General features: G+C 38.8%; 2 protein-coding genes across 2 annotated transcripts in view; one reads left to right on the top strand and one right to left on the bottom strand.

Moving 5' to 3' along the window:
• Positions 1 to 606: 606 nt before the first annotated feature.
• On the bottom strand, positions 607 to 58,819 carry FAM47E (family with sequence similarity 47 member E). The gene is made up of 8 exons (XM_036764786.1): positions 58,749 to 58,819; positions 51,931 to 52,300; positions 31,726 to 31,865; positions 29,126 to 29,270; positions 25,292 to 25,498; positions 20,029 to 20,184; positions 11,042 to 11,119; positions 607 to 1,081 (listed from the first exon to the last, which is right to left on the bottom strand). The coding sequence occupies exons 1-8, from the start codon at positions 58,817 to 58,819 to the stop codon at positions 941 to 943; spliced, it is 1,308 nt and encodes a 435-aa protein (XP_036620681.1). The 3' UTR covers positions 607 to 940.
• Positions 58,820 to 74,833: 16,014 nt separating this feature from the next.
• Positions 74,834 to 144,179, top strand: part of SCARB2 (scavenger receptor class B member 2) — a 70,306-nt gene continuing 960 nt past the window's right edge. The window contains exons 1-12 of the mRNA XM_036763025.1: positions 74,834 to 75,604; positions 105,036 to 105,193; positions 113,082 to 113,229; positions 114,548 to 114,736; positions 118,435 to 118,526; positions 120,338 to 120,457; positions 125,437 to 125,606; positions 127,819 to 127,937; positions 131,907 to 131,980; positions 134,175 to 134,226; positions 136,459 to 136,617; positions 141,494 to 144,179. The exon at positions 141,494 to 144,179 is cut by the window's right edge and continues 960 nt beyond it. Of these exons, the coding sequence (XP_036618920.1) occupies positions 75,488 to 75,604; positions 105,036 to 105,193; positions 113,082 to 113,229; positions 114,548 to 114,736; positions 118,435 to 118,526; positions 120,338 to 120,457; positions 125,437 to 125,606; positions 127,819 to 127,937; positions 131,907 to 131,980; positions 134,175 to 134,226; positions 136,459 to 136,617; positions 141,494 to 141,532 (1,437 nt within the window). The 5' untranslated portion in view covers positions 74,834 to 75,487 and the 3' untranslated portion in view covers positions 141,533 to 144,179. The remainder of the gene's footprint in view (positions 75,605 to 105,035; positions 105,194 to 113,081; positions 113,230 to 114,547; positions 114,737 to 118,434; positions 118,527 to 120,337; positions 120,458 to 125,436; positions 125,607 to 127,818; positions 127,938 to 131,906; positions 131,981 to 134,174; positions 134,227 to 136,458; positions 136,618 to 141,493) is intronic.

Raw genomic sequence — 144,179 nt, forward strand, 5'->3', positions numbered from 1 at the left:
CCCAGCTTCAAATTTCACAGAGGTGTTCTCCAAATCCAACCATCGGCAAGCAATGTTCTCATCCGAATTCTAGAACAGACTTAAATCAAGGTCCTTGATGTCCAAAAGAAAAGAAAACTCCTAAAGGAAAAATTTAAAGTCTTCCTTCCATAGAACATTTATGCTAGACATGCCACAGACTATATGGCTTCAGGAACTCCCTCTAAGTCCCTGTGACCTTACATCATAGGCTAAGATGGAAATCTGTTGCTAAGACAAACATTCCTTCAAAAGAAAAACAAAATCATGGCAAGCAACGACCAGGATGAAACCAAGAGGAGAGAACACACACACACACACACACACACACACACACACACACACACAATATCTGTATGTATGTATATATCCGGTGTAAAAAATGCCAACTAACTCGCCACAGAGAGCTGTTGGATAGTTTTAATGAATTAAATAACAGTAATAGCCAGTGTTTAGAAAACAAAGTTTGCAACGCACTTTACAAACATCATCTCATTTTATCCTCGCAATAACCCTGGGAAGTAGGGCACTATTATTATCCCCGTTTTTCAGAGGAGAAAACTAAGGCAGAGAGTAAGTGACTTGCCTAGGGCCACACAGCTACTAAGAGGCAGCATTTGAAGTCAGGTCTTCCTGACCTGAGTCCAAGATGCTACTGCATCACCTCACCACCCTTATGAAAGTCACGCAGCTAGTAAGTATCTGAAGGAGAATTCAAACTCAGGTCCTAGTCATTCCACTGTCCTCTATGGGATACGTCCTCTGCAGTAACAGCTACTGTTTACATTGCCAAGTAAAAGCTGGATAACAACCTCTAATGGGTGTGCTAATTGCCAAGTTTATTTAGTGATTTTAAAAACAAAGAAGTAGAGAAAAAATGAGGAGAGGAAAAATCCTTCTGCTTTCTATGTCTTACTTCTGGCTAGCTTCCCCTCTTGATTCTTTTCTTCGCCTTTGGCTTCACCTTTGGCTTCAGCTGCAGCTGCACTGGTTGCAAGGAGGCCTTGTGCCCGCTTTCTGGGAGGCTTTTGTCTTCCTTCTTGGCGAACAGTCTTGAGAGGAACTACAGATCCCCCCAAAAGAAGCAAGAAGCAGCATTAGCCTGCAAATGGGAATCTGACGGAGTCCTCCCCCAATACACCCACATACGCACAGATGCACGCTCCCAGACACACACACACACACACACACACACACACATACACACACACATACATATACACACACATCCAGACCCAGACACACAGAGACACACACCCAGACACAGACACCTAGACCCAGACACATACCCAGAAGCACGCAGGACTCCCTAAATCAGATCCTGATTCAGGCCTCTATGGCTAAGTAAACACTATACTGTAACTGAACAGACTTGCATGGGTCTGCTTTTATCAAAAGTAATGGACTGAACCCAGAGGCAGTAAATAACTTTCCCGCCTAGAATTTCAACTATAGATACTTTTAGGGAAAGAGTAATAATAGCAAGGGTATTAACACTGCTAGGTTAACCTGGGCGCTCTCCTACAAGTGCAGGTTTCAGAAATTAATTCTGATGCAGACTTTGATCAGCCCATGCTACCAACTAGTCAATTGGCAAGCATTTATTAAGTGCTTACTACATTCTAGGCATTTCCTAAGCACTAGAGATAAAAAAATAAAAAACAAACCAGGCATAAACAGTCCCTGCCCTCAAGGACCTCACAGTCTAATGAAGGCGACATTATACAAACTGGAAACCAGTCTGGCAGAAAGTAGGTTTAAACCAAATCCTATACCATATACCATAATAAGCTCCATGTGGATATACAATCTAAATATAAAAGGTCACATCATTTAAAAAATTAGAGGACAATGATCAGAGATACCTTTCACAACTATGGCTTGGGGGAGGAATTATTAAAAGACAAAGTAAGTAATTTTTATTACATTAAATTAAAAAGCTTTGGCTCAAAGTACGTCTGCTAGGATAAGAAAAAATGTTGTTAACTGGGGAAAAACTTCTCATCAAATGTCTCTGATAAAAGTCTGATATCCAAGATGATAAAATTGACATAAATATATAAGATCAAGAGACCTTCCCTAATAGGTAAGTGGCAAAAGGGTATGAATGAGGACTTCTCAAAAGAAGCAATGCAAGCTTGATTTCTAATAAGCATGTAAACAATGCTACAAAGAACCAATAAGAGAAATGCAAACTAAAATTTTTCTGAGTTTCACATTTTATTCATCAAAAGGGCAAAAATGAACCAAGACAGAAATGGAAATTTGTGGAGGGGCAATAGGAAAACACACACGTCAATTCGCTAGTGTGGAGATTAGTCTAATAAATTCTGGAAAACAAATTGAAAGGATTCAGGAAAAGTCACTAATTTATATTTGCCCTCTATTCTAGTGATACCCCCACTGGGCACATATACCACGGAGGTCAAAGTCTGAGTGAAACATTGCCTGTATACAAAAATACTTGTAGATCTCATTTTGTGATAGCAAAATAAAAAACCAAAAAAAAAAAAAAACCAAACTGGAAACAAAGTTGATTCCCATCAAAAAGGGAATGACTGAACAAACTGTGGGATATTTCATGTAAATAATGTATTTAAGTTGGGAATTTTAATGTGAAAATGTTATTGTTAAGAAGCAATGAATATGAAATTAGAGAAGATTTCTATCAACTTATGCAGAAGGAAGTAAGCAGAACCAAGAAAACAATTTATACAGGAAGCACAACAATGTAAAAGAAAGATATCACTGAAAGACATCAGAACTCTAAGATAATGATCAATCTTGCTCCAGGGTGAGGCAAAACATCCCTCCCTCCTCTTGGCAGAGAGGAAGTAAAATATGGGTATAGAATGAGGCAACCATCAGACATGGCCAATGTATTTGATTTCTTTTGTTTAAGGGTACTTATTGCTTATGTAGCCCTGCATGCCACTTGCTAATGATTCTGCCAAGAAGAAATAACCCTGGCTACCCTGGCACAGATTTCTGCTGCTGAGGAGGAAGCCTGTGGATTGGATCGCACAAGATAGTTTATGCTGTGAACCAGAGGGGCTGTATCTTAAAGAGACATTGTTTTCTCTCCATTCTGGGAGAAAGAAAGTATCTAGCGTTTTGAGTTGGAAGTTATTTGGATAGTGTCTATGTCTGCCCCAGGGACTTAATGACTTGAGTTGTAGCAGGGAAGAAGCAGGTAGCAGCATAGTGTCAAGAGAAAGGGAGAGACAGAGAGAGACAGACAGACAGACAGATGGGGGGGGAGAGGGAGAGAGAGAGAGAGAGAGAGATAGAGAGAGAGAGAGAGAGAGAGAGAGAGAGAGAGAGAGAGAGAGAGAGAAAAGAAGAAGAAGAAGAAGAAGAAGAAGAAGAAGAAGAAGAAGAAGAAGAAGAAGAAGAAGAAGAAGAAGAAGGGAGAGAGAGAAGGAGGGAGAGAGTGAGAAAGGGAGGGAGGGAGGGGGAGAGAGTCTGATGAATTAAGCCAGAGCAGTGCTTTTGTGCTTGTGTGTGGGTTTTAATGACTCAGTCTCCCTATCTCATCCAGGTTGGAAGTCCAGGGACTATTCCTAGGCCTGCTCCCACTCTGATCAGCTTTGTCCTGCTGTTTCTGAGTTGTACTGATTTAAACCCCCTTAGGCAATCTAGTGCTCGCCTCTCCTAGGGGTTCCCTATGTTCATGCTGAATTCAGTGTGGACACATCCCATTAGCTTAGCTCACTGTAGCTCAGAATGCCTGGACTCAAGAGATCCACCAGTCTCAGCCTTCCAGCAGAAAAGATTACGAGTATGAGCCAACATTCTTAGCTTGTGCTTATATTTTAAATAGGGATTAGGCATATGGTATTGAGTTGACCACATGGACAAGCAATCTACTCCTGTCTGGTCAAATTTCTGGCTGAAAGATACCTGATCTGCTTTTCTCTGAGAGCTATAGAACAGGACCTTCCAGATCTCAGATCTTATCCATCTAAATTTATCCCTGCTATACCTGTTTCTCAGGTCCTTGGAGCCTCCTTGCCCCTGTGGCCTCGAGTTAATGCTATGGCATGATTTCTATTATATACAGAAAAAAGAAAATGTGGCCTGGTAATTCCTGAAGAGACAACACCCTTTGGGGAAGATCTGACACAGATATGAATGATGAACACCAGGTATCACTAAATTTCTGGGAGCATCTGTCAAGGTTATACAGATTTCTCAAAACCACATCTAAGGTGCTATACCCCAGAGTTAATTTAAGGACTTGGGAAAAAGTTTGGGCTTTGGATTTTAATTAATTAATAAGTTACAATAATACACTAATACATTTGACTAACAATTTCTTGTTCAGTGCAAATAAAAATCCAGATGGATTGTTATGATCTGTGATGGTCACAAGGAATGGGCCCACAGAGTCAAGAGGGGGAACTCATGTAAATATTGCATAGGCTAGCAAACTAGTGGCAACCTCAGAAAGCTACCACAGTCTTTTGGAGGGGAGGTGGTCACTTTTTTTAAGCAAGCATTTATTAAGCATTTACTATGTGCCAGACACTGTGCTAAATACTTCACAATTATCTCGTTTGAGCCTCACAACAATCTTATCCCCATTTTACAGTTAGGGAAACTGAGAGAAACAGAGGTTAAGTGACTTGCCCAGGGTCATACAGGTAGAAAGTGGCTGAGGACAGATTTCAGCTCAGGTTTTCCTGACTCCAAGTCCTGGACCACCTGGCTAAGTTCCAGCTCAATAGGCTTTCCCTGGTGCCTTCTGTTTGAGATTATACTTCGTGTAACCTGTCTGTATCTTGTTAGTACATCGTTGTTTATGTGTTGTCTTTCTCTTTAGACTGCAAGCTCTTCAGGGATTTTGTCTTCTTTATCTCTCCAGTGCTTAGCACAGTGCCTGGCACATAGTAGGCACTCAAAAAATTTTTGTTGACTTGACTTAAAGTGATCTGGGAGGAAGTGGGAAAATGATTAATAAATTAACAAAAAATGACATTCATATACTCGATAATACTCTGAAAAGTAAAAATGGGGAGGGGGCCAAGAAAAAGAATTCTGTCCAGGTAGACATAACAAATGTCAAGGAAGTAGGTGACTAAGAACAGAGTCCCATTAGTGGTTGCAGAACCAGAAGTTACAAATAATGGGGAAAAACAGTAGAGTTCATCAAATTAGTCTAAAATCTGATGTTAATGCCAAGGATGTGAGTTGGAGTGTCTTGGTTTGGTATAAAGCTTTGTGAGATACAAAAGGAAAGATGACATAAATGAGATATGGCCCCATCCTAGGCTCAGGCTTGCTCACATAGCTAGCTGCTCACGCCTATGGATGAGTAAGGGATTGGCCATGGTCGTTCTTCCCCATCCAGCTCTCCAGACAAGCCCTCATGCTCCAAACTTGGCAAGAAGAGGCCCGAGCAAGCAGAGATCACTCCTTAAGCACCCACGGAATAAGCCAGTTAAAGGACTTTCTGTTATCAAAGACTATGAACTCTTGAGGTATCATTGCTGACAGGAAACAGAGAATATCTATTGCTTCTCTGAAAAGGGAGTGTGGGGGAAGGGCAGAGCCCCTTTATTACATTTGCCCAGAATCAGGTTCACCCCAGCTTCCATGCGCTTAACTGGAATGTTGGCTGAGCATGCATCGAGGGTATATTAGGGTGAGAGAAGAGGGAAAAGGAGGGACTATAATCATCAAGTTTAAGATGATTTTAAAAATTGAAAATAAAAACAGACCAAAACCTCAAATAAATGTAGATAAATTCTAAACAATACTCTTCCATAATTAGAATAGCAATCAAGAAGGGAAATGAATAAAAGCTATGGTTCTCGTGGCTTAAAAAAGTCAGAGCAAGCTCTGAGAACAATCACGCCTGGCAAGTGAGAAGAGAGGCAACTGAAAAGGGAAAGCTCTGTTCTTGAAATGGAATCACTGTTTGTCTTTCCCAGAACTCAATTGTCAGGAGGTGTTGGGTTTCAGTATACTGTATCAGGAAATAATAATGTTGTAAAAAACAAACAAACAGTAAATATCCCTTAAGAACAGAGATTAGAAATGATTTGCCGAAGAATGACTTGGTCGTAGATGAAATTATAGAAACAAAATTATATGCCATTAACACAGAATACACAACTTTATGTAATGGAGTTAAAGTAGTTCTTAGAGGCAAACTTATTTCTCTAAATGTATATATTAATAAAAGAGAAAAAGAGAAGATTAATTAGCTATTTTCTGCTTAAAAATGAGAAAATCCAACAAATTAATAATACTCAAAGCATAAAAAGATCACTACGATCAAAGGGGAAATGAACAGAATTAAAAGCAAAAAAATTTGAATTAATCAATAAGCATTCATTAAGTGCCAAGCATTTTATTATGTTTTGATGTTGTTTCATTTGTATCTGACTCTTTGTGACCCCATTCGGGGTTTTCTTGGCAAAGATACTGGAGTGGTTTCCCATTTCCTTCTTCAGCTTTCACAGATGAGCAAACTGAGGCAAACAGCATTAAGTGACTTGCCCAGGGTCACCCAGCTAGTAAGTGTCTGAGGCTGGATTTGAACTCAGGTCTTCCTGACTCCAAGCCTGGTCCTCTATCCACTGTGCCACCCAGCTGCCCTATATACTAAGCACTGTGCTAGGTGATGGAAATACAATTTCAAAAAGGAAAGAGTTCCCATCCTCTAGGAGCTTCTGCTAAAGGGATATACTATGTTAATAGGTAAGTAAATACAAACAAGCACATATAGAATACATAAAAAATAAATGCATGGTGGTGGCTGGGCAAACAACTGGGGGATCCAGGAAAAGCCCTTTGAAGGAAGTTGCACTTGAGCTGAGCCTTGAAGGTGCCAAGAATTCAAAGAAGTAATGAGGAGGAAGGAAAACTAAATTACCTAAATAAAAATGGGAAGGGGAAATCATTGTGAATAGTGAAGGAATGAAAACAATCAGAATGCTCAAAGAACTTGTGATTTTTGTTAGGATAAAGAACTCTTGGAACAAGGTACTGAAAATGAAAAATGGGGAATGGACAAGTGACATGACATTAATAATCACTGTAATATTTTAATCTAGAAGTTGAACTAATGTAAATTAATTACCAAAGTAAGAAGACTGAAAAAGCTAAGGAGTCATCTTAGCCAACCAACATTTTACTTCTTTGCTATATCTATATCTATCTGTCCAGAGAGTGACAGAGAGGTGGACAGGGCAGGGGGAGAGATTCATAGAGAGGGGAGAGGGAGAGAGAGGGGAAGAGAGAGAGAGAGAGAGAGAGAGAGAGAGAGAGAGAGAGAGAGAGAGAGAGACAGAGAGACAGAGAGAGACACAGAGAGACACAGAGAGACACAGAGAGAGAGACAGAGAGAGACAGAGAGAGGAAGGGGACTGTGAAAGCCATCACAGAGTTAGGATATAAACTTGTCTATAAAAGGCTTACAAAGAGGAATGGTTATGAACAGTATCATCTCATAAAGCAGAGGGAAGAATTCTATGGTAAAACCAGTCCAAAGAAATCATCTAACTAAGCAAAGTCATGCCAAGGATATTCAGGGATGAAAATGAAAAGAGGACCACAAGTAGAAGAAAAATGGAAAAGATTTACCAAAAAAAATATTATAACAGCATAACAGCTTTCTCCATCAAGGTTACTGGGACCACCACATTTGGACCATAGCATTATAGATGCTTACAGAGGGATTATAAATGGCATTAATAGTGAATAGAGCCCAGGATCTAGAGTCAGGAAGATCTGAGTTTGAAACTAGCCTCAGACACTTACTAGCTGTGTGACCTTGGGCAAGTTACTTAACCTCTGTTTGCTTCAGTTTTCTCATCTGTAAAATGGGGATAATAATAGCACCTACTTCCCAAGGTCATTGTGAGGACAAAATGAGATAATAATCGTAAAGCACTCGGCACAGTGTCTGGCACATAGCAAATGCTATATGTTAGTTATTATTCTTCTTTACCATAGTGATAACAAAATGAACAGTGTCAGCTTTTAAAACTCCCAAGGAGAAGTTAATGCCACTTTTCGTTCTGAAATCTTCAGTTCTACTCCCTCCTAGTATTTCACAGATGGACCCGACTATCTTTTTAGGGATGAACTCTCCAGGACTTCACTTTCAGAACCTTCTGGAGAAAAGAGGAAATTATCTAATCGCCCCATGCCCCTGGTAGACAAGGTAAGGGAAAGCCCTCTGGCTCTTTGATTCAGCAGAATGATAACCAGGGATTGAGAGGTCAGTACCATCTCTGATGTCTTCTTTGAGGGTTCACTTTTCCCTAGTCAGTCTAAAAAGAGTGACTACCCCCAAGCTTTTACTGTAAGCCTAACTTCCCCTGGAGATTATAACCATTAGCATTTCTGACATCTTTCTCATAGAGCATGCCATTTCTTTTTTTTCAAATATCAACTTCCCCTGGAGATTATAACCATTAACATTTCCGATATCTTTCTCATAAAGCATGGCATTTCTTTTTTTCAAATATCTTTGTCATGGCTGTCTGTTGAGTGGACAATGGCTCAATATATTATGGCATATGAATGGAATAGGATACTACTGTGCCACCAAAAAGTGACAAAGGGATGGTTTCAGAGAAACCTAGGAAGACTTATACAAACCGATGCAAATTCTAAAACAGCAATGATATTGTTGAAACAAACAATTTTGAAAAATTCAAGAACTCTGATCAACACAAGAGTCAACCATAATTCCAAAGGACTCATGATGAAACAGGTTATTCACTGACAGAGTGTCTCACCTCATTGCAATATTCACTTTATTAGCAGTGGTCTGGAAGTGAACCTGCAGTATCTCTGAGGTATTCCTATATATCATAGGAGTAAGTTACTAAATATTTATTAAGTACCAACTACGTGCCAAGTACAACAAAAAGCAAGTAGGAGTAGCAAAAATATACAAATGCCTTGACCCAGTATTTTCTCTACTCTCACTATACTTCAGGGAGGTGATGGCAGGTAAGAAAAGACCTATCTATTAACAAATATTCTTAGAAGCACTATTTTTAAAATCAAAAAACCAAGACAAAACAAATTAGGGGAATGTAGACTGGAAAATGTCTAGAAAATGTTATATTAATCTAATCAAATAATATTGCCTTAAAAAAGTATTAACATGACGAAGTGGCAGAAATATGGAAGAAGTATATAAAAAGATGCACAGGGAAGAAAGAATCAGAAGAACAGTATCACAACACAACCATGGAGTTCAAGACAACAGCAATAGCAAGAATTTCATGTTACACACAAAATAGAGAAGGTGCAAAGGGACAGTGGGATTTATGGTATCTGCACCTTTCCATCAATTATTTGACCAAATATAGTTAAAGACAACATCCAGTTTAACATATCTGAAAGGCATGGTGATATGATATTGGAGATCAGTAAAGAGATTAGGGTAGAAAACGTAGTTTTGAGAACCATCAGCATAAAGATGGTAGTTAAATACATGGTAGCTGATGAGATCGCCAGGTGAAGTAAGCAGGTAGTGAATTTGGTATCTCAGAAAATGCCTATAGTGTATATAAACAGAATAAAAACTTTTTTAAAAAGATGCAGAAACATCTTGCCATTTTGCATTCTCTCTAGCAAAGAGATCACAGCAGGTCTCTTGCCAACACATCTTCAATTCCCTTCTCTGAAAGACTTATTTAAGTTTTGTAACAACCTTCAAATTATATACCATGCATATAGGGGGTTCTTCTAAAGTGTTTATTTACATGATGGTATACTTAGAGAATTCTAAAAAACTAGTCGAAATAACTAACAACTTTAGCAAAGTCCTAGAATATAAAATAAGCCCACACAAGTCACCAGCATTTCTATATATTACCAACAAAATCACAGCAGGAAATGAAAGAAAAATTTCATTTAAAATAAATGAAAACAATATAAAAATGCCTGGGAGTCTATCTGGCAGGACACATGCAGGAACTATATGAACTCAATTATGAAACTACAGATCTAAACAATTGGAGAAATATTAATTTCTCATAGGTAGTCTGAGCCAATATAATAAAATGACAATTCTACCCAATATAATTTACTTATTTATACCAATCAAATACCAAAGAATTATTTTATAGAGCTGGAAAAAATTAAAAAACTCCTCTGGAGGAACAAAAGGTCAAAAACATCAAAGGAATCAATGAAAAAAGTGGCCTAGCCATACCAGATTTCAAACTATACTACAAAGTAATCATTGAAACAATCTGGCACTGGCTAAGAAATGATGAAAGTGGTGGTTCAGAAAAACCTGGGAAGACTTATAAGAGCTGATACAAAGTAAAGAGAGTAGAACTAGGAAAACACTGTATATAATAACACCAATATTGTAATGATAATCAAGCGTGAAAGACTTTGCTACTCTGATCAATACAATGATCTACAACAATTCCAACGGACTCATGGTAAAAAACGCTGTCCACCTCCAGAGAGAGAACTGATGAGCTCCAAGTGCAGATTGAAGCATATTTGTTTTCACTTTATTTTTTGCAACATGACTCATTAGAAATTTGCTTTGCATGATTTCATGGGTATAATGGGTATCATGTTTCTTGCCTTCTCAAAGGATGTGGGATAGGGTGGAGGGAGATAATTTGGAACTGAAAACAAAAAATTTTAAAAAGCATTTTGAAGTGTTCATTTATTCATGGAAACTTCATTTGTACAGAATCAGAATATTCAGGAAGATTTCTCAGGGATTATAGAGAATTTGGACTGGAATGCATGTGGGCTTCACATGTTTCTAGAATTCCTGGATTCCTGACTCTGGGAAAGGCTCATAGGAACACTTGTGGCAAAGTTTTGCATTTTTGGTAATATAGACTATATTTAGGATTCTACTCACTAGATTGACTTTGAACCTGGAGAGAAAGTAAGAAAAAAAAACTAGCCTATGGCATAGTATGTTTCTATCCAGGTCCACCTGTTAACTCTGCAGCACTTCATCTAATCTAGCACTCAACAACAGGCTTGTTGTTGATACCCACATCCCTGTTTTACTCACAGCAGGCATCCTGTAGCCTTTTCTTTCAATAAATTCTTTGAAAGCAACTGTTCCATGAAGGTCCATGAGTGTTGCATCCTAAAAAGAAACCAGATACAGTTTAAGAAATGAGTCATCAAAACTTTATTTTTATAACAACTCTGAAGAAGAGCACTGCTTTCAAACCATAGAACCAACAAATATGAACACTAGAAGGGAAGCATTTTTTCTTCACATAGAAGAAATGCAAATAATAGCAACCAGACAAAAATAAAGTTCTTTAAATCATACAACTAATCAAAACAACAAATTCAAAGAACTGTTTAGCTTTATGTAAAAAAAACAAGAAATTATAGCTTCACAATAATATAGCATTTTAGCTCAATGACATAGGTTCCTTGCCAACTCAAGATATTGAAAATAATAAATTTCATTTTGACAAAGATATAATTTTGGACAATAAAATATCAAATTTATATTTTATAGTGGGATATTCAGACTTTTAAATTTTATTGAATATAAACATTTTGGTTTCTGTTTTTGAAAATGTTTTAATATTTTTAAAACCATTGTTAGGACATCAACAAAAATGAATATTTCCTTATGAAAAGGAAGGAAATTATAATTTACAACTCAAAATGCTTACATCAATAAAGTAGAGAAAGAGCATATCAATGAATTGGGCATACAAATAAAAAACTAGAAAAAGAGCAAATTAAAAATCCTCAACTAAACATCAAATTGGAAATCCTGAAAATCAAAGGGGAGATTAATAAAACTGAATTAAGAGAACTCTTGAATTAATAAATAAAAATAGGAGTTGGTTTTGTGAAAAAAAAACCCACTAATAAAATAGAAAAATCATTGGTTAATATGATTTAAAAAGAGAAGAAAACCAAATCATTAGCATCAAAAATGAAAAGGGTGAATATGCCATTGATGAAGATGGAATTAAAGAATTAGAAGTTTTGCCCAATTGTATGCCAATAAATTTAACAATTTAAGTGAAATGAAAGAATACTTACAAAAACATAAACTGTCCACATTAACAGAAGAGGAAATAGAATATTTAAATAAACCTATTTTTGAAAAAGAAATTGAACAGTCCAAAAATGAGCTTCCTAAGAAAAAAAGCATGAGAACCAGATGGCTTTACAAGTGAATTCTACCAAACATTTAAAGGTCAACTAATGTTAATAAATTATTTGGAATATTAGGCAAAGATGGAGTCCTACAAAACTCCTTTTATGAAACAAATATAATGCTAATGTCTAAACCAGGAAGAGCAAAAACAGAGAAAGACAATTATAGAACAATTTCCTTAACGAACATTGATGCAAAAGTCCTAAATAAAATATGAGGTAGGAGAATACAACAATAGATCACAAAAATTATACATTATGACCAAGTCGGATTTATACCAGGAATGCAAGGTTGCTTCAATATATGAAAAATTATTAACATAATTGATTATATCAATAACAAAAATTACAGTAATGACATGATTATATCAATAGATTTGGAAAAAGCTTTTGACAAAATACCACACTCATTCCCATTAAAAACACTTGAAAGCATAGGCACAAATGGATTTTTCCTTAAAATGATATAAAGCATCAGCAAGCATTCATTATCTATATTGGGGATAAGCCAGAAGCCTTCTGATTACTGCTTTTGTGATAGTCCATAAGTTTTGATATGTTATCTCATTATTATCATGCTCTTTAATAAAATTATTTATAGTTTCTGTAATTTGTTCTTCAACCCACTCATTCTTTGTGATTAGGTTATTTAGTTTCCAATTAATTTTTAATCTCTGTTTCCACAGTCCTTTGCTGAATGTAATTTAAATAGTATTGTGATCTGAAAAGGATGCATTTAATATTTCTGCTTTTCTGCATTTAACTATGAAATTTTTATGGCCTAATATATGGTCAATTTTTGTAAAGAATGTCATATACCATTGAGAAAAAGATATATTCCTTTCTATTCCATTCAGTTCTGTCCAAGTGTCTATTATATGTAACTTATCTAAAATGCTATTACTCTCCTTAGCTTCTTTCTTATTTATTTTTTGGTTAGATTTATTTAGTTCTGAGAGGGGACAGTTGAAATCCCTCACTATTATAGTTTTGCTATCTATTTTCACCTGTAATTCAATTAACTTTTTCTTTAAAAATTTGAGTGCCATAGCATTTGGTGCATATATGTTTACTATTGATATTACTTCATTATCTATGGTACCTTTTAACATAATGTAGATTCCCTGCTTTTCTCTTTTAATTAAACCTATTTTAGCTTTAACTTTGAGATCATGATTGCTACCCCTGATTTTTTTATATCAGCTGAAGTATAATAAATTCTACCTCAGCCCTTTATTTTTACTGTGTGTGTCTCTCATTTTTAAGTATGTTCCTTATAAACAACATATTGTTGTGTTCTGGTTTTTGAGCCATTCTGCTATGTTTCCATTTTGTGGGTGAGTTCATACCATTCATATTCAAAGCTATAATTACTAGTTGTGTATTTCTTTCCATCCTATTTTTCCTTAATGTTTATCCTTCTCTCTTTTTACTCTATCTCTCCTCAGAAATCCAATTTCCTTTTTACCACTGCCCCCCCTAATTTATATACCTTTCTAAAAGTCCCTCCTTTATCCTATTCCCTTGCCTTCCTACTTCTCAATCCACATACACTTTGAAAAGTCCCTCTCCTATCCTATCCCCTTGCCTTCCTATTTCTCTGTAAGTTAAGAAGACTTTTGTGTCCTACTAAGTGCATATGTTATTCCCTCTTTAGCCCAGTTCCAATGAGAATAAGGACAAGATAAATTTAATCAAAAGTTTCCACACTACCTGCCCTCCACCTTATCCTCCCATCCACTGTAACAATTCTTCCATTCAAGCCTCTATTGTATGAGATAATTTGCTACATTTTACTTCTTCCTACCCAATTTTATTTTAGGCTCATTCCATCATAAGCAACTCAACCCCAAGCCTTCTAACTATGCGTACTCTTTTGAACTACCCTAGTAGTGGTGATATTCTTAAGAGTTACAAATATAATTTTCTTATATAAGAAGTAAACAATTTAACCTTAGTAAATCCCTTATAATTGATCTTTCATGTTTACCTTCTTATGTTTCTCCTGATTCTTGTGAGTCAAATTTTCTGTTCAATTCTAGTCTTTTCCTCAAGAATACTTAAAAGATCTTTAGTTCATTAAATATCCATGTTTTCCCTTGCAGATTACATTCAGCTTTGCTGGATAGGTTATTCTGCATTTCAAACCTAGCTCCTTTGCTCTTTGAAATATTATATTTCAAACCCTTTGGTCTTTTAATGTAGAAACTGCTAAATATTATATTATTCTGACAGTAGCTCCATAATATTTAAATTGTTTCTTTCTAGTTGCTCATAGTATAGTCTTCTTGACCTGACAGCTTTGAAACTTAGCTATAATGTTCCTGTGAGTTTTCATTTTGGGATCTCTTTCAGGCAAGGATAGGTAGATTTTTTCAATTTCCATTTTATCCTCTACTTCTAGAACTTCACGATAATTTTCCTTAATGATTTCTTGAAGGATAGCATCTAGACTCTTTTTAAAAAATCATAACTTTGAGGTAGTCTGACAATTTTTATATTATCTCTCGATCTGTTTTCCAGGTCAGTTTTTTTTCATAATGAGATGTTTCACGTTCTCTACTATTTTTTCATTCTTTTGATTTTGTTTTATTATTTCTTGATGTCTTATGATGTCATTAGCTTCTCCTTGCCCAATTGTAATTTTTAAGGTGTTGTTTTCTTCAGCAAGTTTTTGGATCTCTTTTTCCAATTGGTTGACTTTTTCATAATTTTCTTGCTTTTTAAAAATTGCTCATTTCTTTTCCCAATTTTATCTTAATAGCTCTTATTTGAATTTTAAAATCCTTTTAAAGCTTTTCCAAGAACTCTTCTTTTAATTGTGACTATTTTAGATTTTTCTTTGAAGCTTCACAAGAAGTTGTTTTGTCTTCTGAGTTTGAACCTTGATTTTTTATATCACCATAGTAGCTATCTATAGTTGGACTCTTTCTCTGTTTTTTTTACTCATTTTTAATTGCCTACATTTGGCTGTTTACTTTATGTTGCAGTTGGGCTCTGCTTCTGGATGTTGGGGATAATGTCCCACATTTCAGGTTTTTAATGCTGTTGTTTTTTGTGGTATATTTGGGGGCCTTTGACCTCTTGGTTCTTCCAGTGTTCTGTAATCCAAAGACAAGTGTGGTCACTGCTCCTCCAGCTTATGCCTTGGTCTATGAGTGATCTCAGGCATTCCCTTCCACTCCTGAACTACAGTAGGGTACCTAGCACAGCTGCCACTTCAAATGCTCTTGCTTCCTGTGGTCCCTTAGGTGGCTGCAAATGTCACCTCACCCCTCTGCCCTGGAACCAAAGTCAGGGATATTGCTTTCCTGTGAGTGACCACAATCAGCAGTGTCCCTGTGCTTCTGCTACTGTACTCGTCCTATGTGCTCACTCCTCCTCATCTGCAGCCACAGTCTGGGACCCCATCTGATCAGTGCATCTGAATTCCATGTCCAGTGCCAGAAGAGGACTACCACAATTTTCCCCTGATCAGCCACCCAAACCCAATACCACTGTGGGGCAAAAGCTGTCAAAGCTAAGGCATAGCTTAGGCAAAGCATAGCCACAGCTGCCCTCAGGGATTGCTGTTTGTTGACTCACTGGTATCTGCCCAGAGGTATCTGCACTTCAATCAAGCCAGACCTCCACCCTGGGAGGTCAGCTCTTTCCTAACATCCTCCCAAGTTGTCTTAGCCTGGATGACTGCTGTACTCTGACTTTTAATTATTTCTGCTGCTCTGAAATTTACCTTGAGGCATTATTTCAAGTTATTTGTGGGGGAATTGAGGAGATGCAAGTAGTTTCCTGCCTTATTCTGCCATCTTCCCACAATTCCTCTACACAATGACTTTAACCTCTTTAGGTTAGTTCACTCTTTGGTCTCTCAGAAGAAATCTAAGAGAGCCCCATGTTCAAGTTTTAGGATTTTACTGGACAGAGTTGTTGAGTCACTCATAAAAACTAAATTGTGACTCCATTGCTCCCAAGGAGGTCTTTTATCCCCTCATGCCCCAGAATCATCAGCTTTGGAGGGAACAAGACATGCTTCCCCTTCACCTAAATCGACAGAGGGAGGACAGAGCGGGAGGAGAAAGAGTACATCTTTCACTCAAGTGGGAGGAAGCCAAGAGTGAATAAATTGACAAAGTTCCAGTGTGAAGTAAGCACATTCAGAAAAATAGCAAGCTCAGTCTTGCAGATTGCTCATTAAGCAGACCAGTGTGCCAGACAAAGCTCCAACTGCTTGTAATCATATGTAATTTGGTATAGCAAAATTTTCACATCTTCCATTTAAAACTGGCTCACTGATATGTCCACCCTGGGTCTTCTTCAGAGATCAAAAGTTCCTAAGATCCTTCCATCATGCTTCAGTCCTTCCTTACAGCTGAGAAACTTACACCTGCCATCTGTCACCTTTCCCATACTGGACTATACCTTATTATGGTCCTCTTGAGTCAAAAGATGAGCACAACCTAGAGACTTTGGGGGTACAATTCCAAATAGCATTCCAAAGTTGATGGGTCAGTTCACAACTCCACCAACAGCACATTAGTATGCCTGTCCCCCAACAGATTCTCCAATAATGGTCACTTTCCCTCTCCTATCATCTTCACCAATCTGATGGATATGAGATGGAACCTCCGAGCCATTTTATATTTTTATTAGTAGTGATTTTGAGGACTTTTTTATATGCCTGTTGATAACTTAGATTTCTCCCTTTGAGACCTGCCTGTTTATGCCCTTTGACTACTTATCCAACAGTCAAATTCCTAAACAGGAATTGTTCTTCTTATTTGCATCAATTCCTTTATAGCTTGTATTTCATTCATTTATTAGAGAAATTTGCTGCAAATATTTTCCTCCTTTCTTTTTTCATGGAAGGCATTTGGTAAAATCCCTTCTTTTCCTATTTTAAAAAACAATTTTTGTGACTTTGGGACTATTTTTTCCAATATTTCATAGAATTCACTTGTTAATCTGTCTTCTTCTGACTGGGGAAGGGTGTGTGTGTGGAGGGGTGGAATGATCCTTTTTTTCTAAGATATTCTCTATTTCTTCTATTTCTATTTCTCTGTTCTCTATTTCATTAATCTGGATACTTCCACATATATATTATAGCAGAAAAAGATGAGTATATATGGCACTACTGATCTCTATTGTGTACAGCTTGCTTTGGGCGGGAGTGTATTAAATTCAGCATATAACTATTAAAACTACCCTGCTTATCTGGATCCCTTTTTAGCCTTCCGTCAGTTCTTTTTGGCACATTTTAAAAAAACTTCAATAACCTTTTCTTTTTCTTTCTTCCCTCCCCCCTTTTTTGCAACCCTATCCCTAGCTTCTCTGTCCCTCCCAATTCCATCTCTATCCTGCTCATAGACAGAAGGCATGAGTGTGAGTTGACCAAATTACTACTATCAAAAATGAAAAGAGGGAGTGTATCACCAATGAAGATGAAAATAAATCAATTATTAGAAGTTGTTTTACCCAATTATATGCCAATAAAACTGACAATCTAAGTGAAATTTACAAAAATATAGACTGCCCAGATTAACATAAGAGGAAATGGAATTCTTAAACAACCCTATCTTAGAAAAATAAATTGACCAAGTCATGAATGAGCTCCCTAAGAAAAAATCCCTAGGACCAGATGGATTCACAAGAGAATTCCACCTAACATTTAAACTATTTATATATATATATATATATATATATATATATATATATATATATATATGTATATATATATAAAGTATTTAAACTATTTGAAAAAATAGGTAAAGGATTTCTACCAAATTCTTTTTATGACACAATAATGGTGCTGATACTCAAACTAGGGAGAGCAAAAACAGAGAAATAAAATTATAGGCCAATTAATGAATACTGATGAAAAAATTTTAATAAAATGCTAGTAAGAGGATTACAGAAATATACCACAAAGATCATACACTATGACCAGGTAGGCTTTATACCAGGAATTGCAGGACTGGTTTGATATTAGGAAAACCATTAACATAACTGACCATATGAATAACAAAAACAAAAAAAAACTACATAATTATATAAATCGATACAGAGAGTCTTTGACAAAATGCACTGATTCCCATTATAAATATCAGAAAGCATGGGAATTAATGGAATCTTTCTTAAAATGAGAAGTAGTATATAAATAAAAGCAAGAGCAAGCATTATATATAATGGGGATAAACATGAAACCTTGCCAATAAGACCAGAAGTGCAGCAAGGATGTCCGTCATCACCACCATTATTCAATATTGTACTAGAAATACTGGCAATAGCAATAAGACAAGAAAAAGACATTGAAGAAATAAAAACAGGCAATGAGGAAACAAAACTATCACTCTTTGAGGATGACACGATGGCATACTTAGAGAACCCTAGAGAATCAGTTAAAAAACTAATTGGAACAATTAACAATTTCAGCAAAGTTGCAGAATATAAAACAAACCCACACAGATCATCAGCATTTCTATATACTACCAACAAAACCCAACAGGAAGAGATAGAAAAAGACATTCCATTTAAAATTACTATAGACAATATAAAGTTCTTGGTAGTCTACCTGCCAAGACAAACCCAGGGATTATATAAACACAATTACAAACACTTTTCAAACAAATAAAGGCTGATCTAAACAACTGGAGAAATATTAATTGCCCAGAGGTAGGCCGAGCCAATATACTAAAAATGACAATTCTACCTAAGTTAATTTCCTTATTCAGTGTCATTCCAATCAAACTACCAAAGAATTATTTTATAGATCTAGACAAAATAGTAACAAAATTCATCTAGAAGAACAAAATGTTAAGAATATTAAGGGAGTCAATGGAGAAAAAAGCTAAGGATGGAAACACAGCAGTTCTAGATTTCAAACTGTATTACTAAGCCATAATAATCAAAGCAATCTGGTACTATTATAGAGGCATTTTTTTTTGTGATAGCAAAGAGTTAGAAGCAAAACAGCTGCCCATTGACTGGGGAATAGCTAAACAAATTGTAGTACATGAATATAATGGAATAATATTGTGCTATAAGAAATGAGAATGTGATGAACACAGAAAATCAAAGAAAAATCTCCATGAACTAATGCAGAGTGAAGCAAGCAGAACTAAGAAAACAATGCACACGACTACAACAATATAAACAGAAAAAAAACCAACCACATGTACACACCCACAAAGTCAAAAGTTAATATTGCAAAATTGCAAAAAACAAGCATGACTCACATGAGGGGACTGGAGGACACTCCTACCCTACTCCTTTGCAGAGGTGAAAGGTCCACAAGTGTTGCACATTGCACATATTTTCAGACTTTTTTGATCAGTTACGTTGACATTTTCCTCTTTATTTTTTTTTTGTCTTTAAAATACTATTTACTACTGAGTTGACTCTCTGGAAGAGAGCATATCAGAGGGCATTGGATATTGGATATTGGAGGGACTATTGGAGGATACTGGGAGAAACTATGGTGATATAAAAAAATATCAGTAAAAATTATTTTGTTTAAAAAATCATGCCCTTATACCAATTCCATTACATTAATTGAGGGGGGGGGGCTATGGAACATCCCAATTATATATTGATGATGGATCACATTCATCAGACTCTTTGCCAATCCATCATCTATTGAATATTATTCAAGTACTCTTTGGACCCATCCTGTAGTCAAGGAACTTAACATATACTGTCTCTAATAATTTATTATCTCAATTGTAGAACTCATGATATGAGTTGTAAGATTCTAGGAAAATTATATATTTCTCAAAAGATTCTAGAATCAGGTAGAAGGGTCACAAATAGACTAGAGTAATTTTTAGCCCAAATGAAAATGTGATTATAGATCATGACATGTGAACATACCTTTTCTAGAAGATTCTTTTTCAACTTTTCATATTGGGAAGAAGTGTCCATTTTAGGATCCAGCAGAGGTTCATTTGCTCTTCGCTTCTTCCACAACTTGGTGTGCAGATACCAGGCCCCATACTTGAACTTTACCCAGTCTGGTTTATAAGGATTCTGTAGAAAAGAAAGCAATTCCCAATGTCAGTTCAGGCACTCTGGTTTGTTATTACAGTGATTCAAAAAATAAGTCCTTGGTTCTTTGATTCAAATGCTGTTGATAAGTCAACAATATCACTGTGAGTATATTTAAATTTAGTTCTTGCCTTAGTATTTTAGGAAACATAATTTTCATTGGCTTGAGTTTATGTCGATAACCAAAATATTTCATCAATTAGATAATACCTCCATGTTGTTTCCAGGGCAGTTTAAATTTTACACGTAAGCAAACCTCTAGTCACATTCATTGTGAAAGATTCCACTATTCTAGAAAAACATCCCTATCCTCTTGCAAAACTTAAATCAAAATAGCAGCTAGGAATAATAAAAATGATGATGAATCTCCTCCCAGAGTCATGTTGCCAATACTGGACTTGCACAATATTCATTAATAGACAAGTATTTACTCAGCCTGGCACTATAAATGCCAAGTCCTATGCTTTTATTTGGGAAGGAGAGGGAGAAAAGAGGCCTTAGGCTAACTCTGAAGCATTTAGGAAGAGAAAATTTGCTTACCTCTATGCCAAGGGTTCTTAACCTGGGATCTGTGACTGTTTTTTATTAATTGATAATTGCATTTTAATATAATTAGTTTCCTTTCTAACCATATGTAGTTCATTTTATGAATTCAAATGCACTATTCTGAGAAGGGGTCCATAAGTTTTAGCAGACTGCTAAAGGGATCCAGGGCACAAAAAAGATTAAAACACCTGCTCTTTGTATATGTATGTGATTATAATAACCGTTCATTGTTATTGAATGAAGTCCCAAAAAGAGCTTGACTCCGGGGCATGGCAGAAGAACCAAATACTATTATAATCCTACCAACTTTCACAAATATTGTTTCTCTCTATAACAAAATGATACATTGATGGCTCTCTTCTGGATGTTGCAACGTGGAAAAATATATTTATAGGAAATCAGGTGAGACATTCTCTGAGTTTGATGATATGAGTTAGAGTAGTTGCAAAAGTAAGTTCATCTCATGCCCTTCTCAAATATGATCAAAGGTCATCTGAAACCAATATATTTTATTACTTGTAATGAAGAAACACCAGAAGGTTACTCAGTACAAAGAGGACGTCCCTTCTGCCTACTCCCATTTTAGCATAATTCTAGAAATGCTAGTTGTAAATGAAACAAGAGAAATGAAATGAAATGCAATGAAAGGTATGGAACATAGACAAAAAGACAAAATTACCCTTATTTGAAGATAACATGATAGACTCCCAGGGAATCAACAAAGAAACTAGGGATGATTTAATAGTTTTAGTGAACTTGAAGTATACAAAATAGATTGACAAAATCCATCAATATTTTGCATAAAGAACACACCGAGCCTAAAAGACATATGATAAAAAGAGAAAGTCCACACAGAATACAGAGGAGAAGTTATTTGGGGGGTATGGATCAGACTACAAGATTGCTGAGGTTCCTTCCAACACTAAAATTCTGATCATGTGAAAATATCTGGGAGCTTAGCTACAAAGATGGATAATATTCCTGCATTGTCCTGTCCCAAAATATGTGTCTGCTAAAGTTCTGTGTAGTATTGAGAAATATGTATATTCTTGGACAATTCTCATTTAGAAAATGCCATAAGCCTTATAACTCTATACAAATGACTACCAAACACTCTTTACAAAAATGAAGGATTACAAATAATTGGAAAGATATGTTGCATTCATCACTGTGTCATGCCAATATAGTAAGACTCACATGACCTAAATTAATTTGCAGGTTTAGAGTCATACCAATCAAATTACCAAGGGCATATGTTACAGACCTAGAGAAAAGAAAAACAAAAATCATTTGGAGGAACAAAAGGTATTGCAATCATGAAAGAAAAAGTAGGAATGAAGGGAACATAACATTACCACAACTCAAACTATATTACTTTCTTTTCTGGACTTCACTTTTGAATTTTTTTTTTACCATGTCCCAGAAATATCTTCATCCTGGAAGGTCACTGCAGTCCTGGAATTCACATGTTGGAAGTACCCTCTGACCCTGTAGCCTCTCTCTCTGATCCAGGCCAGCCATGTCTCATTATTCTTCACAAAGAATTAGAATTCTTCCTCTGGACTTTTTCTACCATGTCCTTTCACCCCTTCACCATATATATATATGTATATATATGTGTGTATATATATGTATGTATATATATATATATACATATACATATATATATATATACCTTTGCCCACCCCCTTTGCAGCTTCTTTAAAATATATTGTCTTCCAACATCAGAATGTAAGCTCCTTGAGGATAGCGGCTAGCTTTCTTTTTTCTTGTATTTTTATTCCCTTGTATTAGCACATAGTAAATACTTAACAAATGCTTGCTAACTGACTAACAGATATTACAAAGTAGTAATCATCAAAACTATTTTGTTCTAGCCAAAAAACCCAGAAAAGTAGAACAGTGGTATATACTAGATAAGCAAAACAGCAAATACAGCTATTTAGTGTTAGATATGTAGCCTGAGCCACAAAGCCCACTGATGTGGGACTCTCTCTTTATTGATGAAGGTCAGTCCTCTGCACCTGTGTGAGGGATGGGGCAGCATTGGCAATAGCGGGAGAGAGAAGAGTATTAGGCTGTTTAAGTCTCTGTGAGTTTCTTGGGGCTCTTCAGCTGCTAGCTTCAAGAGTGAAGATGGAAGATGTCAACCCCACTTCAGGTTGCTGAAGGAAAAATAAGACTGGGAAGAAGCCAACATGAGAGGAGCTGGCCCTATCCACAGCTTGCTACACTGGAAACATCAGGGAATTTCCCCTTGCTCCCAATGGAAGAGTTCTTCTACTCTGTATCTGGTACATATTCTCCTATGTATGCTGATTTCTATTTTGCTATTGGATAAATGGTTATCTTTGCCAGTTGCTATGTTTGTGTGTTCATCATGGAAATAGTATTTGATGGGAAGGAAGTAAAGAGTTAGGTATAAAACTCATTTTCCTATTAAGACACAGTGATTAGAAGATTAGCTTAAACCCAAAAACCATATCCACGAGACTAATAATATTTAAGGGAGTAGGTAGATATAATTCTAGGCTGGTACCTCCCTCTCTCTGAGGAGAGCAGAGTGCTATGCTCATATGCCCAACTTCCTGCTTCTCCTCCTGGCAGGAAATAAGAAGTTCCTTGGAGCGGAGTGGTGGGGTGAAGAGGCTAGAGATTCTTCTCCCTTTCTGCCTCCCTTTGAGCTGCACAACACCACTCCATGCTACATGTAGGGAACAGTCCTTGCTACACATGGCAACTTTTTCCACAGCAATATAATTTCTGGTCTCTTATTTTTGCAAGAAATTCTTTTTTTTAGAGTCTTATTTTCTTTTCAGCAAGCTGAAGTGGGGTTGGCATCATCCATCTTCTCTCCTGAAACTGGAAGCCAGAAGAACCCCAGACCTGAAGAAAGTGAAGAGACCAAAGAAACTTGAAGAGACTTGAAAAGCCTGGAGCTTTTCTTTCTCCTACTCTCACCAACTCTGCCCCACCATTCATGCAGGTGCAGGGCATTGGTCTCCACCAATGAAGAGAGAATGCCACACCAAGGGGTTTGGGACTTGGGATACATATAGAACCAAGAACAATAATTTCTGGATCAAGGACAAGAACTTCTGGGAAAACTGCAAAGAAGTCTGACATAAATTATATATAGACCATCATCTTACATTACACACCACAATAAACTCCAAATGGACACATGGATTAAAAATAAAATGTTTCATCACTTAAAAAAATAGAAGAGAACAGGCATTAACCTTCATATCTATAGCTAAGAGGAGAATCTTAAGCAAGCAAGGGATAGAGATCAAAAAAATAAAGTAAGCAATTTCAATTACATAAAATTTAAAAGCTTTTGCAAATACAAAATTAATATGTGAACCAGAAAAGAAACTGTTTTATGGAGGAAAAGTCTTTGCATTAAATGTCACTGATAAAAGTTTGATATGCAAAATATAAAGAAAATTGATTTGTATAGACCAAAAGTCATTCCCCATTAGATGTATTCACAGGGCAGGAAGTCTTCTAAAGATCTGCAAATTCTACACATTATAAGAAAAGATGCTCTGAATAGCTAATAATAAGAGAAATGCACATTAAAACAACCTGTACTCAGAAAATTGGCAAAGACAATAAGCAGTAAGTCAGTATTGGAGGAACCATCAGAAAATAGGCACGTTTTTTTTTCCAGAACTCTGTTTTGGTCCAAACATCCTGGAAAACAATTTGAGATTATGGGAGAAAAATTACTAAAATGTTCATATCCTTTGTTCATTCCCACTATTTAGCACAATACACCACAGCTAACAAAGATACCATAGGAACTGAAATAATTCTAGTGGTACATTTTATGGTAGTAAAAAACTAGAAACAAAATGTGTGCCTATTGATAGAAGAATAGCTAAGGAAAAAAAACCTGTGGGACATGAAAGTGCAGTCAGAAATGAAGACTATGTGGAGTTCTGAGAAACATAGGAATGGAAGGGTAATTAAGAGAAGAAAGAAGAAAAAAAATCTTAACCAGTACTTGGGGATGGAAGGTGAAAGAATGCACCTTTGGGGAGTTAAACCCTTCCGTTTTTGGAGGTCCTTCCTTGGAGCTAAATAGTTATAATTAGTGAGTACAAACTTACCTAACCTGTTGTATTATTGCATTCCATACAATCATCAAATAAGGCACCTTGAGATTTGCTCACAATCCTGCTCCACCCTGCCCCTGCTTTCCATATCTTGCTATGGAAACAGTAATTAAATAAAAATTACCATTGGAACTAGAAAAGGCATGACAGTGGAGTGTTTCCTGGTTCCACTCATCATCTTTGTAACTTAGAAAACCAAAGCTCCCTTGCGTAGCCACCATCCCCTAATATGTGTTCTCTGTCCCTATGAGAACAGGGCCCTTAAGAACTCAGAATTTTAAAAACCGAGAATTAAAACACAGAGGGTAGACAACTGCTCGAAGCCCAAGGATCTAGAAAAGGCTCAGACATTTGCCGGGTCTTCTTTCCTCTGGTACTTACTATTTTCCTCCTGGAAGGTTCTCTAAGTGGGAGCTTACCTTCGTCCGCTTCATTCTCCTTTCATGGTCGATCCCCTCCAGGACATATTGCATCTCTTGGAGTGTTGTTAGCCCCACACCCTGCTTTAGGTCCAGTGGCATCTGATTCATTTCCATCAAATGGAGGACGTTGTAGCCCTTTGGACATTCGTAACTAGTTTCAAACAGTTTCAGGATCCTTGGCACGTCCAATTTGTCACTCTCTCCCTGGTGCATCAATATCATATCATAAGCATTACTGTCATGCAACTGAAAAGCCAACAATTTCCTGCTTTTTTATCTAGGGGAACAGTACAGTGGTCTGGTGTATATTGGAGAGGAAGTACAAGTTGTTGAGAGAAGAGTTTCAATCAATGGACAAGCATTTATTAAGCATCTGCTCTGTGGTGAGCAACTAGGTGGAGCAACAGATAGCTAGTGTTGATCTTGGGAGTAAGAAAGACCTGAATTCAAATCCTTCCTCTGATATTTATTAGCTATATGACTCTGGGTAAGTCACTTAACCTCTGTCTCAGTTTTCCCGTCTGTAAAATAGAGATAATAAGAGCTCCTATACCCCAGGGTAGTAGTGAACAATTGAGGTATGTAAAGTGCTTTGCAATCCTTAAAGTGCTATATAAACATTGGTTATAAAAACAAGAGTTTCTGCCCTCAAAGAGCTTACATTCTACCTAGGAAGACAACATATAGGTGTATGTACACACATTTTGTATGCATATATACAAAATAAATATTAGCTATTAGGGATGGTGAATGGATTACTGACAGTCAAGAAGATCAAGAAAGTCTCCATGTTTCATCTGAACTGAGCCTTGAAGACAGGAAAAGAGGAGGGCATTCATTCTAGGCATGGAGAGAGAGCCTAAGACCGTGGGGCCAGATGGAGTGTTGTGTGAGAGAAACCATAGGAAGGTCATGAACAAGACATAGTAACATGGTCTTAGAAACTGTAGTGTAACTGGGGAATTGATTTTCCATTTTAACAAAAGGTCCTTACTCCCTTTTTGTAGAGATGAAACTCTTAGCAGTGCTGGGGAATTGTTCTAATACACTGAGGACTGGTTCTTGCAGAGAAAACAAGACCCATGACTCCCTCTACCAATATCTTCTCTGCAACTTTTAATCTTAGAAAATTGTCTGGGTAGTGAGAGGTCAAATGATTTGCCAGAAGTCTGTGTCAGTGTGGCACCAACTCCTGCTGCCTCTAAATGTCTGTAATTCAATGATTCAATGAATAAGACTTTGCATTTCTGGAACATAGGGCTAATAAGACAACTCTATCCAGGAGCCAGTGACCAAAGTCTTTGGCATCAGCTTTACCATCTTGGCTGCCCTTCTCTGGATGCTCTCCTTCCTAAAAAGTGGCACAGAGACCTGAGAATAATATTCCTCACATAGTCTGACCTAGGCAGAGTAGAACAGAAATGTTACCTCTCCATGCCTGAACGGCACATTCTCTTTATGTATTCTGACTCCACTAATTTTCTTGGCTTTCCTATTACCCTATTGCCTCATATTGAGTTTCAAGACCAGTAACACCACCCCCCCCCAATCATTTTTTCATACAAACTACTTTGCATCCATTATTCCTTCTCTTGTACTTCAGAAGATAATGATCTGAACTCTAGTGTAAGAATTTAGCTTCATTCCTATTAAAATTCCTATGTTTTGGTTCAACATTCCAGCTTTTTGGGTCCTGACTCCATCATTAAGTGCTCTAGCTCTCCCTCCCACCTTCGTGTCATCTACAAATTTGATGACTATGCCTTTATCTAAGTCACCATTAAAAATGTTAAGTGGCACAGCATGGAGCATAGATCCTTGGGGCACTCCACTGGTGACCTTCTTCCAAATTGACATGGAATTATCAATGATGACGACTCTTTAGATCTTTCCATCCAAGTAATCTGAATCTATCCAATTATACTGTCATCTAACCCTATCTCTCCATCTTTTTCCTCCAAAAAAAACCAGCATGAGAGACTTTGGCAAATGCTTCCTCAGAATTTAACTATATCAATAGCCTGCCACCTGATCCATCAGTCTAGTAACCCCATGAAAAAAAAGGAAATGAGAAGGACCTATTATTCTGTATAGGTCTGTGGGAAAGGTGGGACTAACTGGAGTGGTAGGTTGCTTGACAATCTAAAAACTCTTAGTACTGGGCTCTTGAAAGAAGTGTTACAGTTCTGAACAAAAAAGTAGTAGCCCTTAGGGAGGCTGAGTTCCCTGTAGGGATAGGTTTCTGTGGTGAGAACAATGTCCCAACCCCTTCCTCCATACAGGTTTGACTGGTTTTATCTGAAAGGCTACAAGTCTATTCCCAGGATCTGATTAGTGTAGGGAACTAAGTACTAGTTGGTTTCCTGGTCATGTAAGGGCATAAAAGGCCTACTCTCTTGGCGTCAGGGCTCTTCAGACTTGGCAGATATCCTCAAACCTTACGTGTCCCCACACCCTACCCAGCTGACCACACATATTTCCATATAGAGGCAAAGAAGGCAGTATCTCGCCAGGCTAAGTGCTAAGTCTCCTTGAATATTCTTTCTACGGTATGGCTAAGTAAACTTCCTTTGGTTAATGGTTCAATGACCTATGGGTGAATTATTTGGTTCCCACATTTAACCTGAATGAACAGGGTTTGAGCCTGCGTTAGATCAGGTTCCTAGTAGTTGCTCAGATCCCCAGCAAGACTAAATGCTTTGCTTTCCATGTACATATGCGTGTGTGTGTGTGTGTGTGTGTGTGTGTGTGCATGTGAAGGATGGGTGAGGGGGGAATGTAACTTTAAACCCACTGTAGAACTATAATAAGCCTAGAGGATTGCATCAGTCCCCAGGGAGGTAGAAGCCCAGAAAAGATGGAAGGAGATTTGTTTCCACTGTTTATAGCATTAGACATGAGTCTTCTGTGTTTTAGAAAAAATATCGGGTTAAATAAAGTCTATTCTTTATTTGACATTTTGTTAGCCTAAGACCTTTCCTCTTTTTGCAAAGACTAAGACATAAATCATATTTTGATGCTTCCAGTGGAAATTCTGGGTGGGGGTGTGAGTCAAAAAGGTAATGATCGAGAAGCCTTCAAGCACGAGCTTTATCGTTGTAAACCCAGAGCTTCATTCCTGGCATATGAGTTACAACAGTTATTTTTATATACCTAGCCACATTTATCTGAACATAGTTGATTAGGTGCTCTCTAATTAAATGGTAAGAAAGTCGACATAATGTAGTTGAAAGAACAATGGACTTGGTCTGAAAAAAGACTTGCATTTGTATCTCAGCTCCATCACTTAACACTTGTGTAGCCCTGGTCAAGTTCCTTTATCTGAGCCTCAGTTTACCCATTTATCAAATGGAGGCAGTTTGGTGGCCCAATGGATAGATCACCGGGCTTAGAATCAGAAAGATCTGAGTTGAAATCTGGCCTTAGATACTATCTGTGTGACCCTGAGCAAAGTCACTTAACTGTGACTCAGTTTCCTCAACTCTAAAATGGGGATAATAATACCACCTACCTCCCAGGGCTGTTGTAAGGATAAAGTGAGATAATAAGTTCTTTGCAAAGCACTACTGAAATACTAAAAGTTATCATTATACTTGCACTATTTATTTTACCAGGTTGCTTTGAAGATGGTGCTTTATAATCCTCAAAGAATTATAGAAGTATAACTTCTGAGTTATGTAAATTGTTGTTAGGAGAAAATTCATTTGGGAGTCAGGGAGGGGTTATATTCTAAATCTGGTGATTTCCCTTAGATTTTGCCCCCAAAGTGATAAAATTCACTTTCTAAGTTGACCCCGAATGAAGGAAGTTCATGGGTGGCTGCTAACTTACAAAAGCGGAAACCCAGTCACAGAATTCTTTAGCAGTCCGCTGTATGTGCTCTTCCAGCCCTGGGAGGTAGCTGAATTCTTCCTCTTCTATCTTTTCTTCCCCACGGAAAAACCTGTATGGGTTCTTCACCGGTGGTGGCTTGGGGCTGAAGAAGAGCAGATGAACAAATAAAAACACAGAGCGAGTCAGTCATGGAAAAGCCCGGTGCCAAGAGAAGCCGTGGTGCAGGACAGGGGGGAGGTCCAAAGCCCAGAGGCCTCACAACAGCACCTCTCTCTCAAGGTCACAAAGTCTCCAAGGAAATCCTTCAATCGTATTGTTATTATTAGCAATAATTTGGGACAGAATCAATCTGAGCTATGATAATAATGCACTCTTAAAACGAGAGGTTCTTAGCTTTTCTTTGGTGTGGGGAACCCCTTTGACACTCTGGTGAAAAGTGTAACAATAATAATGTTATCATCCATAGTAATGTTGTTGTTGAGTCATTGTAACAACAATGCTACTTGCCGCTACTGTGGCCGTGAAAGGCCAATACCTCCGGCACACAGAAGGGCTGCTAGCACAGATTCTTTGATCTGCTTTTCTAAGGAAAGCAACTTTAAGAGGTTTACAATCTCACTTTAATTAAACATATGTATATCAATCACTTAGTTCAGGGGGAAAAGTCAGCACCCTGAACTTCAGAGAGAATACAAACAGAAATTACAAGCAGAAATTATATAAACAGAGCAAAAAACCCACAAATCAACAGACAGGCTTCTATCTGTCTGATCATGGCAATATATACACAGTTACCAGAGAGAGATAAGCACCAACATCTGGGTTTTCAAAGTCAGGGGGCTCCAAAGACTACCCAGAATCTCATCTGGCCGAGTCACAGGAACACTCTTTCAATGAGTGAGTCCTCAAACCAAATGCCAACCTCAGGGTATATATACACTTCTTCCGGGTCAGAGAGCTTCACACCTCTCATGACCTAATTAGTGAAAGGGTGGTGGCCTTCCTACAAACAAAGGCAAGACTCGATCAAAGGCACTTGATTGCCTTGGTGCTGAGAAGCAGTCCAAAGGAAAAAACAGTAGAAAGTTCCTCTTTGCTGGCCCTTACAATCATTTAATTTGTGCCCAACTCTTCCTGATCACATTTGGGGTTTTCTTGGCAAAGATACCAGAGCGGTTTGCCATTTACTTCTCCGGCTCATTTTATAGATAGGAACTGAGGCAAATAGAGTTAAGTGACTTGCCCAGGGTCACACAGTTAGCAGCTGTCTGAGGCCAGATTTGAACTCGCGAATATAAGTCTTCCTGATTGGCACTGGCACTCTATCCACTGTATCCCATATAATAACATACACTGTTATATATTATATATCATAAATAATAGTGTATATTATATTATTGTAATAATATGTGATGCTATTGTATAATATATTGCATGTATATGCATAGTAACATATAATTTTATATGTGTAATTTTATGCACACAAGAATAATGCATTCTTAAAACCAGGGGTTCTTAACCTTCCTTTAGTTTTAGGTACCCCTGAGGCACTCTGGTGAAAAGTATAATAATAATAGCAATGTTATTATATATAGTGACATACTATTATATATCATGGCATATAATATTGTATACAATGACATAATATTATACATCATGTTGTAAAATATTATACACAATAATATGATATAATACACACAATAATAATTATATATGTCATGATATAATCACAATAATATATATTGTGATATATAAAAACACAACATAATATATATCATGATACACATTACTACACAAAAACCACATAATTATACACACACATACACATCCTACATATATATACACATAATTTTATACATACACAATAATAATGCATTCTTAAAACCAGGGGTTCTTAACCTTTTTTGTGTCATAAACTCCTCAGAATAATGTTTTTAAATGCAGAAAACAAAATACATAGGATTATAGAGGGAAAAATCATATTGAAATACAATTATCAACATATTGTAAAAAGACAAGTTCATATTATCCAGGGTAAGAACCCCTGCTTTAAAGCAACAAATTACAGTTCATGATTGAACCCAGAAGCAGACAAATTGCCCAGTGTTGTTCATCTCCAAACACTCATTATGAATGTGAAATATTGTTATTAGAAAGATTTTGTTTACCCATACAACAACACACCCAAGTTCAACTCAGTGTGGTAGTCATGAGAAGAGCAAGGCAAGGCATGATGGTGTTGTAAGGTTAATGAAATCACAGGCCTCTGGAATACGGAAGTGTGACTCCAATTAACCACCTTGCCTGAACTGTTCAATTCTCAAACACTTATTTGGGAGTCCTTTGGCTGGGTCCTTTCCATTCTGCACAGTTAACACCTCCATCTAGCTAGTAAGGGAAGTGGCCACTCCATTGGCCTGGGGAGGTGCTTTCTCCTCTTCATTAGGAAGGGATCTCATTTAGAAGCATTTCCGTGCTTCTAATGTTCTAGACCTTACTATATGGCAACCTTACTAAGGCAGCTTGGGAAGTGAACCAACAAAATGTCTTGCCAACTGATCAAGAGTGTCCTTGAGGGTCCCTAGAACAATACTCACCCTTCCAATGGCAAACACTCACGAGTTTTCACCATGCCATCCCAGGGTTTTCTCTTTATCTCTCTGCCATCCTGACAGTATGCCCATTCATCCTCCAAACACTTCTCTGGATCAAGGACTTTCAGAACCTGCTTAAGGAGCTACAAAGACAAGGTACACACTTTCAACAGGAGGAGAAGCTATGGTGGAATAAAATGGGCCCTACTTTTAGAAACAAAACAAAATCAACCCATTCCCTCTACCTTGTTGTATTTATTATGCCTTGTCAGCCAGTGCCATTTATTGAATTAAATGTGGAACTGATGCAGGTTGGTCAAACCTGGTCCCTTCCCCACAGTGGAAGGAAAATACACATGGCTCCAAGTCAATTTTTTTTTACTCATTTCACATTATCCCTCCTCCCCTACCATGAACTCTACATTCTAGTCAAACTGGCTTATTTCCTAGCTCCATATCAATATTCCATCTTATATCTTTGCTGTACCCCATATCTGGAACACTTGTCTATCTCCCTGCCATCTCTCAGGGACACTAACTCTCTTCCAGGCTCAGATCATGTGCCTTTCCTGATTCTCTCAGTTGTTAGTGTTCCCTTCTGCCTATAGGGCAATAGAGGAAGTTATGAGTCATGTGGCAGCCAAAAGAGGGAGTATGGTGCTCAAGAGCCACCCAAGCTGGCTGCCAATCCCATTCGCTCTGTGGTTGGGCACAGCTCTTCCTGACTCCTGGAGAAATGCCTGCTGATAGCTGAGCACCACACAGGATTTCTAGTCATCCAGTTCTGCCCCAAGCATACTCTGAATTCATTTGATCTCATTTAATTATCTCATCCAAAAAATTAAACAAGACAACTAAATCAGAAACTTCAAGGACAGAAAAAAATCAATCATTGATGCTTCAATTTTTTTCTTTTCCTAACTCAACAAATATTAATTCAGGATTGTGGAGACAAAGAAAGAAGGACCTTGTATCTTTCCTCTCTTAAGAGGAGTAACTTGGTTTTAGAATTAGTTTCCATGTTGGTGTAAATTAAGCAAGCCACATCTACTGTGGCCTTTGTGTTTATCCCCTCGCTTCCCAGTTGTTTTTGCAAGGCCTTTCAATATTGTGTTCTAGTCCTCACAAGGGTCCCTCTCATCACTATGATCAAGAAGGCTGTCATATCACAAAACTGTATCAATACTAGGTTTGTGTACTCTGTTGTTTTATGGGACATTGTAACCCTATACCTGGTAAGATTCTGTGGTCCAGAATAACTGATCCCTGCTTTGTGTGTGTCTATGATATTTTTTGAATATGTGCATATATGTACTTAGATCATCATAGTTCACTGTTGTGTTGTGTTATGTTGAATTGTGTTATGATGTGATATGATGTTATGTTGTCTTGTGTTCTGGTGTGATGTTACATAATCTTGTGCTGTGATTTGATGTGATGCTATGTCCTGTTATATTGGTGGGAAAGAACTTGTATTGAGACCCACTTGCCTGACAGGTTTTCTTTGTCAGCTAACTGACCTCTTTGTGCCATGGGATGAAATCTTTTTTAAGAATTCATTTATTTTAAGCTTAAATACTAAAACTTAAATATACAATGGGAAAAGATAAAGAAATGTTATAAATTTAAATATTAAAACTTAAATACAAAATAAGAAAAGAAAAAAGCATTGCCATGTGCACAGCAGAACATGGGATAAAAATCTTTTTACTGACTTGCACCTCAGACTTTGAACAGTGGGTCTTCTGCTGTGACAATATCTATGTTATGGAAGAATCAACCATGGTCCCTGGCCTCCAAGAATTTATAATCCAGTTAGGGAAATATGATGTGGACATAAATAATATTACAGAAAGAATCTGGAAAGCATTAGTGGGGGAATTTGAAGTCCCAAGCAAGAAACTGAAGATCTTTGGAATGGTAGTGGTGTTTTTATTGAAAGTAAGGGCTACAGAAGAGAAAGACAGATGTGGGAAGTGAGCAGCTATTTAGGAAGATGATATCTTGAGAATAGGAGTTAGATTTCTGGACCACCATTTAAAAGGTAGGAATGAAAGGCTTATGGCTAGGAGTTGAGAGTATTAAATGAAGACCAAGAAGGATATATTTGTTTTAAGTGCTTGAAATACTGAGAAAATGACTTTTAAAAAAGGACTTGGACTTGAAAGATTAGGGAAGGAAGAAAATTTTTCGTGAAAATTTATCTGCCAAGGCAGATACTGCAGTCTGCAAACAAAGAGAGATAGTACAGAAGACAATATCTGTGGGGTCCTGATTGGGGAAAAGCCATAATACATAGTAAGAACCGTTAACTTAAACTCTGTGAAAGGTGGAAGCCTGGACATGTCAAAAACCATAATTTAGACACTGAGTCATAACTCAGATAATGTGTCTGGTAAAAGCCATAACAAGAATATGGTGACCCCTTTGTGACCATTTTGACCAGTACATAATCCTGTGTTTGGGCATTCACCAATCAACATTGGCTTAACGCCCAAGTTTGGAAATGAGCTCATTAGAGAGAAATCCAAAAATATCGACCAATTGATAGTGATGAACTCTCTAGCTCCTCCTCCCTTTGTCTCTTTCTATAATTATCCCTGGCCTTTCCTAGGGTCTTTGTGAGGATCCAACCTATAGTCTGGCCATTGCCCCAGACTGAAGATGATTAATATCTTGGCAGGGATCTGTCGTACTGCCCCAAAATGTAAGTAACCCAAATTGATTAAACTACCATCACAATCAATCTGGAGCTCTTTGGCCTCTTCCTTTGGGATCAAATTTGTCCCACTGAGGGAGGTACAGAGTTCCCCATGTGGGGGAATTCTGGACCTTACAATATCCATGAAGGCCAACAACAACAACAAATTTCCCCAGGTGTCCATATGCTAAGTTGAATTCAGTCCTGTAAACATGACCTAAGCATGTACTGTGTTCAGAGCAGTCTGATAAATGCAAAAGAAGCTGTGGGCCACTCCCTCAGAGAACTTATGGTCTAGTAGGGAGATAAGACATAAAGATGATAATACACAGAATTACGTGATATGTGCACTAGAAAATGACAAGACAAAGTACTCTGGGATATCGGAAAGGGCAGGACTAGTTCAGGAGTCAAATAGTGACATAAGACAAATAGACTCAGAATTATATTAGGAGCCAAAAGAGGGAAGCAAAATGGAAAGCATTTTGGAGACCAACAGGGAAAGAATGAGAAGACATATTGTCCACAGAAATTAATAAAATGCTATAGACTACCTAGATAGAAAGAAAAAGTATATGACGAGTAAGCGAAATGATCACAAGTCTAGCACGAAGGCATGAGTATGGCAGAAATGACCTTTCCATCATGTTTTTGAACAAGAGAAAATCTGAACATAGTGTAACGTGAATATAGATATTTTAAGGGTTCAGAGGAACAATAGATAGAATCCTATGGCTTAAAATTCTACAGAAGTCAGTCCAGGAGAGAAATGGGAAACTCTCAACAAGAAATTCTGAGACTACAAAGAGAAAAAAACAATTCTGGTGGTGAGGAAAGCAGCAAATTGTTTAAAGAGACCACCAACATGCAACAACAAGAAACACGTTGGTCTAGTTAAAACTTTTAAAACCACAAAATGGGATCAAGGATAGGTATATGAAGATTATTAGAAAAATGTGGCACAGTTTTTTAAGGGTAGTATAAGGAACATTAAAGATTAGTAAGAACTGAGGTTGGCAAGGAAAGTGAGACCTTCAAAAAGCGTTTTTTTTTTTTTTTTTGGTAAACTGGGAAAGAAAGGAAGATCAAAGAAGAGATAGTATCACTGCTCCAAGTGGATGGAATGATGATAACAGATGATGGCAAGAAGATTGTGCTGCTCAAATCTTGCTTTGTCATTGTTTTCTTGTGATGGTAAATTATTTGGGGGCTAGAAGGGATAGAACAAAAATGGCTAATAGAGAGTTTATATGCAAGATAAGTAAGGAGATTGTAAGAGAACCAGATGACTGAGTGTAGTCAGTTTTGTTTGAATGGTTGAACTCAAAGAGTAGTTATTAATAGTTTTGTGTTAAATTGGAAGGTGGTTGTTCTATGGTGGAGGGTTCCAGGGACATGTGCATGACTCTGTGTTAACATTTTAATCAATGATTTGGAATAGAGGCATGAATAGCACATTTATCAAATTTGCAGATATCACAAAATTCAGAGAGATAGCAAACATACTGAATGACAGAATCAGGATCCCAAAAGACCTTAACAAGTTAGGGCATTGAGTTAAATCCTCTAAGGTGAAGCTGAAAAGGGATGTTATGTAAGTCTTATGTCAGATTCAAAAATCAACTTCAAATCTATTTAATGGGGAAAGTGTGGCTAGACAGCTGTTCATCTGAGAAGGGGGGATGGGATGAGGTGTTGAGAGGATTGGCCTCTCAGAAAAACATAAGTAAAGAAAAAGTCTGAATGCCATATTTCAGGAAGTTATCAAAAAATGCCTAGAAGAAACCAAGTGGTGCAGTGGAAAGAGCATTGGGCCTGGAGTCAGGAAGGGCTGAGTTCAAATTTAACCTTAGACACCATGTGACCATATGCCAGGCACTTGACTGCTGTCTGACTCAGTTTCCTCAACTGTAAAATAGGGATAATAATAGTCCCTCCTAGGATTGTTATGAGGATTAAATGAGATATTTATATTAGCACAATGCCTGGCACATAGTAGGCACTTAATAAGCCTTTCTTTCCTTTCAACAGATAATAAAGTAAAAAGTCTATAGAAGACATAGGACGTTATCCAATAAGACAAACTTAGCTAGGAAATGCCCAACTCAAGCATGTCTGGGTAAAAAAAAAACATCTCCCCAAAATATATACATACACGCATATATGCAGCTGTGTGTTAGGTGTATGTATTTGTATTATGTATGTATATTGTACGTGTATTTATGTATTGCCAGAAGGAAGAGCAAGATTAGGAAAGAAGGAATATCAGTCAGAATCACTCAAGACTGTCATGAGAAAAGAAAGGAAAACTTTAAATATGAGTTTTAAAAAAGGAAAATGACTTGTACCCAAGGATAACATATCCTTCAAAATTGAATATAATCCTATAGGAGAGAAATAGACTGTTAAAACAATTTATGACTTCCAAGTATTTGGCTAAGTCTTTGAAATACACATACAACAGATAAAAGAAAAGTAAGAAAGGTAAATAAGTATGGATAGCTTAAAAGAGCTACATAATGAAAGGAGAAGAAAACACCATTATAAATTGGGAGCTCCACCTTGTGTAAGGGTCATTGATGGAAGAAAAAGAGACAAGATATGGATGTGAGTGTTCAAAAAGAAATAACATAGAAAAAAGAAGAGGAAGAGAAGGAAAAGAATTAGCATTTGTTGAAAATGGGATGCCACAGCTCAAGGTATTCCAGATATAGATAAGGAAAGAAGGGACCTTCATGAATTACTCTCTCACCAGGATTAGTCAAGGCAAGGTTAAATAGATTGTAGTAATAGAAGTTAAATAAAATGTGTTGGAGGATGGAGTTGGGAAAAGGAATGGCTTAAGCAAAATGAACTAGCTGTGGAAACTATGAATATATGATTACGAACAACAAAAATTCAGATTCAAAATTCAGCAATCTGGGTCTGGGCAAAGAGGGTAAGGGAAAAGGAAAGGAAGATGACTAGAATAAGACTGCCCAATGCAATACAAACCACATTTTCCTACTGCTAATTTCTTATTTTTTCAATTAGGAGAAAAAAGAAAATTGTATAACAGAATTTAATGGAGGAGAAAATACTTATCATAACCTTTGATATTAATATCACATATCGAAAGAGAAGATGGTGGAAGAATGATTTAGGAAAGCACACCCCAATAATTTACTGTGTAAGAGAAACACATTTAAAACATAAAGATTCACAAGATAGAGACTGGAGCTGAGATTTCACTGGTACAGGAAACTCCCAGGTGAGGCAACTCTGTAACAATACAGATCAGCACCTTCTCTGTAGTTTAGAGACTTAGGGAGTTGCCTGGAGAACTGAGAGATCAAGTGAATCTCCTAAGATGACATGCCAATATATGTCAGAAGCAGCACTTAAACCCAGATCTTCCTGGCTTCGAGGCTGGCTCTTTAACCACTATGCCACAGTGAGTTAAAATAGAAAGAGAAAAAAAAAACCTCCAGGACCAGATGGATTCACAAATAAATTGTCAAACAGTCAAAGAACAATTAGTCAAAATATTACATGAAGTATTTGCAAAAATAGTAAAACAGGAGATCCTATAAAATTCCTTCTATGATAAAGATGTTTCAAAACAGAAAAAGAAAACTATAGAAAAAATCCCTAATGAATATTTATGCAAATATTTAAAATAAAATATTAGTAAAAAGACTAAAACAACATATCAGAAGGATTATGCAATATGCCCAATCTGGATTTATACCAGGAATGCAAAATATTTAATAATTTTATAAACGTAATTAACCATATTAATAATAGAACAGTAAAAGTCATGGTTATGTTAGTAGATTTTTTCAAAAAGCTTTTAACAAAATACAACATTCATTTCTCTTGAAAACACTAGAAAACAGGAATAAATGAACCTTTTCTTAAAATGACAAATAATATCTTTTTTGAAGCATAGTAGTATAAATGGACAACCAAGAGCTAACATTATCTATTAAGAGGATAAGCTAGAATCCTTTCCAACAAAACTGGGGAGGTGAGATGGAGGAAGCAAACAAAGATATTCATCATCATGACCTCTATTTGACATAGGAGAAGGAATATATATTATTTATATACTACTTATTATGTGCTAGGCATGGTGGTAAGCACTTCTCTACCTGAGAGGTAGGTACCATTTTATAGTTGTAGAAACTGAGGCAAACAGTGATTAACTAACCCAGAGTCACATAGCAAATAGGTTTCTGAGGTTAGGTTTAAATTCAGGTCTTCCTGACTCCAGATCCAGTGCTCTGTCCCCTGCATTATCAGCTGCCTATATTACTATCACATAGTAATATAAATTACTATGAATAATTACTACTACATGGTAATATAAATGACTATGAATAATTCATTACATAGTAATAGAAATGCTGCTCTAGCAATAAGACAAGAAAAAGAAGCTGAAGGAGCATATATAGGTAAAGAAGAAACAAAATGAACACTTCTTATAGGTGATATAATGGTGAATCCTAAAGAATCAACTAAAAATTAATTGAAACAATTAATACTTTTCAGCAAAATTGCAAAATATAAAATAACTCACCAGGAAGAGCCAAAACAGAGAAAGAAAATTGCATACCAATTTCCCTAATTAATATCGACATAAAAATTTTAAATAAAATATTAGCAAAGAGATTACGGCAATTTATCACCAGGGTAATACATATGACCAGGTGGGATTTATGCTGGGAACTCAGGGCTGGTTCAGTATTAGAAAAGCTATCAGCATAATTGACCATATAAATAACGAAACCAACAAAAATCATATGCTTACCTCAATAGATGCAGAAAAAGCTTTTGACATAATACAGCACCCATTCCTATTAAAAACACTAGAAAGCATAGGAATAAACAGAACTTTCCTTAAAAATGATAAGTAGTATCTATCTAAAACCATCAGCAAGTATTATCTGCAATGAGGATAAACCAGAGGCTTTCCCAATAAGATTAGGGATGAAACAAGAAAAAGAAACTAAAGTAATAAACATTACCAGAAAAGGGATAAATTATCTCTATATACAGATAGTACAATGGTTTATTTAGGAAATGCAAGAGAACCAATGAAAACCAACCAAGATTACGAATAGCTTAAGCAAAGGAACAGAATACAAAATATTTTAAAACTTCTAATTTATTAAAATTCTTCAGTGGACTTGTGATTTCATCAATATGGAGTCTTGCTTTCATCAATATAGAACACAATTAATCTATGCCTTCTCATCCTGTGTGTTTTCTCCGCATACTTCCATATATCCTTCACAAAGGATTCAAGCAGCATGTTAGATAGGGTCGTTGTGAGGACTAAATGAGATGATAACTGAAAAATACCATTTGAACAACAACAAACTATATCAAATAGCTGGAAGCTAATTTCCAATGTGTTCCTTGTTAATTTCATCTTTTATGGATTTCATTATTTTCGGAACCATTCTGGAGTTTTTTTTTGTTTTATTCCATGATCTCTGAGGAATTTGCAGGATTCTATCATATCAGGCATTATTGATTCTCATTCTTACACTATTAAGAAAATTTTGCATCCTCTTTGTATGCTTTCTTCAGTTTTAAGGCTATTCTGTTGAATTATCTGCTTACACAGTTGGCATTTATTCAGACTTTTTATCTTGATTTCTTTCCTCCTTTTCTAGTGAATGGAGCCTTAAGGCTGGCACATACTAGGCAACTAGCATGGGTCCTTGCCCTGAGTAACCTCAGGGAGGACTGGTCCCAGCTGAACTTTACACATTTTTCAGAACTGACACAATTGCATGCCCTGGCAACCTGTATTTCTCTCCTTTCCTCCACAGGACAGAACCAACATATGACAGGGTAGAAAGAGAACAGGGATATTGGTGCAGAGAGTCATTGCAGTAGCTGATGGGCCAATCCCCATACCTTAGCTAGGCCACACACAAGTTTACAAGTTTGCTTGTGCTCCTGCTTTAGATACATAGGGACTGATTAGGAAGAGATGCTGAATGAATACTCTAAGTATTAGATTTCTCTAACATCAATTCATAAAACATTTCACATTGTTGGAGATTCTATCTGATGCCACTGTAAAGTATCTTATAATTGGTGTTTAATTCCTTATTGGAGGGTTTAAAGGTTGACAAGGTTTAGAGAAAGCGACTCCTCTGCTGTGTTGCTGATTACATGGTATACTAAAAATCTTTTAGAAATTTTTGTTGATATAATTTGCTTTTCCATTGCTTACATTTTCCCCTATGTGACCCCTCCTAACCCCACTGCAGAAAGCTATCCTTTAAAAGGAATATTTTTTCAAAAAAAGTAAAAGGAAGATGAAAAAATCAGCAAAAGCAATCGATATACCTCAAATTATATATATATATATATATATATATATATACCTGCAATGTTCCATACCATGGATATCAAACATCTACAAAGGGATAGAAGACAGTGTCTTCTCATATCTGTTATTTGGAACTCAGGTTGTTTTTTTTTACAATTGAATAATTCTGTTTCAATTGTTTTGTCGTGGTTGTTCTTTTCATTTCCATTGTTATTGTCATTGTGTATACTGTTTTCTTGGCACTTTATCACTTGACTATCACCTAGATCTTTCCATACTTCTCTGTATTAATTGCATGCATAATTTTTTATAGCACAATAAAATTCTATTACATTCGAGTACCACAATTTGCTTCATTCTTCCCCAAGTGCTACCACAAAAAGTGCTGTAAATATTTTCATGTATTTGGTATTGGAGCCTTTCTTTTTGTCAATAGTGTCCATAGGATATATGCCTAGCAGTAGTAGTCTCTGTGGATCAATGAATATGGACATTTTTGTTACTTCATTCACATAATTCCATGTTCTTTTCCAGAGTGGTTGTACCACTTTATAACTTCACTAACATTGCATTAGTGTGCTTGTCTCTTCACAACGCAACCAACATTTACCACTATCCTTCGTCATCTTTTCCAGTTTGGTAAGTTTAAGGTAAAACTTTAATGTCATTTTGATTTACAGTTTTCTTATAATTAGTGATTTGGAACATTCTTTCTTATGGTTGTTAATATTTGCACATCTTGTGAGAACTGTTTATATCATTTGATTACTCCTCTATTGGGGAATGGCTTCTGGCCACATGTATTTCTGTTTTCTGTCTATATATCTTAGATATCAAACTCTTATTAGACTTAACAAAAATTCCACCCCCCCATTTGACAGATCCCATTCTTGTCCTGCGTGTGTTAGGTTTTGTTTATAGTAGGTTCGCATAATCAAAATTACCTATTTTATTGTTTGTAATTATCTCGATCCTTTGGTTAAGAATTCATCTCATACCAGTTGCTGTGAAAGGTAGAGAATTGATTTCTTTTCTAATTTGTTTATTATAGAATCTTTAATATTCATATCATATATCTATTTTGATTTTGTTGTGGAATATGATATGAGATGATGAACTAAGCCTAATTTATTCCAAACTGCCTTCCAGTTTTTCCAACAATTCTCGTCAAAAGATGACATTCCTGGGTAATTTATGTTTTGATGACCATGTTTCTAATGAGTTTGGAAGCAACACTGAAGAGTAATTGGCCCTGTGAGGCACGTCTAGTAGAACAGTGTTGGTGCAGACAGAGAAAAGCAAATTTGGTCATAGTATGTGTAGGTATCAATGATATGGAGAAATTTAGTAAAGAGATGCTAGAAGCCAGCTTTAGGCTACTAGGAAAGAGACTCTGACTTGTTAGTAGTGCTCTGAGAAGTTATGTCTATTACTGCTGATCCAATCACACACAGAGTGGGCAAACCAGCCTAAATGAAGCAGCAAGGCATTCTGAGGGAGAAGGAGGGCAGGAAGATAGAAGGAAAGAAGGAAGAAAGCATTTATCGAGTGCCTAGTATGTGCTGACCACTGTGCTAAGTACTTTACAAATATTATCTCACTTGATCCTTACAACAACCTTGCAAGGAAATTGAGGCAGAGTTTAAGTGATTTGCTCAGGTCCACATAGCCAGTAACCTGTCTCCCTTCAACCTTACTCCCTGACATATACTCTTCCATCTAGTGACACCAGCCTACTGGCTGTTCCATGAACAAGACACTCCATCTCTCAGCTCTGGGCATTTTCTCTGGCTGTCTCCCATGCCCTTTCCTCCTCACCTCTGCCTACTGGCTTTCCTGACTTCCTTTAAGTTCAACTAAAATCCTTCTGCTAGAAGCCTTTCCCAGCCCTTCTTTTCTAGTGCCTTCCCTCTGTTGATTATTTCCTACTTATCTGGTATATAGCTTGTCTGTACATAATTATTTGCTTAAAGTCTGTCCCCATTAGATGATGAGCTTCTTGAGGGCAGGGACTGCTTTTTGCATCTTTTTGTACTTCTAGCATTTAGCACAGTGCTCAGAAAGGAGGTGCTAAATAAGACTGATTAACTGAGCCTCAGTCCCCTGACTAAGCCAATTAAATCTCAAGATCAATTTCAATCCTTTTACATATAATACCTCCTCTTGAGGGGAGAAGTGTGCGGAATGGGTCTTTTGTATCTACATAGAATTCTGAGATTTTGAGTTTTTCACTCATCCCGTAAGACAAGAAAATATCAGATTGTTAAGAATGAGAGAAGATTAAAATGAGATCATGAAAAAAGAGATTGTTTAAAAAATCTCTAAATTAACTAAGTCTTGAAGAATGTTTATCTTTCAAGGAGAAACTAGCCTAACTTTCATGGGAAGAGGGGTTAGTATGTTGCTTCTTCCATAACAGAAGAGGAAAAAACAAATGAAAATATAGTAGTGGTAGGTGTGCAAGGCCTCCCTGGAACTGAAGGAAAGGGGACTGAAATCTAGCTGGAGCTTAAGAAGCTACTTTAGGCAGAAACCAAGCTAGGAAAAAAGTAAATTCCCAAACTCTAGCATAGTAGAAAAACTATAATCCACTTGGATAGATCCACCCGGAGACACATCTAGGATGAGTCTGTCTAAAAAAGAGAAAGAGAATAACCGATTTGGAATGCAAATATAACTGAGATGAAAGACAATCTGGAAGAAGAGAAGCAAAAGGCAATAAGTCTAAAAGAACACATGATCTCTATACAAGCAAAAACCATCGATCTAAAATACGCAGAGACAATTAAAGGATTATAGGTTTCCCAGAAGAATATGACCAACCTGAAAACCATAGTGCTGGAAATACTACAGGAAAACTGTCCAGAATTTCTGAATGCAGAAAAGAAAGTAGGGGGAAAAACCCCTAAAACTTATACATCAGACTCCTAGACATAGAGCTGTTAAATTTATTAATCTTAATGACAAATAACTGTTTCTGTGGACAGCCAGGAAAAAGAATTTCAAATAAAAAGGAAAGAAAACTCTTTGGATTATTTTGCACTTACTAGAAACCACAGAAAGCATGGAATAATTTTTAAAAAAAAAATCAAAGGAGCTCAAGATGCAAACCCAAATAACATACCCTGAAAATATGAACTTAATAATCAATGAAAGAAAAGACATTCAAAAAATGAGAGGTATTTGAAGCATTCCTGCAAAAATAATCCCCCCAAACAAAAACAGAAATGAGCAAATGATTCAACTTACAAGTATCTTAAACCATAGAAACACAGGAAAGGTAAACAAATAGAGCTAGCAAAGTAAGAATAAGTAATGAAACAAGTTGCCCATTAATACTCACTAATTTTTTTTTAGACCAAAAGAGAAAGGCTAACCTATGGGTTTAAAAAATAATAACAGAGGTGGAGCCAAGATGGTGGCTGGAAAACAGGGACTTGCATGAGCTCCTTGCCAAGTCCCTCCAAAAACCTATAAAAAATGGCTCTGAACAAATTCTAGAACTGCAGAACCCACAAAATAGCAGAGGGAAGCAGGGATCCAGCCCAGGACAGCCTGGATGGTCGCTGGGTGAGGTCTATCATCCACGGAGCTGGGAGCGGAGGGGAGCAGAGCCCAGTGTGGACTGCACAGACCAACCAGACCAGGAGCTGGGCAGAACAGGCCCTAGCACCCTAAATCAGTGAGCTGTGGCAGTTACCAGACTTCTCAACCCACAAACACAAAGACAACAGAGAAGTTAGTGGGAAAAGCTGCAGGGAGTGAAAGGAGTTCTGGTTGGGCCACTGCCCCAGGGACAGTTGAGGTGGTGCAGCTACAGAACTATAGCTGCAGTTGCTTCCAGCCCCAGGCCCACCTGGTAGGAGGAATTAAGTGACAAATCAGAGCAGGAGTGCAGAGCCTGTGTAAGATCTGAGTCCAGTCTGGGTAGGCAATTCTTGGGGAAAGGAGGAGTGCTGGTGTGACAGAGCTGGCTGTATAGAAATAGCTCTGAAAACAACAGCGCATACCCTCAAGCTTGGAACAAAGTACTCTCTACAAGCAGTCATACCCCAATGAAAAACTCAAGGGTCAAGTAAGTTGCCTGGGAACATGGCCAGGCAGTGAAAACAGACTCAGATTCAGTCTCAGACTTTGGAATCTTTCTTTGGTGACAAAGAAGACCAAAACATAAAGCCAGAAGAAGTCAACAAAGTCAAAGAACCTACATCAAAAGCCTCCAAGAAAAACATGAACTGGTCTCAGGCCATTAAAGAGCTTAAAAAGGATTTGGAAAAGCAAGTAAGAGAAGTAGAGGAAAAATTGGGAAGAGAAATGAGAGTGATGTGAGAAAACCATGAAAAACAAGTCAATGACTTGCTAAAGGAGACCCCAAAAAATACTGAAGAAAACAACATCTTAAAAAATAGACTAACCCAAATATCAAAAGAGCTCCAAAAAGCCAATGAGGAGAAGAATGCCTTGAAAGGCAGAATCAGCCAAATGGAAAAGCAGGTCCAAGAGACCACTGAAGAAAATACTACCTTAAAAATTAGTTTGGAGCAATTGGAAGCTAGTGACTTGATGAGAAATCAAGATATTATAAAACAGAACCAAAGGAATGAAAAAGTGGAAGACAATGTGAAATATCTCATTGGAAAAACCACTGATCTGGAAAATAGATCCAGGAGAGATAATTTAAAAATTATTGGACTACCTGAAAGCCATGATCAAAATAAGAGCCTAGATATCATTTTTCAAGAAATTATCAAGGAGAACTGCCCTGATATTCTAGACCCAGAGGGTAAAATAGAAATTGAAAGAATCCACCAATTGCCTCCTCAAATAGATCCCAAAAAGGAAACTCCTAGGAATATTGTGGCCAAATTCCAGAGCTCCCAGATCAAGGAGAAAATATTGTAAGCAGCCAGAAAGAAACAATTTGAGTATTGTGGAAACACAATCAGAATAATCCAAGATCTAGCAGCTTCTACATTAAGGGATCAAAGGGCTTGGAATACAATATTCCAGAGGTCAATGGAGCTAGGATTAAAACCAAAAATCACCTACCCAGCAAAACTGAGTATCATGCTCCAAGGCAAAATATGGATTTTCAACAAAGTAGAGGACTTTTAAGCTTTCTCAGTTGAAAGACCAGAGCTGAATAGAAAATTTGACTTTCAAACAGAAGAATCAAGATAAGCATGAAAAGGTAAACAAGAAAAAGAAATCACAAGGGACTTACTAAAGTTGAACTGTTTTGTTTACATTCCTACATGGAAAGATGATGTGTATGATCCATGAGACCTCAGTATTAGGGTAGCTGAAGGGAATATGCACATATATATATATATGTGTGTGTGTGTGTGTGTGTGTGTGTGTGTGTGTGTATGTGTATATGTGTATATATGTATATATATGTGTATATACATATAGACAGAGGGCACAGGGTGAGTTGAATATGAAGAGATGATATCTAAAAAAAATAAAATTAAGGGATGAGAAATGAATATATTGAGAGAGGGAGAAAGGGAGAGATAGAATGGGGTAAATTATCTTGCATAAAAGTGGCAAGAAAAAGCAGTTCTGTAGGAAGGGAAGAGGAGGCAGGTGAGGGGGAATGAGTGAATCTTGCTCTCATCAGATTTGATCTGAGGAGGGAACACCATACACACTCAATTGGGTATCTTACCCCACAGGAAAGGAGGAAGAATATAAAAAAGGGGGGACTATAGAAGGGAGGGCAGATAGGGGGAGGAGGTAATCAAAACCAAACATTTTCGAAAAGGGACAGGGTCAAGGGAGAAAATTCAATAAAGGGGGATAGGTTAGGAAGGAGCAAAATATAGTTAGTCTTTCATAACATGAGTATTGTGGAAGGGTTTTGCATAATGATACAGATGTGGCCTATGTTGAATTGCTTGCCTTCTTGGGAGGGTGAGTGGGAAGGGAAGAGGAGAGAGAATTTGGAGCTCAAAGTTTTAAAAACAGATGTTCAAAAACAACAAAAAATTTTTTGCATGCAACTAGGAAATAAGATACACAGGCATAGAAATTTATCTTGCCCTACAAGAAACGAAGCGAAAAGGGGATGGGAGGGGAGTGGGGTGACAGAAGGGAGGGCTGACTGGGGAATGGGGCAACCAGAATATATACCATCTTGGAGTGGGGGGGTGGGTAGAAATGGGGAGAAAATTCATAATTCAAACTCTTGTGAAAATCAGTGCTGAAAACTAAATATATTAAATAAATTTAATTAATTAATTAAAAAATAATAACAGAGAGACCATTAAGGGGAAAAAAATAGGCACATGAGGGTTATGAAAGGAGAATTTAAAGAAATAGGAGCAGACAACTAGTAGGAACAGGTCTGAAATACCATTTTTAACAAATCTTACACCCCACAATTCCTCCAACTGGTAAATCACTGTATTTTGTGGAGTTAAATTATAGAATGGGCAACTAAGTGGCACAGTAAATAGAGTGCTGGGTCTGGAATCAGGAATACTCATCTTCCTGAGTTAAAATTCAGCCTCAGGCACTTACTAGCTGCATGACCCTGGGCAAGTCACTTAACCCTGTTTGCCTTGGTTTCCTCATCTGTAAAGTGAGCTAGAGAAAGAAATGGCAAATCACTTAGGATTTTTGCCAAGAACCCCCAATGGGTTCCCAAAGAGTTGAATACAATTGAGTGAACTGAACAACAACAACAAAAATTGTAGAATGGGAGGGTGCATAAGTGGAAAGTGGGGAAGTAGAGGATAAGAGAGAATGTGCAATGTATGATAATCAAATTCATGGGTGAATAATGCCAAAGATGAACACTTATGATCTCTCAGCAAGGAGAGATGCTACAGGAGAATGGGAGAGATCTTGTAAGAGTGAGATTGAAACAGGGGAAATGAAATAGGGAGGTCTTGTCCTGATAAAGTAGAGGTGAATCCAATGAAGATCAATCTTGTGGGCTGGCAGTAGTGGCATACCCCTGTGATTCCTGATAATGTGGAGGTTGAAGCTAGTGGATCTCTTGAGCTCATGAGTTATTTTTTAATGAGCTTTTTAAATATACAAAGTATATTTAAAAGTAAAAGAGAAAAAGAAGATTGCATATGAAGCCACACATCTCTTTCATAAAACTTGCCTTTCCATTTTTAGTTATTAAAAATTAAATTTTTAGAAAACAAAAATCTATTTTCTCTCCCTCCACCAATTCCCATTAAAAAAACCAATCTCTCACAATAATAGGCAGAGTCAAGCAAAACATTCCCATATTTGTGTCCAAAAATATCTGTGGCTCATTCTTTTTTTAAAAATAAATTTTAATAACTAATAATCAACAAATATTGAAAATTTACTGTTTGTTATTTTGGGTAGATCTAAAGAAGGATTTTTTTCTTTTTCTTTTTAGTTTTCAACATTCATTTCCAAGAGATTTTGGGTTACAAATTTTCTCCCCATCTCTACCCTCCCCCCACCCCAAGATGGCATGTATTATGATTGCCCCTTTCCCCAGTCTGCCCTCTCTTCTGTCACCCCACTCTCCCCCTTATCCCCTGAGCTCATGAGTTATACAACAGGTTATGTCAATGATCCACACTAAGTCTAGCATCAATGTGGTGAGCTCCATCTTGCCTAATGAGGAGGCAAATTAGCCCATATCAGAAATAGAGCAAGTCTAAGCTTCTATATCACGCAGTAGAGGGATTGGCCTCCTAAATCACCACCGTATATTAAGCTTGGGTGACAGAGAAGTCTGAACTTTTTTTTCTCCAGTCCCAGGAGAGAAGAGGTGTATGTTTTTAATGAGAAATAGAGACTTTGAAATGGGTCTAATTTTAGGGGGAGTTGATTCAGAAGGAAGCCACTTTCTCTGAGAGTGTTGTGCCCCCACAGTCAACAACTTGCCTGAAGAAAGAAGAAATTTGAGCTCTAACAGCCAACTGGCAACCAGAGGGGTGGAAGGACATGGGTCCAAAGAGAAGATTACATGGCAAATGAGAAAGAGAGGAGGGCAAAGAATGGAACTGGACCACATGATTTGGAACACGGGGTAATTTCAACCATGGAATACATACATATATATATATATATATGTACATATATATACATATATATATATATATATCTTTTTATTACTTTCCTCATGCTTCTAAGAGTGAGGCACAACAAGAAAAGAGTTGAGTCAGCAAGTTCTACAATAGCAATAACATGGAAATTGGTTAAAAGAGGGTGCTCAAATTTGTCATCTCAAAAATTTTAATTCCATGAAGAACACAAAGAGATCAAAGAATAGATAAATAAGTATATGGATCACAAATAAAAAATGATAGTTCAGAATAGAAAGAATTGGAAGGAAATTAATAAAGGGAACAAGATACATAAATTCTTAGAAAAAGGAGCACGAAAAGAAAAAACTGAATAAAATTTGTTGGAGGGGAGGAGAGGAGGTGGAGATTTTTAACTAACCACTTAACTGAGAAAGCAAAAGAAGGGAAACATGAGAAGAAGAATTAGATAATTAAATAGAATAAAGAAAAGATAATCAACAAAGTAAAACTCCAAAGCTACTGGAAAGATTGACAAACAAGGCAGGAGGTGAGGGGAGAATAGAATCTGTGGAAATCGTTGATTAAGCAAAATTAATAACAGGGAACTACTTCTTCACTTAATATTTGTGTAGTTTCAATTACCAAATGTTCCTTGAATAAATAAAGAACAATTTAAGTAGATGAAGGACTATTTAATGTTTATGGCTATACTGTAACAAGAGGAAAATACTACTCAGGTTATAGATTAATGCTATACTAATCAAACTACCAAAAAGATACTTTTCAAAGTTAGAAAAAAATAATAACAAAATTCATTTGGAGGAACAAAGGATATACCATATCAAAGAAAATAGTGAAAAAGGCAGAAATAAAGAAGAAAATGAAACTTCTAGGTTTCAAGCTATATTATAAAGTAGCAATCATCAAAACCACTTGGCATTGGTTAAAAAAGAGAAAAATAGATAAATGGAATAGACCAGATAGGAAAGAATTAGAAATAACTGAACTCAGTAACTCACTATTATGGAAACCTGAAAACCTATGCTATCTCAGAAAGAGCTCCCTATTTTATGAGAACTCATAGACAAGTTGGAAAGTGATCTGGAAGAAATTAGACTTAGACCAATATCTTATTATTGGTCTAAGGTCTGGCAGAAATTAGACTTAGACCAATATATTCCACATTAAATTCAAATGGTTACATGACATGAATATTAAAGATCATACCATAAGAATTAGATGAGAAACATATCGTATATTTCAGAGCAATGGGTATAGGATGAAATTTTAACTGAAGTATAGAGGTAATTTCAAAAGATAAAATAGACAATTTTGATTACATAAAATAAAAAAAAACTTTTGCACAAACAAAATTAAAACATCTGAGATAAGGGAATCTGTCAACTTGGAAAAATCTTCATAGTTAAATATTTCTTACAAGCATTTGATATCCAAGATAAAAAGATAAATACTAGAAATATATATAACCAAAAACTATTCTCCAATAGATAAGTAGCCAAAGGATATAAGCAAACAGTTCTCAACAGAATTGCAACAACCATATGAGAGAAGGATCTAAATCATTAATAATAAAAGAAATGGAAATAAAAGATTCCCTGAGGTTATACCTCAAATCCAGCAAGTTGGCAAAGATGATGAAAGAAAGCAGTAGTAAGTGTTGGAGGGACTGGCGCATTGTTGGTAGAGCTATGAAGTGGTACAATCATTCTGGAAAGTAACTTGGAATTATGCAAAAGAAATGACGAAAATTTCTATAGTTCTTCACCCAGAGAGTACACTTTAGGCATATATAATATGGAGGTGGTTGATAAAAAGAAAGGCTTCACTGTCAAATACCCCACAATATTTATGTCACTTTTTGTGGTAGCAAAGAATTGGAAATCATCTAAATGCTCATCAGTTAGGGAGTGGCTAAGCAAATTATGGTTTCTGAATGTAATTGGATACAACTGCTATAAGAAATGACAAATATAGGGGCAGCTAGTTGGTGCAGTGGATAAAGCACTGACCCTGGAGTCAGGAGGACCTGAGTTCAAATTCAGCCTCAGACACATGACACTTACTAGCTGTGTGACCCTGGGCAAGTCACTTAACACCAATTGCCTCTGCTTTGCCACCCCGCCCCAAAATGACAAATGTGATGAATACAGAGAAGCATGGAAAGACCTAGGTGAAGTGGTGCAATGGGAACAAAAAGAGCCAGGAAAACAATATACACATGACTACAACATGGAAATGGGAAAAATAGCCACAAAATACTTGAAATAAAATGTTATGAAATTATAAAGAACTATCTGGATCCATATATATATATATATATATATATATATATATGTATGTATGTATGTACACACATACACATATACTATATATATCATATATGCCACATATATACCATACATATTTACATATATATATATATATAATATAGTATAAGATATTGGTCTGAGTCCTTTGCACTTTGTAGAGCTTGGGGATCCAAAGGGTGGAACATTACATATGATATCAGATTTTTTTCTGATATATTGATTGGTTTTCCTGATTTTCTTCCCTCCTCTTCCTCTTTTTCTTTCTTTTTTAAAAATCTTTGTTATAAGAGATGGTACTCCAGAAGGAAAGGAGAGAGAGATACAAGGGGGAAAACAAAATGATGAAAAAGCAAAAGATATCAATATTTTCTTTTTTAAAAAAGAACAGAAACCTGGTTATTTATTATTTAAGATTTATTACCTGGTTGTTGTGAGGGAAAAGCTTATAAAACATAAAATGCTATATAGATGTCAGCTTTCAACAAAGTTGTAGAAAAAATATGCCTCCCCTCCCCTCCCCCAGCCACATAAAAAAATTGAACCTTTTTTTTAAAAAAAAAAAAAGAAAAATCTGCTGGTCTGCCACTGTAACTTTATGGCCCCCACTAACCCTTTCAGCAAAGGGGAGTGAAGGATGTGATTGCTGCAAAGAAGACTATGTGATCCAACTTGTCTTAGGACATTCTTTTCTCACCCCCCTGAATTCTGTTCCCTTCAGGGAAATTGTCTAGCCATCTAAGGGAGTAGTAATGTCTATGCCCACGGTAACACCCTGGCACACTCAAAGCAGTAGGAAGAAAGCAAGAATGAGATAGTTACCTCCAGAGGCAAACTTTCTTCCAAGTTGGGGTAGAGAGCCAGAGGATGTTGAGCCAGGAAATACTCAATCTTATTGGCTTTTTCCCTTTGACTTTTCTGGGCCGGGGAGAGCCTTGAAAATAACTCTGAGACCTCTATTGCCTTTGGCTGCCCCTGCTGGACAATAAGATCTTTTTTGTGGTAAATGAGGGGGAAGAAGGGCTCTTTTGGCTGCTGGATGATGATGTCCTTACAGGGAGGGGCACTGCCTTTCCGGAAGTCATCCATGCCACTTTTGAGGAAGATCCACCGCTGGCTGTTGAGAGCATCTGGGAACTTTAGACCTTTTATGGAACTTCTGAAGCATTTGGAAGGCAGTCTCTCTTTGTACCTGGAAAACAGGCCACCTGATTACTATGTACCATGAAGGTATAGGGAGAAGGGAGAGGAATGGGAGATGACAGGAGGGGGTGCAGTGAGAATCTAAGGTGCCCTTCTTGTTCCCTGCAAAATGTCTCTCTAGAGTGCTAAACATTGATATTGAGAGTCATTATGGACAGAGTGGAAGTAAGGACACCTGGTTTAAAACCTTCCTTCAGGAATTTACTGTGTGGCCATGGGCAAGTCATTTAACATCCCGGAGCCTCAGTTTCCTCTTCTGAAAAACTAATGAAACGTGCCACAGGCTTGTTGTGAAGAAAACAGGTTGCATACAGAAATCATGAAATGTTACGCGAATACTCAGATTTTTGTTATGTTTATTAAGCACCTGTTATAAGCAATCACTGTGTTCTGTATTAGGGATATGTAAATAACAATCTGGACAGCTCCCATTTATATAGCACTTAGAGGGTGGTAGAGCCAGCTAGGCTGTACAGTGGATAGAGTGCTGGACCTCGGCCAGAAAACTGGGGACACTTAGCTTCATGCCCCTGGCAAGTCACTTCACCTCTGCTTACCCTAGTTTCCTCATCTGTAAAATGAAGATACTAATAGCAGCTAACTCTTTGGGTTATTATGAGAATCAAATGAGATAAGATCTGTAAAGAGCTTTGCAAAAAAATGTTATAGCATTTTAAATGCTGTATGTTATTATAACTCCAATTCATCTATTTTCTTCTCCTTCTCTTCCTCTTCCTCCTTCTCCTCTTCCTCCTCCTCTTCCTCCTTTTCCTCCTCCTCCTCTTCCTCTTCTTCCTCTTTCTCCTCCTCTTCTTCCTCCTCCTCCTCTTCCTTCTCCTCCTCCTCCTCTTCCTCCTTCTCTTCTTCCTCCTCCTCCTCCTTCTCCTCTTCCTCCTTTTCCTCCTCTTCCTTTCTCCTCTTCTTCTTTCTCCTCCTCCTCCTCTTCCTTCTCTTCCTCTTTCTCTTCCTCCTCTTCCTTCTCTTCCTCCTCCTTTTCCTCTTCATTCTTCTTCTTCTTTTTATAGTACTAACTGTTATTATTATCTCATTTGATCCTCACCACGACCTTGGGAAAGTCAGAGCTATTATTTTGGAAAGATGAAAAACATGCAATCCCATTCCTTACAGGGCTTACAATCTAATGGGGAGCTGGTGAGGGAATGTCACATAAGCAGTGTGATGCTGTGGATTGAGTGTTGGACCTGGAGTCCTGAAGCCCTGAATTCAAATCTGGCCTCATTTCTTAACAGTGTGACCTCGGGCAAATCATTTAACCTCCCTCAACCTTAGTTTTTTCATCTTTAAAATGGGGAGAATAGCCCCTACCTCCCAGGGTTGTTGTGAGGATCAAATGAGATACCATATATAAGGTGCAAAGTGTTAAGGAATAATATGTGTTCGCTATTATTTTCGATGTATGTAAAACATGATAAAAGATGAGAGTGGCAAGAATAAAGAAGAGAACCTGACAAAATATTTTGGAAGGGATGGATGATTTTCAGTTTGCAGGATCTGGGATGAACCTTGAAAGAAGAGAATTCCAATGGGCAGAGAGAAGTGGGGAGGGGATTCCAGCAACAAGGGATGGCTGAAGCAGATTCAGGAGCATATGAGTTTAGGTTAGGGAATAGTTAGCGGTATAGAATATTTGAAAAAAGACTCAAAATCTATATTAGAGCCAAATTTGAGAGCAGAAGGCCTTAAATTCCTGAGAAGGGCAATAAAATTGTCAGACATGAGCCTTAGGAAGATCATTTTAGCAGCCGTGTAAAGAGTAAAGAAATAGGTCTGTGGATAGACTATGTTCCCACAAGGCTTAGGGACGACTTTACTTGTTGGGAGAAAATTACCCAGACTCCATTTCTCAGAAGGTTGGTTGGTTTTTGTCCTTTATGCTCGAAGAGCACCCAAATGACTCCACTATGTCGGGTAAAGGTAAAGTGTGTCCAACTGTGGCTGATCAGACCAACAGAAGCTTGGAATGCTCTACCACAGGTCAGGCACAAATAGTCCATATGAACATTTGGACTCTAAATGTGCACATCTCACGTTTCTTTTGTGCTACTGTGATCCTGCTTTGCTCATAGGGCACAGCACCTTCTCTGATGTGGATACTCCATGCTAGGCAGTCTTGTGCCTGTGACTCCCATGTCTCACAATAGATTCCAAAGTTCTTCATAGAGACCTTGACAGGGTCCTTGTATCCCTTCTTCTGACCTTTGTGTGAACACTCACCTTATGCGAGTTCTCCATAAAATAGTCTTTTAGGAAAACATATGTTTGGCATTTGAACAACATGGCCAGTTCATTGGAGGTGCCCTCTCTGCAGTAGAGTTTGAATGCTTGGCCATTTAGTTCGAGAAAAGACCTCAGCATCTGGTACCTTATCTTGTTAGGTGATCTTCAGAATCTTCCTAAGACAATTCAAATGGAAGCGATTCAGTTTCCTGGCATGGTGCTTGTAGACTGTCCAGGTTTCATAGGCATACAACAATGAGGTCAGCACCACAGCTCTGGAGACCTTCGGTTTGGTAGTCAGTCCAATACCTCTCCTCTCCCACACTTTCGTTCAGTGCCTCCCAAACACTGAACTAGCTCAGGCAATGGGTGTGTCAACCTTATCATCAATGTGTACATCCCTGGAAAGCATACTGCCAAGGTTAGCGAACTTATCCACAGCATTCAATATTTCTCCATTTGCTGTAACCTATGATTCCATGTATGGATGGTGTGGCACTGGCTGGTGGAGAACCTGTGTTTCCTTGTTATTTGTTAGGCCAAAATTAGTACAAGCAGCAGAGGATCAATCCATCCTTTGGTGCATCTCAGCTTCAGAGGCTGCATTGAGTACACAACCATCTGTGAACAAAAAGTTACGCACCGACTCTCCCTCCTCTTTAGTCTTGACTTACAGCCTTGAAGCCTTTCACAAAGATATGCATGAGCTGGCCATTGTCAGATGTCACTCAGTTAATAGTACCCTAACTGGGAAGGAGGATTTCTAGCATGAGCAGTTTAAAAAAAGAAATAGGAATCTCCTGATGGTGCAGAAGAAGACAGAGGCGGTGTTAGCCAGGAAGCACAGGTGCAGGCTTGGGGAATGAGAAACAGAGAAAAAAATGGCATCCAGATCTAGAATGTGCAAAAATCATGGATGCAGTCTGTGCAAATCGGGTTGGCATAGAAAGAGATGGCAGAGACAAGTGTAAGTGGTATGGAACCAGGCCAGATGTCTTAAACCTTCAGGGCCCAAGAAGACAACATACACCAGCTGCTAGACTAAGATTCAAAGGGCAGTGACTATGCAGAGATGGTTATAGTTGGCATTCTCTAACCTGACTATGTTTCTCTCTCACTTTACTGAAGAAACTGAAGAATCGGGAAATATTTATGACCAAATTCAATTTCTTCTTATTTACTTTGCTTACATTAAATTTTTTTATTCTGAATTTAATGAACTTCAAAAAAAGAGAATATTTCCATGTATGAAGTAGACGAGAAAATAACAGTTATATTGCAACCATGATTCTCTAGTAAGCATGCTTTTTTAGTGTATATAATAAATTCAACATTTGCTTTCAAAGCTGTTGTGATTGTGTTTCCTTCTGGACTTCTTAGCGTTGTTCTCTTCTGTGCCTTTCTAAAAAAATTAGTGGTGTGTTGGGGTGGGGGGAGGCAGCATTGGCAGCATTATCAAAAGCTTCCTTCTAAGTTTTCCCCATCCCCCAACCACTAAAAAAGAAAATTGCAATCCTTGTAACTGTAATGAGTTTAAACTCTGGCCACAGGGACTCAAAGTGGCCTGTGTTGGCAGGGATATATTTAGAGAAATAAGAGCTAGCTCTGTGTCTCTAAGAGAGATTGTGAAATCCACCTTTGATTGGATCACAAAGGACTTTTAAGCAATCCTGATGAAAAGACCAGCACTTAGTAGAAATGCAAACAAAGAAGTCAAGAGAAACTGGAAAGGTAAATACATTTAAGTAATCAAAAGAGTCTGTAATGATAAAGTCAACAAGTCAATAAATATGTATTAAGCACCTGATACATACCATATAATATGTCATGGTCCAGGAATACAAAGAAGGGCAAAAATAGTCCCTGGCCTCAAGGAGATCACATTCTAATGAAGGAGACAACATTTGAATAATTATATACATATATACACATATATACACACATAAATGTATATATATATAGATATATATAGATATGTGTCTATTAATATATGGGCAGCTAGGTGGCACAGTAGATAGATCGCTGGGCTTGGAATTAGGAAGACTTATCTTCCTAAATTCAAATCTGGCCTCAGACATTTAGACATTTACTAGTTGTGTGACTCCAGGCAAGTCATTTATTTCTGTTTGCCTCAATTTCCTCAACTCAAAAATGAGCTGGAGAAGGAAATGGCAGACCACTCCAGTATCTCTGCCAAGAAAACCCCAGATGGGGTCATGAAGACAAGGACATGACTGAAATGACTAAAAAACAACAACAAATACTGTATATATATATGTACGTATATATGTATATATGCACATACACATATATGTAATATGGATATGATATGTGTGTATAGGTCTGACTATAAATACTTTGTTTGAGTTTTAAAACTCTTCATAACCTGATCCCTTCCTATCTTTTCAGTCTCCTTATACGTTTCTCCCCTCTATGATCCAGTGATACTGTCCCCTTGGCTGTTTCTCAGCAATGCACTCCATCTCTAGACTCTGTGCATTTTCAATGGCTGTCTCTCATTGCTATAATGCTCTCCTTCTTTACCTCCAACCCCTAGCCTCCCTGGATTACTTCAAGTCTTACCTAAAACCCCACCTTCCAGGTCCCCACTTAATGCTATGAATATATGTGTGTAGGTATACATATAATGTGTGTACACACATATTGTACACATATATGTACATTCCACACATATTGATAACATGTATATTCATATGTGTATTAATAGCATGAGAATGCACATATGTATACATATGTGCATATATGAGAAAGAAAGACCAACAACCTTCATCAGCAATGTGTCCTTTGATTCCCAGGACCTGCACCCTCAAAGCCCACTTCCTTGGTGAGATCATTCTCTCCACAGAGTTGGAATTTTATTTTGTTTCTGAACCAGAGCCCTTTTACTCTTGAGTATTTTATTATGTATCCTAATCTTTATAACTTCCCTGATTTCTGCTTTATTGCTTGCTTGGATAAATAAGTTTGCTCCCTATCTGCTGTCTTTTGTCTAAGGAGCATTGGGTGGGAATTATGTTGACCAAGAATAAACCAGCTGTTATCATCCCTTTGAGAGCATTTATGCTAGATTCCTAAAAGAACTTTGTACTCCTAGAATGTAAATATCTGATATGTATGAGAGATATCATTCTAGCCCAACAGCTCTCTTGGAGATAAGAATGTGCCCCCAGTCCTCCCCAAAGTAGAAAATGCACTCTCCTCTGGAAACAAGAATTTCAGATCTCATCTATGTAAATATATCTTTACAGCAAGTTCTGCCCAGTCCCTGAAGTGGCTCTGGAGTTTAAGAAGCATTGCAGTTACAGTTATAAAAATTCTACATTTATAAATAGTTTAGTTTTCAACACAACAACCCAGGAAAGTAGAGAGAACGAATGCAATGAGGACCTCCTCGTTAGAGATGTCTAAAAGTGAGAGACCACAGGCTGCTCTTCTCATGAGGTTTACAATCTGAGGTTAGGTGGCTGCTTCCAGGATAGAGAGTCCTATTCAGTTACAGGTTGATTAGATGGATTCAGATGAAAGGGCGGTAGAAATGTCCATTATTACTGAGATTGTTACTGTCACTATTATTTCCAAAAGCATCGACTATTAATAATGAAGAATCATTAAGTCAATTATTAATAATAATAAAAAGTAACTTACTTCAGCGTAACATGGAGGTAAATGGAAGGATAGGCTGTTGTGAGGATAAAATGAGAAGATATTGATAAAGCACTTTTTAAACTTTAAAGTGCTAAATAAATTCAAGTTATTATTATTATTATTATTAAAACTAAGTGCTACAGCTCCAAGCCTAGTGTCCTTTCCACAATAGGATCGTAGAATCATAGATGTAGATCATTTTAACAGAGGAGGAAATGGAGACCAAGGGAAGTTAAGTGACTTGCCAAAAGTCGCAGAGGTTAAGTACCACTGGAGAGATTTGAACCCAGGTCTTAGGATAGCAGAGCTTACTTTTAGTGATAGCATTGTCATAACTCCGAGGAGAGTGACAAGCAGGGAAGTCTGTCTCCTGATCCCCTAGCTAAGGAGCATCCTGACCCTCCCTTTCTCACCCCCACTCCCCCAAACTTCCCCACTCCCGAGCCAGTATTGGGCTCAGTGCCCCACAGCGTGAACCCCCTCGGTGGCGTCCTCATTTCTCACCACCTAGCCTTAGAGGTTCCTTTGCTTACCAAGGCTTAATGGCCCTGCTGTCGTGGACGGAGCACAGAGACTGCGTTTTGGGCACCTCCCTGTCATTCATTGCCGCTGCGCTGCTCTGAGCCTAACCCTCTTCTTTCTCCCCTTCTTCTCTTCCTCCTTCTTCACTCCCCGCACCCTGCAGCAGCAGCTGGAAACCCTTCCTCCCCGGCTGAGGCAAAGCTCACGTTCCTAGCTGTTTCTGAACCTTCAGCCACCACTGAACCTAAGTTTACCACGAGGAGACGAAAGTTGGCTGTCGCTAGGAGACGGTTACTACAGCAATAGACCATCACTGGGTGTTCTAGTTCTTTGAAGGAAGAAGTACTCGGTTCGCTGTGCTATCCCTTCCTTTCCCCGGGGCTGGATGGATGTTTTTCCTGGTCCCATTTTTCCTTCCTTTCTTCTTCGTCGGTCCGTTGTTGGTTGTTGCAGTGATTGCTAGAGTTGTTTTTGTAGCAACGAAATTCAGTTATGTTAAAAAGTCATAGTTTAGTTTTATTTATCAGAGTTTTACTGCGGGAGCAGGGGTGAACGCTTAGAGAGCATGAATGATAAAAATTAAGACTATAGACTGAGGGCTCATGTAATCCAACTGCCTCAGTTTATAGATGAGAAAACCAAGAACTAGAGAATAGAAATGAGGCTCTCTGATTCCAGTTACTGGGAGCTGTTGTTGTTTGGGGGAGGGGGGATGTTGTTGTTGTTGTGTGCCTGTTTGTTTTTACTGTACCATACTCCCTGGCCACACACCAAGCAGTGACAAGAATGGGAATTCTGCTTAGAAGAGCGTGCCACTTTTAAATGTTGTGAAGGATTGTAGTTTCATGGACTGGAGACTGGATTCCATCTTCTTTTGCACACGTTCCTTTTTCTTCTCCACGGTGAAGAGGAGAAACTGCTCTGTGAGTATATTTGGTGTCTTATTTCAAAACTTAAATGAAATCTTGAATCCCTCAACATGAGCACACACCCTGCCTCTATCAATGCACCCCACCATATACCAAGATAAGCTTCAAATGACTTAGATATAAAAGGTGATATCATAAACAAATTAGAGGAACAAGAATCTAATGTGTTTTTTTAACCTCATGATGCTACAAGTCCACAAATTATGAAACACCACACTCTATGATGAACCAAATTGTAGATCATCCAAAGGGAAGTATGGGGACATATGATGGGCATTAATTGGCTGAAGCATTTTGACAATGATGATTTGTTTCCCAAGAATGACATAAAATATCTCACACAAGAAATGTACAATATAAAGGGGAGGTGGTCCAGACATGTAGAGAGAGCAGGCAATAACCATAGCCTAAAGGCTCAATGTTCAAAGACCTAGAGGAAGGCTTCTAGCACATTGGGTGTTTCCTCTATGGAGGATTTATGGAAGGACATGAAGAAGAATATGAAAGGGTAGGAAAGCATGGATGGATCGTGCTTTGTACCATTGGAAGAAATGCTTACACTAATGTGATTACAGATCTCTTGAAGTATTATAATACAGACAGGAATCATGAAGTATATGGAGGCATAGGTGGGTTATGGTCTACAGTATTGGAGGAAACATCCATATTAATTAGATTACAGATCCAGTGAAGCATTCCAGTATAAGGGAGTGGATGGATCTTTTACCAAGCCCCCCACCTAGAAAGCTCATAATGTAATCACATGTTGTGAAGAGAACTTCAAAGATGAATCTAAGTTTGAATGATATCTTCAAAGGTCCATGATAATATTTATCAAGTTGAGGTCATAAACGATGTGTTAATATTTCTGCTTTCCTGTGTTTGTGAGGTTTTTAAACCCTGCCATGTGGTCAGTTTTTGGACAGGTGCCATGTACAGTTGAGAAATATATCTATTTCTTCCTATTTCCATTCAGTCATTTTCAGAGTTATCATATCTCTTTTAACCATGTTCTTGCCTCGTATGGAAGCATGATAACCACCCTTGGATTACTACCTCAGGATTCACTTGAGGCATAATAAACTCTGCTCCCTCTATTCATTTCAATATTATATAGATTTTTGTTCCAAGTGTGCTTTTTGTAAGTAAAATATTGTTAGATTCTGCTTTCTAATCCAGTCTACTTACTTTTCTCTATTTTGTGGGTAAGTTCATCATATTTATATTCATTATTATAACTGTATTTTCCTCCATTACGACTTACATTTTCCTCTTATCATCATGTTTATAAACAAGAATGGGATGGAGAAAGAGAAGGGAACAAATTGCCACTGATAATCTATAACTGAAGTAGTCTGGACCTAGCCTTTGCCCCTCCTCTCTTCACCATGTCCAGAGCTAGGTCTTTGGGTTTTTACATTTATTTTCTCTCTTTTAAATCACGCTTTATGATCAATCCTCTAAAGCTGAAGTTTCTATTGCTTGTGAATATCCCCTTTTCAAAAATATTTTCTTTTTTATATCTTCCCTTCCCTTTTCCAATACCACAAACTGTGTGTAATATGTGGGAATGTTCAACTTTCCTTTATTCTATTTAGATTAGAGTGAGGCCATAAGATGCCTACTCCCTACAACCTTTCCTCTATGTTTGTAAACCCTTTTTTGGTAACTCATTTATGAGAAATAGTTCTTCCCTAATTCTTTCTCATTTTTGCGGCGGTCTTTTCTCTTCTCTTTTAAAACAAACCAAATGGAACAAAGCCATACTCATTGTCTTGTTTGTCACATTTAACTCCCTCTGTAACTTTTGAAGACAATAGGATTCTGAATGGACGTTAGGGTCTTCTTCCCCTGTTAGAATGTAAGCACTTCATTATTTAACCCACTCCAATACTCAAATATATTTAAATTTTTGTTTTCTCTTAACTCATATGTTTCCATTTCAAAATGTCTATTCAGCTCTGGCTACTTTATCATGCTTGAATTCATGAATGCTTGAAAGTCCTCTACTCTATTAAATATACATTTTCCCATCTGTAACATTATATTCAGTCTTGAAGGGTAAGTCAATTTCTCTAGGAGAAACGTAAGATTCCAGAGCTATCTATCAATGCTTCTCAGGAACTACATTTAGATAACCCAAGTGGACATACATATCTTATGGGCAACATTCAACCTCATGTTGTATGTCATACTTGTGGGAGAGCATATCAATGACTTTAGGAGAAACATTTCCAAGGAAATTTCCCCCAAAGTTTTTACCCCTCAGAGTAACAACTGTTCTTACTATGGCACTTTGGTAAAGGCTTGGGATTTCCCTGCTCAGACCTCTAGATAGCTAGTTTGAGGCCTGCTCTTGTGAAGCATGCTGACTTCCTTGGTGAGGAGTTCCTCTCCCTGCCCCCTCTGTCCTCTGATCCATTTATCTGCACCAATTGCTTCTCTGCTGGTCTTTGCCAGCTTCTGTATTTAATCAGCAAGCACTTATTAAAGGTGCCAGGCCCTGCGCTAAATATTGGGGAAATAAATGTAAGAGTGGATATTGATTGAGTAAGCCAAATTGCCCCCATTCTACCTACTGTAAAAGTCAACATCTTATTCTCTAGTACCTTAATCAGTGTGAATAAATTGGATCATATCAAATAAAGACATTCTAACTAAGCATGAAAAGATCTTGTTCAATTTAGATGTCTCTGACAGGCCGTTGGCTGAATTGGCAGTGATTTTGCACAAGACAAGTCTTCTGATTGACCAAGGAAATGTGGTCACACCCTAGGGGATCTGTATAAAATATTGTGCCAGTATGGCCAAAAGAGAGATTTAGAGTCAAGTGAGCATCTGGTAGTGGAGAGAAGAAAGATCAGTCTTTGAGAAGGAATCAAGGGGGGGGGGGGCGGAGCCAAGATGGCGGCTGGAAAGCAGGGACTAGCGTGACCTCCCTGCCGAGTCCCTCCAAAAACCTACAAAAAATGGCTTGGAACCAATTCTAGAACTGCAGAACCCACAAAACAGCAGAAGGAAGCAGGGCTCCAGCCCAGGACAGCCTGGATGGTCTCTGGGTGAGGTCTATCCCACACGAAGCTGGGAGCTGGGAGCTGGGAACAGAGTGGAGCAGAGCCCAGCCTGAGCAGTGTGGGCCCTAGCGCCCTGAATCAGTGAGCTGCAGCAGTTACCAGACTTCTCAACCCACAAACACCAAAGACAGCGGAGAAGGTTAGTGGGAAAAGCTGCGGGAGTGGAAGGAGTTCGCGGTTCAGCTTCCAGCCCCAGGGGCAGTGGAGGTGGGGCAGCAACAGCTGTTGTTGCTTCCGGCCCCAGGCCCACCTGGTGGGAGGAATTAAGTGGTGGATCAGAGCAGGAGTGCACAGCCTGCTGAAGATCTAAGCCCAGTCCGGGTTGGGGGTTCTTGGGGAAGGAGCAGTGCTGGTGTGGCAGAGCTGGCACATCCCCCCCAAACGTGGAACATAGAACTCTTTAGTCTACAAGCAGTCATACCCCACTGAAAAACTCAAGGGTCAAGTTAGTTGGTTGGGAATATGGCCAGGCAGCGAAAACGCACCTAGATTCAGTCTCAGACTTTGCATTCTTTCTTTGCTGACAAAGAAGACTAAAACATACAGACAGAAGTTAACAAAGTCAAAGTGCCTACAACAGAAACCTCCAAGAAAAACATGAACTGATACCAGGCCATGGAAGAGCTCAAAAAGGATTTGGAAAAGCAAGTTAGAGAAGTAGAGGAAAAATTGGAAGAGAAATGAGAAGGATGCGAGAAAACCATGAAAAACAAGTCAATGACTTGCTAAAGGAGACCCAAAAAAATACTGAAGAAAATAACACCTTAAAAAAAATAGACTAACCCAAATGGCTAAAGAGCTCCAAAAAGCCAATGAGGAGAAGAATGCCTTGAAAGGCAGAATTAGCCAAATGGAAAAGGAGGTCCAAAAGACCACTGAAGAAAATACTACTTTAAAAATTAGATTGGAGCAAGTGGAAGCTAGTGACTATGAGAAATCAAGATATTATAAAACAGAACCAAAGGAATGAAAAAATGGAAGACAATGTGAAATATCTCATTGGAAAAACCACTGACCTGGAAAATAGATCCAGGAGAGAGAAGGAATCATGGAGGGTGAGGAGAACACCTCAGGCTTTGGCCTCAACTTTCTTCCCTCTCTGTCCCACCCCACTTTGGCTAGAGGAGGATTTTTCAAATTTCAAAGTTTGGGAATGTTTCTCATCTTCCCAATGGAATCCTGGCAAGGTAATGCAGCTAGTGTCTGAGGCGGAATTCCAATGTAGGTCCTTCTAATCCCAAGTCTAGTTCTCTATCCACTATACTACCCTACCTTATATATATATGTGTGTGTGTGTGTGTGTGCGCGCGTGCGTGTGTGTGTGTGCTTATGTGTGTATGTATGTATGAGTAAAGCCTTTTAAAGTTTTGAGTCTGCCCTTAGATACAGATGGGGAAGCAGGCTTAAGGAAGAAATATTACTTGCCAGAAATCACATAGGAAGAAAGTAACTTTTCTCTGCTTTCAGCTTCTGGATTCAACTGCAATGCCTACCTGGGTGCTATCTCCTGGAAATAGCCTGATGACTCAATCCACTCAAATTCAATTCGATTCAATTCAATACGCCTTTATTACATACCTATTCCCATGATGAGCACTGGAGATGCAGAGACAAAAATGAAACAGTCTCTGCCCTCAAGAAGTTTGCATTCTACTGGGGGAAACATTATGTACATAGATGAGGAAATACAAAGTGAATATGATACAATTTCAGGAAAGGTGAGGAACATTAATAACTGATACAATCAGGAGAGACTTCTTATAGGAGCTAGCGTTTGAGCTTATTCATAAAAGGAAGAAGAGGTTCCAAGAAGGAAAGGTGAGGCAAGAAAGCATTCTGGTGCTTACCTATGCTAACTGTGAAACTCAGGGCCTTGTAGTTGTATAAGAAGCACAAATCAACTAGAGTGCTGTTTACAGAAAGGGTTTCATTGTACTAATTATCCATTGAAGGAGTGTGCTCAGTTGTCCACAAGGTGGCAATATTTTAGTCACCAAATGGTATTCGAGTCTGTGCAATCATAGGAAAACCTCCTAAAAATATCCCTCCCAACACATTCCTCTACACCAGCCACCTGCAAAAGACCAGCCACGCATTGACGACCAGATGGAAATGAAATGAAATACTGCTCAGAAATTTTTTTAAAGGAATAAGAATTTTCCATTAGATTCTATAGCTGGATTGTTCTGTTGAATGACCCTCCTCATTTGCCAGACAGAGTCAATCAAGAGTCTGTGATTAAGTGGATTATTAGGATAGAAGAAAACTTGCTAAGCAGTCCTCCCATGGAATCTGAATACATAACTTTGGGGGATATATGTGTGTGTATGTATTTATATATGCACATACACACATATGTATATACATACACACATGTATTTATATGTGTATATACATAAAATGCATTTATATATGTATACATATATACATATGTATATATACATATACGTGTACACATACATCTATCTCTATATATATACATATATGTAGAGAGAGGGAGAGAGAGAGAGAGAGGATAGTTGAATTCATGTGAGGTTATGGGTTTACTGAGAGAACTCCACAGAGAGAAAGTATATAAAGAGAAGAGAAGAGGACCTAGCACAGACTTGGGGCAGGACATGAGTCATGATCCGGGCGGCTAGGTGGTACAGTGGATACAGTACTGAATCTGGAGTTAGGAAGACCTGAATACAAATCCAGCCTCAAACACTTATAAGCTGTATGACCCTGGGCAAGTCACTTAACCTTGTTTGCCTCAGTTTCCTCATCTATAAAATGGGCTGGAGAAGGAATTGGCAAACCACTCCAGTATCTTTGCAAAGAAAACCCCAAATGAGACTATGAAGAGTCAGACACAACTGAAATGATGGAATAATGACAAACAGGTAATGATCCAGCAAAGGACAAGAAAGAGGAGAACCAGGAGAGAGAAATGCCATGAAAACCCAGGGAAGATGGGAAGTGGTGTCAGACACTACAGAACTGACAATCCCCTTAAAGGCTGAGAAAGGGCCTTTGGCTTTCGTAATAAAGACATCATTAGGGACCTTGGATAGCATACTTTGAGCTGGGTGTGGAAGTGGGAAGCTAGACAACAAGAAGATAAGAATGATTAGGTCATTAGTGACCTGGGAGAGAGTACTTTGAGCTGGATGTGGAAGCAGGAAGCAAGATAACAAGAAGATAAGAATGATTAAGTGATAGGTGAGAAAATAGAAGTAGAATTTCTGGCTAAGATGACAATGTACTTAAGCTGTAGAGAAGCTTAATTGTCCCCCACCCACCCCCCCAAACAAGAACATATTTGCAAAGGAACACAGAAAGAACAATGACAATCATAAATCACCTCAATACCACCTTAACTGCTCATACACACAAAAATTGACTGAAGGCAGTAGTGGAAGACAGGGGTGTCTACCCGGGGAAGCCAGCATGAGCCTCCAGTTCTAACCACTTACCTTCTGTTTGCTGGAAGTCTTTCCCGGGTTCCCCTACATCAGCCCTGCTACAAACCACCCACCTCTTGGTCTCTCTCTTTGTCTCAAGGGCTTTAATACTCTGGAGGCTGTCCTTAAGTCACACTTTGAACTGCCAGCTCCTGCCTCCTGTCTAGTCTCCCCCAGGTCATACAATTTTCAGTTTCGGCCTGCTGTGTCCGGCAACTTAGGTCTCACAGGACTCAACATCGCTATTTGTTATTAGTTTGGATCTTGAGGGTCTTGAACAGCCTAATCACCTGACACCTTCAATAGACCTCTCTCTAGCCGCAGATACTCTGTACAGACTCATTCTTCAATGGTTGTCATCTACCCATTTCAACATATTCTCCCAATCCTAGTAATTCTGTAGATTCTTAGTACAGCTGCCATTGTACAAACTCTATTCCCCATGCCCCCAGTGCCCACTCTCTTCCATTCACTTCAACTCTACTCCACCACCCCAATCCCCATCTTTCCCTCTGCTTTATGCCTACCAACATGGTCTCCAGCCCATCCAATTCTCATTTCTTTCCCAGTCAGCTCTGCACTGACTACAGTCAACCTCTCTCAATGCTTTGGGGAACCTGCTTGACTCTATGCTATCCTCCACATCCAAATACTGCCTACTCCTATCACTTGTCCAATGCCTTGCCAACCCCCAACCTTGAATAATTTCCCATCACTGTTGTGTCTTTTGCCCCTATTCATGTACAGCTGGAGGAAATCAGGAAACCATTCTAACTAGGTCTGCTACAAATTTATATTATATCATTTCACCTGGACCCTCTCTGCAATAATGAAATGACTTTCTACTTCCCTAATTGATTTGGTTTCCAGTTAACTCACTGACAAGCATTTTCATTCCTTCTCAATCTGTCACTCCCCTTTGCTATGCTGTCTCAGTTGAAAACCTCACCATGTACATCGAGAGAGAGTGAGAGAGAGGGGGTGGGGTGGGGCAGAGACAGAAACAGAGAGAGAGAGGCAGAGACAGAGAGACAGAGACATAGAGACTGAGAGCTCTCTGTTTTCCCGTCCTCATATCACTTGGATATATACCTTCATTATCTCCTCCTCCACCCAGTCTTTATTTTGAGTCAATTGGCATTTATTCAGTGCCTACTATATGCCAGGCATGGGGCAGCTAATAGCTCAGTAGAGAGAGTGCTGTGCCTGGAGTCAGGAAGACCTCAGTTCATATTTGGCCTCAGAAACTAGCTCTGTGAGCTAGAACTAGTCACTTGACTTGTGTTTGCCTTAATCCACTCAAGAAAGAAATAACAAACCACTCCAGAATCTTTGCCAAGAAAACCCCATGGGATCATGAAGAGTCGAACACAATTGAAATGACTGAACAGCAATATGCCAGGCACTGTGCTAAGCAGAGATGATGCAAAAAAGGGGCAAAAACCCAAGACAAATAAAAACAAAATCAATCCAAACCCAGTCCCTGCTCTCAAGGAGCTCACAGTCTTATAAGGGATTCAACAAGCAAAAAACTATTACAAATAAACTGGCAATAATCTCAGAGGGAAGTCACTAAGATTAAGGAGGAGGACTGGGACAGGCTTCTTGCGGAAGGTAGAACTTTAGCTGGCACTTAAGGAAGCCAGGGAAGCTGGGAGATAGAGATAAGAAGAAAGAGTGCTCCAGACAAGGAAAATCACCAGTGAAAGCATTCAGGGGCAGGAGATTGAGTACTATGTACAAGGAACAAGGAGGCCAACCTCACTGGATTGCTGAGTATGTGGTGTGTAGTAAGATAAGAATACTGGAAAGGTAGGAAGCATCTGAAAAATCAAACAGAAGATTTTATATTTCATCTCAGAAGTAATAGGAAGCCCCTGGAATTTATTGAATAGGGGAGAAATAGGGTCAGATTGCATTTTATGAGGATCAGTTTGACAGCTCAATGAAGGATGGATTTAAGGCAGGGAGACCAGCCAAACCTTTCTCCAGATCATACTGCTTTGGAAGCCCTGAAAATGTCCAAACTCCAGAACTAGCTCTGCAAACAGCACTGCAAAAAAGTCTTAAACTTGAGACAGTGCCCCTTCCCACAGAGACTGGGAACAGAGTCCAATTTTAACATAAAGGTCAAAATCAAGAAATATCGCAGGAAAACGAGCAAATTTTTTAAAAAAAACACCTAACCATAAAAATCTGCTGTGGTTACATGGAAGATCAAGACAAAAACTCAGAAGAAGACACTGATGTTAAAATAGCTACCAAAAAAGGCTAAAGAAAAAAAAGTATATTCGACACAAGTCTGACAAGAATTCTTAGAAGAGCTAAAAAGTGATTTTCAAAATAAAATGAGGGTGGTAGAGGAAAAATTAGATAAAGAAATGAGAGTAAAGGAAGAAAATTATAAAAGACAATTAACAGCTTGGTAAAAGAAGTATAAAACTTGTAAAAACAGAATTGGCTAAATGGAAAAGGGGGTACAAAAATTCACTGAAGAAAAGAACTTAAAAAGAAGATTGGTCAAAAAGAAAGTGAAGTACAAAAGATTGCTAAAGAAAATCATTCCTTAAAAATTACAATTGGGTGAGTGGAAGCTATGATAGCATGAGTAATCAAGAAACAATAAAAGCAAAAAGAATGAAAAGAGTAGAAGAAAATGTGAAATATCTCATTGGAAAAATAGCTTATCTGGAAAATAGATGGAGAGATAATTTAAGAATTATTAGACTACCTGAAAGCCATGATCAAAGAAAAAGCATAGATATCATATTTAAAGAAATTATCAAGGAAAGGTGCCCCAATACTCTAGAACTAGAAGGTAAAACAGAAATTGAAAGAATCTACCAATCACCACCTGAAAGAGATCCCAAAATGAAAACTCCCAGGAATATTATAGCCATATTCCAGAGCTCTTGGGTAAAAGAGAAAATATTTCAAGGAGCCAGAAAGAAACCATTCAAATACCATGAAGCCACACTCAGGATCACATAAGATTTAGCAGTTATCACATAAAAGGAGCAGAGGGTTTAGACTATAATATTCTGGAAGCAAAAGAGCTGGAATTAATACAAAGAATCACCTACTCAGCAATACTGAGTATAATCCTTAAAGTGAAAAAAAAAACTATTTAATGGAATAGAAGACTTTCAAGCATTTTTAAGGAAAAGACCAGAGCTGACCAGAAATTTTGACTTTCAAATACAAGACTCAAGAAAAACATAAAAATGTAAACATGGAGGAGAAATCCTAAGGAACTCAATAAGTACCTTCCTATATAGGAAGAGGATACATGTAATTTCTAAGAACATCATTATTAGGGCAATTAGCAGGATTCTACATAAAAAGAAGGTGTAGGAATAAGTCGATTGTTGGGATGATGTTAAAAAAAATGGATAGGTGAGAAAGAGGGATGCCCTGGGAGAAGGGGAGATGGAGAGGAAGAATGCAGGAAATTATCTCACATAAAAAAAGTGTGCAAGGAAGAGTTTTTCCATTGGAGGGGAAAATAGTAGTGGGACAGGTAACATTTGAACCTCACTTGCATCTAAATTGGTTCAAAGAGGGAAATATAAATATATATACATATATATATGATTTATACACACTGTACACACACACACACATATACACACACATATTCATTTGGTAATAGAATTCTATCTTACCCAACAGGGAAGAAGGAGGGGAAAGGGATAAGGGTGGTGGTGGTGATAAAGGGGAGGTCAGATTAAGGGAGGCAATGGTCAGAAGCAAAACAGACTTTAGAGGAGGGATAGGATAAAAAGAGAGAGAGAAGAATAAATTGAACAAACTAGGATGGCAGAAATGCACATCTAGTAGTCATAATTGTGAATGTAAATGAGATGAAGTGAGAGTAGCAGAATGGATTAGAAACCAGAATCCAATAACGTTTACAAGAAACACACTTGAAGCAGAGGGATATACACAGAGTTTTTTAAAAAGGGGGATGGTGGGGGGGAAAGGCTGGAGCAGGATATATTATGCTTCAACTACAGTAAAAAAGGGCAGGGGTAGCAATCATGATCTCAGACAAAGCAAAAGCAAAAATAGGCCTTACTTAAAGAGGATAAGCAGGCAAACTATATCATGCTAAAAGGCATCATAGACAATGAAGTAATGTCAATACTAAACATATATGCACCAAATGGCATAGCTTACAAATTCTTAAAGGAAAAATTAAGTGAATTACAGGAGGAAACAGTAAAACTATACTAATGGGGGACCTCATTTTTCCCTTCTCAGAATTAGATAAATATAACCATAAAATAAATAAGAAAGATGTCAAGGAAATTAATAGAACCTTAGAAAAGTTAGGTATGATAGACCTCTGGAGAAAACTGAATGGGAATAGAAAAGAAGATACCTTCACAAAAAGCATATGTATTAGAGCATAAAAACTCACAACCAAATGCGGAGAAGCAGAAATATTAAATGTGTCCTTTCCAGACCATAAAGCAATAAAAATTTACATTCAATAAAGGGCCATGGAAGCATAGATTAAAAATTAACTGGAAACTAATCATAGAATACAAGTCATTCTCCAATCAAGAAACGGTCAAAGGATATGAACAGAGAGTTTTTTGATGAAGAAATCAAAGATATAGACACAGATATATATATAGAGTCATATAAAATACTCTAAATCATTATTGATTAGAGAAATGCAAATTAAAACAACTCAGGTATCAGCTCATACCTGTTAGATTGGCTAAAATAATAGAAGGGGAAAATGACAAAGATTGAAGGGGGATTTGGAAAACTTGGGACACTAATATATTGTGGTGGAACTGTGAATTGATTTGACCATTTTGGAGAGCAATCTATAATTATGACCAAAGGGTTTTATAATGTTCTATGTATACCCTTTGACTCAGCAATAAAATATCACTATTAGGTCTGTTTCCCAAGGTGATCAGGGGAAAAGGGAAAGAATCCATGTGTTCTAGAAGTTTTGGGGGTAAGAACTCACTAGTTGGCAAAAATTGCTGGGAAAACTGGAAAACAGTTTGGCAAAGGCTAGGCATAGACGAACATCTCACAATGAATACCAAGATAAGGTCAAAATGGGTAAATGATTTAGACATAAAGTGTGATATAATTAGGAAAGAATGGGGAGAAATGTACTTGTCACATCTATGGATAAGGGAGGAGTTTATGACCATACAGAGAGATAGAGAAGATTACAGAAAGTAAAATGGAGAATTTTGATTGCATAAAATTAAAAAAAACTTTTGCACAAACAAAATTAATGCAGCCAAAATTAGAAGTAAAGCGGGAAACTGAGACAATTTTTTCACAGCAACTTTCTCTGAACAAGTCCTCATTTTTAAAAAATATATAGGAAACTAAGCCAAATTTATGAAAATAAGAACAATTCCCCAGTAGATAAATGGTCAAAGAATTTCTTCAGAAGAAGAAATCAAAGTTATCAATAGTCACATGAAAAAATGCCCTAAATCACTATTGATTAGAGAAACATAAATTAAAACAGCTCTGAGATATCACATCATACCTAGCAGATTGGCTAACATGACAGAAAAGGGAAATGGCAAATGCTGGAGGGGATGTGGAAAAATTGGGATACTAATGTACTGTTGGTGGAGTTGTAAAATGATCCAACTGTTCTGGAGAGCAATTTGGAACTATGCCCAAAGGGCCATAAAATTGTGCATACCCTCTGATCCAGAAATACCACTGCTAGGTCTGTATCCCAAAGAGATCAAAGAAAAGGGAAAGGTTCCTACATGAACAAAAATATTTCTAGGAGCTCTTTTTGCAGTGGAAAAAAAATGGAAAATGAGGTGATGTCCATCAATTGGAGAATGGCTGAACAAGTTGTTGTATATGATGGTGATGGAATATTATTGTGCTATAAGAGATGACAAGTGAGATGTTTTCAGAAAAACCTGGGAAAACTTATATGAACTCATGCAAAGTATAGTAAGTGGAATCAGGGGAGCATCATACACAGTAACAGCAATATTGTAATGATGAACTGTGAAAGACTTACCCACTGTGATCAAGACAATGATCTAAGAAAATTCCAAAGAACCCATGATGAAAAATTCTATCCACCTCCAGAGCAAATATAAACTCTGAATGCAGATTGAAATACACTTTTTTATTTTTCTTGGGTTTGTTGTCTGTTTTCTTTTGCAACATGTCTAATATGGAAATATATTTTGTATGACTTTGCATATATAACTGATATCAAATTTCTTGCCTTCTCAAGGAAGGGAGAGGGGAGGGAGGGAAGGAGAGAATTAGGAATATAAAATGTTTTTAAGTGAATGTTAAATTTTTTTACATTTATTTGGGAAATATTTAGTGAAATAATTAAAATATATTTTAAAAATAATTATAAAATTAGAAATAAAATATATTGTTCAATTATTGTGAATTATTTTTCATTTTTAATGCTAGTAATTTGGTTTTCCTGTTATTTTTAATCGAATTAGCTAATGGTTTGTTTTATTTTTCATAACTCCTAGTTTTATTTATTAAATCCTTTTTTTTGCTTTCAATTTTACTCTCTTCTGTGATTTTCAGAATTTCTAAGTTGCATGTCCAGTTTGTTGGTCTGTGCTTTCTCTCTCTTGCTGGTAAAAGTATTTAGAGAATAAAATTTCCCCTAAAGATTACTTTGGCTTCATTCCCAAACTTTGGTATGTTATCTCATTGTTGTCATTATTTTAATGAAATAATTTGTAATTTCCATAATTTATTGATCTTTGATCCACTAATTTCTTAGGATTAAGTTATTTGGTTTCCAGTTAATTTTCAATCCTTTCTTCAATGGCCCTTTGTTAAATATAATTTTTTTTGCATTGTGGTCTTTAAAAAAACATATTCAGTATTTCTGCCTTCCTGCATTTGCTTGTGAGGTCTTTATACCTAGTCCATGGTCAATTTTTCTAAAGGTGCCATGTACAGCTGAGAAATATGTTGCCACTTTCTCTTTTCATTCACAAACAGCCAGGGCACTATCATTTAATTTTTCTGAAATTCTGTTCAGATCCTTAACTTTCTTTTTTTCTTTTTTGGTTAGACCTATCTAGGTTTAAAAGGCACTATATATACATATACATAAATATGGAATAAACAGAAATTAAGAAGGGTCAGGGAAGGCTTCCAGTAAAAGATGGGATTTTCATTGAGACTTAAAGGAAGCCAGAGAGGTCAGTAGGCAGAGCAGAGGAGAGAGAGTGTGAGGCATGGGAGACAGTCCAACAACCAAGTCTGTTGAACAGCCAGGAGGTCGATGTCACTGGATCAAAAGGTACATGCCTGGGAGGAAGGTGTAAGACTCAAATGGTAGTAGGAGTATGGGTTATTAAGGGCTTTGATCCTGGAAGTGACTGGGAGCCATTGAAGTTTATTGAATAAGGGAGTGACATTGTCAGACCTGTGTTTTAAGATAATCACTTTAATGGCTGAACAGGGGTGAGGTTGGAATGGGAAGTGACTTGAGGCAAGCAGACCCATCAGCAGACTATTGCAACAATCCGGGCATGAGATACTGAGGGCCTGCTCTACAGTGTCAGAGGACAGAAGGGTGGCATATTGCAGAGACAGTGCAAAGGTGAAATGGGCTGGCCTTGGCAGAAGATTGGATGGGGGGGTGGGGAGTGAGGGGTGGGGGAGGGGGGCGAGAGACGGTGGAGAGTCCTGGATAACTCATAGATTGGGAGCTTGACAGGACTAGGAAGATGGTAATACAGTATGCATGATAATACTGACAATTATCATAATGATCTATCTGTGCAGCCCTACTTGTAGTAGGAGGAAATTAGATGAAACCATAGGGAAAGCAAACTTTCCTGATCATCAATGCCCCAATAGCACTTGCACTTCTCTCCAGCACTTATGTGTTATTGTGCATTATATGTATTGAGCAATCAGTTAATCAAAAAACATTTTAAGCATACTATGCACCAGGCACTGTATATACATAAATAATATATGTGTGTGTATGTTTGTGGGTATGTGTATATATGTACCATTCCAGCCCACAAGGAGTTTACTTTCTTTTGAGGAAAAAAAATATACATATATTGATACATATGAGATAAAATCAATTTTTTTTCCTTTCCTTCCTTTCTTCCTTCCTTTCTTTTTCTTTCTTTCTTTTTCTTCCTTCTTTCTTTCTTCCTTTCTTCCTTTTTCTTTCTTCTTTCTTTCTCTTTTTTCTTTCTTTCTTTCTTCTTTCCTTCTCTCTCTCTCTCTCTCTCTCTCTCTCTCTCTCTCTCTCTCTCTCTCTCTCTCTCTTTCGTTCTTTCACTACATTTGTAGTCAGAGGACCTGGGTTCAAATACTGACAGTTACTCTGGGGACCTCTGTTTCCCATCCTTAACATGAAGATTAGATGATCTTAAGGTCACTTCCAGCTCTAAATGTATGATTTATAGATTCTAGGATAGGGATAGAGACTGGTTCAGTGATGTCCTTATTATAAGGAACTCCCAGGTGAGGAAATACCCTCTATCAATGCAGGTTGGCCCCTCCTCTGCCACTTAGCATCTTAGGACCTGTAATACGAAGTACAAAAGTCGTGAGGAAGGAGGGTGTGGGGCAGTTGGTCTCAGCAGCCCCCTTTCTCCTCCCAGAGCCACACCCCCGGTTCTTTGTTCAATCCTCGGGCAAAACGGCGGTCCCCGGGCTCGGAGCACTCGGACGGGACAGTGGAGGGGGGCAGCCTGGCAGGCAGGGTGGGCAGAGCTAACCCGCTAGTCCCAGCGGCCCTGGGCAGGTGCTGGGCCGCTCGGCCGTCACTGCGGGGCACATGACTGCAAGCTCAGCCTCCCAGCCTGCCTCCCAGCCCGCCTCCGGCCCTCCCCCGCCGCCGCCCTAGCCGCTGATCCGGGCACAGCCTCGGCTCGCTGCTTGCTGCCCTCTCTCCTGGCGCGGGGCGGAAGCCTTTGGGGCCAAGCTGCGAAGCCGGCCTGCTGCGAGCCGCCCGCCTCCTGCGCGTCCTCTGGGAATGCCGATCATGCCCTTTCGATCAGGGCTTTTCTAGGAAACCGAAACCAAGAACACAGGCTTTCTCGGCCCCCGCCACCCTGCAGCTCAGCCCCCGGGGCTCCCGGAAACACAGACTCAGCTCCGGCCGGCCGGCCAAGAGAGCGTGGGTGAGGTCACCGTGCAGGGCCAGGAGGGACCGGAGGGGCCGGGGGTGCCGGGGAGTCCGGGGGGGCCGGGCTCCATCCAGCTCCCGGCCGGCGGGTTCAGAGGACGCAGCGGCTTGGGGCGCTTGCGGCAGACGGCTGCCGGCACACGGGCTATGGCCAAGTGCTGCTTCTACGCGGTGGGGACGCTGTCCCTGCTCCTGCTCGTCTGCAGTGTCACCCTGCTGGTGGCCCGTGTGTTCCAGAAAACTGTGGACCGAGCGATTGAGCAGGTGGGTGAGATGAGATGGGCTCTGGGGGCTGCGGAGCGAAGTGATGGGTTGGTCAGAGCGGACCCCGAAAGGCGCCTCCCACTCTGCTCCTGCCTCTGTAGGGCAGTGAATGGCCCTCTGTCCCCAGGTCCTGGTGCTTCTCTAGGGGGCATGACTGTCTCTCGATCCTGGTGCCCCACTCCCTTCTCAGCAGAGGACGGGAGTGTCCCTCTTTCTCCAGATCTTAATAAAACACACACACACACACACACACACACACACACACACACCTCCTCCTCTTCTCCCTCCGCCTGATGCTGCAGCTTTACTGCATGAGACCGGAGTGTCCCTGTATATTCGGGGCAGTCCGTTTGTGTCAAGCCCCAGAGGTGTGTTGGTGAAGGATGGATGGTAAGGAACATCCAAAGGCCGGCCCTGTTCTCCCTCTATGTCCTCTCTCGCCCTGGGGGGGGGGGGTCATTGTCAGACTCAATGGAGCTGAGGGTAGTGGTGGGGAATGATAGAAATGGATGTTTTACACTTTTTCAGAAAGCACACTCTCATTGGAGTTTCCTCTAGGCTCTGCTAACCTTCCCCCGCCCCCGCCCCCCACTACACCACTTCTCACCCCCCGCCCCGGCCCCGCTCTTACCCTAACGTCGGCCCTCATAAAACCCCGAAAACAACAAAGGAACGAAATCTAAACACAACAGTAGACTGCGGTTGTTCTGATGCCTAACAGGCCTTTCAACTTGGGGTGGAGGAAAGGCTCTGAACACTAGAGTATTCTTGTTTTTGTCGGGAGGGTGGGGAAAGGGTGAATGGGGTGGGGTTGGAAGTGACCCGACCAGCTGAGATTCAGACCCAAAGCAATCACGTAGAACTGGGATGTGGGGCTGCCTCGTGTGACTCCTCCTCTTGGCTCTGGGAAAGGGAGGAAGGACTTTTGTCCATTCTTCTTGCCTGTTGACTGACTGCCTGCGTTAACAGTTCCTATCTTTTGTCAACAATAGACCTCTTTCATCCACTGTTCCTTGGGGCTCTTCTCAAAACTTCATTGTCCTTCAGGCATAAAATTCTTAATAATGATTCAAATGCATAATCTAGCGCAGGGGTAGGGAACCTGCGGCCTGGAGACCACATGTGGCCAGTCCTTTGACTGAATCCTGAGGGCCGCACTTGAGGACCTAGAGGGCCACACGTGGCCTTGAGGCCGCAGGTTCCCAATCCTTGATCTAGGGTTTACAAAATTTAGGATTTCACGAAGTCATAACTTTAGAATTGGAAAGGATCTTCCAGTTCATCGAGGCCAGGCCCTTCATTTTACATGAGGAGCGATTTAATTAAGTAATTAATTGCCTGAAGTGGGATTTGAACTCAGCTTTTCCTGACTCCAAGTCTCTTGCTATCTAGTAGCCTGTACTGCCTCCAAGGCACACCACGAAGTAGGTAATATATGCATTTATCACCCCCAACATGATAAATCAGAAATTATATAAGGAAACTACCTCCTACCTTGGGTAAATCACTTACCCTACCTGAGTGGCACTTTCTCCATCTTTCATACAGAAGAGTTGGACTCCATGGCCTCAAAGTTCCCTCTCTGTTCTAAGTCAGTGATGCCATGATTCCCTCAGAGAAGTGATGTTACCAGACTTTGGTCAGGTAGCCAGTAAGTGGAGTCTGAGCTATAAACTGAGGTTCCTAACTTCCAGTTCCCAACCCTCAAAGCCTCCCCAGACCTGTTGGAGCAAGCACTTTGCTGACATATTGCACATAGAAATTGGAAAGAAAAATTCTTAAAGGAACTTGGAAAAATCTTATTTTTATTGGGCCTTTTTCTTTATAAGTGGACTCAAGAGATGCTTGGTTGCTTTTGAGAGTTTTTCTTGATGGGACATTTCTTAAAGCCCAGTCCCCAGAGCAACTGTCCAACACCTCTATTGTGTGGCAGTTTTTTCCATCTGGTGGTGTGCATAAGGTGTGGGGCAAGTCAGGCTCCATGAGAGAGGTGCCACAGTGATAGGGAGGGTGGGCAGTGGTAGCTGGGTTTAAGAGAGGGAACAGAGAAACCACAGCAGTATCGATGTTGGCACCCTGGAGCAAAGCTATCAAGTTTGAAATACTGAAGGGACAACAGAGGAGCCTGCCTTTACAAACCTCCATCTTCTCTACAAACATTCACTAGTAATCACAGATCTGAGTTTTCAAACTCCCCCAAGGTCAAATAGTTGAGGAATCCCTGCTATAATGTACCAATCGAATATTCATCTAGCCTCTCCTGGAAGACCCACTGCTTCCCAAAGTAACTCACTTTACTTGAGGATCAGTCTAATGTTCAGCATCTTATAGCAAAGCTGAATTTTCACTCTCTTTGCAACTTCAAACTATTCTTCTTAGTTCAGCCTCTGAGGCCAAAGAGAATAAGCCTCATCTCTTCTACATAAAAACCCTGAAAATACTTGAGGTCAACAATCATTTCCCTCCCAAATCTTTTTCCAGACAAATCATCCCTGATCTTTTTAATCTTCAGTTCTCTCCATGGACTCTTCACCATTGTGGTCTGGCTGTTCTTTAGTTTGTCAATGTTCTGCTTAAAATTTGGAACTCAGATCTACTCACAATACTTAAGATGTAGTCAAGAGAGCCAAGAGACAACTGTCTCCCATTTTCTGGACACACATGCTGTAAGATCACTTGGATTTTTCTGGTTGCTGTATCAATTCTTTTGACTCACACTGAGCTTATGGCTCTCTGAAACTCCTAGGTCTTTTTCATAAGCTTTGTTTTTGTGAAGGCACACCTTTCTCATCTTTGTAAAGGGCTTAGCGCAGTGACTGGGGTATAGTAGGTGTTATACAAATGCTTAGGCCCTTCTTATTCCCATGGTGCATTTGTGAAGTTTTGTCTTTTTAACCTAAGAATAAAACTTTGCACTCATATTTATTAAATTTAATCTTTTAAACTTTGGCTACTTAACTCTGTGGTCGTTAACTCCTAACTACCCACTGAAATCTTTCTGGATCTCGACTGTCAACCACCACGTTACCTTTCTGTCATTTGCTCATTTTGTAAGCATCCCACCTATGCTTTCATCCAAGTTCTTGATAAAGATATTGGACCAGTACAAAGTTAAAGAATATCCCTAAGATATTCCACTAAGTAATTTGGGCCCATTTTATTAGTGAGAAATGGATAACTAAGGAACAGTTTTCATGGGACCTGAGGGATGAAGTATTGAGAATCAGAAGACTTTTTTTTCATTCTTGGTCTCACCAATGACTCTTCAAGATGCTGGGCAGCCCTCTTAATTGTTTTATGCCTTGATTTTCTCATTTACCCAAAGGACATAATATCATCTCCACCTACATCTGTTTCATGGGGATAACCTAAGTATCAATGAGGCCATTTTGGTGAAATGGTTTGAAGATATTATGCATCTTTATTTCCCCATTTTTCCTTTTATAGTTAAGCTGGCTTTCCATCATCATCTGGTACTTTGGTGCCTAAAAGAAAGTATAACCAGGTAACCTCCAGCAGCACCCAGTGCCCAGGGTATGGGGGTTGAGAAGAGAGGCTAGGCATAGGTGGGAGAAACACTACATCTACACCAAATCTATACCATCTACACTGCATCTACATCTACATCATCTATACCAAAGCTTCTCACTGGCCAGCTTCCGGAACATTAAGAGGCCAAGCCCTTTTTCTAGGTTTGGTAAAGCCAAGAGTGGAAATGTCCTACATTTCTGGGGCTAAAAAAACCCAAGCATCAACAGGCAGCTACATAGCACAGTGAGTGGAGTGCTGGGCCTAGAATCAAGAAACACTGAGTTCAAATGTAGCCTCAGATACTTTACCAGCTAGGTGAGCCTGGGCCAGTCACTTTAACCTCTGTCTGCCTCAGTGTCCACATCTGTAAAGCCATGATAATAATAGTGCTTACCTTCATGGGTTGTTGTGAAGATCAAATATAAAAAAAGGACTTTGCAAACCTTAAAGCTCTACTATATCTGCTCATTATTATTATTAAATGTAAGGTGAGGGAAAAAGAAGTACTTTAGATACAAAATAGACATTTCCTACCTTATAAATGGAGACTTGAATATTCTTATTTGCATATTAAGAGGCTAGCAAGACAATTAACTTGCCTTGAAGGCACAGCCTACATTCATATATTTTTCCCCAGATACTCATCTTTTTTATTATCCCCTGAACCCTGTGGGTTTGTGGCATTGACCAATTGAAACTGAATACCCTAGCTTTATGTGGCACCTTCACAAAAACTGACCATGTATAAAGGCATAAAAACCTCCAACCAAATGCAGGAAAGCAGAACTATTAACTGCAGTCTTTTCAGATCACAAAGCAATAAAAATTAGTCAATAAAAGGTCATGGAAACATAGATTAAAAACTAATTGGAAACTAATCTAAATCTAAAAATAAGTGGGTCAAGGAACAAGTCAGAGAAACAATAATTTCATTAAAGAGAATGATGATAATGAGACAACATACCAAAATTTATGGGGTGCAGCCAAAGTGGTGCTTAGGGGAAAATTTGTATTTCTAAACTTACTTAGCTTATTCTAAACTTACATCAATAAAATAGAGAAAGAGTAGATCGATGAATTGGGCGTGCAACTGAAAAACTAGAAAAAGAACAAATTAAAAATCCCCAATTAAACACCAAATTTGAAATCCTGAAAATCAAAGGAGAGACAATAAAATTGAAAGTAAGAAAACCAATGAAGTAATAAATAAAACTAGGAACTGATTTTATGAAAAAAACTAATAAAATAGATAAATCATTGATTAACTTAATTTACAAAAGAAAGAAGAAAACCAAATTGTTGTTGTTCAGTCATTTCAGTTATCTCCTACTCTTCATGACCCCATTTGGAGTTTTCTTGGCAAAGATACTGGAGTGGTTTGCCATTTCCTACCCCAGTTCATTTTACAGATGAAGAAACTGAGGTAAACAGGGTGAAGTGCCTTTCCCAGGATCACACAGTTAGTATATATCTGAGGCCAAATTTGAACTCAGAATGATGAGTCTTCCTGACTCCAGGCCTGATCCTCTATCCACTGCCCCTCCTAGCTGCTTTGTATCAAAAGTGAAATGCATGACTTCACCAGCAATGAAGATGAAATTAAAACAATTATTAGGAGGTATTTTTCTGAATTACATGCCAATAAAACTTAACAATTTAAGTGAAATGGATAAACATGTACAAAAATATAAATTAACCAGATCAACAGAAAATGAAATAGAATACTTAAATAACCCTATCTTAGAAAAAGAAATGGAACAATCCACAAATGAGCTCCCTAAGAAAAAATCCCCAGGACCAGATAGATTCATAAGTGAATTCAATGAAACATTAAAGAACAGTCAATTTCAAAATAAGCAAAGAAGGAGTCCTACCAAATTTGTTTTATTGCACAAATATCATTTTGATACCTAAACCAGGGAGAGCAAAAACAGAAATAAAATGGTAGACCAATTTTCTTGGTGAATTTTGATGCAAAAAATTTGAATAAAACACTAGCAAGGAAATTATAGCAATATATCACAAAGATCATACACTATGAGTAGGTGGGATTTATACTAGGATCAGTGGAATGGATTATGTACACAATACATAGTAGCAAATGACCAGAATAGTTTAGTATTTGATAAACCCAAAGATCTAAGCTTTTGGTGTAAGAACTCACTATTTGTCAAAAATTGTTGGGAAAACTGAATGGCAATTTGGCAGACCCTGGGTATAGAACAACACCTCACACTGTATGCCAAGGTAAGGTCAAAATGTGTCCATAATTTAGACATGAAGGTGATATCATAAGCAAATTAGGGGAGAATGGAAAATTTTACCTATCAGATCTATGGATAAGGAAAAAAAATACCATACAAGAGATAGAGGGCATTATGGGATGTAAAATGGATAATTTTGATTACATGAAATTAAAAAGGTTTTGCACAAACAAAATTAAAGCAGCCAAGATTAGAAGGAAAGCAGGAAACTGGGGGGAAATGTTCATAGCAAGTTCCTCTGATGAAGGTCTCGTTTCTCATAAAGAATTGAGTCAAATTCATTAGAATATAAATCATTCCCCAATTGATAAATGATCAAAGGATACAAACTGGCATTTTTAAGAAGTCAAAGCTATCTATAGTCTTATGAAAAAAATGCTCTAAATCACTTTTGATCAGAGAGATGCAAATTAAAACATCTCTGAGATACCACCTCATACCTATGTCTAATATGATAGAAAAGGAAAATGACAAATATTGAAGGGGATGTGGAAAAATAGGGACCCTAATGTACTGTTGGAACTGTGAACCGATTCAACCATTCTGGAGAACAATTTGGAACTATGTCCAGAGCTATAAAACCATGCATACCCTTTGACCCAGCTACACCATTACTAGGTCTATATCCCAAAGAGATCAAAGAAAAAGGAAAAGGACTTATGTACAAAAATATTTATAGCGGTTCTTTTTGTGGTGGTAAAGAATTGGAAATTAAGGGGATGCCCATCAATTAGATAATGGCTGAATAAGGTGTGGTATATGATTGTGACGGAATACCATTGTGCCATAAGAAATGATAAGCAGGATGGTTTCAGAAAAACCTGGGAAGACTTATATGAACTGATGCAAAGTGAAGCAATCATAATCAGGAGAACATTATACACAGTAATAGCAACTTTGTACAATGATGGATTGTGAATGGTTTAGCTCTTCTCAGCAACACAATGTTCTAAGATAATTCCAAAGGACTTATGATTTAAAATGCTATCCACCTCCAGAGAGAGAACTGATAGAATCCGAATGCAGATTGAACCACACTTTTTTAGCTTTCTTTATTTTTCTTGGGCTTTATTGGTCTGTTTTCTTTTGCAATGTGGCTAACATGGAAATATGTCTTACATGACCACATGTATAATCAATATCAAATTGCCCTCTCAAGGAAAGGGAGGGGAGGAACTTGGGACTCAAAATTGTTTTTTAAAAAAGAATATTAAAATTGTTTTTACATTTAATTGCAAAAATAAATAATAATAATAATAAAGAAACTGATGACCCTAAAGCTATATGGAATGGTTTACTGAGGGAAAAGGCTTTAGAGCCAGGACTTTTGATGGCAGAAGAAAGTCAAGACTTCTCCCACATCTCTGGGGATGACAAAAAAGACTCTGAGAGCCTCAAAAGGAAGAGGCTTATGCCAACCCTAAGGCAAGGGTCATTGGTTACCCTAAGTAAAAGCACAGTAACACTACTGCTGAAAAGAGCACACACTCAGGTTAAGAGAGCCAGCAGCTGAGAGTGGAAAATTCTATAGCTGCCCATTGAAGATCAATAAAGATGGAGTACCCAGTGGCTAAGGAACCTGCCTAGCCTAGCTGGCAGTAGCTGAATATTGACTTATCCAGTTGAGACACTATACCCTAGAAACAGTAAGCCCTGAGAAATAGAGCAAGCATCAGCCATATCCTGCCCTGCTTCAGAGGCAGAAAAGATATTGAGGTTATGGAGTTCCAGAGTTATGAGTTGCTCTGGTCATATGTGTCCCCTACATGTTTGCTTCACCACCATGTACTTGAAGCCAATGTCCACCCTTTTCCTCTCACACCTAGTCTTTGTGTGTATTTGTGAGAGATTGTGCTCCTGGTTTGGGGTAAATGCTTTTTAACCACTGTTCTTGCTATGCCATTTGAGTAAATGCCTTTGGTAAAAAATTGAGTCTCCTGGCTGATTGTCAAGGAGAAGCACTAATGGGGGCTTGTGATCTAGTTTTACAAGGATAACCACCCACAGAGTTATCCCTAGATAGGTATCCTGAAAGTAGAAGGCAACTACCACTCTGGGGACCCAACCAACCATCAGTAGTAAGAAATGAGCAAGTGATCTCTGACAGGGTGTTATAATATAGCAATATTATTGTATAGCACTACATAACAATAATGGTAATAATAATAGTAGTAACAAGAGGCTTGCCCAAGGTAACATTGCTAGTAAGTAAGTGGTGAAGCCAGGCTTCAAAACCAAGTCTGATTTCTGGACTCTTTTGGACTCTTCTGTCCAAAGCTCTTTCCTATGAACCACATTTCATCTATGTGTCCTCATTACCTTTTTTCTTCCCAATAGAATGTAAGTTCCTAGAGGGCAAGGTACTGTTTCTTTCTGTCTTTGTATCTCCAGTACCTTATATTAATATCCATCATATGGTAAGGGTGTAATAAAGACTTGCTGAATAAATCAATGAACTTACTCCTCTAAATTCTAAGAGATAGTTGAGTTATATATTAATTACTATGAATATTTGTAATTCAATAAAAAATAATCTTGTAGCTTTTTTCCCTCTAATCCTAACTTCTGACTGCAATTCTCATCTCCATCCAAATTACTTTCTCTTGACAAATGGGGTAGGGTTGACTCTAAGGACAGGAAAAGGAGGTCAAAGATGAGGGCTTCTGTGCAAGCTAGTGATCTAATAAATTCCAAGATTTTAGTTAAATTAAGATTAGAAAACTGTACTCTAAAAATCTCAGTTTTTCTCTTGCTTTTGCAGGTTTTTGTTTGTTGTTCCCTTTAAAAAAGAAGGAAGTCCCTTTTGAAAAGCTCCAATTTTGCCTCTACTCAAGTTGGGAAAGGGGATAAGGAGGAGGGGGGATGGAAGTAGATATCTGTCTAGAATCCAGGAAAAGTCAATGGATCTGGGGGACAGAGAGCGATGAAACATTCAGGAGGATAGAGGCCAAGACAGCTGGGGATCTGGAGCTTCTTCCTTACTGGGCAATCCTTTGCATGAGATGTTCAATCTGATCTTCACAGCAGTATGACATTGTGGAGCTCTATACTGGCAGGCCAAAGACTGGGGTTGTAGTCTCAACTCACTCATTAACTAGTTATATGACCTTAGTCAGACAATTTCACTTCTCCAGCCTTCAGTTTTGCTATCTGGCATATAGTAGGCACTATATACATGCTAATTCCCTATGCTCCTAGTTGCATTGATATGGCTTTTGTGTATATCTTGGCAGGTAGATTCCCCCCAAATTTTATACATTCTATCATTATTTTAAACTAAGTTCCTATTTCTATTTCTTCCTGCTAGGTTTTATTAGTATTATAAAGTAATTCTGATGATTTATGTGTCTTTGTTTTCTATCTTGCAACTTTGCTGAAGTTTTTGTTTCCATCTTCTAAGTTGACTCTCAATGCAGCAGCATCTCTGCTGCAAAAAAGGATAGTTTTGTTTCTTCTTTACTTATGCTTATTCCAATTTCTTTTTCCTGTCTTATTTGCTACAGCTAGCATTTCTAGCATCATGCCATTTAAAGTGATGATGAAGGTCATCCTTGCTTTATCCCTAATTTTATCATACGGGATTCTTGTTTGTTCCCATTACATATAATACTAGCTTTTGGTTTTAGGTATATACTATTTATCATTTTAATAAAAAGTTTGATTAATTCATATATTTTCTAGTTTTTTTAAATAGAAATGGGTATTGTATTTTATAAAAAGTATTTTCTGTAGCTATTGATATTTTTAAAAATTAGTTTGCTTAGGCAAATTCTTAACTGGTTGGACAGCCCAACTAGGAGAGTACTAATTAATGGGCACATATTAACATGAAGGAAGATCCCCTGTGACATTTGTTCTAGGACCTATTCTTTTCAACAATTTTATTTACTATTTGGATGAAGATCAAATTTACAAATGAAGTATACAAATGAAATGAAATATGAATGAATGAATGGAAGGGATAGCTAATATCAGATGGGTTGAGATGGGGGCCACCTCTGAATAATAGCTATACCCATGGAATGTGGTATCTATGAAAGCAAAAAATGTACAATTAGAATTTATAATGATAAATTTAAAATATAATCATATTTATAGAATGTAATTATATAAATATAATCATAATTTATATTTATAGAATGTAATTATATAAATATTATATCATAATTTATATTTAAAATCATACATCAAAAATACACAAAATTAGTTTTAAGATATTGATTATGAAATCATTTTTGTATTTTTTACATTAAATTAATTATGCTTTATTAAAATATAATATAAGCATGTGATAGATGCTTCACAGCATCTCATGCACTTCAGAATATTGAACTAATACTTTTTCATCTTGGCATACTTGCTAACAACCTAGATTCAGAAGTATGAGAACAGAGCCAGCCAAAGTCAAAGAAGGAAGGATAGGCTCAGGAGCTAGGGATGAAAAGAGGGGATGGTTCACTTTTTTTATTCTGTCCCTCCATCAAACAAAGAACACATCATAGTAGCCAGAGGGGAGCCTTATTGCAGCGAACTGTGGGTATCCCAATGGAGCTTATGATCCCCGAGTGCTCCAGATGGCTAATTTGAGTTCCATGAAAGATTTTACAGTTGGGCTGCTTCTTCTAAGTCAAGCAAGCAGAAGCCTGATAGAACAGATGGTCTTCACCAAATCCGGCTAAACTTGGCTTCAAGTTCTATTAAACAAGGAAACAAAATTACTTCCTCAATTAAGAACTCTCTCTTTCCATTCCCCATACCAGAACATACTTTCCTTGGTCTCTTTTAATGGAATCTTTCAGTCCATTTCAATTCAGCAAGCATCTATTCAACACCTACTATATGCCTGGCACTGTGTTAAATGTTGAGGAAGGTACAAAGACAAAAATGAAGAGTCCCTTTCTTAAAAGAGCTTATAGTTTTGATTGGGGCTGGGGTTGGGGTGGAGGAGGGTGACTGTGTACCCACAGATAAGTAAGTAGGAAATATATAAAAAGTCAAGATTGAATTAATAACTGCAGAAATTAGGAAAAGTGGCATTTCGACAGAACCTTGATGATGCCTGGAAATTCCTAGGAGCAGAGGTGAGGGGGAAGGGTTTTTAGGTATGGTGCATGATTTGATTAAAGATACAAAGACAAGAAATGGCATGTTGTATCCAGAGAAACACCCATTGAAGCCAGACTGTGAAGGGCTTTATAAATGCCAAACAGAGGAGTTGGTATTTTATCTTGGCAGAAAGAGGGAGCCACCGACTCTTCTTAAGAAGAGGAATGAACGTGCAAATGTTTTGTATGACTGCATATGTATGATCTATATCAAATTGCTTGCCTTCTCAAGGAGGAAGGAGCAGAAGGAGGGAGGAAGAATTAGGAACTCAAATTTTTAAAAAATCAATGTTAAAAATTTTTGTTTACATGTAACTGAGAAAACAATAAAATAAAAATTAAATGTAAAAAATCTTAGGTAAAAAAAGAGAAATAGTATGGTTTAGTAGTTGGAATTATAGAATTTTGGAGCTAAAAAAAATCTCAGAAATTAGTCTAGTGCCTTAACTCATCTCATCTCTTGCAGTGATCAGTGTCCAAGACATTATCTTATTACCGTCATTTGTCTGTCTGAATTAGTAAGATGCTACAAATAAAAGCAATAGTTCTTTTTTTAAAAAATATACTTTTTTGTTTTTATATACCTTCATTTCCAAGCCTTATCTCTACAGAGAATATATCTGCCCTCCTGTCATAACAAAAAATTTTTAAAAGACAGAGACATCGAGAGCAGTTTAGCAAAGCTAAGCAACACATCAACCTAGAGAGATTGCAATGTTCCAAACCCATTGTGCCCCACCTTTTCAAATAAAGGAGGCGCATTCGATCCCCCTTTTTTGGCTAGGACCAAGCTTGAGCATTATAATTACACAGAGTTCAGTTTGAGTTTTTGTTGTCATTGTTTTCATTTCCATTGTTATAGCCATTTCCCGGTTCTCCTTTCTTTCCTCTGAATCAAGTCATACAAATCTTTCCATGTTTCTCTTCTATGTATTTGTCATTTCTTATAGCACAGCAATATTCTATTCCATTCATGTATCATAATTTGTTTAGCCATTCCTGATCAATGGGCATGTACTTTTTCCAGTTCTTTATCCTTGGAAAAACAGCAATATGGTTCTAAAACCATAGGGCCAGATTCATGGAGTTAGACAACTTTGCATAAGAGAGTTTATAAACTTAAATAATGTTCTTTTCAAAAGATTTAAATTCTGTGTATGCTCCAAAGAGATCTAAAACTTCCAATTCCCATGAGTTCAATGGTTCCCAACCTTTTCAAGTCTGATGATCTCTTTCTGACAATGGGCATTTTCACTAGCTTCTGTTCTTTCACTAGTCTGGAATTTTCTCCTTCCTCATCAATTTATCTTGGCTTCTCCAGCTTCCTTTCAAGTCCCAGCTAAAATCCCACCTTCTACAAGAAGCCTTCCCTGATTTCCCCCCCCACCCCGAAGTAGTGTCTTTCCTCTATTTAGTGTCTATCTCCAATTTATCCTGTATGTACCTTGTTTGTATGTTGTTGTTTGCATGTTGTCTTGCCTATTAGATTGTGAACTTCTTGAGGAGAGGTCCTGTCTTTTGCCTTTTTCTGTACTCAGCCGTTAGGACAGTGTCTGGCACAAATGCTTGTTGGCTGTCTGATTTAGGAGTGGGTCTAACATTGGTATCTTGTTAGTTGAGGATCAATGTTGGGATGAAATGAGGCACTCATGCATTGATGGGCATTTTTTTAAAAAGGATTTTTACTTAGCACTAAGGAAATATGCAATAAGGATATGCAATAGGGATATAGTGACACTTAGCTGCTCTCCATGTGGAAGCATGTTGGGTCAGCTGGGCAGGGTATGGTGACTCACATGGTCTTTGGATATCCACCATGTCTGAAGGGCATCAACAAACCCAATTTAGGATCTTTTATGCCCTTGACTATGCTTATGACTAGGAAGCCACATCATCCCAGCCAGAGGCCACCAGAGTGGCCATCCAGAGTGGCCCAGGTTAAGCCTTGCCCCGGGCCTGGGCCAACCAAGTCTTGTTTTTCTTGACCTTTTGGAAAAAAAATCTAGTCTAACCTATGGGCAGCTAGACAGAGCAGTGGATAGAGAACACTGGGCTGAAGTCAGGAAGACTCATCTTCATGAGTTCAAATCTAGTCTCAGACACTTACTAGCTGTGTGACCCTAGGCTAATCACTTAACCCAATTTGCCTTAGTTCCTTATCTGTAAAATGAGCTGGAGGAGAAAATGGCAAACCACTTCAGTATCTTTGCCAAGAAATCCCCAAATGGGGTCACGGGACAGTCGGACACAATTGAAATGACTCAACAACAACAACATAACTCATGTTGAGGGTGGGGGCCAGGGGAAAGGGAGAACTCCAGTAAATACCAGTCTTATCACAAATGGGAAGAGCAGCTGTACCAGACTGAGCCCTCAAGCTCCTCCCAGAAACAAAGGACCATCTTTCAAAGTTTGAATTTCTTCTAGTATTGCTATATGGCTTTGAGTCATACAATACCATAGTCTCTGAGCAATTAAAAATGCTGGTCATCCAAAGGACAATGCAGTGTCTCATGGTGGGCATGAATAGGCTGTAACATATTAGCAGCAAAGATTTGCAGAGGAGAAGTAAGGTAAGGGGCATCTTCAGGAGACAGAGAGCTGGCCACCGAGGCAGGAAGAAAGCAACCCAAATTATGCTACTCCTGATATATCCTGGTTGTGTTATTCTGGCAAATTATTGAACTTCTCAAGGACTCCAGCCCACCCCTGGACTAGAAAATGCAAAGCAGGTGCCATTCTACATTTCATTTGGGAGTTCCTCCCAACCGTGAGATCACAGCGCTCTCTCTCTCTCTCTCTCTCTCTCTCTCTCTCTCTCTCTCTCTCTCTTTCTCTTCCTTCTTCCCTCCCTCTCTCTGTCTCTGTTTCTCTCCTTTGTCTTTCTTTGTGTCTCTGCATCTCTGTGTCTTTCTCTTTTTATTTCTGACCAGGAAAGGAGGTGTAGTAAGAGAGGGAGAAGAGATAGACAAGCTGAGTGTGTCATCAATATCCATTTAATGTCAAAAGACAGAGAAAAAGGCTCCTTACTGTTGGAGTGGACCTCTTGAAAGATTTCTAGGAGGACACGGAAAGGCTCATACAATGAGAATGTATGGATGGGATCTGATCTGGACCCATAGAAGAGAAATGCCCATGTTAAAGAAATCACAAATCAATGGAAACAATTCATATAGATGAGATATCTAGCCTATAGAAGGTATGTTTACTTGTACATGGATTCATATTTCTATATTTTCTAAGATATTTCTAAAAGTCCAAACTAATTCCAATAATAAATTATCAAGAGGATCACTATATGCTGCCAGATTTATAGTTATCAGCTAGACTAGAACATCCTTCCCAGAGGTATTATTTAATCAAATGCCAAAGATTGGTATAATTCCATATTTTTTTTATAATTCCATATAATCCTCTTGACAGATCCCACTTAACCATGTACTATTTCCTGCCTCATGGTAAAATAGACTCTAGTGTAGCCTCCAGACAAAATCCCTTCCCTACAATGGTTTCCCGGCCAGTTTCCATCACTCCTTAAGCAACTTTACGTGATTACGGCCAAAGATTGATACATTAGGTTTTTCAGATTTCCTCCTTGCGTCGCTTCTGAGTTTCTTTTCCCAATAAAATGTCCTTTGTAAAACAGAGCACATAGTAGGTTTCTTTAAAGTGCTCCTTTATTTTATTAGGATGAATGGGAAACCCAAGTCAAGTCAACAAGCATTTGTTAATAAGCACCTACTATGTGCTAAGCCCCAGGGATATGCAGAAAGACAAAAAATAAGCTCTGTTCTCTAAGAGTTCACAGTCTAACAGAGGAAACAACATAAAAACAACTATATAGAAACAAGATATATATATGTATATATATGTGTGCGTGTGTGTGTATGTGTTATTTAATTTAACATTAAATCTATATCAAAGCCATTTCTACCAAACTGTCATAGTTCCACTTCCCTCCAACGTGACTGTTATATATTATTTTAGGTAATATCTGTACGAATATTGAGCACAGAAAAGATATCTTATGTAGACATTCAAGAATTGAGCAACCATATTTCTCTTCCCATCCTCCAGGGAGGTTTCCTTAAATAGGTCAATAGATGGGTACTGGAAGAAGGGCAAGACTACTTACCTTTGACTAGACATCTTTATCTCAGTTCAATTTCTGGTTGCCACCTTTAATCCATTCACTTAATGAAAGCCTTCCTTCACTGATCACCTTCCTTTCCAAGAATTTTGGAAAGGGCTTTAGAGAAAAATCTCACTTCTTAATACTTTTGGTTTTACTAAAAATGAGGTTGATTTTAAATATGTTTCCACAAAACTATACAAATTGAATAATTTACAGGGATATACTCTCCTGTTTTTTAATTAACCTGATTAGTTCTTCCAAACATTGACAGCTTAACTCCCTTCAAGTTAGTGGGCTCCTGTCCTCTTCCCAGACCTTGGAGTCACTCTTTCTCTGAGCATTTTCACTGGCTCTCCCTGAGGCCTGGATGACTCACCCTCCTCATCTCTACCGCCTGGATCTCTTGGCTTCCTTCAAGTCTCACCTTCTGCAAGAAACCTGTCTTCCTTTTGAGGCTACCCCCAATTTATACTTTATATGAAGATTGTCCCAAAAATCTTCTATTAAAGCTCAAAACTGCAGTAAGACTTAAGACTTTAGAGACAGCTAGTATCTTATTTATACATAGTTGTTTGCCTGTTGTCTTCCCTATTAGACTATAAGCTCCTTTAGGGCGAGAGACTGTTTTCCCCCCTTTCTCTATGTCCTCATTGCTCGGTATAGCCTGACACATAGTAGGTGTTTAATAAATGTTTAGATGATGATGATGATGCTAAATTATCTAAAATTGAATTGCTGGCTTAAGAGGTGTAGTGAGTTTAGCTGAGGGAAAGTCCTAGAGCCGAGGCTGAATGCTATCTTTTTTTCTCCCCGCTTAATGGTATTTTATTTTTTCTAATTACATGTAAAAATAGTTTTCAACTATTATAAGAGTTCCAATTTTTTTCTACCTCCCTCCCCTAGATGGCATGCAATCTGATATAGATTATACATGTGCAATCATGTTAAACATATTTCCTCATTAGTCATGTTGTGAAAGAAGAAATAGAACAAAAAGGAAAAACCACGAGAAGGAAAAAACAAAAAAAATGTGAAGATAATATGCTTTGATCTGTATTCAGACTCCACACTTCTTTTTCTGGATGTGAATAGTATTTTCCATCATGAATCTTTTGAAATTTTCTTGGATCGTTGTATTTCTGAAAACAGCTAAGTCAATCATGGTTGATCATCATACAGAGCGGTCGTCACTGTGTACAATGTTCTCCTGGTTCTGCTTGCCTCACTCAGCGTCAGTTCATGTAAGTCTTTCCAGGTTTTTCTGAAAGACTGGATGGCATCTTATTGGTGACCTACCCTTTAACTTTGAGGGGCTGTGATTCTCGAATGTATAACAAAGCTTAAAAACCTGAATTCTTCTGTAATCTGTCTACACTTCTTAGGCAAGGTTCTCCCAGGATATCAATGACCATCTTGAATTGTTAGGCCCTGTGAGTGACTGCATGAATTCTCAATTTATATTTAATTATTTTTGTACTCTAAAGATTAAAAAGAACACTTCATTGGTAGCCTTGTGGCCTGAAAGCTCCCCAAGAACCAGAAGCAAGTGCTCTAAATGCTTAATGCAGCTCCCCCAAGGGATTACTTTTCCATTGGGAAATCACATAAACAGAAAATTCAGGTTCATGAGCTCAGAGAGTAGCTGCCCTTGAAGGCTGCTTAAAGTCAGGCTGAAGATTAATCCAGAAGGGTCCAGAGCCCATCTGAGCCATACCATTGCCTCACATGAGGAGACATATCGTAAGAGTCACTATGGGATGGCTATCAGTCTTTTTGCCGGAGGATACACTTTTGTTACCACTCTAACAGACATAGCCACAGAAACTTCACAGTAGCCTGAGAAGCCTTTCTCACCAATGTTTAGAAATGCTTTGCTCCACACAGAATTAAATTTGAGTAAGGCACTTAATAAAAGCATTTATGGAGTACTTCAAGATTTGCAAGATGTTTTACATGCTTTATTTCATTTTATCCTTACAACTACCCTGGGGTAATACATGGTATATTCATGAAATTGATTTATCATTTACTACTATTATTATTCTAATAAATGTTATAGATGCTTATTAAGACTGATGGTACACAGAGAAGGCTTGTAGTCATCAATGTATGTGATTGAACTTTGTAGACTATTCAGTAATATGAACATGAACCTTTCTAGCAATAATCCACCCACCTGATTCCTAAAGGTCCCAAGAGACATCTCCCTCAACAACATTCATTCTCTGCCTTGCCTCTGGCTTTGTGTCTTCCTCCAAGGTGGCTTTCTGACAAGTTGTCATCAATCAGCACTACTCTCAAAACAAACACAGGATGCTCACATTTTCATCTTTGGGGAATATAGAAGTCTATCCTGATCCCCACCCAGGAATACGCTAATGATGACTGGGCCATCAAGGTGTATTTTTATGGTTCTGGCTAAGGAGATTTGCAAGTTGCATCTAAATTCTTCTTGGTGATCAATTATTTAAACTCATGATAAAAGATAACTGTCAATCAAAGCCTTCATCATTGGCATTTATCAGTTGTTTGCCAGATTTGGGAATCACATGCATCATTAGCAACTGATTACTAGATTTGGGGGACATATACAGATGGTAGTTATTTACTAAATCTGGGGGGCATATGTTATTAGTAGTTGTTTAATAAATATGGGGGACATGCATCATTGCCAAACTATACCACTCAAGTGTTTATCTATCATAGAAAAACATATAATAATTAGTCACAAAATGTAAGCTTAAAACAAAATGGAGTTTAACCTCAGTTAACATTTATATTTATTCCCACTATCCCTTGGAGGATACCATTAATAGGATACCTATTTTGCAGATGAGAAAGCTGAGGCTGAGAGAGGTTTAGTGTCATGTCCAGGGTCATAAAGCTAGTAAGTATTTGAGGATTTGAACTCAGGTCTTCCTGACTCCAAGTCACACCTTCCCTTCCCTTTCCCTCCTTTCAAACCCCAGGCTTTTTGAGGTGGCCAAATGGGAAGGATTAACAAGACCGCTCACAAGCCTTGGGTGAGCTGGGAGTAGACAACTGTAATCCTTCTGGTGAAACTGAGGACCACCGGGCCTTCTCCTCTGTCCTGCCATTGTGGCCTTACCATCTGCTTTGTCACTATACCCTTTAGATCCCAGGAATGGTGCCTGGGCAGCAAAGCATTGATTGCTGCACCCTTTGGCCTAAGGAGCCTTTCCACCTACCCTGGAGTTGAACTCTATGTATTGTCTCTTCCATGAAAACTGTCAGCTCCTTGGAAGTGAGGACTGTCTTAATTTTTCTGTTTGTATCACCGGCACTTAGGACATAGTAAGCACTTAATAAATAACTTTTCACTCATTCAAAATGAAAGGGTTGGACTGCATAGTCGCTAAGGTCCTTTGCAAGTATAAATCCTTTGAGTGCAATGCCACGGTATTATACCTGAGTAATGCTTGTCATATCTTAGAAATTCAGAGATGTCTCACCTTGATTTTTAATTTGCTTTTAAACTCTTGAGCTTAGGTGCTGTGTTGGAAAAAAAAAACATCAGTCTTCAAGGTTAGAAAAAACTTGGGCTATAATCCTGCCTCTGACGCTTAGTAGCTATGTGACAAGTCAATTCACTGTTCTAGGTCTCAGTTTCCTTGTCTGTGAAATGGGAATAATAACATTCTCTCTACCTGTGAGCAGGGTCATTGTGAAGCTAAGGGTCCTTGTGAGATTAGGTGCAAAAATCCTTTCTGAGCCATATGAGGGTCCACTACTATTATTCTTGAACTCCAACATATTCCCCTTCTGGTGTCTGACATTACTTAAAGTTCCTTGGATGTTCTGGTTTTCTTTAACTCTTGCATCATTCTCCAAAGAGGTTAGTTCATCAAAAAGGAAAAAGAAACTGGCTTGTGATAATGGGTAGAATGAATCACTCTTTACTACTCATGTCAGAGTGATCCAGGCTTAGAATAATTAAGTATTTGTTTTAGTTTTCTTTTTTTTGCCATAATAGCCTTGGGCAGGTATGCTTAAAACCTGCTTGGCTTCCAAGGCTTGTAACTGATGACACAAGCAGAAGAAAATGATTCCTTCTTTGTTTAAGTGGCTTCAAGCCAGAAGCATAAAACCAGTTTGGAAGTTCTGGAACTGAGTCCTTAGCTCTTGTGCTCCCATTGGGTGAGTCTTTGACCTAGGCTTAGCCATCTCGCTCCTCTTCAGTAAAACACAACAGTTGGTTGTCTGGAGATGCCTTGATTTTAAAAAAAAGTTTTTATTCGTTTTGAACATAAATACAGAAAGAAAAGAAAAAGCATTTCCACATACACAGAAAGAGGACTCAGTGTGAAACCGTAAATTTCCATTTCACACTGTTTACTTTTTTAAAAACCCATCTAATAAATACTACATATTTTCAAAACTATCCTGCTTTTCTGTGCTTCCTTCTGAATTTTCTCTTGTTCTCTGCTATAGCACTTTTAATTTTTTTCTATGCCTTGATTCTAAAAAGGTTCAAAATAATTCTGTTGCTTCCATGGTACTGCTGACTTAGATAGGGCAGAGAGTGAAAAAACAAGAAAAAATACAGAGAAGTGGCCACTTAAGAATTAGTATTGACAGACTTCTATTCCTGCTTCTTCACGGTCTCTGTTAGGAGGCAATCTGGTCCAGTAGAAAGAGCAATGGGTTTGGAATGGAAGGACTCGGATTCCAACACCACCCTTACTTCTGCTGCCTGTGTGACTTTGGCAAGTCATTTATTTCCCTCCCCTTGGTCAAGTCCTTACTTGCAAGTCTCCTCATCTGTAAAAACGAGGAGTTTAGATTAGAAGATCCTTTGCAAAGTCCTTTGGAGACAGGGGTGTGCTGGTGTATGTTTAACAGCTGCCTCGGAAAATGTACAAGATGTTTCCGGTACACTCCTGTTTCCAGCTTTAGCTCTATGATCCTGTGATTCTTTCTAGATAGATGTCAGAGAGACTTACAATGGAGAAGAGAACAGGCTGGGGCCTCGGAGAAAGGCCTGTGATGCTCTGAAGGCATAGGAGAAAGCCAAAATGTTGTAGGGGAAATTGTTGTTTGTTCTTCATTTTCAAAGAGGACCAGAAACATCACAGGATGATGTCTCGACTTGCTTGGGAACTGGATTTAAGTGAGGCAGGATTGCACCAAATCATCAGCCTCGATCTCTATTCCAGAATCATCAAAGTCCAGTGGAAAGAAAAAATGTAGAATGGACTGAAGATGACCCAGGATGTAGTGATGATCTTGGTAGTTTTCCATGTCTAACTAAGCTCTAAGCAACAGATTGTTCTCATCAGCCCATTCTGAGGGGTCTTCACATGCCTGGGGTAGACAACCCCCAGCTCACACACGGGTTCAAGACCTGATAGATGGACGCTAAAGGTGGATGAGCACCCCTCAAAAAGGGCTTGGCTAACCACCTTCCTGAATACCCCATATGCTCTCCTCTGGGGAGGAAGGAGGGCAGAGGGACTCCAGGCACACTGACTCCCTCCAAAGGTCCCTCACCCCACCTTCATGGGGGACCAAGAACAAAGAACTTCCCTTGGGAAAGCTGTGCCTGCACAACTTGAGACTCCCGGCATGCCTGGAGGGAAACTAGACATTGAAGGGAGAGCTAAGGAGAGGAAGAGGCCAGATATTTGCTCCAGTTCAGTTGGGAAAGGCCAGTGCTCCAGTGGCAGGAAATCTGAGGCCAAACTATCAACTGTCAGGAGTGAAATCAGGAGAGGGAAGGATGGAATCAGAGAGGGGATAAAGGTCATAAATGATAAGTTGCACAATATTTGAGGTTTTTTTTTGAAGGTTTTCCTTGTGATGCATTTAATTTTTTTTCTTCACTAAGAAATTAAATCTACTGAATATTTATTGTGAATCTGCATCCTGCTCTATTTCAGGCAGGTCAAAACATCGTAGAACACGTTGTGGCCTAGCTATTTATAAAATGAACAGAGCAGCAGCCAAGGCCTGTTCTTGCTTTGGGAGCCTCCTTCTGCCTGCCTGGGCCCACCCAAGGACTGAACAGCTGCAGCAGGAATGAGTAGAAATGACCATGTCCCAGGCAAGATGAACTCAGACCTCTTACCTTTGTGATGAATTTTTAACTATGGAAACCCAGTCCATAAAGCCTCTACCAGCTGCAGATTTGGTGAGCCAATGGTATTTTAACGAGCAACCTGCAGGAATGATAGAGGAAACAAAGCATAGCTCTCAAGCCCCCAGTTCCGGTCACTCAAGATACTTACTAGCTGTGTGACCTTGTGTGTACCCATGTGATCTCTCCAGCTACAGTGTAACTATTTAGAGGTCAGAGCCCATTTCTTCTGCTTTTTGGTAAACTCCATTGTAGCTAATGAAGAATCTTGTATATGGTAGGTATTCGATAAATGTTTGGTTAGCTTTCAAGGTTTTATACCTGACAACAAAACTATTTAATAACTTCCTTTTATTTATTTTAATTATGATATAATATGATAATTGTGTATAATGACTATAATATGATTATAATAATTATAAATAATTACATTTTTATTTATAAAAATGGGTATTTTCTCCCTCTCACCTTCCTGCCATTGAAAAAAGAAAAGGAAAAACAAAATCCATGTAACAAATATTTATAGTCAAGCAAAACAAAACCTGGCATTAGTCATGTCTAAAACTCTCTCAATCTTCACCCAGAGTCCATCACCTCTGTGTCATGAGATGAGTAGCATCCTTTACCATCAGTCCTCTGGAATTGTGGTTGACCATTCATTGCACTGGACAGCATTCTTGAGTCTTTCAAAATTGTTTGTCTTCCAAATGTTATTGTTATTATAGAAATTGTTCACCTGATTCTTCTCCTTCACAAGTATCTTTTTAAAATAAGTTTTTACTGATAGCTTTTGTTTTTACAAAACCAAAAATTTACCCTGTACCCACTTTTTCCCTTCCAGAGAGCCACCCCTTATAACAAGTTTTTAAAAAAAAAAGAAAGAAAAAAATGAGAGGAGGAAAAAAATCAGCAAAACCAATCAATATATTGGGAAAATCTGACTATTTAGTAACCTTTCTTGAAACAGTTGCTTGGAAAAAAGAGACTAGACAAAAGAATATATGAGAAGGTTATGTCTGCTCTACCCCCAACAAAAACAGCTGCATTTATTTCAAAATCTTGATTTTATCCAGCAAGGGTTTGTACATATACATGCTATGATTTTCTGGTTGTTAATTAATAACTTGTGCCATTGTGTGCTGAGTGTCTGGGTGTAGCTAACAGAACCAATGTTTGCCTGGCTGCCTCTATCAACTACGCACAGGTCAAGACCGACCTTTTGGCTGCAGCTGCTGTAGAGCTGGTATAAGAAGGCTTGTCAGAGTTAACCAAGGCACCTCACAAGTGGCATACCTTATCCAGAAAGGCCATCAATGGTTATAGGCCAAGTCTTTCATTCACCATGAAAAAAAAGATTTATTTTGCTATTGTCTCAAGGCACTGCCAAGCTAAGGTGGAAAAAAAACCAGTGCCAGAGGGCATTAAATCAGGCCTTTTTCTGCTGTTTGAAGAATAAGTTTTGAATTACCACATTGATTTTCTGCACTCCTGCCTCCAGGGTTTGAGTACTGAACTAGGAACTAGGGATGAGGTAGGGACAGGGGGCTTAGGCAGTGGACACCAAAGCAGACATGTTCCCCTTCATTAAGAATCGTAGGGAATGAGGTGGTTTAGTGGATGAAGTTCTGAACTTAGAGTCAGACAGTCTTGAGTTCAAATCCTGCCTTAGATGCCAGCTGTGGGACCCTGGGCAAGTTATTTAGCCTCAGTTTCCCAGATGTGAAATGGAGATAATAAGAGCACCTACCTCACTGGGATGTTGTGAGAACTATAAGATGTTTTATGTGTGTCTGTGTGTCTGTGTGTATGTGTGTGTGTAGTTATTTGCAAATGTTAAAGCACTGTATAAATGCTAGTTATTATTATTATCTTATCTTGAGGAGACCAGAGACACGCTAAATAACAAGGCAGGGAAGCATCTAGTCCACTGCCCAAACAAGTGATACAGACAGTACCACTGCTAAAGGGCAGTGGTCTCCAAATTGGATTGTAGGCAGAATGATGCATGGGAGTGAAGGAGGGAAATAGAACCTCTTTTTATTTTTAATTTACAAAAGAAATAAATTAAGCTTTACTTTTATTTTCCTATGTGGATTGACATTGGTGCGCTCACTTGGTCTTGATGTCAGTCAGATGTCACTCATGGTATGAGGAAAGTCTGACTTCTGCACCACAGGAGGAGTTGGGGTGCAGTGGGATGGGGGGGCTCTCTTATTCCTTTGATTTCAGTGCCTTATGATATATTACAGTTTACATACACCCAGTTGAGTGGATTTATATATTATATTATCTAGTTTTCATTAAAGTTATCCTTGAAAAATGGGCCACTGAGTAGATGGATTCCCAGACAGAAACTGGAGTTTGAAGTAGTGCTAATATTTTGAACACAAACAAGCAAAGGCAGAGATGATTCCTTTAGCATGAGCTGGTTTAGCCACACTATGTGTTCAAAACAATGGCAGCTTAGTGAGATCTGATGAAAAGGTTAAAAAAAAAAAGGAAGTTATCTAGATCAGGGGTGGGGAACCTATAGCCTTGAGGTCACTTGTGGCCCTCAAGGTCCTCAAGTGCTGACCTTTGACTGAATCCAAACTTCCTGGAACAAATCCCCTTAATAAAAGTATTTGCTCTGTAAAACTTGGACCCAGTCAAAAGGCTGAACCCAAGGACCTAGAAGGCCACATGTGGCCTCGAGGCTGCAGGTTTCCCACCCCTGATCTAGATTATTTAAAATGTGGGAATGCATCCACTATCATTAACAATATGCTTCCTCTCCCTAAGTATATACTGTGCTTTGCAGTATTAGATAATGATATTTTGTGTGCATTCTAATTAGCAAGGCACTTAAAAATTTGATTTTTGTTGGCAAAGACAGTGTTACCTTAAAATCTTCTCATTTCTGCATGCTAAAACTTAGAAATAGAATTTTCTAACTTGCTTAAAAATTTTATAAATGAAGAGTTTCAGTGGTTTTGAACCCATTTGTGAAAAATATTAAAATGTAATTCTTTTCAATTAATTTGAAAGAACATCCAGTTTACATCAGGGAAAATGGAAAGTGACTTATTGGATTTCAGCAAAAACCTTTGCATAATTGGTGAACTGGGTTAAAAATGAATATCAATGATTTAGAAAATGCCAGCAATAAGGCATGTTTTCCATTTAATCTTTCTGGTGTGTCTAGTTCAGTTATGACAGTCATTAAGACAGAGTATTGAATTAAACTGAACTTTAGACATACCTTTGAGTCATTGTATCAAAAAGTGTTAAGCCACAATTTTAAAAAATAACAAAGTGTATTAGGTCACATTGTTCTCAGAGCAAAATGTTTATACTGTTAGTAAGTGAAACAATATAAAAATTATTTTAAGATATGGTTTAATCTCTTTTTGTCCTTTTAAAATATCTGTTTTCTGTGTCCATTTTATGTAACAAGATTGAGGCACAGAGCGCAGGAGGGTCAGGACACTCAGCTTTTTCCACCAGAAGGATCCTTAGCTCTAGATGAGTGGGAACCTTTGGCCTCAAGGCCACACTCTAGGTCCTTGGGTGCAGCCTTTTGACTGAGTCCAAGTTTTTACAGAACAAATCCTTTTATTAAGGGGATTTGTTCTGTGAAGTTTGGATTCAGTCAAAGGGCCACACTTGAGGACCTAGTGGGCCATATGTGGCCTCAAGGCCACAGGTTTCCCATTCCTGCTACAGTCATGCATGTAAACTCAGGTCATTTCTGGGGAAAGAATAGCCTCCAAAGACAGAGGTCAAGCTCTTTTCCCACATGCACTGGCATGTGAGTATGTGTGGCCAACTGGCATGTGACAGGAGTGGAGGGAGGAGAAGAATTCCCTGCATCCCTCTGGGAAGATGCAAAGAGAGTTCCCCATCACATGTTCTGGAAAGGGGAAGGAGAAAGTGAGAGCAGAAGTGTAAAGAAATCTGTTTTAAGGAAGCTGAGTGAGTAGCCCTTGCTGACTCAGTGGCCAGTGAAGGGTTTGCTTTATCATCTCAAAGAATCAAGTCCTTTAGCACTGAGCTAGAATACACATGGCTCAGTGGAAGGGGCCAGGAAAGCTCAGTTCAGCTCCACAAATGTTCTATGGCTTTTGCTGCAGGAATTTTATTGTTACTCACTGTTATAGGTATAGGTATAAGGTATGCTATTTCATACAGAGCACTTTGGTGATCAAAGGAGCAGAAAAAACACTTTTGCATAAAGAAAAAGAATTAAATTCAACTGATAAAGGGCACAAAATCCTACCTTTTTCATATGGCTGAAAGAAGAAGGAAAAAACCTTTGTTTTATTATTTTTTTAGGGCCACAAAGATTTATTAGGAGCCTATTATGTCATTGTATAAAGACTTGCAGATATGAACAAAGACAAAAAAATGAGATGACAGTTCCAGAATATATTCAGCTTAGCTTGCTGTTGTCGGCCATGAGGGCAGTTGTTTCTCAATCAGATGAAGCTCCTTGGGCCCCTTCAGCAAAGATTGGGGACTCCCGTGATCTAACCTCTAATATTCTTATGGCATGTAAAGTCTTGCTATGTTGTTAAATGTGTGTGTGTATGTGTCTGTGTGTGTGTGAAGAAACACACTTCTCAGATAAGATTTGACCAATTTGGTTAAGAAAGTGAATATAAATATAAAATTTTATATCAATTTGTAAAAGATGTAGGGTGATACCTCATTTGTATGTTCAGTCTGATGGTTTAAAACTCAAATAGAAACAGAGACCCCCAAGCTGTCCATAAGGCTCCCTGCAGGCTGCAGGGTTGCATTCTTTCCACCTTTGGCTTAAAAGTTCAGAGAAAGAGGCAGCTAGGGAATAAAGCTCTGTGTCCAGAGTCAATACCACCTGAGTTCAGATGTGGCCGGGGACACTTATTAGTTGTGTGACCCTGAGTGAGACACAATTTCTGTCTGCCTCAATTTTGCCAACTGTTAAAATGGGAATGATAATAGCACCTACCTCTCAGGGTTGCCGTAAGGATCAAATGAGATAATATTTATTAAACGCTTAGCACAGTGTTCAGCACTTAATAGATGCATAATGCAATCTCCCCCCTTTCCTATCAAAAACTGATAATATGAGTATAAAAAAAACATTTCAAGGACTATTCTGAGAACTGATTAATGGCAGCAGCTGCAGGGCATTATGATCTCTCAGTACATTTACAGGTAACTTTTTTAAGATTTAGGAGGGTAAAACTCCAAAAAATGAAAAAAATCATATAACTTATCTGGAGGGTGAGAAATTATTTTAATAAGGATTGTTGATTTGATAGGGGACATTTGGTGTGTTGCTAGTTCCAGGAAGCTGATTTAAGCCACTGAAAGTATCGGGACTGAGACTGAGAGCTTGATGAGGAAATAGCCTGGTAGGAGAAGATTCCGCAAGGGATTTAGAAAAAAAAAAAAAAGGAAATTGGTTGCATATTTGCTGAAGAAAACATCAGCTGCAGCAGTGGGCTGACCATAACACTTGGGCTACTCATTCCTGGTTGGGTGAAAAAAACTGGAGGTCTAGCTATTGCCCTTCAGCGCCACCTAGAATATAAGAAAGGTGAAGCATTTTGGAAATCCACCTTGTTCTTTCTGACTTGAGATGGAAAAATTGAAAAGGGAAAGGATGTTTTTGCAGCTGTTTCCCTGTATAGGAAGAGATGCTTAGGTAGAACTGGATGAAGTAGGATCCTGGTGAGAGAAAAGCTGGTTAGATTTGCTTGCCTTGCTCGAGGAGCCAATTGAGGTGCTTGGCTGTGAACTCTGTTTGCTAAAATCTGATTTTATTAGTTGTCTGTGCTTTCATTCATAGATCTAACCTTTCTCTTTTGTTGATGAAAGTCCTTAGAATATGAACTGGTGCAGGGTGAAGTGACCAGAACCAAGACAACATTGTACACAGTAACAGCAACATTGTAAAAATGATCAGCTGTGAAAGTCTTAGCTACTCTGATAAGACAATGATCCAAAACGATTTCAAAGGACCTGTGATCAAAAATGCCATCCACCTCCAGGGGGAGAACTAACTGGTGAACTCTGAATGCAGATTGAAATGGGTTTTTTAACTTTCTTTACCTTCCTTGTTTTATTTTGTTTGCGTTTTCTTTTGCAACATGGCTAATGTGGAAGTATCTTTTGCATGATTTCACATATATAATTGATATCAAATTGTTTGCCTTCTCAAGGAGAGGGAGGGACAGGAGGAAGGGAGAGAATTTGGAAATCAAAATTTTTTGAAAGATTGTTAATATTTTTACATGTAATTAGGAAATATTTAACAAAATAATTTTAAAGTGAAATATTTAGATGAAATATTTTTAGAAAGGAAGTAGTTAACAAAATAACTTTTTAAAAGTGCTTAGAAATATAACTTTCCCCCTCACAGATGCTTTGGTTGCATTCTGGAAGTTTATGTTGTCTTTCTCATTGTTGACCAACAAATAGGTGGCATAAATATGTATTGGACTTGGAGTTAGGAAGATCTGAGCTCAAATCCTGCCGCACATGCTTATTAGCTGTGTGACCCTAGTGTAGGGCAGCTGGGTGGTGCTGCAGTGGATAGAGTGCTAGGCCTAGAACCAGAAAGACCTGAATTCAAATCCAGTCTCAGATACTTACCAGCTGTATGACTCAGGGCAAGTTACTGAACTCTGCCTCAGTTTCCTCATCTGTAAAATGAACTGGAGATGGAAATGACAAACCACTCTGGTATTTCTGCCAAGAAAACTCCAAATGGGGTCACAGTGAGTCAGGACATGACTGAAATAACTGAACAACAGAAAGACCCTGGGTATAGTGAATATTTAGCTGGACTTGGAGTCATGAAAGAATGAGTTCAAATCCTGCCCCAAACAGGAGCTGAATGACCCCAGGGCAGTCTCTTAACCTCTCTCTGCCTCAGTTTCCCTATCTGCAAAATGAGAATAATAATAATGATAGTAACTACCCTGCAGGGTGATTGTGAGGATAAAAAAAATAGCATGTAGAAAGTGCTATGTAGATCTTATTTTCTTTGATGTCAATTGTTTTTGTGATTTGTTCTTTGACTCACCAATTCTTGTGGATAAATTAGTCTCTCTCGAAGTTCTAGTCTTTTCTTCAAAAGCACTTGGTAGAAACAATTTTTGCTCAATTACATGCCAAGCAAAAGTGATAACAAATGAATAAAGAAATATCTACAAAACTACTAAATACCCAGATTAACAGAACAGGAAATGGAGAATGTGAAGAGCTGAATCTCAGGAAAAAGAATTGGCAGGACTTCCTTGGGAGCAGTAACCCCTCCTCCAGGCTCCCCCAGCCTCCCCCGGCTTCCTCCAGCTTTTGGCTGGCTTTTGGTCCGCTTCTGCAGGAATCCTGCTTATTTTTCCTTATCTTTGACCTTTCTGGCCCCCCTTCTGGTATTTGCTGGGGTTTATCTGGAGGGCTAGAGGTTTTTTCCTTGACTTTTCATGACCTTTCTTTAACTTAAGTCAACCACAGTCTTTTGGGGGGAAAAATACGACCTTCACACAAAACTTTTTCTATTTTTTGATAAGTAATTTCATCAGTAGGACTACAACCCAATCTACAACCTCTCTAGCCCTCAGTTTTCTTATCAATAAAATGGAAATGATTCCTATAGTACCTAGGTCACAGATTTATTCTGAGGATTAGGCAAGATGTAAAGTTTTCAGGGAAAAAAACACTCTATCATAAATATTCTTAGTAGCCTTATTATAATAGCAAAAATCTGGAAATGTGTTCAACCACAGAGGGATAGAACAAATTGTGTCATATGAATGCAATGTAGTATTGTCACATCATGGAAATGGCAAATATGAAGGTACAAAGATATTTGGAAAGATGATTTTGAAGAAGAGCAGAGATTTATAGAATCTGAGCAAAAAGGCTCACATTAATCACAACTATGTGGTAGCAGTTAAACATGGAAAGTAATATAGAAAAGTACTGTGGATACATTTAGAAATAAGTAGGGTGTTTTGTTGCTATCTTGTTGAAATTAATGTGCATGTAAAAACCAAACCTCAAATAACAGAAGTTTATTAAGTGATTGGTTTTTTAAATTCTTGTTTGTGTATTTGAATATTTTGTTGCTGGTTATTAAGTTAACTATTGAAAGAAAATACATGCTTAAGGCAATATAAAATGTATATAAAACATTCATATATCACACACAGATACACATATTAAATATAGGCAGTCACCGTGGGGGAGGTTTTTTCTCCTGCTTCTTATAGCCAACACAATCTGCAAATAATGTAAAACTCCATTTTTTTCTTCCCTTCCCCAGAACACTGTATTAAAGAATGGTACTGATGTCTTTGATGCCTGGGAAAACCCACCTCCTCCAATATATATGCAGTTCTATTTCTTCAATGTCACCAATCCAGATGAAATTCTCCAGGGGGAAGACCCTCGTGTGGAAGAAGTGGGACCATATACCTATAGGTAAGTCTTAAATCACCCCCTGCTTTACTGATCCAAGAAAGGCCCTGATGCTCTGGGTAGCCTTCCTGTGGAGCCAGTTACCTGTTATTGATGGGGACCTGCTCATCCTGATGTAGGTAGTCATCGTGCTTATGAGAAAAGCCAGTGCCTGTCCTTAATCCTACTATAGGTCAGTCAACCACTAACTGTTTATTAAGCACCTACTGTGTGCCAAGCACTATGCTAAGTAGATGAAAAGAAAACAAATTAAATAGTCCTTGCCTTCAAGGAGCTAATGTCCCATAGCGGGAAACAGTGTACATACTTACTAGAAGCAGCTAAGTGGTAGAACACTAAGCCTGGAGTCAGGAAGACCTGAGTTCAAATCCAACCATAGACACTTTAAAAAATGTAATAGTATTTTATTTTTTCCAATTATCTGTAAAGACAATTTTTAGCATTTATTTTTACAAATTTTGAATTTCAAAATTTCCCCTCCCTCCCCTCCCTTTCTCTCTTCTTTAGACACTTAGAGTTGTATGACCTTGGACAGGTTGTTTCAACCCTCTCTTGTTTCAGCTACATTATTTGTAAAATACGGCTAATAAGAATATCCATCTCCCAGGGTTGTTGTGAGAATGAGGTAATATTTGCAAAATACGTTGCAAACCTTAACACATTATATAAATGCCCATATAAAGCCCTATTCTTCTTGTCATTGTTAGACATAAATACAAATGTATGCAATGGAAGCACAGGGTAATTTCAGGTAGTGTGGGAAGCACTAGCAACTGGAAGGATCAGGAAAAGCTTCAGGTAGGAGGTGAAACCTGAGCTGAACTTTGAAAGAAGCTATGTATTCTGAAAGGCGGGAGAGAGGAGTGGGTGCATTCCAGGCAAGGGAGCTGGCATGCATGAAAGCATTATTGTCGTTCATCCTTCCTTCTCAGAGACGATCAAGGACTTCAGGAGGGTGATGTCTTAACTTGAAGGGAATTGGATCTAAGTGAGTAGGCCTGTGCAAAGTCATCAGCCCTATTCTCTCCTCTGGAGCCACTTGAAAGAGATGGGAAGATGGAAAGATGGAATGGCATGAGCAGAGAACAGTACATAGGCCAGTTTGACAGCAACGCCAAGTGTGTGAAGGGGAAGGATAGAAGGTTATAAGGAGAAGAAGGCTGGAGCCAGGTTGTAAAGAGCTCTTTACCAAATAGAAGTGTTTGTTGTATTTTGCCTTAAGGCAATAGGGAACCTCAGGAGCTTTTTGAGAAGTGGGGCCCCATTTTTAGACCTTTGCTTGAGGACTATTCATTTTGGCAGCTGTGAAGAGGATGGTCTGGAGAAAGGAAATACTTGAGTCTGGGAGATTAATTAAGAAGTTATTGCACTACCCTAAGAGAGAAGTGATGTGGCCCTGAACTAGGACCCTATGAATGCAGGGAAGAGGATGAATGCAAGGGAGGGAAGAGATGTCATGAACCTGGGATAAATAAGATTGGGCAACTGATTAGATGTGGTGTGTAAGGACCAGGGAAGAGCTGAACATGACTGAGGTCACACCAGTGGGTGACTGGAAGGAGAGTAGGATCCTAGAGAACACTAAGAAAGTTAGAGAGACAAGTGGATTTGGGGAAAAGACAACTGATTCCATTTTGGACAGATTGGGTGCATTAACATACAGGATTGTTTAGTGAGCCGAGCCATAGTCTCAGTGTTTAAAAATCTCAGTTGGAAAAATAGAAAACCAAACTTTTTTCTTCTGAGACTCGATCTCTGTATCTCAGATTGGAGGTACAGAGGACACTCATGGGCCCATTCCCAATACTAAGGGCACAGAAGCTTTAAGCAGCTTGGTTTTTCTGATCTGGGCCAATCTGCTTCTCCTTAGGCATCCTGAAGCCCAACATGCCCAGGGGCTCACCATGTTGGTACCAGACTTGCCCAGCTGGCTTTATAGTTTGTATTTGGAATGTGAGAGTTTTGTGACCAGTCACCAATCACCAATTACCAATCCGGAGGGCACTTCTTTGTATAGCAAGACTTAAGAATAGGGACAGATTAATTTCCAGGAAAGAGCCCTGCTAAAGGGTTTAATGCAGTATTTAGTAGCTGTGATAGCCATGATGGTTGGTGGCCTAGCTGGTGGTGGAAGGGACGGGTGCAGGAGAACTGGGGGAGTCTTTAAGGAGAGTTTCAATCAGACTTAGGACTTTCCACATTTGCATTTAATCGTGGGAGCAGTTCTGGCTCTCTTCCTCTAGGAATAAATAGAAAGTGCTATTTAGTGTTTGACTGGTGAAGAAATAGAGACAATTTTGGTTTTTAATGCCTCTACTACCAACAGCTCTATGAAACTCTTCCTAGCTCATAATTTGGGATCACTGACTGTGCCAGTAACTGTAGAATGAGGCCTTGGGTAAAAGAGGAAGTCATTCAGGCTACTCTCACTGGACACAAATGGAAGAAAGTCAGTGAAATAGCCAACGGGAACAAGACCAAGCCAGATTATAGAGACTTTTAGAGAAGTTGACTGAGTAGATCGATAATCAACCTGAGCTTCATAATAGCATTTTCCAAAAATGCTATGTAACGATCAGACTCCCTAGCATGGTACCTCCATCACAACAAACAAGGAGTTATTTGTTGAATGATAATAATGATACCGAATAATAACTAGCATTTGTATAGAGTACTTTAAAGTTTACAAAGCACATTTATATAGTATTTCATTTGATCCTCACAACAACCCTACGAAGTGGATGCTATTAACAACTCCATTTTACGTATGACGAAAAGGAGGCAGGCAGAAGTTGAGTGATTGTCCAGGTTCACATAGCTATAAGTGTCCGAGGTAGGATTTGAACTCAGAACATTATTGTTTTGGGCCAAAGGTCAATACATTCTATAGGACAATAAAACTTAGCTTAAGGAATTTATTGGATCATCATTGTGGTAGCTGGGTGTTCAGTTTTCCTTTTGGAAAGGTTAAAGGTAAATGGCTTATCTAGGAGGCAAAACTCCTATGTGTGGCAGGGAGTCTGGGTCTGTTTGTTTTTAAATTAGATTACCTTGGCCTTGAGAAGTGAGTTTATTCTTTTTACCAGTGCTAAGTACAGTTCCTCTTGTGTAGTAGGTCCTTAATAAATATGTATTGACTGACTGCTCAACAGACATGGACATTTTGTATAAATGTACAGCAATATATCATTTTTCTAGGCATTTCATTTAAATGAGTTTTCTAGTTAATTTGAATGCCCCTAAGTTCAACACTTTGGGAATCTTTAACTCTGTTGGATGGATATCTTTCTCTAAAGGACATTTGATGACTGAGTTGCTTAGAGTAGCCATTCAGCCTCTTCTCTGCCTTTTTAAATAAAAGTTTTCCTGAATATAAATTAACCTTCCTGCATGGCTCCTGATCATCTCATTGTATAGCGACTCCTTTGGAGATCATTGAATATAAAGACCGAGGCTGTTTGCTGGGACGGGCAGTAGCCTTTTCACTTCTTGCAGGAGTAAGATGTTTCTATAGACACTCAACTACCTCCCAGGCCATCACGGTGCCCATGACCAGCAGAAAATACTGCACTGAGTCTGTTGTTGTTGGCCATAAGCTCTTGTTAGCTGCACCCTAGGAAAACAGGATCTCCAGGTTTTCAGAGATGAACATAAAATTAGGACTTGATGGATCCCCTTAGGAGTGAAGTTCATGACATTGGGATCATCTATTTTGCCCACTCAGAGACTTTTTTTGGTGGTGGTGTAGTGGATGGAACATTAGACTTTTGAACATTGTAGTCAGGCAGAACTGAATTCGAATCCAGCCTCAGACATTTACTAGCTATATGACTCTGGGCAAGTCAGTTAGCCTGTTTGCTTCAGTTTCTTCATGTGTAAAATCAGGATAATAATAGCATCTACCTCACAGAGTTCTTATGAGGATCAAATAAGATAATAATTGTAAAACACTTAGTATAGTACTGGTCATATAGTCAGTATTATTATTATTATCACTACTACTACTACTACTACTACTACCACTACTACTACTACCACTACTATTACTACTACTACTACTACTACTACTGCTACTACTACTACCTGTTTGACCTTGGGCAAGCTACTTAGCCTCCATCTACTTTAGTTTCCTTATCTTTAAAGTGAAGGTAATACCTCCCTACTTCCCCCAGAGTTGTTATGAGGATCAAATGAAATAAAAAATTTAAAGTACTTTGTAATCTTAATACAGTATAGAATTGCTAACCCTCATCATTCCACTTACTCTCTAGTCCTCAGCTCTATTCTGGAGCATAACTGAGGTGGCTGGATCAGTGAGACAGTGCTATACTGACACTTATCAAAAAGTCAGGAAGCATTTACTGACCAATTACTATTTGCCAGACACTGTGCTAAGCCACTGGAGAAGGAAATATCAAGCCATTCCAGTATCTTTGCCAAGAAAACCCTGTGGATGTTATGGTCCATGGAGTCAGGGAGTATCAGACATGGCTCCACAACAACAACAATGTGCTAAGCTCTGGAGACATAAATAAATACAAGAAAAGTTCCTGTCCTCTAGGAGCTCAGAGTTGGATGGGAAATGAAACATACAAACTATATAAGAGAAATAGAGGACAAATTGAACATAATCTCAGAGGGAAGGCACTAGCATCAAGGGGGATCAAGAAAGTGGGAGTTTAGCTGAGAAATGAGGGAAGCCAGCAGGTGGAGATGAGGCTTGTTCCTCTAGCTGAAGCAAAATGAAGACCTATGGTCTATATATAAATGTCACACAAACCTAAGGCCAGTTGGGATCCCATGACCTAGTCAATTCATCGAGTTGACTAGAGATGAGTGTTCCAGGCATAGAGGACAGATGGCCAGAAAAAATGCACAGAGTTGGAATTGAGTGTTTTGTTCTAAGAGAGCAAGTTAGTGGGTCACAGAGTATGTGGAAGAGAGTAAAATGTAAGAAGATTGGAAAGGTAGAAAGGGGCCAGGTTATGAAAGGCTTTAAATGCCAAATAGAAGACTTTATATTTGATCCCAGAGGCGACAGGGAGCCACTGGAGTTTACTGAATAGGGGAGGGACATGATCAGAGTTGGCTTTAGGAAGATCACTTTGATAGCTGCATCTGAGATGGGCAGGAGTGTGGAAGGACTCGGAACAGAAAGATCAACCAGCAAGATATTGTAATAACCCAGGAATGAGGAGATGAGGGCTTACATCAGGGTAGGGGCAGTATTAGAGGAGAGAGGGGCATGTATATGAGAGATGTGGCAAAGGTATAATGGATAGGACTTGATGACAGATTGGATATGGGAGAGTGAGAGAGGGAAGAGTGCATATAACTAGGTTGTGAGTTGGGCAACTATGAGTATGGTGATACCTTCGACAGTAAATAAGGAAGTTAGGAAGATAGGAAGATTTGGGAGGAAAGAAGTTCAGATTTGAACATGTGGAAGTTAAGCTGTCACACAGTTCATGATGTCCAAGGAGCAGTTGAAGATGTGAGACTGGAGGTCAGGAGAGGTTAAGGTCGATCAATATGTCTGAGAATCACCTGCATAGAGATAGTTACTGAATTCATGGGAGCTGATGATGTCACCGAGTAAAATAGTATAAAGGGGGAAGAGAAGGGAAGGGAAGGGAAGGGAGCCCAAGACAGAGCCTTGGGGAACACCTGTGGTCAGCAGGCATGACCAGGATGAGGATCCAATAAAGGAGACTAAGAAGGAGCAGACTGGTCAGATAGGGATGAGGAGAACCAGAAGAGAGTGGTGTCGTGAAAACCTAGAGAAGAGAGAGAGAGAGAAAGGAGGATAAGGTGATCAATAGTGTCAAAGGCTACTGAGAGGTCAAGGATGAAGACTAAGAAAAGCTATTTAATTAGGCAGTTAAGAGATCATTGGTAATCCATTTCAATTGAATGATGATGAGGCAGGAAGTCAGAATACAAAAAGTTAAGTAGAGAGTGAGAGGAGGAGCAGTGACTATTTGTAGATATCTCTCAAGGAGATTGGCCATGGAAGAAAGGAGAGATATAGAACAAGAGCCAACAGAGAGAGGCAGCTAGGTAGCACAGTAGATCGAGTACCAGCCCCGAGTTCAAATCTGGTCTGAGCCACTTACTAGCTGTTTCACCCTGGGCAAATTACTTAACCCCAATTGCCTCCCCAAAACAAACAAACAAAAAACCAAAACAAACAAACAGAAAAGAGCTAACAAGGATGGGTGGACCAAGTGAATATTCTTTGAAGAAGGGAAGACATGAGCATGTTTGTAGATATCAGGCAAACAGCCAGTAGATAGAGATTGAAGATTCATGAAAGAGCATGGATAAATGGAGGGAGCAATCTGCTGGAGTGGATGGGATGGAACAGCATCACTTGGACAGGTAGAGGAGTTTCTCTTGACAGAGGTGAAGGAGGAGATAGTGAGGGGAAACATCTGGGTGATGTAACATGAGGACAAAGGGAGAAGAGGGAATCATTGAATTTTAGAGCCTAAAAGAACCTTAGCAATCATTCACTCTAACTCACCCACTCTATGAGTAAGGAAACTAACATGGTCACCATTTTGTGAAAGCTTTTACAAATTTGTGGGCCAGGTAGTCATGTGACTTTGAAGAACTCAGGATCAGACGACATGGATATTTAAATCCTAGCACTGCCATTTGCTACTTGTGTGACCATGGGCAAGTCAATTAACCTCTCTGGGACTCAGTTTTCTGATCTGTAAAATAGGAGCATTGGAAGAAATGATCTCTAAGGTCTCTTCCGTCCCCTAAATTTGTCATCCTGTGATCTTAAGTCACTTTGTTTTTCTGAGTCTTAGTTTTCTAATCTGTAAAATGAGTTGGCTAGATCATAGGATCCAAATTGACCTTAGAATTGTGTGACATTTATATATAGACGAAAAATCTTCATTATGGTTTAGCTAGAGGAACAGGCTACATGCCTTGTTCCTCTTGAGAGTCATTTGATCATAACAAAGACATTTGCTTAGCATAGCCAGTCTCATACCCAGACTGTCACGAGGGTTTAAATAGATGGCTGGATGTGAAACCTTGGCATTGGCTTTTTTGGAGTACATTGATTTCTCAACCACTTGTAGGAGAACCTAGAAAACTGACAGTGATTAGAAGCCCATGTGATTACATTTAGAATCTTGAAACTCAAGTTCTTGAGGTACAAGCATGAAAAAAATGAATGTTAAAAGTCAACCCAGAGATATGTATAAATCAATTTAAAAAATGGCATCCAACCACAAAAACAGGATAGAGATTTTCCAGAAATGATAAAGTGAAATTCTCTCAGATCACCAGGAGACCAGTGACTTTGATGTTTACTTTTGATGTTTATTGCCTATGAGACCATGGGTGGGTCACAAAATGAGGATGTTGGGCAAGTTGACCAGGTCCATTCTGATCCAATACGTGTCCATTTCTATGATGCCCTGCGTATCATGGGAGTGGGAGGGGTAAAAGAAAGAAGTGATAAAAATTGTCATGTTTTTGTCCTTTATTTTCTAAGAGGACCATGACATCAGGAAAATGGCGGCATGACTTGCAGTTGACTTTGATTTGAGTGAGGGAGGGCTGTGCAAGGTCACTAGGCTCACTTTCCCCTCCAGAGCCATCCGGGTCCAGTGGCCTGATATTCATCAGGATGACTGGAGATGGCTCAGGATGCCTATGGGAGATGAAGCTGAGCGCTATCTTGTCTTCTTTCGTCATTCTAGCTTTCATGTGTAGTTTTTCCATCTCTCATATAATTCCCAGCCCCTGACATTTTCTATTAAGTCAAGAAAAATCAGCTTTCATACCAATGAAAGGAAAACTTTTGCTTGTAAAAGTGGCATCTATTATTAGACAAAACTTAAATTTTTTTTTTCCTATACTCTAGGGAGTACCGACCTAGAGAGAATATTCGCTTTTGGGATAATGGCACAAAAATATCTGCAGTTAACCCCAAGAGCTACATCTTTCAACGGGACCTATCTGTTGGAGACCCTGAAGTTGACTTGATCAGGACTTTAAATATTCCTGTCATAGTAAGTAGATTTGATATTGTTATTGAGGCAGTTAGGTGGTACAGTGGGTAAATTTTATGGACTGAGAGTCAGGAAAACCTGAGTTCAAATCCCCCCTCAGATAATTATTAGCATAGGCAAGACAGTTTATCTTTCTCAACCTCAATGTCTTCCTCTGTAAAATGAGAATAATAATATTAGCATCTTCTTTCCAGGGTTGTTGTGAGAATCAAATGAGATAATATATATATAACACATTGTAAACCTTGAAAATCTATGTATTATTATATTATAATAATGTGCTAATTATTATGTATATGTACATACAAATGTACATGTGTAATGTACCATTGTGTTATACAATTGTTAAGTTATTACATGTAATAATTATGTATAATATAGCCATTATAATAACCATTATTATATTATTGTATAATTATTATTATTACAATATTTGCATTAGGAGAACATCGATTTTAGACTTTAAAACACTCTTACCTAGTCTTAATGTTATCCTAGAATTATCAGTTCTCACTTTTTTTCTCCTTTTAGAAAATTTAAACACCAAAAAGAACAGATGTGTGTGTGTATGTGTGTGTATGTGTGTGTGTGTATGTGTGTAAATAGAACAGAAAAAAAAGGATTTTATGTGAAACTACAGGTCTCCATGTATAACTTTCTTTTCCTTCTATAGTTCTTATGGTCTTTAAAGCCTGTTAAAATGTGAGTCGGAGGTTTTGGTTCTGCCTTCTCTTGTGCTGAGGGCAAAATCAGCACTTGTGCTAAGAAATCAGCCTGTAACCTGATGTCCCAAAAGTCTTAGTGCAGTCTTAAGCTATTCAAAAGTTTCTGACAGGGTAATCAGAAACTCTAGCTGTAGAATTCCCAATTCACTTAAAATTTTTTTTGTTTGGAATTTAAGGCTGCTAAAGACATTACCAAAATTTTCCCCCTTTCAAACTAGAGATCTCAGTGTGTCTGAAAAAACCTTTTCCCCATTGTCTTATTTGATACTGGCCAATGAGAGTTCTAATGAAGCTACAAGTTGAAGGTCAAATGACACTTTCATTAATGACTTCTAGGATAGGACTGATTTTGAGCCTCTCTGCCGTGCTTCTTCCACATGATCTTTCATCAGTGAGAACTTATTGATGGTTCCTTCTTTGTCTTTAAAAAAATATCTCAGCCTTAAGAAACAGATTTTCAGGCCCCTTCACACCATAAGCAGTAAATTTTTATGAAAGTCCCACAGAGGCTGCCCCAAATCAATGGTGGCGTTGATGCATTTGGCTCTTTGGTTGTTGTCTGTTATCTGAATTTGTTTTTGTTTGTCAACAAGACTGCTATGGAGTGGACCAGGATCAGTCTGCTGAAAGAGATCCTGGAAGGACTGCTGAAGACATATCAGCAGAAACTGTTTGTGATCCACACTGTTCATGAACTATTGTGGGGCTATAAAGACGAGCTCTTCTCACTTATTAGTATTTTCAAACCGGATATCTCACCGTACTTTGGCTTATTCTATGGGGTAAGTGGATTTTTCTTGTAAGGGACCCTTTGTTACAGTGACAAATGGCTTATCCCATTCTGCAGGGCAGACTGAGGCTTTATTGTCCTAGTATAACCTAGCATAAATAAAGGGCTTCTTTATTCTAGAGTTGTCATCACTTCTTAAGGACGGCCACCTGGTTTTCTAAATGTTTCAAATAGTAAGTTAAAAATTCCATTGATCATTGAGTAGCAGAGGACCATACAGGGATGTGCTGGTAAATGTCTAACAGTCTGCGGAAGAATGTCTGCACTAGACACTTTTAAGTTAAATCTGAAATATTAACATTTTCTCCATCACTATCTTAAGTCTAGGCAATTAACAAAACCGTAATTCAAGCCTGGATTTGTGAGTCTGCTGATTTCTAAAGTGTAAATGCTCACACTGAAATTTTAACAGTCAGCTGTTGCAAATCCATTTGAGGGGCTCCAGTACACCCCTGACAGATAACGAAAGTGGAAGGGCGATAGAGGGATGCCATGTATACTTTTGAGTTGATATGACCTTTCAAAGGGATTTAACTCACGTGTAAGAATCAAGGGGCAGGGAAGAGATGGAAAGGAGGCTAATAACTGAGCTACTTTTCTCCATCTACTTTTGTCTGATGCTGGACTCATCATTTGCTCTAGTTTCATTATTTGTGGGATGGGGATGATGATACCCTACCTATCTCAGTGAGATCTGGTGGGAATTTAATGATGCTACCAGTAAAATTTTATTTTAAACAGTGTGATGAGAGAAATAAAATAATCCAGGATAACACCTTCCCTTCAGTAAGCATTTATTAGTTACTACTTACTAAGTAGTTACTTTATTAGTTTATACTTTATTATACTTTATATATTATACATTATATAATATACATGGTATATTATATAATGTATATTGTATAATATATTATTTGTATATTATACTTTATTTATTAGTTACTACTTACTAAGTACCAAGCACTGTTCCAGGTGCTACAGATACAAAGACAAGCGACAATAGCCACAAAAAGACAGTTCCTGCTCTCAAGGAATTTATATTTTTCTATTGTGTCCTTTTTTGTTTAAAAATATTTTTTCATAAAACTCCTGTTTTTACATCAATTGCATTGTCCCATATATCCTTCCTCTATCTTCCTCCCAGAGAGCCTTTCTTTAATTAAAAAAGGAGGAGAAAAATATTCAGCCAAATTAATAAATGCATTGAAAAACTCTGACATTCTATACAATACTCCACATCTGTAGTCTACCACCTCTGCAAAGAGGTACCTTCTCATGTCTCTTTTTTTGGAGCCAAACTTAGTTTTTATAATTTCACAGCATTCAGTCGATCATTTTTTTTGTTGTTGCTGCTGCTGTTCTTTCCATTTCCAATGCTGTAGTCATAGTACATATCATTCTCCTGGTTCTGCTAACTTCACTCTGCATCCGTTGATACAAGTCTTCCTTCCTTTATCATTTCTCACAGCTCACTAATATTCTATAACTTTCATGCATCATAGCTCATGTAGTTATTCTCCAATCAATGGACACTTTCTTTGCTTCCCAGTTCATTGCTACTACAAAAAGTATTGCTATAAATATTTTGCAGTCTTCCAGGGTTTTCTTTTTATCATTGACCCTGGGGCATATGCCTAACAGCAGGATCTTTGGTTCAAAGGGTATAGCTATCTTAGTAATTTCTTATAATTGCTTCCAGACTGGTTGGACTATTTCAGAAGGAGCTTATGCTCTATTGGGAGCAACAACACACACATACAAAAGTAAATATGAAATATGTACAAATTAGTTTTTGAGGATTGTCAAGGCACAAGTCTAACAGGATGTTTGTTACTGGTTCTAAAAGGCACAATGTAAGAGCAGGCTAGAGTGGAACAGGGATGCAGAGGGATGAGGCTGGTGTGGAAGAAGATGAGGAAGTGAATCCATCAATGATGCCCAGGGAAAGGAATTTTGGTCTAGGCAGCCTGTAGTGGACACACACACACATATATACATATATGTATATACATATATATATAAATATATATAAAAATTTGTGCTTCTGATAACTTAATACCAACAATACCTCAGCCATGTTGCCATATGGGACTTCGTGGAGTCCAGTACAGAGGCCACATGGGTCTGTGCAATTTTTTTCAGGCCAAAATGGGTAAACTAATAGCATCTTTAAATAAAAACAAGGGTCTATTAAGCTGCATGCCTGGGGATATAGGGATTGGGACTGTCCCTGTGGTAGAGAATTCTCAATTGAGTGAACTTCCTTACCAATTTAGATGAGTATCTTCTCTGAATCTATAGCCTTTGCTAGTTGCCTAGAGTTACTTAATCTGGCCAGGAGGAAGGACTTGAACCCAGGTGTTTCTGACTTCAAGCTATGCTGGTCGCACCACCTGTGAAGAATTGAGCCAAACAAATATTAACTGATGATGCATTGATGACAACAGATAATTAGGAGGTCCATTATGTTATAAGATCATATGCTCATAAATAACTGTTTGGTGGAGAGGGGTAAGGTTAGTCCTTTCCTAGAGACAGCTACAGGGCTCAGTGGATAAAGTGGTGGGCCATGGAGTCAGGAAGACCTGAGTTTAAATCCAGCCTCCGACTCTTATTAACTATGTGATCCTGTGGTGGTTTCATGATAAGTTGTGGTGGAACTGTCTCAAAGACTTCAGAGTCAGACCACCTCTAATCCAAGTATAGGCATTTATCATTGAGATGGACATCTCTCATGAAGCGGGCTAAGTTCCAAGAGGAACCAGCAACTTCAGAGAAAGCAAGATGGATTTTTATAGGGTAAAGATGCAATTACATAACAGAAATTATGAATATTAAAAAGGCAGGAGGGGTTTGTTAAGGGATTAGGTAATAGGAGAGGGGTCCTAGCCTCAGTGAAACTGTGCATGCGATTACCTACAATGCATATAGAAAAACTCATTGGGGGGATATGTATGTATGATAATGATATTATAATATGCCTCTCTACATCATAAGTTTACTAGGTCGGTTCTTTACTATTCATGTACAAGTGCCTACGTAGGGAAAGTCCATTCCATTGTTTTGGGACCCACATCTTGCTTAGGCATCCTGGCAATGTTGCTTTCTGATTGGCTGACTATTGTGGTCCCATCTGAGACTAGATGGATGTGGTTGTGGCTGAGTGCATGGACACACCTGATATTTCTGTGGGAAATATGAGGACTGGGTCTGGGGCCAGTGGCTAGCTAGAGGCAGTGACTGGGATCCCATCCCATGGACACATCTGCTGCTTCTGTGAGAAATATGAGTTCATGGACACACACCTGTTGTTCTAGTGAGCAGTGAGGCATATATGAAGAAGTTAGAATATTGAGTGGGGGGCAGGGGAGTGGCTAGGGGCAGCTTTGTTAGGATTCTCTCAATCCTTGGCAAGTCACTTAACCTTTTGACTCAGTTTCCTCAACTGTAAAGTGAAGGTAATAATTCTCAGGGTTGTCAGGAGGATCAAATGAAATAATATTTGTAAAGTACTCAACACAATGCCTGACACATAGTAAGTGCTATATAAATGTTTCCTTCCTTCTTTCCTTCCTCTTTCAACTTAATGTTCAAAATTCCCTTTTATTCTGTGGCATCAAAATTAGGTCCATTCATAATGAGGACTTAACTTTTGAGTGAACTTATGTTTTTACATTTTTTTATTTCTAGAAAAATGGAACTGATGACGGTGACTACCTTTTTCTAACTGGGGAAGACAATTATCTTAATTTTACAAAGATCATTGAGTGGAACGGGAGAAGGTAAAGCATCTGACCTGCCCCTCCCGCCAATGGTTCTCTTGGTGTACTGCCCACAGATTTCATTAATTTCAGTATGAACTAGGTTGGCTAAGCACTGGACATTTTTTGTATTAAGAGCTGCTGCAAAATAAATAGTTTCTGAAGCTAGGTGTTTCACATAGGCGCAAATGACATGGAATTTTTTAAAAGCTTTTTAGATGTATTGTGACCAGACGTGAGTAAAGAAACCTTTCAGAGTCTGGTCTCCACCACTTAGTGGTCATTCACTGAGTTCTAGCTACTGCTGTTTATGGATGACTTTTGCTTATTTTGCTTTCATGGTGGTAGTAGGTGGATATTTTTCTCAATACTACATCACTTTGGAAATGAAATTCATTTGCGGGAAGGCTGCACAGTAGATAGAGTGCTGGACCTGGATTCAGGAAGATTCATGAGTTCAAAACTGGCTTGACACACTTACTAGCTGTGTGACCCTGGGCAAGTCACTTAACCTCTGTTTGCCTCAGTTTCCTTATCTGTAATATGAAGATAATAATAACATCTACCTCCCAGAGTTGTTGTGAGGATCAAATGAGATAATATTTGTAAAGCAGTTTGCTAACATTAAAGAACTCAAAGAAATGCTATCATCATCATCATCATTATTATTATAGTGAATGCAGTCAGAAATGTGAACAGGCTCTTGTAATATTTGTTCTTAATGAGTTATGTTTTAATATTTGTCGTGAACAATTGCATTCATATTACAATGGAATATGATTTTAAATTTATTTTTACCTTAAAGAGAGTTGTGTTTCTACCTTCTTGGTCTAATCGTTATGAAGGACTTTTGCCACTACCCAGATTGTTTTGGGGATACAAGGTTCTTCCCATAGGATTTTAGCATCAGAGATTCAGAGCTACCCTACTTTTATTACCTGATCGAAAGGCCATTTTTACATCTCAGATGCAATTTGATACTACAAGTAGCCTGCTTCTGTTGAAGGAGAAAAGAAACACAGGGATGTAGGAATCCCAAACCAAAGTTCCCAGAGCAAGGTCACCTGGAATGAATTCATGATCTCAAGCATTCTCTAAGTCAAGTTGGCAAAGATTTTATTATGCTTTACAGTGGGCAAGAGTTCTTAGGGAACCTGCAACCTTAGAGGGGTGCGGGGAGAGCTTAAATACAAGATTTGGGGGTGAAACATGTCAATTAGGTATTTTGGGGTGGGATTAGGGAGTGTTTAAGGGGTGGTCAGTTCTTAAAGGAACATGCACTTTTTGTATCTACCGCACAGGTGTATTACCCAGAGTTCACTGGGAAATAGCCCAAAGCGGGCGACCTGGAAGTGTGGTTTTGACGGTGAAACGTCACTAAGTTAACTATCGGTCAGGGCTAACAAGCAATCTTTATGTAGCTTCTCATCTAATGTCTTGTTAGATAAAATATTACATCTAGGATACATATTAGAAATGTCAGTAAGTAGTAAATACGGTCATGACTCAGTGTACAGTCAATTATCAGCATCTGAGAATCAGTCTATAGATAGGCACAGCTGCTTACTGAGGAAGGAGCAGAGACAAGCTGGGGCACACTGCCCTTTAGCTAGAGAGAAACTGCTAGGGCCAGAATGTGTTTTAGAATTGGGGTTCAGGCACAGCCACCCAAGCAGAGGCTGTTAGAGTTAGGGTGTAAGCATAAGCATCCTATCACTTCCAGTTAAACTGTGGGAAATCCTTACAAACTGGGTGGACCCAAAAGACTTTTAATTTACTTAATCATCCTTTGATCTATCCCTCATCTTTTCCTTTTCTTATTTTAATTACAGGTCACTTAACTGGTGGACATCAGAGAAATGCAACATGATTAATGGAACTGATGGGAATTCCTTTCATCCATTAATATCCAAAGATGAAGTCCTTTATGTCTTTGCCTCTGATTTTTGCAGGTGAGAATAATAAAACAATTCCTGTAGGTCAGCCTCACCAAATCTTGGAAGATGATTTTTTGTGAGCATCATCAATCGATAAGAGTAGGTTAGATGCAACGTAAGTAATTGAATTGCTTCTGATCTATACCCATTGTGCTGGTAAATTATATGAATTTGACAGACTAGACCAGGGGTAGGGAACCTGTGGCCTTGAGGCTACAAGTGGCCCTTTGATTGAGTCTAAACTTCACAGAACAAATACGCTTGATAAAAGGATTTATTCTGTGAAGTTTGGATTCAAAGAGCTGCACTTGAGGACCTAAAGAGCCACATGTGGCCTCAAGGTCACAGGTTCCCCATCCATGAACTAAGACATTCACCATTTTCTGAAATGCAGAATTTATCCACAGAAACTTCTCTAAATGCAACAAATGTCCATCTAGCTGAATATAAAGATAGGTTTGAAAGTTGTTACAATTGACCTATAAATTGTTAAGCAGCGATCAGAAATAGGAAAAGGAGAATTTCTGAATTTTTATCCACACCCCATGTGAGAGGCCAGCTCCTGGTTGATTCAGATTGATTTTGTGACAAAATGAGGCACTCATAAGTCATTGAGCCATTAACAAAAAGAGGTGACTGCCCTAACACAGCAAAGATATGAAACAAGGCCATGGTGGCACTTGTCATCTTTAGAAGCTGCTAGCTTTTATTGTATAGTTGTCCCTCCCACATGACAGAGGTTAGGGACATGGGGCCCCCATGATTTGGAAAATCCGTGTAAAATTTTTTGGCCCTCTCTTCATACTAGAGAAGAAGTCTGAATGATTGTGATATTAAAAGACTGTTGATGTATACATATATATCATGAATGTCTGAGTTTCTAAACCTTTTCTGTGTCATCTGCTGGCCTTCACATGTCATCTGCGGCTTCTGCAAAACTCCCACCAAATTCTCATTTAATTTCTTACATCAACCCAGAATGTATGGAAACCATGATGGGGAATATTATGATGGGGAAGGGATAACTAATATGGAAAAGCGTCTGGTCAGCAGGGTGGGATATGGTGACTTGAATGATATTCAGATATCCACCAAATTGGAGAGGCACAGATTCCATGTGGACGGGACTTTTTATGCCCTTCAGTGAAACAAGAAACTCTGGCAAATGAGGCATGATTACTCAGATCCCAGAGACAGCTTTTTGCCTTTTAGAGAAAACTAATCCCTCTTGGGGGAAAACAGTGGAAACCCTGGTCCTATCATACCTCAAGTGAATTATTCCTACACTTATTAGTTATAAGTGGGTTTGTATAAAGATATAAACAATTATCTTTATTAATATTTGATAGATGTGTTCAATCTGTAATCAAGGGGAGTTTTTTCTGCTCCTGGAGTGCAGAATTCTATCTTATTCCTCTTTGATCCTTTCCCCCTAACGCAATGCCTTCCTTGTACATAGTAGACACTTAATAGCTTCAAATTAAATTAATAAATAAAGGGCATAATAATCAGGATTGTAGAGTTGGTATCACTTTTCTTCAGGATGCTAAAGTAGTTATCACAAGATAATAGAGGGGAAAAGGGGGAATAATTATATAAGACATATTCATAGAAACTTAAATTTAGAACAGAAAAGGCCCTGAGAGGCCACCTCATCAAATCCCCTCATTTACAGGTGAAGAAACTAAGATTCAGGAAGTTAAGGATCTAGTCCAGGGTCACATGGGTAGTAAGTAAAGCCCCTGATAATCTAGGCCCCTGCCCCTGCCTTTCCCATATTCTTACACCTTACTCCCCACCATGTACCCATTGATCCAGTGACACTGGCCTTCTGGCTGTTCCACAAACAAGATACACCCTCTCTCCACCACAGGCATTTTCTCTGGCTGTCTCCCCAGAATGCCTACCCCTCCTCAGCTCGGCCTCCTGGCTTCCTTCAAGCCTAACTAAAATCCCACCTTCTAGAGGAAGCCTTTTCTAATCCCTCTTAATTCTGGTGTTTTTTTTTCTATTAATTATTTCCATTTATCTTGTATATAGCTTGTTTGTACATGTGTATTTGCATGTTGTCTCCCCTATTAAATTATGAGCTCCCTGAGGACAGGTACTGTCTTTTGTCTTTGCCAGGCATAGGGCTTGGTACACTGGAGGCGCACAATAAATGTGTCTTGATTGGCTGATTGTCAAGTGGTAGAGTCATTTTTCTGCCCCCCTTTCTGGGCTGTTTCTAGGGTGCTGCCTCTACCTCCCCACAATGAGAAGTGAAAGCTCCAGGTTGGCTTAGGGGAAGGGAATGAAAACGAAGGAAAAGAGATTAGTGCAAGTGGAAGGAGGGGAATTAATAGGGAAGTGTTGGGGACAGATTACCCGAGTTTAAATACTGGCTGTATCATTGCTGGTGAGACGTTGGGCAAGTCACTCATCTGTGGGTTTCCTCCATTTTCCTCTGCAAACTGAGATGAACACAAGAACACATCAGTAGGAACATAGATTAGAATGTGAGCTCCTTGGGAACAAGGACTGTCTTTTCTATTTGTAGCACCAGCACTCAGTGTGTGTTGTTTTTGTTGTTGTTGAGTCTTTTTTAGTTGTGTCAGACTCTTTGTGACCACATTTGGCATTTTCTTGGCAAAGATACTGGAGTGGTTTGCCATTTCCTTCTTCAGCACATTTTACAGATGAGGAAACTGAGGCAAACAGGGTTAAGTGATTTGCCCAGGGTCACATAACTAGTTTCTGAGGTTGGATTTGAATTCAGGAAGATGAGTCTTCCTGACTCCAGATTCAGCCCTGTATCCCCTGCACCACCTAGCTGCCATTTAGCATACATTAAGTGCTTAATAAATGCTTTATGCATTCATGCATTTAGAGCTGGAAGAGACCTCAGAGGTCACCCTGACTAACCATCTCAGGTTACAGGTCAGGAAACAGTGACAAATAGAGGTTAAATGACTTGCCCAGGGTCATACAGGTAGTATGTGTCTGAGGCAGGTTTCAAACTCATGTCTTTCTGGCACTAAATGCAGCACTCCATTGACTGAAACCACATTGCCTCTAAAATCTGCTGCATTTGGAGCCTCTTGAGGTGGAATCCTAGTGTTGATCATTAAGCTCAAGACCCCTTGAAATGGATCATCTATATGATGCTTGAACCCACCACTTCATGAAGCACTCAGTTCCATTTTGGGACAGTTGTAATCATTAGAAAGTTATTTCTCATACTGAGATGGCCATTTCTGATTACAGTCTCTCCCCACCAGTCCTAGTTCTGCCCTTTGGAATTACATAGAATAAGTAAAATGTCTTTTTCAGCTGTCATTTGTCAGCCCTTCAAGTATTCTAAAGAATCACAAAATTTAAGAGTTGGAAGGGACCTCGATGGTCATCTGGTCCAACCCCTAAATCCACAGCATCTCTCATCTACTAATTCATTAATACAAAAATGGAAATTAGGTTTGTCTCATATGAACCGTGCTTGATGAAGTCAGGCTGGCTCTTTGAAATCACTGCTTTCCTTTCTAGATGTTCACCAACCTTCTCTTTAATGATCCATTCTAGAATTTTTCCAGGAATCAGAGTAACTTAGGGTTTACTAACTCTGTTCTCTTCCCTTTTTTGAAAATTTAGGCTTCAATCCACATCTGCCAATTTCTTTCAGGACTCAAGGATCTACTTCATTTGGGCCAGGTGGCTTGAATTCATCCAGGGCATTTAGGTGCTCACTTCCTATTTCCTTAATTATCTTGATTATCAATACTCTCTCTCCCCCTCTCCCTCTCCCTCCCTCTCCTTCCCTAAGCAAACTATGAATTAGGCAGCTCTGCTTTCTGTTGTCATTATCATTCTCTCATCCACCCCAAGTAAAAGCTCTGTATCTTCTCCCCTCCCCTTTTAGCTTAAAAAGTCATGTTGGTTGTTCCCAGCCTTCCTTGGCAGCCTCAGCCCATTCTTTACTTTTCTCATTCTGGTTTTGGGGGACTTTGCAATGCTCACATTCACCTTCAGGAACCTGACTTTTTTAAAATCTTCTGAACATTTCTTTTTTAAATCTAAGTTGGTTGATTAGTTCCCTGTGCATCCACATCAGTCTCTTCAGACAAATGCCATTTTTTCTTCTCATTGAAATTGTTTCCCTTCATGTCTTTAGAATTTCATTCTTGAGCATCTCTCATCTTTCCTGAAGCATTTTGCTCCTTAAGCTCCTACCTATCTTTCCTCTGAACCTTTTGAAGTCTACTTTCCCCATATCTACTCTGCAGAGAAGACTATGTCCAATATCTAGGCTGCATAGAAGACTACATCCATATCTAGGCTGCGTAGAAGACCACGTCCAATATCTAGGCAGCATAGAAGACCACGTCCAATATCTAGGCAGCATAGAAGACCATGCCCAATATCTAGGCTGCATAGAAGACCATGTCCAATATCTAGGCAGCATAGAAGACCATGTCCAATATCTAGGCTGTGTAGAAGACCATGCCCAATATCTAGGCAGCATAGAAGACCATGTCCAATATCTAGGCTGTGTAGAAGACCACGTCCAATATCTAGGCAGCATAGAAGACCATGTCCAATATCTAGGCTGCGTAGAAGACCATGCCCAATATCTAGGCTGTGTAGAAGACCACGTCCAATATCTAGGCAGCATAGAAGACCATGTCCAATATCTAGGCAGCATAGAAGACCATGTCCAATATCTAGGCTGCATAGAAGACCATGTCCAATATCTAGGCAGCATAGAAGACCATGTCCAATATCTAGGCTGCATAGAAGACCATGTCCAATATGCTGGGTGGAGGTGGCAAAGTCAACCTCTCTATGTAGATCTCCCCTAGGATGAAGGACAGAGGAAACCTCTGCCAAGAGTGCCTTGAAAGCTCTATGATGCCAGCACTGTAGTTTGGCCATGTTCTAACTTGGGTGCTTTGCCTTGAAGCCCGTGGTTCCAGCCCTCATTGGTCATTCTCATTGACTCTGTCTTTGTTTCTCTGCAGGTCAGTGTATCTAACATTCAATAACATTGGAAGTGTTGAAGGAATCCCTTCGTTTCGGTTTAACATACCACCTGAAATATTCGCCAATAACTCTGATAACAGCTGCTTCTGTATTCCACCAGGAAATTGTTTGGGTTCAGGTGTCCTGAATGTCAGTAGCTGTAAGAATGGTAAGTAAGCTTAAAGAGAGGCCTGGATCATGGGTTTCTGAAATGCAGAAGGTATGAGAGATGGTCTTTGACCCTACTTCTCCCACCCAAGAGGCTAAGATGTATTCTTACATGCACTTTCACCAAGTTTGCTGATCATCGAACTGAAACATTCCTACCTTTCTAACTTAGGGTCCTTTAGAATAGTGCTGTCAAACTCAAACAGAAGTACGGTCATTCTAACAGGCTACAAATTGACTTGGAAAACCACAAATTGACATTATCTGTGTTGTAGTGTATTTTTATTTTGTTAAATATTTCCTAATTACATTTTCATCTGGTTCAGGCTGCACTCAAGAATTTCGTGGGCTGCTTGCTGGCTGTGAATTTGACACCTCAGTTCTAGATGACCTGGGTTTGAATCTCACTTCCGACACTTGTTAGCTATCTGACCCTGGGCAGATACTTAAACTCCCTGAGCTCTGGTTTTCTCACCTTTTTTTTTGGTTGGTTGTTTTTTGGGGGGGCAGGGCAATTGGGGTTAAGTGACTTGGCCCAAGGTCACACAGCTAGTACATGTATCAAGTGTTTGAGGTCGGATTTGAACTCAGGTCCTCCTGACTTGAGGGCCGGTGCTCTACTCACTGCACCACCTAGTTGCCCCAGGTTTTCTCATCTTTAAAATAAGGCTAGCACCTCTCTCGCCAAGTCATTGTGGGGATCGAATGAGATAAGATATGTAAAGTCCTTTTTAAGTTTTAAAGTGATAGATATATGAACTATGCTTTCCTTTTAAAAATTATTGATATTTTTTGTTTTGTATCACTTTCATTTCTGAATCTATCTAAATGGCAGTTTGGCAAAACAGAGAGAGAGAGGGGAGGGAGGGGGGAAGGAAGGAAGGAAGGAAGGAAGGAAGGAAGGAAGGAAGGAAGGAAGGAAGGAAGGAAGGAGAAACAGTGAAACAGAGTTAGGTACAGAAAGAGAGAAAGAGACAGAGACAGCGAAAGATGGAGAGAGAAAGACAGAGAAAATGTGCACCCTGAACTGAAATAGCCAGAAATATTCTATTTAGTTTTACCACTAGGGGATTGGTGGTTTGTGGTTTTTTTTTAAATGTTGAGCCAATATTTCCTAGACTTATGTCAGTTTGAAGGTCAGAAAATCTCATTTTACATATAAGGAATACAAGAACCAAGGAAATAAAATTGTTTTTGCAAAACCACTGAACAAACCCTGCAGGTAGAATTTGATGGTCTGATGATCCATCCTGAGTGAAGTTCACTGTGAGACTCTGCTGCCTCTTGAACATTTTCTCTGGGTCAATGTTCCCAGAATTCACAAAATACTGTGGCTTGGCCCCACCATCATGAAGGAGCAGGTGGCTGTGGAAACAGTTGCCAATTCCAGCTGTAATTGACACTTTTCAGGGATCCCCATTATGAAATGTTTGGATTTTAAGGAATGTTGTAGTTTGGGAAACATACTCTACAGATGTCATTTCATGTTAGCATGCCTTAAATTTAATAGTTTTAGGAAATATTGATCAATCCATGCCCTTTTTCCTACAAAGCAAGATGGCAAACTATCCTTTCCTCCATTACCCAAATGGTTTTAAAACCCTTTTTAGGGATGATTTCAGGGTTAGGAACATCTCTGGTTCATGGGGCCTAAAGAAGTTAATAAGGGGTATAGAAGGGGAGGATGCAGGACCAAGATTCCAACCTCTGCCATTGACTTGCTGGGTGACTTCAAACGATCCTTGCTGTCCCTTAGATAGAGCCCAGGCAAATTTGACCTAAGACATATCCCAGCTGTACTTGTGATAGACTATCAGTATATATGTGCTAAATCAGTGTTCCTTCAACAAATGGGATTTCAACAAATTCAGTTCAACCAATATCTATGAAATCTCTATGATAGCCACTAGGGGTACAAACCAAAGACGTTCTCTTGGCCCCAAGGATTCCACCAGAAGTCACTGCATTCAGCTCTTTTAGGGGTGTGGTTGGAGGATGTTTATTCTTGGCTTAATGATTCAATCAACAAGCATTGCTAAGCTTATTATGTCCTAGGCACCATGCTTAGTGCTGGGCCACAAAAAAAAAAAAGTAAAAACTGCCCCTGCCCAGCTTACAGTCTAATTGGGAAGACAACTCAGACAAAACAGATCATATTTATTGAAGCATTTTAAGTATTAAATGAAATTTCCCTCTCTTCTCTTGAAATACAGGTGCTCCCATTTTTCTGTCTTCTCCACACTTCTACCAAGCAGATGAGAAATTTATTTCAGCTGTAAAAGGCATGAATCCGAATAAGGAAGACCATGAGACATTCTTGGATATCAACCCAGTGAGTACAATCTCCTCAGAGGATTTCCTCTTTTCCACTCCATTGCTGTGGGTCAATTGCATTATACTCTTAAAAAAAAAAACAAACTACCTCTGCTTAATGGGAAAGAAAACCTAGCCCAACACTTTTCTGTCCACATTACAAGACTTGGGCTCTTCCTCTTCCATAAATAAAGTTCTGAAGGCCCTGGCAGGGGAACACTTCATGAGCATCAATACTTCTGTCTTCCAAGTCAGGGGTCCTTAACTTTTTTTGTGTCATGGATCCCTTTGGCAGTCTGGTGAACCCTCTGGATCCCTCCTCAGAATCATGTTAAAAGCATATAAAAGATATAGGATTACAAAGGAAAACCATTATATTGAAATATAGTTATCAAAATATTTTTTAAGAACAAATTCACTGACCCCAGGTTAAGAACCCCTCTAGGTGTTTGGAAATATACTGGAGGCATGGCATGCTTGCCTATATGGGGCCACTGGAGTGCATGGGGGAAACACAGGTTGGAAAAATTCTCATTCCAAGTTTGGAGGGAGAGAAGTGGGTATCCTAGCGGCCACGATAATGGGTCCCCCTAATCCTTTTGCAGGGGGCGGTGGGGGGGAGGGGAAGGTGCAGAGAGTCCAAAGGTGAGTGGCAGAGGCAGAAAAGAATCATGATGATGGAGGACTAGGGCTTGAGAACCAGGTGGAGGCTCTGGGTGGTAGTAGATAGTAGTAGCAGCTGAAGTAAGGGGAACTGAGCCGATGCTACAGTGGCCTCTTGGGAGTTGGGGTGGGGTATGTGCTGCCAGCAAAAGATACTGAATAAAGAAATGTTTGACGATACAATGGAAGGATGGATTTTCAATCTAGAGTAAAGGATGTGGAAAAAGACAAAGCTTTTACCAGCTCATTTTCCAACCTGGACAGATACATCCCTCTGTAGGCAGCTTGGTAGATCCCCACTTCCAGGGGCTCACCATGTTGATGCCGGAGTGTGGACTCCTGGTTGGCTTTAGGCATTCTGCAGCTCAAAACTCTCAGCCTCCCTAGTAACAGGGATTATAGGTGTGGTCCACTTCATTAAACCCTAAATTCCTTTAAAAAGCCAATCTACTTTTGGCACCTCCATTTCCTTCCTTCTCTTAAACCTTCATTGGTCTAGCTTCATTCAATTGAAACTACTTTCTTCAAAGTTGCCAGTTATCTTTTAATTGCTAAATATAATGGCCTTGAGCTTTTGATGTGGTTGACCACTTTCTCCTCTTGGATATGACTATGTTCAGTGGTCAAATTGACATTGCATATTTCCATTGGGCTGGAACCAATGACTAAATATTACATCATTATAACTGAATGTGTGTAACCACTTCTCAGAATTCAGTGTTCACACTGATCAAGGCTTAGATGTGTTCTCTCTATTCTCCCTATCTTCATATCTACTGTCTTTTGGTTTCCCTCCTTTGCGTCTAACTTTATCTAACTATACCAGTCTCTGCTGCTGGATCTTTATTTATGTCATGCTTACTCACTGTGGGTGCCCCCAAATCCTATTCTAGGCTCTCCTCTCTTTTTCCTCTATCCTCTCTCTATTCTCAGCTCCCATGGGTCCAACTATCATTTCTATACAGATGATTCCTAGTCTTTTTCTTGAACTCCAAATCATCAAAGGCTTATTGGATATTTTGAACTGGATTCCCTTAGGTATCTCAAATTCAACATGTCCAAAACAGAAGTTATCTTTTCCCCAAACCTTCCTCTCTTCCCTATTTCTGTCAAGGACACCGTCTTCTAGTCACCTACATTACAATATCAGTACCATCCCTCCTTGATTCTTCTCTCACTCATCACACATATTTAATCAGTTGCTAAATGTTATAATTTTTTCTCTACATCTCTTACATATTTCCCCTTCTCTTTGCTCAAATAACTACAACCCTAGTTCAGGGCTTTATCACCTTTTCCCCCCACTTTGCAATAACCTAATTTATTTCCTTCCCTCAAGTCTCTCCCCTCTCCCATCCATCCTCCACTAAGCTGCCAAAGTGATTTTCCTAAAGCATACACACTGTTCATGTCAATCCCACCCTCACTCAGTAATTTCCAATGGCTCCCTATTACCTCTAGAATAAAATTTAATGCTTCTCTTTGGCATTTAAAGCTCTTCAGAACCTACCCCTTACCTGTCTTTCTAGCCCTTTAACACAAGACTGCTCTCCATGCCAGCTCCATGTGCCTTTGAACCATTCTTGGAATGCTCTCCCACATTATTACCTCTGGCTCTTAGAATTCTTGCGTTCCTTAAGACTTGGCCCAAGGAACACCTCTTACAGGAGGTCTTTTCTACTTCCCACAGCTGCTAGTCCCTTCTCCTCTATATTTATGTTTCATGTTCAGACATATATGCGTAGGTACATATATACATAGACACACATGTGTATGTGTTGTCTCCCCCTAGAATCTGAGCTTCTTGAAGGCAGGGTCTGTTTTTGGTTTTTCTTTCCACTTATCACAGTGCTTGGCAAATAACTATCACTCATTAAGTACTTCATGATGGATTGGCTAATTTGAATTTGAATTTTTAGTGTTTTGCCTAAAATGTTTTTTCTTTTCAGTTTGTATGTGGATTTGAGTCTTTCCCCTTTTTCTGTAATAATAACAAAGAATAATTTAAATCCACCAGCAAATAGATGTTTGTTAGTGACAAAAGAGTGTGTGTGTGTGTGTGCGCGCGCGCGCGCACATGTGCACGCGTGAGTGTGTGCACTGATTCATGTGCATTTTCTAGGTGTACACACTTTCCCTTCCCTCTCAGCACACTGAATCTGTTCCAGTCCCCATGGCCTCTCCTTACCAGCAGCCTCCCCCAGTAGTTGATCCTTTGCTTGGGGTCCGTGTGATTGAATGATGTCATTTTGAGGGGAAGTACTCTTGGCTCCAGAAGAGTCCCATTCATCTGAATCGTGAAGGGGAATTCCTGGCTTTTGTCCTGCTTTTGCATCCATCAGTTCTTGTCCCCAGACTTGGATTCTCTTTGCACAGGACAACTGTGCTTTTGTTGAGGGTCAAAGCCCCATTTCTGCTTTCCTTACACTTTGTACATGACTCAGTATTTTACTAATCTTTATTATGCTGTTAGGGCTAAAAAGAAACTGTTTGAACCATGCTATTATGTCCTCTCTGTAAGAAACCACGAAAATGAGCCCTGGGCTTAGATCTGGCTTTGGATTTGTAAACCACGTTCATAGGGGAGGGGAGGTGAAGGGAGGGTGACTCTATCATAGGGTGATTCTATTACTACTGGGGTAACCTTGAGCAATGCACTTGCTCTCTGAGCCTTGGATTCCTCATTTATAAAATGAGGAGGGGGCGGGGATCGCCAAAATCAGTGCGAAAGTCCCTTCTAGCTCTTGGCCCAGGGAGCCTATATTTTAAGTGATCATTCATAGTTTATTTTCTTTGTATTACAGTTCGTACTAGGGTACTGTCCAGTGAGCCTTATAGAGAGGCCTCAGTGTTGGTCAGAATTAGAATGATATGAAATTCTAAGCAAAAAGTCAAATTTATGCTTTTTAAAAATAGATTTTATTGATATCTAGGTGATGGAAAAGCAAAACATAAAAAAAACTATTTTAAAAAATCACCTAGATTTCTTCCTGTGTCCTTCCCCTTCCTCCCTTCCAAAAAACCATCCCTTTTAACAAAGAATTTTTCAAAAAAAGAAAAAAAATTCAGTAAAACCCATCAATACATAAAAGGAAACTGATGTTATACATAATGTCCTATTCCTATTGATACCTCTCCCTCCCCTCAAAGAGCAGGATGAGGTATCTCTTATTTGGGATCAATGTTGTTCTTTATCATTTTGACTATTTTGTGAATGCTGTTCTGATAGCGTGCATCCGTTTAAATATTTATTTTAATATTTATTTTAACATTTAAAATATTATTTCTTTTAATATTTTCCCCCTTTACTCTATTTAATTTTCAGCTTACTGGGACTATCCTAAGAGGATGCAAGAGGTTACAGGTCAATGTTCACGTCCGACATATAGATGGATTTGAGTAAGTCTCCCCCCTCCCTTTTTTTTTTTTTTGTAATAACAGCAAAGAACAATTTAAATCCATTAACAAACAGGTGTTCGTTAGTGATAGTGGAGGTGACCCCTGTTGACTCCTGCCCTAGGGAGCTTGGTCCATAATTGGCCTCTTGAGAGAGGCTGTTCAAATGTAGAATACATGTCCCCTGCAATGTTTCTCCTATTTTTTCCATTCCTTTTGCTACCACACTGGTTGGGGCCCTGATCACTTCATACTTGGCAATCTCCCTAGCTCCTAACCATTCTCCCTGCCTTTATACTCTTTATATTCTTCCCTTTCCAGTCCATCCTACACACCACCCCTGGAGAAATCTTTTTAGGGCATCGCCTTCGTCATCACTGTCCTCTTCAAAGTAGTTCTCCATTGCATCCAGGAGAAGTCTATTCTTCTGGCCTTCCACAGCCTGGCCCTTTGCTACGTGCCTTCAGAACTGTATCTACCTTTCAAGCCTTGTCTTCCAAGCTCTGCATTTGAGCCAAGTAGTCTCTGAAATACTTCTTGTCCTTAATCACCTATATGCTGTTTCTTCCCTGGGCTGACTTCCTTCCCATTTCCTGCTGTCAAAAATCTGTTCTTTGTCTGAGGCTCAGCTCAAATCTCACCTTCTCCATGAAGCCTTTCCAATGTGAAAATCCTCTCTAGGTTTTTGGGACACCATTCTCTCCTGGTCTTCCTCCCCTCTATCTGACCTCTTCTTCTCTGTCTCCTTTGCTGGATCCTCCTCCAGATCACTCCCTCTAACCATAGGTGTTCCCCAGGTGTTTCTCCTGGCTCCTCTTCTCCCTCTATACTACTTCACTGGTGATCTCATTATCTCCCATGGATTTAATCATCATCTCTATGCTGTTGATTCTCAAATCTACCTTTCCTGCCCCAGTCTCTCTGCTGACCTCTAATCTCATACCTTCAACTGCCTTTCAGAGAGCTTGAACTGGATATCCAGTAGACATTTTAAACTCACCTTTGCAACATCACTTGTATACGCCCCCTTCTCTCCTCTGACCCTGCCACCATTCTAGTGTAGACCCTCACCACCTCACTCCTGGACTATTACGGTAGCCTGCTGGTGTGTCTCCCTGCCTCAAGTCTCTCCCTACTCCAATCTATCCTCCATTCAGCCACTAAAGTGATTTCCCTAAAGCACAGGTCTGATCATGTCACCCCCTACTCAGTAAACTCCAGTGGCTCCTGATGGCCTCTGGGAGCAAATACAAAAGGCTCTGTTTGGCATTCAAAGCCCTTTATAATCTAGCCCCCTCCTACCTTTCCAGTTTTGCAGGGCTTGGCCCAGTATTCTGCACATAGTAGGTACTTTAATAAATTGAATAAGGGATCACTCATCTTATCACTCACTAAAATCAGCTTGTAATAATTTTGGGCTGGTCCCCATCACCCCCCCCCAAACACATACCCTCACCCCATACTCCCCCACCCCCATACACAATTCTGCCCTCATAAGTGAACAGAGATGGCCTGGTAAATGTAAAGAGAACTGAACTTGGAGATAAAAGACACAGATTTGTGTACCACCTGTGTGACTTGCTCCCTTAATTCCTCATCTGTAAAATAGGTATGGTAATATTTTGAAGCTTCTGAGAAAAAATTATAATTTCCATAAGGCAGAATAGACAAATGTGAATTATTCATTTTTAAATGGTGAAGGTTGATCATGCTGGGAATATGCAAAGTGATGTATCATTAAGCAAGAATTCCAAAAATGTTTTAAGGCATGACAGCATCATCCTTGTAGGTGGATAGCCTTAAGTCCAAGTGGCTGCTGGGAAGGGAACATTCATTTTGGACATAAAAATTCTGGTATGTTCACTTAAAAACAGGCAACATTATTTCATAGGCATACCTCATGAATATGAAAAACTGACACATGGAGAAGGCACTTATATTTTTGTTGAATGGATTTAACTGATGAATCTAGAGTTACAAGATAATTCAAATTTAATTTCTGATCTACATCCATTTATAAGAAAGCAACTGAGAATTCAGTAGTAAGACCAAGGAAGAAATCCCTGTTTCCTCCTTACTCTTACAACTGTTTTCATGTTATAGATTTGTCCTTTCAGTTTAATGTGTCCTTATGGTGATGTGTTTTTATGATGTATAGAAATATTACAAAGTATTACTGTCCTTTCTTTTATTGTAGTGAAACTGGAAACATCAAGAGCTTGGTTTTCCCAGTCATGTATCTAAATGAGGTAAGTCTCAAAAGAACATTATGGGCATGGTTGTTTGAGAAGACTGGGATTCTTCATTTGGAAAAAATGGTCTATAAAGATGTCCAATTTTTAAAAATATATTTTTAATTTAAAGAGTTGAAAGAAGAGTCTGATGGTTCAAAAAACAAACCCAAAACCAACCAAACAAAAACTCACATTTGTTTGTCCTCATATGGACAGTTTCTGGTGTATACATATATACACATGTGTGTATGTATTTATTTATTCCAGTTTGGGTATCACTGAAGATTACAAGATCCCTGTTCTAGAGCTGAAAGATACACCATCTAGTCCAACCCCCTCATTTCAGAAATGAGGAAAATTAGGGAGGTTCACTTGATTAATGTCATACAAGTAATAAATATTAGAGGCAGGATTTGAACCTATGGCCTCTGACTCAGTATTATTTCCATTGTACTAAAAAAAAAAAAGCTCCTCATCACAGCAACACTGAGAAACATTTTTATGCTCATTAGTTCCTCTGTCAGGAATCTTATAGGGAGGTACTCATTCAAATTTAGAGAGAAGATGGGATTAAATTAATGACCCAGATGAAGTTTGGGGATTACTTACAAGCTTCGGTTATAGCTATTTTGAGAGGCTATCAAGAAGAGTACCAGTTTCAAATAAAGGAATATTTTAACAAGGAACATCCCTTCTCAGGTCCTTTTGGGTACTCAGAAAATCTAGTCTCCTTATGCTGTCCTGGTTTCCCACTAGCCATATTATCAAGGCAGGTACTTCCACTGTATCATAGGGAACCTAGATCATGCCTAGACAAAGAGTAGGAATCATTCATGATATCCCAAAATATTCCCTTTCAAGAGATGATTCATTTGGACCTTTACTCTAGTCTAATCAGTATGAATCAGTTTGATATGATTCCATAGAGGTAGTGATTATTAGTTCTGTATATTAGGTCTCGGAGAGGTGAACTGCAGATTTTAAGTTCACTTGCTTAATCATAGGAAGCTAACTAGAGACCCTTCACCCTTGTTTTTCCTTGTCATGGTGATCAAACCTAGCATGGTGGAGGTGACTCAATTACATGGAAAGTTCCCCAACTTATTTTTGTACCTCCAGACCACTCTCTCTTGTCCAACATGATCAGGTGACCATCTTATGACTATCTTATGACAGCTTAGTCAGTGAAAATGCCCCATGCTTCACCCAACCCGAGACCCCATGCTGACATAACATTTCTATCTGATGCATTGTTTTTGTCCCATGAAGCAAGGTCTATCAACCAACGGGTTGTGTACTTTATGTAGCCCTCTACAGTGGTCAAGTATCAAATGTGGTATCAAGCCTTATAAAAATAAGGCTCTGGAAGAAGGGGGCATCTCAGATCACGAGGAAGATCTGAGGTCCACTTAATTAGACAGGATCATGGACTATTTAATGAAGTGCCATTGGCTCAGAGCTCTGTCTCCATGGTTTTTCTTGCAGATTGGGCAATTATAATCCCCACACCCACAAAGATGTGTTTCTCTCACATGGAATGTTTCCCTATTCACATTCATTCATTCCAGATGACTTAATAGGCAAATCAGATTGTTCTAAAGAAAAATCACAATTTGAATGTACTTGACACACCTGTTACTTAAAGAAATATTGACAGAATCCTTTGCAAATTGACATTCTGTTATATATCTTTTCCTTTCTGTTGACCTCCCTCAATTCTGACAAGATTTTTTCCCTCAGTTATGTTCCGAGGGTAAGCCCTCCCTTCAAGGGCAGCAGTCATAAATTCAATGGCTAAAGCCTCCAGGTAGAGGTAATGAAAGAGGCCCTGCCCTCAAGAAGCTTACTTCCATTGAGGGAGCAATCCTGTACACATAAAAGCATATATACTTTAAGATGTTTGCAGCAGGAAAAGGGAGACATCTCGTGTGGCCCAAACCAGACTAAAATATAATTGGGAAATATTTGACAAAAGATTTAAAAATACAATAGAATATAGGTAATATTGATATGTGGTTTTCTAAGTCAATACATGACCCACAAAGATACTTATATATGATTTAGTGGCCCCCATTTCTCTCTGAGTTTGACCCTACTGGCTTAAATGACAATATATTGTACTTTGTGAAGCAATCTGGAGGAAAGGGGGTATCAGTGATACAGGAGAGAACAGATGTCCAACCTTGAGCCATCTACCTGAGTGAAAGATACTCTTACCAATGGGAATATTTTTCCTTGTCTTTCCAGAGTGTTCTTATTGATAAAGATTCTACAACAAAACTCAAGTCTGTAATAAACACTACTATGGTCATCACTAATATCCCCTACATCATCATGGCTCTGGGAGTGCTCTTGGGTTTGATCTTTACCTGGATGGCATGCAAAGGACAAGGGTCAACAGAAGAGGTGAGTGAGTGGTCACCATGATCCTTTGATCGTTCTATTGGATAATCGCAGCTGAGGGATTGATTCTCCCCTAGTTGTAAATGGCATGAAGCTTAGACTCAGAGTCCTAATACCAAACAGGAAAGTTCCTTGTTTATGTCACTGCTGGCATAAGTTGGGAGTAAGGAGACCAATTTAAAGATGGGAGTTGACATTTGAGAAGTTTTTAACAAAAACTGCTGGGAAAACTAGAAAAAAAGCATGGAAGAAATTGTGTTCAAAGCAACATCTTAGACTGTATATCACAATAAACTCCAAATGATTACATTACCTAAATATAAAAAGGTAAAGTCATTAAAAAATGGAGAAGGGAATAAGGCCTCTTTCCAAACTATAAAGAATTCTTACCTAAACAAGTATGAGATATTATTTAAAAAGATAGAATGGAGAATGTCTAATTACATAAAATTGAAAACATTTTGGACAAGTCAAAGTTACTGAAAGTTAGAATTAGGCCATTGGTCAATAAGCAATTATTAAAAACAGCTCCTCCCCCAAGGAGCTAACATTATAATATGGGAGACAACATGTAAACAAAGTTATACACAAGATTCATATGGAGGAAACAGCAGGGAAACAATTAGAAAAAAAAATCTTCCGCTTTAATTTTATCTAATAAAGATACAATTTCTAAAAGAAATAAATACTGATGCAACTATATAAGACAAAGAGCCATTCCCAAAAGATAAGTTGGTCAAAGGATACAAACAGCCAATTCTCAAGTGAAAAAGCACAAGCTATCAACAGTTTTATTAAGAAAAGATCTAAATCACCAATAAAAAGAGATATGCACTTTAAAATAACACTGACACCTACCCAGCAAAACTAAGTATAATGATCCAAGGCAAAATATAGATTTTCAATAAAATAGAGGACTTTCAAGCTTTCTCAGTGAAAAGACCAGAGCTGAATAGAAAATCTGACTTTCAAACACAAGAATCAAGAGAAGCATGAAAAGGTAAACAAGAAAGAGAAATCATAAGGGACTTACTAAAGTTGAACTGTTTTGTTTACATTCCTACATGGAAAGATGATATGTGTAATTCATGAGACCTCAGTGTTAGGGTGGCTGAAGGGAATATACATACATACATACATGCATACATACACACATACATACATATATATGTATGTATGTGTATATCTATCTATCTATCTATATCTATATCTATATATATATATATATATATATAGACAGAGGGCACAGGGTGAGTTGAATATGAAGGGATGGTATCTAAAAAAAATCAAATTAAGGGATGAGAGAGGAACATATTGAGAGAGGGAGAAAGGGAGAGATAGAATGGGATAAATTATCTCACATAAAAGTGGCAAGAAAAAGCAGTTCATTGGAAGGGAAGAGAGGGCAGGTGAAGGGGAATGAGTGAATCTTGCTCTCATCGGATTTGACTTGAGGAGGGAATAACATACACACTCAATTGGGTATCTTACCCCACAGGAAAGAAGGAGGAAGGGGATAAAAAAGAGGGGATGATAGAAGGGAGGGCAGATGGGGGAGGAGGTAATCAAAAGCAAACGCTTTAGAAAAGAGACAGGGTCAAGGGAGAAAATTGAATAAAAGGGGCAGGATAGGAGGGAGCAAAATATAGTTAGTCTTTCACAACATGAGTATTGTGGAAGGGTTTTGCCTAATGATACACATGTGGCCTATGTTGAATTGCTTGCCTTCCTAGGGAGAGTGGGTGGGGAGGGAAAAGGAGAGAGAATTTGGAACTCAAAGTTTTAAAAGCAGATGTTCAAAAAAAAGTTGTTTTTGCATGCAACTGGGGAATAAGATATACAGGCAACAGGGCATAGAAATCTATCTTGCCCTACAAGAAAGTAAGGGAAAAGGGGAAGGGGGGGGGGACTGGGCTGACAGAAGGGAGGGCTGACTGGGGAATGGGGCAATCAGAATATATGCCATCTTGGAGTAGGGGGGAGGGTAGAAATGGGGAGAAAATTTGTAATTCAAAATCTTGTGGAAATCAATCCTGAAAACTAAAAATACTAAATAAATAATAAAATTTAAAAAAGAATCACAAAAAAAATAACACTGAGGTTCCATCTCATATCCAGAGGAAAATGACAATTGTTGGAGGGGATGTGGAAGGATAGTCACACTAATGCAGGGTGGGTGGAGTGCAAATTTGTTTACCTAAAAAATCACTAAACTGTGCATACCCTTTGACATTCATACCACTCTCAGGCTTATCCCCCAAAGAGATCAAAGGGAGAGGGAAAGGACTCATAGATACAACATATTTCTGATGATACTTTTATGGGAGCTAAGACTAGAGAGAGACCAAAGGAGTGCTCATCAATTGTGGAGTGAAAGGATTGTGATTTATGAGTGGAATAGAATATTTTAGTGCTATAAGAAATAATCAGAATCACAGAGAAACCGGTGAAGGTTTGTATGAACAAAGGCAGACTGAAATGAACCAAACCAGAAGAACATTTACATAATAACTACAATGATAACCTGAAGCAAAATTACTTTGAAAAACTTCACAACTGATCAAATAGCCACTAACTATTACTTTACATAATGATTAATGAGAAACAGTAGCTTCCACCTCTTAGCAGAGATGCCGCATGATGAATGCAGTCTTGGCCAAGGCCTAGATGTGTATTTTGCTTGATAGGGACAGATATATTCCCCTCACCTGAAAGCATCAGTAAAACATTTTTAACACATAGAAGGAAACAAGTGCAGAATGGGATACAAACAAATAGATGAAAGTTTGTTACTGCCTTGTTCAATTAGACATTGAGGCAGGGGAGGAATCTGAACCCAAATCCCCCTTGCATATAAGTCCTAATGTATAAACATGTACATATATACATATATAGAGAGAGAGATATTTATGCATATGTAGAAATATACAGGTAACTCTCTATATAAACAGGGGTATCTGTGCGTGCGCGTTCGTACTTATATGAAAGTGGATTCCCGGAAGACATGGGTTCAGGTCCTATCTCTTGCCATATACCACCTGTGTGATCCTGGCCAAGTCATTTGACCTCTCAATGTTCCAGACAATTCTCTAAGATTATAACTTGCAGAGAAAGTACCCATCTAAACTAGTAGAAGCAGTTCTCTCTATGTCCTCTCTACCCAATGAAACCATAGATCCAGTATGAAAAAAAGTATTTGTGTGTGTGTGTGCAAACACACATCTTTTTAAAACTAATTAAAGTTTAATGCTTTGCATAGTCATCTTTCTCATTCATTGTATATTGAAATGTTTGTGTTTGTTGATGTAAAGTTCACACACACACACACACACACACACACACACACACACACGAAATTTAATTTCCGAAAAAGAGAGAGCCTGACTAAAACTAGAAAGTAACCATCCAAATGCTTCACCTATTACAATTTTAACTCAATTCAATGAATATTTTTTGAGCATCTAGTATATGCAGCTTCCACTGAACCTTTCTTTGATGCTTAAGAGTAGTAGGTGGCAGGTGATGGGTAGTTAGGTAACTCTGGGTTCTCAGAGGGTTTGCCAACAGAGCCAGGGTCACACAGCTAGTAAGTATCTGAGGCTGGATTTGAATTCAGGAAGATGAGTCTTCCTAATTCCAGGCCCAGGGCTCTGTGCACTATGGCGCTCTTTAGCTACCCTTAGAGGATAGGCTCAAGCAGATCTTAAACTGGAGGAGTCTTTAATATTAACATGGCAATGAACTGTGTCCAGAAGTGGGCTAGTAAATGTTTAACAACCAGCTCTGGTGGTCAGGAATGTAGGGAGAGGGAAGTGGGAGCAGGGTGGGAGCATTAGGATGGATATACACATGACACACTTTTAAGTCTAATCTGCATTATTTACACTTTGTTCATCACTTTCTTAAGTCTGGAGAATTTACAAAACAATCACAAAAGCCCTGATTTGGAGTTTGTTAAATTTTGAGGTATAAACATTCACACTGAAAAGTCAACAATGGAGCTCACCAGCCGGTTAGAGCTGGCTCCAGCACACCTGTGACTGTGTGTCCATCTCCTGAGGAAAAGCCTAGCTAAGTCCGGACAGGTTTATCACCAGGGTGGCCACTCTGTAATGAATACTTTTAGCCAAAGGAATTCTTGCACTATCTACTAGGAGATGGAAAAGTTTGCAGTCTGTTGGTAGAGGAATACCCACAAGCATGAAACTATACATTTATGAACTATCAAAGTAAATATTGTGTGTATGTGTTAGTTGCAGGTTTTTGGTTATTATTTCAAATTTTTTGTACAACCCCTAGCAGTCCCATAATGGGCAGCGGAGCTGTAGTGGATAGAGCGCCAGGTCTCGCATCAGAAAGACTCATCTTCCTAAGTTCAGGTTCAGCCTCAGACACTTCCTAGCTGTGTGATGCTGGGCAAGTCACTTAACCCTGTTTGCCTCAGTTTCCTCATCTGTAAAATGAGCTGGAGAGGGAAATGGCAAACTACTCCAGTATCTCTGCCAAGAAAACCCCAAATGCGGTCATAGAGAGTCAAAAATGAAAGAACAATAAAGCAATCCTATATGAAACAGGTTCCCTAGAAAGCTTTCCTGCCAGATTGGGCCATTTTTCTTTTCCATCTCAGCCCAATAGTGTAAGGTAGTCACCTTATAAATAAGGATTATTTTTGTAACGCACATATGAAACCCTTGGCACCTCGTTCCTATTATTTTTAGCTATGCCCCATTTGTACAGGAATCCTAGAAGTGATTTTCTGAGCTAGGACTTTTAAACCCTTTGATCAGATCCTCCCAGCTTGCCTTTTCAGTTCTTGGTAAAAAGGCCTGGCCCTCCTGAACCTGACCATTCTCTCTTCCTTGTGTTGTGTATTCCTCAGGGCACCGCCGACGAAAGGGCCCCACTCATGAGGACCTGAGATCTTCCCTCCCACTAGAGCTTGGTGAATGAACTATGCAAGCGGACAAAATTCCAACCACTACTTCCTTGGGAAAGCATCTTTGTGTTCATCCACAAGTCAATCAACAAGCATTTATTAAGTGCTTACTGTGTGCCAGGCACTGTGCTAAGTGCAAGGGATTCAGACAGAAGCAAAAAGAAAAGATGGCCCCATCCCTCACAGAGCTTACCTTCTAATAATCAGCTAGTTAATTAATTCCATGCGCTATTGATATGGGGGAAAATACATCATCAGTGTTCCAGATGGCTGCTAAATTGGGTTTTGAAGAACTAACTGACAGTGGCTGGTGATTATACTTTCTGAAATCATCCAGCCCATTGCAGGTTGCTTTGTGTTCATGTTTGTGGTGGGCGTTTTAAGTATTAATGATTTGGGGGTTGTTGGGATGCCAGAAGCTCTAGAACAGGGGTGAGGAATCTGAGGCTTTAGGTTCCCCGCTGAAGTCTGGATTCAGTCAGAGGGCCACACTTGAGGACCTAGAGGGCCACATGTTGGCCTTGAGGTCACAGGTTCCCCACCCCTGCTCTAGAAGTTTCATATTACCATTGTGGTTAAAATGTCTCTCCATCCCGTGTTAGATATTGGGACTAACATTTTCTAAGATGCCATGTGTCCACAAAAACCAGCTTTAGCAATTACTTTATTGTCCTATCTCCATTGTATAGAATGTATGTCTGCCTGGGTCCTTTCTGCCACCCACAGATGAGGCCTTTGCTCTAATCATTGAAGATGTCTCCCCAAACAAATTGTAATCATGACCATTAACACCATATTTGAGAATGACTGAATCATGGCTGGTCATATATCTGAGTCGGGCCCTTAGACTTGGCTTTTAAAAGGGAGAGCAGAGACAGAGAGTAGAGGAGAGACCCGAAGCTGAGACAGGAAAGAAGCGACTTCCAGAGGCCTAGACTCAAGTTTCCCTGCAAAGAAAAGCCTGTAGGCTTCTGAGGTTCTCCTAGGGAAGCCTGTGGCCCCTGGAAAGGAAGGAACCATGTGGCAGAGGAATAAAGATTTCCAAGACAAATAAAGCAATCCCCTGACCGAGCGTTTTGGACACTGTGGAGGACAAGGCTGAGTTCCTGGACCAAACGGAAGAATTTGGAACCAAAAAAGAGCTGGAACTGAAGAGTGGTCAGAGACAGCTTCCCAGTAGAGAAACAAATCTGAGAAGCTTGCCTTTTGGTCAGCATTGTTGGGTTGTTTGGACTCTGAAGATCTAGGGGAAGGGGCTGGAGGGAGAGGCATAATCTAGTGCACTACACTCAGTCAGAAAAACCTGGGTTGGAGTCCTCCCTCAGATACTTAGGAGCCATGTGACCCTGGGCAAGTCACCTGACCTTTCTTGGCTTCAGTTTACTCATCCTTAAAATGAAGGGGTTGGATTTAATAAACTCTAAGTCCCTTCCAACTCCAAATCTATGAGTCTATGATCAATTCTCCAATAATTCTCAGTTGTTTCCCTACCTCAGTCCTTAAGTCAGGAGGGCTATAGGGTTATTGCTTGACTCTGAATACTGTCCTTTCATGGGACCATGGAGAAAGCCTCAACCATAAGATGATACCATAAATCTGGAAAACTGTCTAGGTTCTCTGTGGAAAGAGGGACTTACCTAGGGGGAGAAAGGGTCAACTTCCTAATGACGCCATTGCCTTCCCTTTTCAGGGTCCCTCAACCCTAAGTTAGTCGCCAAGGAGGTAGAGACCTTGAGAGATGGAAGAAAAATGAGAAAGGTCATTTTAACTGTTCAGGTACTAAGATGGGAGTCACTACTGTTTTGTATTTTTGGCTGGGTTAAATAAAATCTCTCCTATGTTCAGTATATTGTTAGCCTGAGTGTTTGCATGGAAGCTGAAGTTTCTTTTAATTTGTTTTTGCAAAGATCAGTCAGTTAATAAGAATTTATTAAGCACCTACTATGTGCCAGGCATTGTGCTAAGCATGAAGAGGTAAAAGACAGTCCCTGCCCTCAGGGAGCTCACAATCAAATGAGGGAGACAACAAATAAATACGTACAAACAAGTTAAATACAAGATAAATAGGAAATAATCAAGAAAGAGAAGACACTAGAATTAAGAGGGATTGGTAAAAGTTTCTTATGGAAGGTGAGATTTTAGTGAGGACTTGAAGGAAGCCAGAGATGAGAAGAGAGACCATTCCAGGCATGGGGGACAACCAGATAGAATGCCCAGAGCCTTTCTTGTTTCTGGAACAGCCAGCATGCCATTGTCATAGCATCAGAACAGTACGCTCACATGAGTGAGATGTAAGGTGATTGAAAAGGTAGAGGTGTGGCTAGGTTATGAAGACAGAGACTATGTTTGCAAAGATCTTGGCAAGAGTTATATTCTGATATCCCTAGATTCAGGGGAGCAGGGTGCAAAATGAACCAAATTCTGATGTTCTCAGAAGATAACCTGCATAGCAGCCTCCACTAGTGAAGGTGTCTGTAAGAACCTTCCTCCCCCAGGATTTGATGCAGTTCATGTAAATCATGGATCCCAGCTGAATATACTGGTAAAGTAACTAGTCAGGCAACTGGCAGCTGAGGGTCAGATGTCCACCTCTCTCATAGTAATCTGATTACCTTTAAGAAAAAGCTAA

Source organism: Trichosurus vulpecula, chromosome 6, assembly GCF_011100635.1.
Source record: "Trichosurus vulpecula isolate mTriVul1 chromosome 6, mTriVul1.pri, whole genome shotgun sequence".
Classification (NCBI taxonomy): domain Eukaryota; kingdom Metazoa; phylum Chordata; class Mammalia; order Diprotodontia; family Phalangeridae; genus Trichosurus; species Trichosurus vulpecula.

Coding starts and splice junctions, on each gene's coding strand:
- FAM47E (XM_036764786.1), bottom strand. CDS start 58,819: ATGAATGACAGGGAGGTGCCCAAAACGCAGTCTCTGTGCTCCGTCCAC. Junction 31,866..51,930: donor AAGAAAGTTTGCCTCTGGAG/GTAACTATCTCA, acceptor TTGTCTTTGTAG/CTCCTTAAGCAGGTTCTGAA. Junction 29,271..31,725: donor GAGTGTTTGCCATTGGAAGG/GTGAGTATTGTT, acceptor GCTCTTCTTCAG/CCCCAAGCCACCACCGGTGA.